The sequence below is a fragment of the Rhea pennata genome, chromosome 26 (assembly GCF_028389875.1).
Source record: "Rhea pennata isolate bPtePen1 chromosome 26, bPtePen1.pri, whole genome shotgun sequence".
Taxonomy (NCBI): domain Eukaryota; kingdom Metazoa; phylum Chordata; class Aves; order Rheiformes; family Rheidae; genus Rhea; species Rhea pennata.
This window is the reverse complement of record NC_084688.1, coordinates 3,216,060-3,346,278: the sequence shown is the minus strand read 5'-3', so window position 1 is coordinate 3,346,278 and position 130,219 is coordinate 3,216,060. Positions and strand designations below refer to the sequence as shown.

General features: G+C 66.8%; 11 protein-coding genes across 14 annotated transcripts in view; 8 read left to right on the top strand and 3 right to left on the bottom strand.

Annotated features, from left to right (window-relative positions):
• The window catches only part of LSM12 (LSM12 homolog), a 14,546-nt gene extending 9,307 nt beyond the window's left edge, over window positions 1-5,239 (top strand). The window contains exons 3-5 of the mRNA XM_062595888.1: window positions 2,612-2,721; window positions 3,572-3,698; window positions 3,879-5,239. Coding sequence (XP_062451872.1) covers window positions 2,612-2,721; window positions 3,572-3,698; window positions 3,879-3,971 — 330 coding nt within the window. The 3' untranslated portion in view covers window positions 3,972-5,239. The remainder of the gene's footprint in view (window positions 1-2,611; window positions 2,722-3,571; window positions 3,699-3,878) is intronic.
• A 171-nt stretch (window positions 5,240-5,410) lies between these two features.
• Window positions 5,411-7,078, top strand: TMEM101 (transmembrane protein 101). 2 transcript variants are annotated; one of them, XM_062595789.1, is made up of 4 exons: window positions 5,411-5,547; window positions 6,147-6,327; window positions 6,426-6,572; window positions 6,765-7,078. In XM_062595789.1, exons 1-4 carry the CDS (start codon window positions 5,411-5,413, stop codon window positions 7,071-7,073), a joined length of 774 nt encoding a protein of 257 aa, XP_062451773.1. In that variant the 3' UTR covers window positions 7,074-7,078. The 2 variants fall into 2 exon arrangements, with proteins under 2 accessions (XP_062451773.1, XP_062451774.1); XM_062595790.1 differs by having other exon boundaries at window positions 5,472-5,547; window positions 6,210-6,327.
• A 3,459-nt stretch (window positions 7,079-10,537) lies between these two features.
• LOC134151344 (peptide YY-like) lies at window positions 10,538-11,806 on the top strand. Its single transcript, XM_062595811.1, has 3 exons — window positions 10,538-10,725; window positions 11,533-11,598; window positions 11,733-11,806. Exons 1-3 carry the CDS (start codon window positions 10,538-10,540, stop codon window positions 11,755-11,757), a joined length of 279 nt encoding a protein of 92 aa, XP_062451795.1. The 3' UTR covers window positions 11,758-11,806.
• Window positions 11,807-14,593: 2,787 nt separating this feature from the next.
• Window positions 14,594-15,423, top strand: LOC134151412 (pancreatic polypeptide-like). The gene is made up of 2 exons (XM_062595912.1): window positions 14,594-14,778; window positions 15,360-15,423. Exons 1-2 carry the CDS (start codon window positions 14,594-14,596, stop codon window positions 15,421-15,423), a joined length of 249 nt encoding a protein of 82 aa, XP_062451896.1.
• A 1,059-nt stretch (window positions 15,424-16,482) lies between these two features.
• Window positions 16,483-25,758, top strand: MPP2 (MAGUK p55 scaffold protein 2). Of its 2 annotated transcripts, none has more exons than XM_062595694.1 (12): window positions 16,483-16,545; window positions 18,962-19,080; window positions 20,615-20,767; window positions 20,899-21,048; window positions 22,033-22,260; window positions 23,428-23,559; window positions 23,905-24,010; window positions 24,103-24,171; window positions 24,269-24,430; window positions 24,970-25,172; window positions 25,270-25,398; window positions 25,535-25,758. In XM_062595694.1, exons 1-12 carry the CDS (start codon window positions 16,515-16,517, stop codon window positions 25,709-25,711), a joined length of 1,659 nt encoding a protein of 552 aa, XP_062451678.1. In that variant the 5' UTR covers window positions 16,483-16,514; the 3' UTR covers window positions 25,712-25,758. The 2 variants fall into 2 exon arrangements, with proteins under 2 accessions (XP_062451678.1, XP_062451677.1); XM_062595693.1 differs by having other exon boundaries at window positions 18,962-19,164.
• Window positions 25,759-27,918: 2,160 nt separating this feature from the next.
• LOC134151073 (all-trans-retinol 13,14-reductase-like) lies at window positions 27,919-32,827 on the top strand. The gene is made up of 11 exons (XM_062595360.1): window positions 27,919-28,081; window positions 28,673-28,855; window positions 29,220-29,449; window positions 29,917-30,112; window positions 30,514-30,711; window positions 30,818-30,943; window positions 31,030-31,168; window positions 31,254-31,363; window positions 31,620-31,786; window positions 32,329-32,488; window positions 32,592-32,827. Exons 1-11 carry the CDS (start codon window positions 27,919-27,921, stop codon window positions 32,735-32,737), a joined length of 1,818 nt encoding a protein of 605 aa, XP_062451344.1. The 3' UTR covers window positions 32,738-32,827.
• Window positions 32,828-49,926: 17,099 nt separating this feature from the next.
• On the top strand, window positions 49,927-68,940 carry COL1A1 (collagen type I alpha 1 chain). Its single transcript, XM_062595552.1, has 51 exons — window positions 49,927-50,116; window positions 51,762-51,956; window positions 52,170-52,204; window positions 52,314-52,349; window positions 52,484-52,576; window positions 52,663-52,731; window positions 53,121-53,165; window positions 53,504-53,557; window positions 53,827-53,880; window positions 54,068-54,121; window positions 54,407-54,460; window positions 54,770-54,823; window positions 54,923-54,967; window positions 55,274-55,327; window positions 55,482-55,526; window positions 55,782-55,835; window positions 56,322-56,420; window positions 56,508-56,552; window positions 56,641-56,739; window positions 57,122-57,175; window positions 57,279-57,386; window positions 57,852-57,905; window positions 58,126-58,224; window positions 58,515-58,568; window positions 58,665-58,763; window positions 59,111-59,164; window positions 59,657-59,710; window positions 59,814-59,867; window positions 60,009-60,062; window positions 60,620-60,664; window positions 60,761-60,859; window positions 61,156-61,263; window positions 61,666-61,773; window positions 61,905-61,958; window positions 62,044-62,097; window positions 62,344-62,451; window positions 62,535-62,588; window positions 62,984-63,037; window positions 63,365-63,526; window positions 63,657-63,764; window positions 64,001-64,108; window positions 64,343-64,396; window positions 64,489-64,596; window positions 64,966-65,019; window positions 65,147-65,254; window positions 65,499-65,552; window positions 65,665-65,772; window positions 65,862-66,144; window positions 66,228-66,418; window positions 66,500-66,742; window positions 66,848-68,940. Exons 1-51 carry the CDS (start codon window positions 50,035-50,037, stop codon window positions 66,992-66,994), a joined length of 4,362 nt encoding a protein of 1,453 aa, XP_062451536.1. The 5' UTR covers window positions 49,927-50,034; the 3' UTR covers window positions 66,995-68,940.
• Window positions 68,941-70,581: 1,641 nt separating this feature from the next.
• SGCA (sarcoglycan alpha) lies at window positions 70,582-74,615 on the bottom strand. Its single transcript, XM_062595874.1, has 10 exons — window positions 73,731-74,615; window positions 73,203-73,337; window positions 72,925-73,082; window positions 72,753-72,825; window positions 72,480-72,678; window positions 72,115-72,277; window positions 71,765-71,970; window positions 71,631-71,657; window positions 70,951-71,139; window positions 70,582-70,710 (listed from the first exon to the last, which is right to left on the bottom strand). The coding sequence occupies exons 1-10, from the start codon at window positions 73,999-74,001 to the stop codon at window positions 70,707-70,709; spliced, it is 1,425 nt and encodes a 474-aa protein (XP_062451858.1). The 5' UTR covers window positions 74,002-74,615; the 3' UTR covers window positions 70,582-70,706.
• Window positions 74,616-75,440: 825 nt separating this feature from the next.
• On the top strand, window positions 75,441-96,317 carry PPP1R9B (protein phosphatase 1 regulatory subunit 9B). The gene is made up of 21 exons (XM_062595358.1): window positions 75,441-75,474; window positions 76,552-77,876; window positions 81,800-81,932; window positions 82,438-82,558; window positions 83,214-83,318; window positions 83,917-84,052; window positions 84,297-84,449; window positions 84,584-84,637; window positions 84,941-85,170; window positions 85,760-85,856; window positions 87,552-87,574; window positions 90,446-90,566; window positions 91,347-91,398; window positions 92,709-92,866; window positions 93,223-93,526; window positions 93,721-93,808; window positions 94,067-94,141; window positions 94,265-94,421; window positions 94,818-94,934; window positions 95,026-95,181; window positions 95,664-96,317. The coding sequence occupies exons 1-21, from the start codon at window positions 75,441-75,443 to the stop codon at window positions 95,817-95,819; spliced, it is 3,795 nt and encodes a 1,264-aa protein (XP_062451342.1). The 3' UTR covers window positions 95,820-96,317.
• Window positions 96,318-96,751: 434 nt separating this feature from the next.
• On the bottom strand, window positions 96,752-103,198 carry PDK2 (pyruvate dehydrogenase kinase 2). The gene is made up of 11 exons (XM_062595875.1): window positions 103,037-103,198; window positions 101,383-101,524; window positions 100,100-100,171; window positions 99,592-99,776; window positions 99,157-99,246; window positions 98,937-99,014; window positions 98,747-98,823; window positions 98,489-98,587; window positions 98,229-98,336; window positions 97,781-97,894; window positions 96,752-97,676 (listed from the first exon to the last, which is right to left on the bottom strand). Exons 1-11 carry the CDS (start codon window positions 103,152-103,154, stop codon window positions 97,536-97,538), a joined length of 1,224 nt encoding a protein of 407 aa, XP_062451859.1. The 5' UTR covers window positions 103,155-103,198; the 3' UTR covers window positions 96,752-97,535.
• A 994-nt stretch (window positions 103,199-104,192) lies between these two features.
• ITGA3 (integrin subunit alpha 3) lies at window positions 104,193-125,072 on the bottom strand. Of its 2 annotated transcripts, XM_062595818.1 has the most exons (26): window positions 124,854-125,072; window positions 115,271-115,392; window positions 114,924-115,006; window positions 114,285-114,534; window positions 113,710-113,793; window positions 113,296-113,503; window positions 112,767-112,960; window positions 112,335-112,423; window positions 112,031-112,167; window positions 111,762-111,848; window positions 111,586-111,653; window positions 111,146-111,282; window positions 110,654-110,800; window positions 110,353-110,450; window positions 109,984-110,149; window positions 109,821-109,889; window positions 109,647-109,726; window positions 109,273-109,350; window positions 108,905-109,007; window positions 108,629-108,799; window positions 108,341-108,454; window positions 107,494-107,607; window positions 107,073-107,171; window positions 106,841-106,966; window positions 105,863-106,019; window positions 105,228-105,318 (listed from the first exon to the last, which is right to left on the bottom strand). In XM_062595818.1, exons 1-25 carry the CDS (start codon window positions 125,027-125,029, stop codon window positions 105,909-105,911), a joined length of 3,111 nt encoding a protein of 1,036 aa, XP_062451802.1. In that variant the 5' UTR covers window positions 125,030-125,072; the 3' UTR covers window positions 105,228-105,318; window positions 105,863-105,908. The 2 variants fall into 2 exon arrangements, with proteins under 2 accessions (XP_062451801.1, XP_062451802.1); XM_062595817.1 differs by lacking the exon at window positions 105,863-106,019 and having other exon boundaries at window positions 104,193-105,318.
• Window positions 125,073-130,219: the final 5,147 nt, after the last annotated feature.

The window sequence follows — 130,219 nt, the reverse complement described above, 5'->3', positions numbered from 1 at the left end:
TCTGAAGTGCACTGTCATTAACTAACAGGGATTTTTGGTTGAAAAGCTTGCTCGGTCATTGGGCAAGGGGGAGAAACTGCTCCTTGGGAAGGTGCTTGCTGTCGTGCGTTACCTGTATGAAACTGTCCCTCGTTCAGTACAGAGGAACTCAGTCTCTCTTCACCTCTTGGGTCAAGAGCAGCATCCCGCTCAGGGCTGTACTGGACCGTGCTGCTGCTGCAGGTCGTCTCCTCTGTGTGTTAGGCTGCGATGCGTTTGCCCTTTTACTCATCAGGGCCTCTGCTGTTGTCCCGGTTTCTTAGTGGAGCCGGGCTGGTTGAAGGGAACCGCTTGACCTCAATGCCACTGTCCTCATCTCCTCTCTGGGCCTTTGAGGGAGCAGTGCTTTTGTCGGAGCGGTCGTCTTTGTGAGGGATTCGGGAACGGATGGCCAGGCAGTTCTGAAGTCTGTCCCCCTCCCTGCACCTCTGGTTTGAACAGCTTTTGAGTGCCATGCAGCTTTGCAGGGATCGCCTCGATGAAAGAGCAGCTCGTTTAGAGGTCTTCTGTGGCATAGCCTGGTATATCCGCGTCAGCAGAAAGCCACGTGAGAGCGATGCTCGCTTGGAAATGAGGCAGTTTGGCTGGCTGGGGGAGGGCACGTGAGGTGGTTGAGGGAACCAGGGGTAGTTCAGGTGGGCATCATGTATCCCAGGGCTGGAAGCAAGTGTCTGAGGCTCAGCACGTCTGCGTTACCACCAGCACTTTGTTCCTGAGCAAAAATAGGGGGGAAAAAAGCTACTTTGTGTGTGCGCATTTTGGAGCGCTTGCAAGTGTGAGGCCTTTCCTATGGAGGAGGGCTGGCTGGCGTAGGAGGCTATGCTAATGTGGCTCTTCCACTGCAGCAGCTCTCGCAGGGGAAAAATGGCTTGTCCGGCGCGTCGCTTGCGAGGATGTCGCTGCCTGCCTGTCTCCTGCCTTGAAGCAGTTGCAGCTACTTTCTCTGCTGTGGCTGTGGATTTTACTGCAGGGGATGAGCGAGGGGTGGAGTTTCCCCTCTCTATTCTGGGATGATGTGAGCGCTGGATTAAGCTTCCCCACATGCGGACGTTGTGCGCTGCCAGAGTGACTCTTTTGTTGTTGTTCCCAAATAACTGCTCTGCTTTTTTTGGAACAGAATAACCATTCTGGGATAAAGTTGCTCATATTCCAGCATGATCTGTATGGAGGCATTTACACCATATTAGCCCTAACGTAATGGTTATTCTGGACTCATCTTGCCTGTCTACATCCCCAGTCGTCAAGTGCTGAATAAACAGCGAGCAGTGGAAGGTGGTTTGGACCTGAAGAGCAACATCTTGTTCGGAAAGGGCAGAGGGAAACCTGGCACTTGTGTGTTTGGCCCCAGCAGCTGATCTTCCCTCTGTGGGTTTTTTCCTGAACAGGGGAATGCAGAAAGATGGTACTTCCCCAACACACCCCATCCCTGAAGAGGCTGGTCAAAACATCCAGGAGACACAAACAGTGGCAAAGATGACTTGAAACAAGTCAAACCATGAGTTAAAGTTGCTGCAGGTTTAACTTGTGATCCAAATAGTGAACAGCAGAGCTGTATTTGGGTGTATAAGAGACTTACGCTAAATGTTGCTTGCCCCGGACTCGTGTGAAGGTGATGACTGAACGTGAGGCTGGGCTCCCTGCGTGGGGACCGCTCTGCTCCTGTCCCGCTGGCTGGGATCCAGCGCTGGCCGGTGCCCTGTCCGCAGTGCCAGCCCGCGTTGTGCACGTGGAGGACGCCAGCCCGTGGGGGTGGCTGGGGGCGGCACAGGGAGCGGGCCCTCTGCCCACACAGCACCTCAGTTGTGCAGTGGGACTGGAAAGGATTTGGTGGCCTGACAGAGACCCACTCTGAGGAGCAGGGATGGCTGCTCAGGGAAGAAGGGGAAACTTCTGTCAGCTTTTAGGGGAAGACCTTGCAGGTGCCGAGTGTGTCCACAAACCCTGTCGTTGCTCACAAAGAAGCAGATGAAGTCTCCAAGTTCTGCAGTAGCACAGAGGAAGGAGCTTCGCGTTTTGGAGAGGCTGGTGTGTTGTTTTTTTTTCCATTTGCACCTAGATTTGCATCTAGAGAGCAGCCTTGGAGCAAATAACTGATCCGTGAAGTGAAATCAAACCTCTGAGCGCGTCTGAAGGAGGCTGGAAGTGGATCCCTCAGGGAGAATCCTCTGTGGCTCAGCTCATGCCACTCGTACGCAGGCGGGCATGGGGCATGCCCTGTCCTCACCACCTCACAGGGAACACCCCTTCCTCAGCGCCTTGCGCTGTTAGCGGGTTTTGCGTGGACTTGTTTGGACCCGGCATAGGTCAGAGCTGCAGGCAACCGCCTGGCTGCTCGCTCTGCATGTCTGCAAGGCTTTTTGGTTTTGGTCACTTGAATAATAATGTACGTAAGTTGAAGCGTGCTGCTGACCCGTTCTGTGCCTGGTTGCCTCGTACCCCCGTGGTTTTGCTCGTGAGTTGCCCTGCGCCCAAGAGCGGGCCCGCAGCTCTCGGTCCTGCTCATGGCTGCGTCTGTCTGCCCGCACTTGGATCGTGCTCAGCGGAGCTCCATGTCTCTTTGTCTCCCCTCCAGCTTGCCAACAAAGCACGGACGGAGAAGGAAGAGAAGCTGAGCCAGGCATATGCAATTAGTGCTGGTGTCTCTCTGGAAGGACAGCAGCTCTTCCAGACTATACATAAGACGTAAGTCCTCTTGTAGATGCAATCACTCGCTTTGCTCTCTGCCTTGGCCCTGGTGATCTGCAGAGTTTTGGGCCACATCCCTCCCTCTGTCGCTTCCCTGGGATAACTTGAGAGCTAGAGAGCACTCCTGGGGCAGGAGCTCCCAGTAAGTGTATCCATGTCTCTGACTGGTCTCACTGGTACTCCAGGCTCCTTGTTCTTGCTGGAGTTGCCTGTGTTACCCTCTCCCCTACCCTACTGTCCCCTACTGGCACCTGGTCTGATCCTGCTCCAGACACTTCCCTTTTGGCTCTTTTTTTGCCCAGGATAGTTATTCATATGCCTGTAGCTGGGCTAGAAGGAGCCCTGGCCAAGGGGCTGCGTGGCCTGGCACCGCTGAGCTACAGCTTAACACTGCAAACACTGCCTTAATCGTTCCCCTGGCTGTGCTGGCCTGAGCCACGCAGTCTGGTGATGTGCTGGGCAGGTCAAGGCCCCGTGCAGGAGGGAGGATGGTTTCCTCACTGCTCCCTGCCCTCCCCGGCACATGCTGTAGTGCGCGCCCACCTCGGCGGGCTCGCACCTCTCGCTGGCAGAGCGGGACGTGCCCGAGAGATGCCAGGCGGTTTTCACGTCCGCAGAGGTAGCTGTGCACCTCCTCGGGGAGATGCTGCTCTGCCTACAAGATGTGGGCAGCGCCGCCCTGCTCCTGTTAGGTGCTCTCAGACAGGCAGTGGGATGTGGGGCGAGAAGAGGAGCAGTGCGGTTGCTCGGCGGTGGCCTGGGGGTTGCTTCTGCAGAGATGCTGTCGGGGGGAGGTCTGCTCTTTGCGGGGAAGATGCTGATCCTATTCCCTCTTGCCTCCCTGCAGCATTAAAGACTGTAAATGGCAGGAGAAGAACATAGTTGTGATGGAAGAAGTTGTTATTGCCCCTCCGTATCAAGTGGAAAACTGTAAAGGCAAAGAGGGAAGTGCGCTGAGTCACGTACGCAAAATAGTAAGTGTGGTGCGGGGGTCTGGGTCTGCGCCGGGGTGGGAGGCGTACGGGGCTGCCCGGAGGGGCGCGGGGCGCAGCGAGCCGCCTGGGCCGGGCCGCGGCGAGCGGGGTGCCCCTGCCCGCCTCGCGCCCTGCCTCGCTGAGCCCTCTTTCTGTCCCTCCCGCCCTGCCGCCTCGTAGGTCGAGAAACATTTTAGAGATGTGGAAAGCCAAAAGGTAATGCAACGTTCACAAGCACAGCAAACACAGAAGGAAACCTCCCTGTCGTCCTGAGTCCCACCCTCCGAGCGCCGGGGACTCTGCCACCACCCAGCAGGAGACGTCGACTTCTTCAGCGGAGGCCGGGGCGGGAGGGCGGGGGTTCAGTTTTATTTCCTTTTGGGCTCGTTAATGGGGAGCTCACCGATTCCAAACCTTAGACTTTAAAACAAGCGAGAAAAGAGAATAATTTAAAAGCTCATGCATTACTTGACTAACAGACTTTCTTTTGTCCGCCATGTTTTCTTTCCTATGAGCCAGTCAGACTTTGTTAGTTTTATTTTTTGACGTTTCTTTCCTTTCTTCTCCCCTTACCGAGAAACCCTCCCCCCCCTTTACTTTTCTAAAGGGGGGTTGTCACCCCGTCCCACCCTCTGTCCTCCCTCTTTGCCTGTCTGTAACATAGGAGAATCTCTCCCTTGCCCATCCTATCCCCAGAAAACCCCTCTTAAAAAATAAAAGTAACAAGCTGACTGAGGTAACTGAATCGGGACCTTTGTGACCAGCACGGTCTCGTTTTAATTTTGTTTGCACAGGGCAAGGCTTGAATTAGTCTTATTTTTCTTATCTTTAAATATATATATGAATATATATTAAAATGTTCTTTAAATATTTTCTGCTTCTAGCAGTTCTCTCGACCAGGATCATGGCAAAAAAACCCCACCCCGACCCAAAGAAACCCTCTGATCCTACCAGCCCTCCAGTCCGAGGGGTTCCCCCCCCCCCCCCCCCCCGGTCCTTGGGACTCTGTGCAGAGCTGGAAGGGGTTTTTCAGTGTGGGATTTTTGCAAGGGGGAGGCGGCCCGAGGCCACGGTGTCTTCCTGGGGGGGTCACTGTGCGCCCAGCGGTCTGGAGCTGCCCCCTTTCGTGGCAGCGCTGGTGGCACCGTGACCCCCCCCCCACCCCCGGGGCGGCCGGCGGGCCGGGCCGGGCCGCGGCTCGGGGGAGCCCCAAGTGCCTTTGCGGACGCCCCGCGGCGGGGGGCTCGGAGCCGCGGCGGGCGGCAGCACCCGCTGCCCCAGGGCTTCGCCGGCTGCGCAGGCCGGCGTGGGGCGGGAGCTGGGCGAGGGCCTGTTATTTCCCCCTTCTTTTTGTTTTTTTTTTTGTTTTCTTGTTTTTTCTTTTTTTTGCCATGATCCTCCCTCCCCCTTTACCTTTTTTGTTTTGTTTTTTAAAATAAATGGATCAAAATCAAATAATTCAAGCCCTGCCTTTAGAAGAAGAAAAAAAAAAGGAAAATTTTTTAGTATTGTTTAGCAAAACAATAAAACCCGAAATTTTTTTAACCATCACCCGTGTGTGGAGCTGTGGGTCTGTGGGGCCGGGGGGGGGCCGGAACGGCGGCGCGGCGGAACGCGGCGGCGGCGCGGCGGTTGCCGGCGGGGCGCGCGGAGGGGGGCGGCGCTTCCGGCCGGGAGGGGGGCGGCGCTTCCGGCGGGGCGGGCGCGCCGAGATGGCGGCGGCGCGCGGGTGGCGGCGGCGGGCGCTGCGGCTGCTGACGGCGGGCGGCGGCGTCCTGCTGACGCGGTTCCCGTTCTGGCACTGCTTCAGCGGGCTGCTGCTGTGCGCCGAGCGCGCCGACGGCCGCCGGTGCGGGCCGGGGGGGGCCGCGGGGCGCCTGGCGGAGCCGTTGGGGCCTGGCCCGGGGGGGAGGTGGGGGGATTGGGGGCGGCTGGAGGCCTGGGGGAGCCATTGGGGCTTCCAGGGTGAGTTGGGGGCTGGGGGGTGTTGGGGGCTGGGGGGTGTGAGTTGGGGGCTGGGAGGTATTGGGGGCTGAGGGCGGTGAGTTGGGGGTGGAGGGGTGAATTGGGGGCTGGGGGGGAGTTGGGGGCAGGGGGCGGTGAGTTGGGGGCTGGGGGAGCCATTGGGGGCTAGGTGAGCAAGGGGGGGCTTGGGGGCGGGCATTGGGGGCCGGGGGAGCAGGTGGGCTTGCGAGGGGGGTGGTGCTGGGGGCTGGAGGCAGTGGGGAGGGGGTGAGGGCAAATGGGCCCAGCGATGGCTGGAGGTGGGGGGGGGACAGGATCTGGGGGTGGGGGTCACGGTGCAGGAGAGGGAGCCGAGGCAGGGGCTGGGCTATGGGTTGCGGTGGGGGGGGGGCAGGGGTGCTGTGGCAGCAAGGGGGAAGGGGGCCGGCAGTCGAGGGGCGGGGGGTGGGGGTCCGAGCGGTTCCGCCCCCCCTCCCCCCCCAGGAAGCCCGACATCCCCATCCCCTACCTGTACGTGGACATGGGGGTGGCCGTGCTCTGCGCCAGCTTCATGTCCTTCGGCGTCAAGCGCCGCTGGTTCGCCCTGGGCGCCGCCCTGCAGCTCGCCGTGGCCACCTACGCGGCCCACGTCGGCGGCCACGTGCACTACGGCGACTGGCTGAAGGTGAGGCCCCCCCCCCCCCCGCCCTGGCACGCGCCCCGCACCCCGCGCCCCGCGCCCCGCCGCCGGCCCCCCGGGGCGCTCACGGCGCCCTCGCCCAGGTGCGGATGTACTCCCGGACCGTCGCCATCATCGGCGGCTTCCTCATCCTGGCCAGCGGCGCGGGCGAGCTCTATCGGCAGAAGCCGCGGAGCCGCTCCCTGCAGTCCACGGGCCAAGTCTTCCTGGGCATCTACCTCATCTGCCAGGTACGGGGGCGCGGGGAGGGGGGGCTGGGAACGGGCCGGATCCTTGGGGTTTTCCAGCCGGGCTGTGCGCGGCGAGGGGCTCCGTGGTGCCGCAGCGCCGTCGGGGCGCGGCGAAAGCGAGGCCTCGGCCGCCCCGGGCGAACGCGGCGCGGTTGGGCGCGGCGTCTCCAGCGCTGCGGCTCTGCCCGCCAGGCCTACTCGCTGCAGCACAGCAAGGAGGACCGCCTGGCCTACCTGAACCACATCCTGGGCGGCGAGCTCACCCTCCAGCTGCTCTTCGTCCTCTACGGGCTGCTCGCCTTGGCCTTCCTCTCGGGCTACTACGTCCGCGCGGCGGCGCAGGTCCTCGCCGTGCTGCTGCCCCTCGCCATCCTGCTCATCGACGGCAACATCGGCTACTGGCACGACTCGCGCCGCGTCGAGTTCTGGAACCAGATGAAGCTCATCGGGCAGAACGTGGGCATTTTCGGGGCCGTCGTCATCCTGGCCACGGACGGCTGAGCGGGGCGGGCGGGCGGGACTGGACTGCCGCGAAGGGCTGGGCTCGGGGCGGGCGGCGGGAGTGGCTTTTTTTGTTTTTTTTTTTTGTTTTAAGAATCACTGCTATTTATTCTTTTTTTTTTTTTCAATTTGTAAATACTCTGATTTGGTATTTCTGTTGAGGGCCGAAGGATGGGATGGCTTTTGCCTCGAGCCGGCTTCTCTGCCTGCGGGGAAGGGGCAGCCCGAGGGGCTCCTGCTTGCCGGGGTCTGGCCACCATGTGGTCAGGTATCCTGCCGGGCCCCGAGCGCCCGCTCGCTCCCTGCCGAGCTTCCACCCCGCGCCGGGGCGTTTTTACCGATGAAACGAGAAGTCTTTTAACTCTGCCCGTGGGCTTTGTCGGCTCTGGCGCGCCGGCGCGCGGCGTTGGGGGCGCGGGAAGGCCGAGCGCCGCCCTGCCCGCGGCTCCGGTTCTGCGCTGCGGGGCCCGGAGCTGGGTGCTGACGCCGGCTGCCTCTGCGGGGCCGAGGCGCCGCCGCGCTTTCGCCCCCGGCTCTCCTCGGCGGGGAGAGCGGCTCCGCGACACCCCCGAGCACCTGCCCCCGGCCGGGCCGCGGGGAAAACCGAGGCGCTGCGGGGGCGGCTGCGGCCTCCGTCCCGCTCGGGGCCCCCGCTCCGGTGACGGGGGCTGCTGCCCCCCCGTCCCCCCCTCCCCGCCCGCCCGCCGGGTGCATCGGAAGCCCATTAGAGCCGGGCGCAGAGCAAACACGGCGATGACACCCGGGCGCGCTGATAAGGGGCTTCCTCCGGCGCGGCGGGTGCGCGGGAGCAGAAAACGGCCCTTAATGCGCCTCCGTCGGAAGCGGCCAGGCCATAAAGCGCAGGGAAGCGGCAGGGGCCCTGTTTGCTCACGGGGCCGCGCTGCCGTCGCCCCCCTCCCCGGCGCGGGGGCCGCGGGGCCTCCTCGCTTCCCCCCACCCCCCTGCCCCGGCTGGGGACGTGGCGGCGCGCGGGGTGTCCGGCCGGCCGGGACCCTGGGCCTCCCGCCCGCCCGGCTGGGGAAACCGAGGCAGCCGTGGCCGGAGCGTGGAGACGGGGGCCGGGAGACGGGGGGGGCCCCGGCGGCCCCCTGGCCCCACATGGGCGGCCGCTGGGGCCGGTCCCCCCGCGCCGCCCCCGCCGGGCGTTAGCGCCAGCCGCCGGCAGAGCCATCCCGCGACCTTTGGAAAATTGCTGTTTGCTGTCTCGCGGGGAAATGGTGCAGAAAGCCGTCGCCTCCTTTCTCCCCTCGCCGGGGGGGTCCCAGGGGGCCGCGCTGGCCCCTGCTCCTCCCCCCCCCCCGGCCAGGGCTGATGTTGCTGCTGTGTTTTTTTTTCGGGGGGGGGGGGGCCAGGCCCGCTGCCCTCCGCAGCGGCGCTGGGGACTGCGGTGCTGGTGTCCCGTGGCCCTGCACGGAGCCGTGCGGGGCTGTGCCGGGTGCGGGCGGCGTGTCGCGGTGTGTCCCCAGCCGGAGCCGGAGCCGGGCGCGGGGCAAGGCGGCATTTGTTGCCCCCATTGATCCAATTAGTCCTTAACGAAGGAAACGCTGTAATTGCTTTGCGCCTCCCCTTGCCCTGTTCCCTGGCGGCTTCGTGTCCGAGGACGTGAAAGGTGCTGGCGCGCTGCAATCGATGCGATGAGAATGGCAAGGGGGGGCCGGGCCGGGGCCGCGTGCGCGTCCCTGCGGCTGGGTGTGCACGCGCGCGTGTGTCCGTGCCCATGCAAGCGTGTGAGTGTGCACACGCATGTCTGCCCGCAGCTGTGCATGCCTGTGCACAAGCCTGCACGTGTCCTTGCAGCCGTGCATGAGCGTGCATGCGTGAGCGCACGCGTGCGCGTCCTCGCAGCCGCGTGTGAGCGTGCACTCGTGAGCGTGCACACAAGCGGCCCCGCAGCCGAGCGCGTGTGCACGTCAGGGCGTGAGCGTGCAAGCGGCGTCCAGCCCGGCGGGCCGCCGCAAGCCGCCCGCAGCTGCGCGTGCGCTCGACCGCCTGCTCGCACGCTCGCAGGCCCCGGAGCCCCGCCGGGCCGCCCCCCGCCGCCGCGGCCGCCCCGAGGCGGGGTGACGGCCGGGGCCGGCGGCCGCCCCGGGCCGAGCGGCCCCGGTTGCGCGGCGGGGGGCTCCGGCTCGCGGCGCGGTTTCCCCGGGGCGATTGCTCCCTAATGCCAAATGCATAAGGAGCGAGGGGCCCCCCCCCGGCGCGGGGGGCTGCCGCAGGGCAGGCGGAAGGGGCAGCTCATCCGTCCTGGCGGGCTGCGCCGGCGATCGATGGATGGAGGCGGCCGGGGAAACCGAGGCAGCCGCGTCCCCGCCGCCGCGGGCGGGTGTTGTGGCCATGTCCCCCCCCCGCCGTGTCACCCCGTCCCCTCGGCGCAGGGCAGCACCGGGGGCTCTGCAAAGCGCCGGCTCCCTCCTTCCTCCCGTCGCCCTCCTCTTCCTCGCCCCCGTGCCAGGCGCCGGGGGGCTGCCGGCGTGCCGCGCCGTGACGCGGGGCCTCGGGGACGGTGGGGGCGAGGGAGGAGCCAGTGGCCACCCCGCGGGAGGCTATAAGAGCCCAGGCGGGTGGCGGAGCCACCGGTGTCCCCGGCATCGTGCCCGGCGTCACCCCGCAGCGCCAGGCCCTGCCGTGGCACCTCCCGGCTCCACCGTGAGTGCCGGGACGGGCACCGGGGGGGCCGGGGGGCCCTTGGGAGCAGGGGGAGCCCTGTGGGGAGGTGACATCCCTTGGAGACAGCTGGGGTCCCTTGGGGGGCAGATGTCCCCTTGGGGACTTGGGGGTCCCTGGGATGACTTGTCCCCTTGGGGACTTTGGGGGGGTCCCTGGGGTCCCAATGGGGAGAACTGGATTCCTTGGGGGGGGGGATGTCCCCTGGGGACTTGGGGGTCCCTGGGATGCCTTGTCCCCCTGGGGAGGTGAGGAGGGTCCTTGAGGGCGAGGCGTCACCTTGGGGTGACCTGGGATCCCTGGGGGGGAGATGTCCCCTTTGGGTCCCTGGGAGATGATGTTCCGTCGGGAAGGTGGCGGTGGGGGGGGGGGTCCCTGGGGTGCCACTGGGGAGAACCCGGGTCCCTTGCTGGGGGCGATGTCCCATTTGGGGACTTGGGGGGTCCCTGGGAGGCAACGTCCCCTTGGGGCCAGGCCGGGGGGGGGGATCCTCGGGGGAGGAGGTGTCCCCTCGGGAGCGGGGGCGTCCCTGGGAGGGGGAGGCCAGGGCTCCCCGGGGGTCCCTAGGAAGAAGGGGACACCCGGGGTCCCTTGGAGGGGCCGTGTCCCCTTGGGGAGGTGGGGGGTCCCAAGAGGGAAGGTGTCCCGGAGGGCAGACCGGGGTGGCGGGGGGGGGGACACACACACAACCAGCCGGGGCCGTTCGGGACGCTGCGTGGGGGGGGGTGGCGGGTGCCCCGATGCCGTGTCCCCGTGTGTCCCCCCCCCCCCCCCCGCAGATGGTGGCCTCGCGGGAGCGCTGGCGGGCGCTGGCGGCGGTGGCCCTCTGCGCCCTGCTGTGCCTGGGCTGCGGGGCGGGCGCGCACCCGCCGAAGCCGGCGAGCCCCGCCGAGGACGCCTCGCCCGAGGAGGTGGCCCGCTACTTCTCGGCGCTGCGCCACTACATCAACCTGGTGACGCGGCAGAGGTGGGCGCCGGCGCGCGCGCCCCTTTGCACGCCGCGCGGTGCCTTTTGCACGGCTGCGTGTTCAGCTTTGCACGCCGGCCGCGGGGCCCCTTTGCACGCCGCGCGGTGCCTTTTGCACGGCTGCGTATTCAGCTTTGCACGCCGGCCGCGGGGCCCCTTTGCACGCTGCGCGGTGCCTTTTGCACGGCTGCGTATTCAGCTTTGCACGCCGGCCGCGGGCCCCTTTGCACGCCGCGCGGTGCCTTTTGCACGGCTGCGTGTTCAGCTTTGCACGCCGGCCGCGGGGCCCCTTTGCACGCCGCGCGGTGCCTTTTGCACGGCTGCGTGTTCAGCTTTGCACGCCGGCCGCGGGGCCCCTTTGCACGCCGCGCGGTGCCTTTTGCACGGCTGCGTGTTCAGCTTTGCACGCCGGCCGCGGGGCCCCTTTGCACGCCGCGCGGTGCCTTTTGCACGGCTGCGTATTCAGCTTTGCACGCCGGCCGCGGGCCCCTTTGCACGCCGCGCGGCGCCGTTCGCGCGGCTGTGTTCGGCTTTGCACGCCTGCGCCGGCCCCTTTGCACGCCGCGCGGTGCCGTCCGCGTGGCTGTGTTCGGCTTTGCACGCCTGCACGGGCCCCTTTGCACGCCGCGAGGCGCCATTCGCACGGCTGCGCGTTCAGCTTTGCACGCCTGTACGTTGCCTTTGCGTGCACCCACAAGCTCTCATTTGCACACCCGTGCACGCCTCTCCGCATGCCCCTGCGTGTCGCCGTGTGCACACCCGTGCGTGCCCCTTTGCACGCGCGCCGAAGGGCTCCGTGTCCCGCAGGTACGGCAAACGTGCCAGCGCCGAGGCCCCGGCGCCGGAGCTGCCCCTGGGGGCCGGCAGGCCGTGGTGAGCGTCGCCGTCCCCCCCGCCCCGCGGTGGGGCACCCGGCACCCCGTGGTGGGGAGCCGGGGGGTGGCGGGTGAGGGGGCTGGGGGGGGGGGTCTCGTCCCCTCTCTTCTCACCCCGCCGCTTCCCCGCAGGTACGACGACGACGCCGCGTGGTGACCGCCTCTCCCGTCCCCCCCCCCGCCCCGTCCCCAAATCCTGCCCGGCGTCTCCCAAGCGCTGGGGTCCCGCCACCAGGAACCCCAGCGCCCCGGCACGGGCCCTGGGGTGCGCTGGGGGGGGCGGCCGGGGCACCCTGAGCGCCCGGCCCGGGGGGGGGTCCCGCCACGGGGACCCCCGTCTGCTGTCCCCTCCCCGGCGGGACCCCGCGCGGCCGCTGCGCGCCGCCGCTCGCGGCAATAAAGAGCAAGATCGTGGGCACCCGCCTGGGCTCTGCGTGCGATGGGGGGGCACTGGGTGCTGGGGGCTCTGGGTGCCGGTTTGCACTGGCAGCGGGTGCTGGGGTTCACCGTGTGCTGGGTGCATTTGGTGCTGGGGTGCACTGGGTGTGGGGTGCCTTGGTACGGGGGTGCGCGGGTGGGGGATACGGGGATGAACTGGGTGTGGGGGGTGCCCTGGTATGTGAGTGTACAGGTGGTGGGTGCTGGCGTGCTCTGGGTGCTGGGCTGCAGCGGTTGTGGGGTGCATGGGGTGCTGGGGTGCACTGGCAGAGGGTGCTAGGTGCTGTAGTTACGGGCTGCACAGGCAGTGGGTCCTGGGTGCACTGCGTGTGGGGTGCACTGGCGGTGGGTAGGGCTTGCATTGGGTGCTGGGTGCATTTGGTGCTGGGGTGCACTGGCAGTGGGTGCTGGCAGCATTTGGTGGGGGGATGCGGGGTGCAGGGTGCGCTGGTGGGGGTTAGAGGGTGCACTGGTTCAGGGTGCACTGGGTGCTGGGTGCATTTGGGGGGAAGCAGTGGGTGCGGGGTGCACCGGCGCTGGGTGCCGGCGGGTGCTGTGGGCCCCGTGAGCGGCTGTGCCCGGCCGAGGGGGGCAGCGGGCAATGCCCCAGCATCACGGGGCCCCGGAGCAGGATGGGGGCGGCTGCTGCGCCGAGCCCGGGTGGCCCCCGGCGCCCCCCAGCCCCCAGCCCGTCCTCGTCCCCCCCGTGCGCCCGGCCGTCTGCCCGGCCGCCGCTCCCTCCGCCCTCCCCTCTGCCCCTCCGCGGCCCCGGGCGCCCCCCCGCCGCGGGCACCTCTTTCTCGCCCTCCACCTCTCCCCCAGTGCCCCCCCCCGTGCCTCCATCGCTTTCTCCATCCCTCCAGCCACCCGCTGTCCCTCCACCCTCCCTTCCACCCTTCTGTCCGTCCCTCCAGCCCTCCCTCCATCCACCTTTCCAGCCACCCCTCCGTCCACCCGGCCTCCTCATCCTCCCTCCATCCACCCGGCCACCCTCCCCGGCACCCTCCCCAGCACCCTCCCCAGCACCCTCCCCGGCACCCTTCCGTCCACCCATCCTCCACCCTCCCCTCTTCCCTTCCACCCCCCGTCCATCCCGGCAGCCGTCTCACCATCCACCCCCTCCTCTACCCGTCTGCCCACCCATTCCTCCATCCATCCCTCCACCTGCCTGCTGCTCCCACCATCCCTCCCTCCCTCTCTCCCTCGCTCCGTCAATCCACCCATCCATCCCTCCATCCTCCTCTCCATCCATCCCTCTATCCTCTTCTCCATCCATCCCTGCCTCCCTTCATCCTCCTCTCCACCCATCCCTCCCTCCATCCTCCTCCCCATCCTCCTCTCCCTCCCTTCTTCCATCCTCCTCTCTATCCATCCTGCCATCCCTCCCTCCATCCTCCTCTCCATCCATCCCTCCCTCCTTCCATCCTCCTCTCCATCCATCCTGCCACCCATCCCTCCATCCTTCTCTCCACCATCCCTCCCTCCATCCTCCTCTCCATCCCCCTCTCCCTCCATCCTCCTGTCCATCCATCTCTCCCTCCATCCCTCCATCCTCCTCTCCACCCATCCCTCCCTCCATCCTCCTCTCCATCCTCCTCTCCCTCCATCCTCCTCTCCCTCCATCCCTCCATCCTCCTCTCCATCTTCCTCTCCATCCCTCCCTCCATCCTCCTCTCCATCCCTCCCTCCAGCGGTCCCACCATCCCTCTGTCCGTCCCCAGCCCAGCACGCGCTGGGGCCCCGCAGGGCTGAGACGCTCCGTGAAGAGCAGCCGGATGCTCCCCCCCCCCCCCCCCGTGGCAGCATCCTCGTCCCCACAGCCCCCCCCCTCCGCGGGGCCCAGCCTGGGGGTCCGGCAGGGCTCAAACATTAACCAGGGCCGGGGGGGGGGGCGGGGGCCGTGTGGCCGGGTGACATCGGCGGAGCCACGGGGGGGGGGGCAGCCGCGGGGGGAATATAAGGCCCGGTGGCAGCGGGGCAGCCGGCGCCAGGGGTCCCGCGTCCCGCCGTGTCCCCGTGCCGCGTCTCGCACGAGCAGGTGAGCGGTGCCGGGGTGGGACCTCGTCCGTGGGGGACGCGCTGGGGAGAAAAGGGGCCGATTTGGGAGCGTGTGCCTGGAGGGTGAGCGTGCGAAATGGGGGTGCACACGGGCAGCCGTGTGCATGCAGATGTGTGTGTGTGTGTGCACGGGGCTGTGCACTTCCCCTGTGACCAAGGCAGCGTGTCACGAGCGTGCAAGGCTGCGCACAGGTGCTGGTGTGAGCGTGAGTGTCGGCCCACAGGCGGGTGCAACGGTTGTGCGCGGTGAGGCAGAGGGGAGCCGGGGTGCGCAGGGCAGACGTGTGTGTGCTCCGGGAGCAGTGGTTTTGCATGTGAGTGTGTGTGTGTGCACAAGCATGTGCACATGCTCCAGGAGCGGAGCTGTGCGCGCTCTGGGAGCGGCAGCTCTGTGCGTGCGTGCATGTGTGTGTGCGTGCGTGTGTGCTTGCACGCCTCCGTGCGTGTGCCCGCGCCCGTGCCCGGCCTCAGCGCAGCGGCGCTGCCCGGCGCAGGCCATGGCTCCCCGCGGCCGCTGGGCCTCCCTGCTGCTCCTCGCCTGCTGCCTGGCGCTGCTGGCCGGGCGCCCGGGCGCCGCGGGGCCGGTGCAGCCCACCTACCCCGGCGACGACGCGCCCGTGGAGGAGCTCGTGCGCTTCTACAACGACCTGCAGCAGTACCTCAACGTGGTCACGCGGCACAGGTGAGGGCGCGGGCGGCAAAAGCGCTCCCCACTGCAAAGTCTTCCCTGGTCCGACGCGCTCTCCTGTTGCAACATGACACCATTGCACCGTGCTCGCTCTCGCAGTTTGCTCCCCCGGTTCAACACGCTCGCCTATTGCACCGTGCTCGCTCTCGCAGTTTGCTCCCCCGGTTCAACACGCTCGCCTATTGCACCGTGCTCGCTCTTGCAGTTTGCTCCCCCATTTCAACACGCTCGCCTATTGCACCGTGCTCGCTCTTGCAGTTTGCTCCCCCATTTCAACGCGCTCGCCTATTGCAACGTGCTCCCCGATTGCAACTTGCTCCCCGTTACGCCGTGCTGACCCGCTGCAATGCACTCGCTGTTGCACCATGCTCTCCCGTTTCAGCGTTCTCTCCCATTGCAACGCATCCTGGTTGCACCACGCTCTCCTGTTGCAAAGATCATGCGCCCCGTTGCATTTTGCTCCCCTGTTGCATTTTGCTCTTGTTGCACTGCGCTTCCCATTGCATCGCGTTCCGTGTTGCATCGCGTTCCCCGTTGCAATATGCTCCCTGTTGCACCCTTTTCCCCTGTTGCAGGTACGGCAAGCGGTCTGGCGGCCGGGCGCTGTGCGAGGAGCCCTACGGAGCAGCCGGGTGCTGAGCCCCCCAGGTGGGGGGGGGTGCGGGGGACGTGCCCCATGGGGCCGCCTGCCCTGGGGCGCCTCGGTTTCCCCGCTGCTGTGGCCCTGCAGCACCCTCACCCCCATCCTGTCGCAGGGCGGCTCTGGGGCCCGGCAGGCGAATAGGAGCCCGGAGGCCACGGCCCTGTGCCCGTCACCCCGTCACTGTCACCCCGTCCCCGTCCCCAGGGGCCATGCCAGGCCCCAGGTGCAATAAACCCCTATAGCAGCCACCTTGTGCCTCTGCCTGCTGGGGGGGAGGGGAGCGAGGACAGTGGGGGGGGACGGGGATGGAGTGTGCTGGAGATTCTGGGGACACTGGGACTGGGTGTGCTGGGGACACTGGGGCCCCAGGGCAGGTCCCTGCTGTTGCTTGGTGCAGCAGGGCTCTGCGTGGGGCAGGTATGGGTTTGCACGCGTGTTCATGCATGGGGCATGGGGGGGGTGCTGATGGGACATGCGTGTGCATGCAGGGTGGGGTGTGTGTGTGTGCGTGTGTGTAGTTGTGTAAGGGCTGTCCCGGGAAGGGTCACAGCACCCCTCCAGCTCCTGCGTGGGCTGCAGGATGGTGACAGGGGGCTTGTGTTTGCGCACATGCACACGACGGTGTGTGGGCATGTGTGAGGGTGCATTTGTGTGTGCATATGTGTGCAAAGGTGCATATACAGCTGGGGGGTGGTCATTTGTGCATGCCTGTGCGTGTACATGCATGCACACGCATGGGCCCGTTTGTGCATGCATGTGCATGTAGGCACATGTGTGTGTGCATGCATGCACGTGTGTGGGTGCATTTAGGCATGTGTAGACGCAAGCATACGTGTGGGTGCATGCACGTGTGTGAGGATGCATTTGTGCATGCATGCATGTAGGTGTATGCACAAGTGTGCATGGGTGCATTCACGTGTGCTAGCAGGCACCCTGCATGTGCGGGGGTGGGGGGGAGGCGTGTGCAGGCTGCACGCGTGGGCCTGGCCGCTGCACGCCTGCGCGTCCCGTCCCTGGCAGTGCCAGGCGCGAGGGGCCCGCGGGGGCCTGGCCAGCAGCAGGGCCCGCTGCGCCGCTCGCCGCAGAGATGCCCGCGGCCGCCTCCAGCTCCGAGGGGGGTAAGGCATGTGCCGAGGCGATGGGGGGGGGGCAGGGGGGGCACATGAGTGTGCACACGGGGCCCGGTGCGTGTGAGCAGGCTGCTCAGGCACTTGCACGCCTCACGATGGCTTTTCACCCGGCTATACCCACGCGGGGAGTCGTGCGCAGGGAGCCCTGTGGCTGAAGGGGCGGGGGGGGGGCTGGCGTAGCAGGAGGTGCAGAGTGTGCGTGTGTGTGTGTGCAAGTGCTTGCACGCGTGTGCAAGCATGGCGCGGTGCTGTGCACGCCCGTGCGCACGCTGCGGGGGGCTGCCGGGCCCTGCGGCGCGCGGGGGGCTGCGCGCCCCGTGCACCGGTGCGGGGCGCGAGCCCCCGCGGGCGTGTGCGGCGCTGCGCGTGCAAGGGCGCGCGGCCCCTTTAAGCGCGCGCGCCCCCCGCGCGGCGGCGCTGCCTGGGGCCCTCCCGCTGCCATGGCAACGGCGCGGCCGCGCGCCAGCCGCGCGCCCCCCGCCCGCCCTCTTAAAGGGACCGCGCCCCCGCCGCGTCCCCCCGCCGCGGGAGTCTGCACGGAGCGCGTGCCCGGGGGGGCTCCCACGGGTGAGCATGCACGAGGCGGGGGGGGGATGCGTGTCTGCGTGTGCATGCATGCGAGAACGTGCACAGCGTGTCTGTGTGTGTGCGTGTGTGCATGAGTGTGCAAAGGTGTGAAAGCATCCATAGAGTGTGTGTGCATGGGGATGCATGCATGTGAGAGCATGCACAGGTGTGTATGCGTACGGGTGTGCACACAGCAGAGAGCATGCACAAGGCGTGTGCATGGGTGTGCACACAGAGCGCATGCACGGGCGTGTGTGCACATGGGTATGGACACGTCTGAATGTGCAGAAGTGCATGTGTGTGTCAGCATGTGTGCAAATGGAGGTTCACATGGGTGTGTACACGTGTGAGGATGCACAAGTATATGTGTCTGGGGTGTGCATGCACGCACAGGTGCGTGTGCATGACAACATGCTTATTTGTGCAAGTCCATGAGCACAGCGGTTTTCATGGGTGTTTGTGAGTGTGTGAGCCTCTAGGGGTACGTGTGCACATCAGCATGTGTACATGTGGGTGTTCACATTGGTGTGCATGTGTGTGTGAGCATGCACAGGCTGGTGTCTGTGCTGATGTGTTTACGTGTGCAAGCTCCTACAAGTGGGCTTGCGCAAGTGTGTGAGCATGCAGAGGGATGCGTGCATTTCCCGGTGAGCACGTTTGTACGTGAGCATCCACAGGGGCTTGCACGCTTGTGAGCACAGCCACACGGGTGTGTGTTGCACGTGTGCCATGCATGGGTGTGTGCATGCACTGCTGCATGCTCGTGCGATAGCTATTCACGCGGGCGTGCCCGCAGGCAGGAGCGCGGACAGGTGCGGCAGTGGTTCGTGGGCGGTTGCACAGGCGCTGCTGCGCGTGCAGGGCTTTCGCACGCGGTGCCGGCGAGCGTGCGTGTGCAAGGGTGCAGGCGGCACGCGCGGGCGGGTGCACACCGGGCAGGCGCTCGGCCGCGCGGGCCCGGGCGCGCCAGCAGGCCCCGGGTACGCGCGGGCGGCGCGGGCGCGGGTGCGGGCGCGGGTGCGGGTGCAGGTGTGAGCCACCACACTGGCGGTGGGCCCGCGCCGCCTGCCCGTGCCCCCGCCGCCCCCCCGGGCCCCGCAGGTAGGCAGGGCCGCGGGGAGGGGGTGCGGGGGGGGGGGCACGGGGCAAATCCGGGCCGCGCCGGGGCTGGGGTGGAGGTGTGGGGGGGTGCAAGGTGCCCCCTCGCGTGGGCTGCTGTGGGCAGGGAGATGCAGGAAGGGTGACGCCCGTGGGGGCATGCTGAGACACCCCTCCCCCCTGAAATAGGGTGGGGGGCTCTCTGCATTGCACCCCCCTCTCCAGGCTGCATTGCAACCCCCCCCCCCGGCTACGCTGCACAGCCCGGCTGCATTGCAACCAGCTGGCCGTGTTGCAAGCTCTCCCTTGGCTGAATTGCAGCCCCTGGCTATATTGCAACTTCCCTCCCCACCCTGTTGAATTGCACCCCCTCCCCCCCCACACTCAGTTGCATGCCCCCCGCCCCCCGGATGTATTGCAGCTCCCCCCCAGCTGAATTGCATCCCCCCCCACCCTGTAACTTAATTGCACCGCCTGGGTTGCTGCATGTCCTGGGGAGGTGAGTGGGAAGTAACCAGGGGGTGTCCCCATCACCTGGGGTGCCTGGGAGAGGGAGGGCCGAGCGGGGGGGCCCATCCTGGCAGGGTGGGCGGGGGGCCGGGGGCACCCCGTTGCCATCCCGTGCCCCCCGACCCCGCCAGCTGCTTCTGACTTTCACCCCTGTGGCTGCTCTCTCCTGCTCTGCACCCCGTGCTCCATGGCCCTGCGCCCCCGTGTCCCCCCTGTGTCCCCCCCCCAGCCATGCAGCAGGTGCTGGACAACCTCATCGCCCTCCCCAACTCGCCGGTGGCTGCAGACCTGGACCTCATCTTCCTCCGCGGCATCATGGAGAGCCCAATAGTAAGGTCCTTGGCGAAGGTACAGTGGCGTGGGGCACCGGGGCCGGCCCCGCGGGCGTTGCACACGAGTGTGCGCGTGCACAGGGAGTATGCGTGCCAGGGTGTGTGTGCACTGAGGTGTGTGTGCATGCTTGCAGCTACATGCCTACATGCGTGCATATGGGTACAGCTGTGCATCTGTGAGTGTGCAAGCATGTGTGTGCATGCGAGCGTACATGTATATGTGTGCAAATGTGTATGCGCAAATATGTACGTGCGCACAGGTGCATCATAAATGTGTGTATGTGTGTGCAGGTCTGTGCAAAGGTGTACATGTGCACGTGCCCACACATGCCTGTATTGCATGTGGGAAGATGCACCTGAGTGTGGCAGTGTGCATGCAAGGAGGGCACGCACGTGTGTGTGAGGCTGTGGTGTTGGGGCAAGGGAGGGCCGTGCCGGGCCGCGGGCGGCGTTGGGCACGCGGTGCTGGTCGGGGCACAGGCGGTGTTGGGGTGGCGAGAGGCAGCGCGGGGCCGGTTGTGTGATGCTGGTTGTGCGATGCCGGTTGTGCGATGCCTGGGCTTGCGTGTGTGTCACCCACGGGCTGTGCTCACGGTGCACCGTCAGCTTCCTATCCTGCACTTTTGCCAGTGTGTGTGTGTATGCTTGTGTGTGCACACGCTCGTGCGATGGTGTGCATGTGCATGGGTCCGTGCAAGACAGCATTTCCACGTGTGTGTGTGTGCAAGGGTGTGTGCATTCATGCCTGCACAAGCACCGGGGCACGTTTGAGGGCGTTCACGATCAAGAGGGTGAGTTTGCATGCGTGCACACGCAGGGTGCTGTGCATGTGCACCGTGTGTGTGCGTGCACTCGTGCCCAGGGTGCCGTGCAGCCCCTGGCCTGGTGGTGCCCCACTACAAACCCCTGCCTCTCCCAGTTGCCGCTCCTGTGTGGCCCAGTTCAATGCTGGGATGTACTGGGGCACTCAGTCCACCTGGAGGTAGCGGGGAGAGGAGCGATTCCAGCAATCCCCACAACTGCTCCCAGTTCAGCACTGGGATGCAGACAGCTGGTCTGGCTAAGCCATACTGGGTTGTACTGGGAGGACTGAGAAATCCCCCAGTCTGTGCTGGGTTAGAGTAGGGCCTGACCTGGGCCGTTCTGGGTTGGGCTGGGCTATACAGGGCATCCCCCAGTTGTATGCTGGGCTGGACTGGGCTAGACTGGGCTGGACTGGGGAAGTCTCCCAGTATATGCATGGTGGATTGCTCTAGAGGCTCTCCCATTGCATGCTGAGCTGGACTGGGCTCTACTGGGCACTCCTCCACTGCAAACTGGGTTGGACTGCGCTCTGCTGGGCACTCCCCCATTGCACGCTGAGCTGGACTGGGCTGCACTGGGGACTCTCCCAATGCACTGGGAACTCGCCTACTGCAGACTGGGCTGGGCTGGGACTCCCCCAGGGCAGGCTGGGCTGGCCGCCGGCGGTGTGGGGCGGGGAGGCGGGGGGCAGCGGCCGGGGCGCGAGCGGCCGCGCGGGGTCCCTGACGCCCCCCCGGCCGCGGCAGGCGCACGAGCGGCTGGAGGAGACGAAGCTGGAGGCGGTGCGGGACAACAACGTGGAGCTGGTGCAGGAGATCCTGCGGGACATCGGGCGCCTGGCGCGGCGGGACAGCGCCGCGGCCGAGCTGGCCCGCATCCTGCGCGAGCCCCACTTCCAGGTGGGCTGGGGGGCCGGGAGGGGGGGGGGGGGGGCGGGAGCGGCTGGGGGGCCGGGGAGGGGGGTGCGTGCACGCGCGCGTGCCCCGGCGCGCGCCGCGGCGGGTGCAACGAGCGTGCCGCCGGGTTGCAGTCGCTGCTGGAGACCCACGACTCGGTGGCCTCCAAGAGCTACGAGACGCCCCCACCCAGCCCCGGCCTGGATCCGGCCTTCAGCAACCAGCCGGTGCCCCCCGACGCCGTGCGAATGGTCGGCATCCGCAAGACGGCCGGGGAGCACCTGGTGAGCGGGGTGCTGGGGCAGCGTGGCGCGGTGCTGGGCGCTGCGGGCCGTGCCGGAGGCTGGGTGCACGGTGCTGATGGGTGCTGGAGCCATCGTTGGGTGCTGGGGGCACAGCTGGGTGCGGGGGCACTGCTGGGGACAGTGCTGGGTGCAGGGGACAGTGCTGGGTGCAGGGGGGTATTGCTGGGTGCAGGAACCATTGCTGGGGGCATTGCTGGGTGCTGGGGGCACAGCTGGGTGCAGGAGTCATTGCTGGGGCTGGGGGCACAGCTGGGTGCTGGGGGTGCAGCTGGGTGCAGGAGTCATTGCTGGGTGCTGGGGCACAGCTGGGTGCTGGGGGTGCAGCTGGGTGCAGGAGTCATTGCTGGGGCTGGGGGCGCAGCTGGGTGCTGGGGGTGCAGCTGGGTGCAGGAGTCATTGCTGGGTGCTGGGGGGCACAGCTGGGTGCTGGGGGTGCAGCTGGGTGCAGGAGTCATTGCTGGGTGCTGGGGCACAGCTGGGTGCTGGGGCACAGCTGGGTGCAGGAGTCATTGCTGGGTGCTGGGGGCACAGCTGGGTGCTGGGGGGCACAGCTGGGTGCTGGGGCACAGCTGGGTGCAGGAGTCATTGCTGGGGCTGGGGGCACAGCTGGGTGCTGGGGGCGCAGCTGGGTGCTGGGGCACAGCTGGGTGCAGGAGTCATTGCTGGGTGCTGGGGGCGCAGCTGGGTGCTGGGGGCGCAGCTGGGTGCAGGAGTCATTGCTGGGGCTGGGGGCGCAGCTGGGTGCTGGGGGCGCAGCTGGGTGCAGGAGTCATTGCTGGGGCTGGGGGGCGCAGCTGGGTGCTGGGGGCGCAGCTGGGTGCAGGAGTCATTGCTGGGGCTGGGGGGCACAGCTGGGTGCTGGGGGCGCAGCTGGGTGCTGGGGCGCAGCTGGGTGCTGCGGCCCGTGCGGGCGGGGGGCCCGGCGCTGACCCCGTCGCCGCGCCGCCCCCGGCGCGGGCGCAGGGCGTGACGTTCCGGGTGGAGCGGGGCGAGCTGGTGGTCGCCCGCATCCTGCACGGCGGCGCGGTGGACCAGCAGGGCCTGCTGCACGTGGGCGACGTCATCCGCGAGGTGGACGGGCGCGAGGTGGGCAGCGACCCGCGGGCGCTGCAGGAGCTGCTGCGCGACGCCAGCGGCAGCGTCGTCCTCAAGATCCTGCCCAGCTACCAGGAGCCTCACCCGCCGCGGCAGGTAGCGCCCGGCGCCCTGCCCACGCCGGAGCCCAGCGCCGCGGGGACGCCGGGCCCCTGCTGGCCCCGCACTGCCTGGCGTCGGGCTCGTCCGCGCGGCAGGCGGGCGCCGCGGAGCAGCGGGTGCCGGCACCCGCGTGCGCGGTGGTGGGTGCGTGCGTGTGCCCGTGTGGTGTGTGCGTCCGTGCGTGGGTGCTGCGCGGTGCGTGGGCGCCGTGTGGTGCATGGGCGCAGTGCGGTGCATGCGCCCGTGCATGGGTGCTGTGCGGTGCGTGGGTGCTGTGCGGTACGTGGGTGCTGCACGGTGCATGGGCGCTGTGCGGTGCATGCGCCCATGCGTGGGTGCTGTGTGGTGCGTGGGCGCCGTGCGGTGCGTGTGCCCGTGCGTGGGTGCCATGCGGTGCGTGGGTGCTGCACGGTGCGCAGCCACCGGTGCTGCCTGCGTGTGCCTAGCTGCGGCGCACGAGTGTGCAAGGCAGGTGCGGGGCGGAGGTGGGGGCGGCTGCGGGTGCTGATGGTTGCACCGGGGCTGGCTGGGGCTGGTGCACGTGGAGGTGCTGGGGGGGGAGGCGTGCGTGTGTGTGTGTGTGCACGTGGGGGGGGGTTGCGTGTGCACGCACACTGCGTGTTTGCACGTGCCAGCAGCAAGGTGTGCAGTGAGGTTCGTGTGTGCGTGTGGCCGTGCTGAGTGGTGGCGCCGGCTGTGTGTGTGCATGTGTGCAAGGCGCATGTGAGCGTGTGTGTGTGTGTGTGTGTGAAGCGCAAGTGTGTGTGTATGCGTGTGTGCAGGGAGCATGCAAGCGTGTGCACGCAAGGCACGTGCAGGTGCATGTGGATTTGTGCTTGCACGCGGGCAAGGAGCCGGGAAGCACCTGCTTGCAGGGAGCGTGCGCGTGCATGTGCGTGTGTGCAAGCACGTGGGCGTGTGGGCGCACGCGTGCGTGCCCGGCCCCCTGCGCCCCTCGCAGAGCTGCCGCTGCTCCGAGGCCACCGGGCTGTCGCTGGGGAAACTGAGGCACGGCGGGGTCCTGCCTGGGTAAGGCAGAGCCGCCCCGGAGCGCGGCGCCCCAGAGCCCGGGGAGGGGGGGGGGGGGGAGGACGGACCCACGGACGGGGGGCGTCCGGCGCCCCCCCCCCCCCCGGCGCCGCTCAGCCCCGGCGCCCCCAGGTCTTCGTGCGATGCCACTTCGACTACGACCCCGGCGCCGACAGCCTCATCCCCTGCAAGGAGGCCGGGCTGCGCTTCGCCGCCGGCGACCTGCTCCACGTCGTCAACCAGGACGACCCCAACTGGTGGCAGGTGAGAGGGGACCCGAGGGGGGCACCCGGCGGGGGGGGGCACCCGGGGGGGGGCCTCTCCCTTTGCCCCTCCCCCCGGCCTGGAAGGGGGCACAGGGGTCCCCCTGTGCCACACTGTGTCCCCTAGACGTGCCACCTGCAAGGGGTCCCTTAGGGGACAGACCCCCCCCCCCGTGCCACACCGTGTCCCCTAGACGTGCCACATGCCGGAGGTCCCTTGGGGGACATGGTCTCTCCGTGCCGCTTGGTGTCCCCTAGACGTGCCACTGTGTTGGGGGGGGATGTCCCTCGGGGGCCGCCTCGCCACGTGCCACTCAGTGTCCCCCCCGTCGCCCCCCCCCGCCAGGCGCGCCACGTGGACGGGGGCAGCGCGGGGCTCGTCCCCAGCCAGCTCCTGGAGGAGAAGCGAAAAGCCTTCGTCAAGCGGGACCTGGAGGTGCCCCCCCCGGCCGGTACGGACCCCCCCAGCCCGGCCCCGGCCCCGGCCCGCCGCGGGGGGCCGCGCACCCCCCGCGCCGCCGCTCAGCCGCCCCCACCCTCGCAGGCGCCCTCTGCGGCAGCCTCGGCGGCAAGAGGAAGAAGAGGATGATGTACGTGACGACGAAGAACGCCGGTGAGGCTCCGGGGCGGGGGTGTGGGGGTGGTTTCTTTATTTTATTTTTTTAATTTTTGCATTTTTCTCCCCCCCCCCGCCCTGCGGCCCGGCGCAGAGTTCGACCGCCACGAGCTGCTCATCTACGAGGAGGTGGCGCGGGTGCCGCCCTTCGGGCGCAAGACGCTGGTGCTGCTGGGCGCGCAGGGCGTGGGGCGCCGCAGCCTCAAGAACAAGCTGCTGCTCTCGGACCAGGCGCGCTACGGCACCACGGTGCCCCGTGAGTGTGCGTGCCTGCGTGTGTGTGTGTGTGCAGGTGCACGGGCATGTGTGCATGTGCATGTGCGTGTGTGCATGTGCCTGTGTGCACATGCATGTGTGTGCATGTGCATATGTGCACGTGCGTATGTGCATGTGCGTATGTGCGTGTGTGCACATGCATGTGTGCATGTGCACGTGCGTGTGTGCAGGTGCACGTGTGTGTGTGCACATGCGTGTGTGCACATGCCTGTGCACATGTGCATTTGCATGTGTGTGTGCGCACATGCATGTGCGTGTGTGCAGGCGCATGTGTGTGTGCATGTGTGTGTGTGTGCAGGTGCACATGCGTGTGTGCACATGCATGTGTGTGTGTGTGTGCAGGTGCACGTGCATGTGTTCAGGTACATGTGCGTGTGTGCAGGTGTACGTGCGTGTGTGCACGTGCATGCGTGTGTGTGTGCAGGTGCATGCATGTGTGTGTGCAGGTGCATGTGCACATGCATGTGTGCGCGTGCGCGCGTGCGCGCTGGTCGCCAGCGCCGTGCCCCGGCCCCGCAGACACGTCGCGCAAGCCCAAGGCCAGCGAGCGCGACGGGCGCGGGTACCGCTTCGTGGCGCGGGGCGAGATGGAGGCGGGCATCCGGGCCGGCCGCTACCTGGAGCACGGCGAGTACGAGGGCAACCTCTACGGCACCAGCCTGGACTCCATCCGCGCTGTGCTGCAGGCGGGCAAGGTGTGCGTCCTCGACGTGAACCCGCAGGTGAGCGGCGCGCCGCGGCGGCGGCGCCGGCGCCGGCGGCGGCGGCGGCGGGGGGGCCCCCCCGGCCGGGGCTCAGGCGCCTGGCGCCGTGCCGCAGGCGGTAAAGGCGCTGAGGACCGCCGAATTCGTGCCCTACGTGGTGTTCATCGAAGCCCCCGACTGCGAGACGCTGCGCGCCATGAACCGGGCGGCGCTGCGCACCGGCGCGGCCACCAAGCAGCTCACGGTGAGCCGCGGCGCAGGGCACCGGGGCAGCGCGGCCCCGGGGGGGTTGGGGGGTGCACGGCCGGATGGACGGCCAGACGGCCGGACAGACGGCCGGCCGCCGAGGCGGGACGCTGAGGGCTCGGGCCGCCGGGCAGGAGGCGGACGCGCGGCGCACGGTGGAGGAGAGCGGCCGCATCCAGCGCGGCTACGGCCACTACTTCGACCTCAGCCTCACCAACGCCGACCTGGAGCAGACGTTCGGGCGCCTGCGCGACGCCATGGAGCGCCTGCGCGCCGAGCCCCAGTGGGTGCCCGTCGCCTGGGTCTACTAGCCCCCTTCGGGGGGGGGGGGCGGAACGCGCACCGAGCCCCTCCGCACCCCCCACACCCCCCGCCGGCGGAGCCCACTGCTGCGACGAGCTCGCCGTGCTCAGCGCCGCTGCCCCGGCCGTGCTGGGAGCTGGGGGGTGGCAGTGGGGGGGGTCTCTCCTTGCTCCCACCCTGATTCGGGAAGGGGGGTTCCATGGGAGGGACCCCCCCCTCCCCTGCACTGTGTCCTTAGTGGTGCAGGGCTCTGTCCTCCCCCCACCCCAGTGCCCGTACAGCTGATTCACTGCCAAAACTGTCCCCAAATTCCCCCCCCACTTTTATCCCCATGGCCTGTGCCCCCCCCCCCCCCCGGTGCCGCAGGTTTGGGAGCACAGGGAGGCCAGGGGCTTGGGGGGCTCCTGGCCCCGGCAGCTCACAGCTGCGTGCCTCAGTTTCCCCACGGGGGAGCGTGGGTTGGGACCCCCCCCCTACATCTGCCTCCTGCCTCAGGACCCCATGGCCACCCATGCCAGGGTGGGGACCCATCTCTGCCCCCACCCCGGTCACCCGATTGCCCCTTCCTAGGTAGCAATAACCCCCTGCCCGCCCTGGGTTTAACCTTGTAATTAATTAGCCTTGTAATTAACCCTGTAATTAACCCTGTAATTAACCTTGTAATTAACCCCCCCACTCCAGCCCTGAGGAGGGGGCCGTGGCTTCCCGCTCCTGCCCGGGTTGCTCTAGGGTGAGGCGAGTGGGTGCAGGGGGGGCAGCCCCGAAGGACGGGCGACAGCACCCCGCCGGGCCCCCTCCGGGGCACACGCGTGTGCGCGCACACATGTGCACCCCGCTCTCCCGCCCGCGTGCCCTGGCTGCCCGCAGGTGGCTGCATGTGCCCTGCAGCCCAGCGTGCCCTGCCCCCCCCCCCCCCGGGGCTGCTCCCCCCTTTTGGTACTTTGCTGTTACTTTTATTAAAGCTAAAGGAGAGAAAAGCAGTGATTTAGCGTCCTTGCGGCCGCCCCTGGCTGGTGGCAAGGGTGATGGGGGGGGGGGTCAGCCCATCCGGGGGTGCAGCACCCAGGCGGGGGTGCTTGGGGGTTGGGGTGTGCAGTTTGGGGCTGCTGGGGGGTGTGTTGGGGTGTTTGTGCGTGCACATCCCAGTGTGCGTGTCGGGGGTGCGGGTGTTAGTGTGTGCTTGGGGTTGTAGGTGTCTGTTGGGGTGTGCGCGTGCTGGGGTGTTCCGTGTGTGTATTGGGTTGTGTCTGGGGGGGGGGTATTGAGCGTGTGTGTGTGTGTGTGTGTGTGTGTGTGTGTTGCACGTACCCACGGGCCCTTACATGACGCTGCCGGGAGAGGTCAGCAGAGCTGCAGCCACCAGAGCTGACACTGTGTGTGCGTGTGTGTGCGCGCGCGTGTGTGCGTGCGTGCAGGGGTGTGCATGCGTGTGTATATGTGTGTGCATGTGCAGCCGTGTGCCTGCACAGGGGTGTGCGCACGGGGGGGGTGCGGGGGTGCGTGCACGGGCGCAGCGGCCGCCGGCGCACGCACCCGCGTGTGCGGCGCGGCTCCGCGCGGGGCGGGCACGGCCCCGCCTGCGAGCGCGCCGGCCCCGCCCGCGCCTCGTCCCGCGTGTCCCGCGGGTCCCGCGTGTCCCGCCGCGCCCCTGCGCCGCCAGCGAGGAGCTAAGGTCGGCGGGGAGCCGTGCCCGCCTCCGCTGCCTGCTCTGCCCTGCTCCCAGCGCACCCCGCACCCAGAGCCGCCTGCACCCAGAGCCGCCCGCACCCGTAAGTTCCCATGCCCGTAAGCTCCTGCACCTATAAGTTCCTGTGCTCATTAGCTTCCACACCTATAAGTAAGTTCCCACCCCCATAAGCTCCCGCACATATAAGTTCCTGCACCTATAAGCTCCCTCCCATCCTGCACCTATAAGGTCCCGCACCTGTAAGCTCCCATGCCCGTAAGCTCCCGTGCCCATAAGCTTCTGCGCCCATAAGCTCCTGCACCTATAAGCTTCCATGCCAGTAAGCTCCCGTGCCCATAAGCTCCTGCACCTATAAGGTCCCGCACCTGTAAGCTCTTGTGCCTGTAAGCTCCTGCACCTATTAGCTCCCGCGCCCATAAGCTCCCGCACATATAAGTTCCTGCACCCATAAGCTCCTGCACCTATTAGCTCTCGTGCCCGTAAGCCCCCGCACCTATAAGTTCCCACGCCCACAAGCTCCCGGGCAGCATGTGGGCCGTGCTGCTGCTGGCGGCGCTGGGTGCGCTGGCCCTGGGGCTGGTGGCCCGCCGGCTGGTGGCCCCCGGGCGCAACCCCTTCGCCGAGCCGCCCCCGGGGGCCCCGGGGCCGCTGGTGACGGAGCAGCGGGCCAGGGACAAGGTGCTGAAGCAGGGTGAGTGCGCAGGGCGGCCACCTGTCTGTCCGTCTGTTGGGCGTGCGTGCTGGCTGTCCCTCGGGGGCACGCGCTCCTCCTCCGTACAGTCCCGTGTGCCCGCGTCTGTCCATCCGAGGTGACTCTTTGTGGATCTGCCTGGGTCTGCACCGACCGTCTGTCCGTCCGTGTGGGTGTGCGCTTCCCTTCCCTCCATCCGCCGGTCCCCTGCACAGGGGCTCTCTCTCTCTCTCTCTCTGTCCATCCTTCCGTCCTTCCGTCTGTGCATCCTTTCTCCTGTCAACCTTCCATCTGTCCATCTCTCCACCCATCCCTTCCTCCCTGTCTGTCTGTCCATCCTGCCATCCTTCCCGCTCTTGCTCCAGCTCTGTGCATCCCTCCCTCTGTCCATCTGTCTGTCCGTCCCTCCATCCTCCCTTGCATCCATCTGTCCATCTGTCCATCCACCCATCCCTCCCTCCACCTACCTATCCATCCAGCTCCCCATTGCTCCCACCATTCGCCCATCCCTCCTTCCATCCATCCGTCCGTCCGCCGGCCCGCCCGCGCCGGCGCTGCCGAGGGGCCCAGCGGTGCGCGTGCGCCTTGCAGGGTTCAGCGCGAGCCGGGTGCCGCGGGAGCTGGACGCGGTGGTGATCGGCAGCGGCATGGGGGGCCTGGCGGCGGCGGGCTCCCTGGCCAAGGCGGGCAAGAGGGTGCTGGTGCTGGAGCAGCACGACCAGGCCGGCGGCTGCTGCCACACTTTCGAGGAGCGCGGCAGCGAGTTCGACGTGGGTGAGGACCCCCGGGGCCGGCGGTGCCCCCCGGCGCGCGTGTGTGCTCGTGCATGTGTTGGCGTGCACGTGGTGAGTGTGCCTGTGTGTGCACAGCGTGGCTGTGCTGGTGCGAGACGCGTGTGCTTGCAGCGGGGGGGTGTGCGTGCAGCGGGGTGAGGCCAGGCCACGCCGGCACCTCTCAAGGTGACCCGGAGCAGACAGCACCTAATGACTTAATTCCCCCCCATCTGGCACCCTGGGGCACCCACCCCACGGGCTCCAGCCATCCTGCACCCGGGGGCCTCCCTGCCACATGTCCCTGGGGGAGGGGACAGCCCCGTCCCCCGGCTGGTGCCACCCTCTCCACCTCTGGGGGCCCGCAGGCATCCACTACGTGGGGCAGATGCACGAGGGCAGCATGCTGCGCGTGGCGCTGGACCAGCTCACGGACGGGCAGCTGGCCTGGCAGCGCCTGGCCGACCCCTACGACGTGGTGTGCTTGGGCGCCCGGCAGTACCAGCTCCGTGCCGGCAAGGCCGCCTTCGCCGCCGCGCTTGAGGAGCAATTCCCTGCCGAGAAGAAGGCCATCCGGGAGTTCATGCGGCTCTCCAAGGTGGGAGACCCCGGCGACCAGAGGGAACAGTGTCCCCTTGCTGCCCAGGGGACTGCGGGGTGGGAGGTGCCATGTCCGGTGCCCGGGGCAGGGTGCTGGGCTCTCTCCTGGCTCAGGCTGGTCAGAGGGTGCCTGGGGACATGGATGGTGGCACTGCCACCTATGGGGACATGGGTGATGGGGATGGTGGGGACACGAGCCATGGACATGGTGGGGACGTGGGTGATGGGGAGGGTGGGGACATGAGCCATGGACATGGTGGGGATGTGGGTGATGGGGAGGGTGGGGACATGAGCCATGGACATGGTGGGGACGTGGGTGATGGGGAGGGTGGCCACATGGGCGGTAGGCGTGGCGATGGGGATGGTGGGAACACAGGGAGTGGAAGTGTTGGCAGTGGGGACACAGGAGGTGGGCCCAAGGTCGTGGAGGTGGCTGGTGGGCGACGTGGGCTGCTCCCCGTGCAGCTGGCCGCCAGGCGCGTGGCCCTGCTGGCGGTGTTGAAGATGGTGCCGCTGTGGCTGGTGACCTTCCTCGTCCGCACCGGCCTCATCTACTGGATCTCGCCCATCTTCCGCATGGCGGCCACCAGCCACAGCGAGGCCGTGGCCCGGCTGACGGCCGACGGCGACCTCCGGGCTCTGCTCAGCTACCTCTTCTACGGTGTGGGGGTCCTGCGCATGGGGCGCGTGCTGGGGCTGTCGCGACAGGGGAGGGCCATGTCGTGATGGAGAGGGCCATGTCATGATGGAGAGGGCTGTGTCATGACAGAGGAAGGCCACGTCATGATGAGGGAGGCCATGGTATGATAGGAGAAGGTCATATCATGATAGGGGAGGGCCACACCACGATAAGGGGAGGGCTGTGTTGCGATAGGGGCAGGCCATATTGCGATAGGTGAGGACCACGTCACGATAGAGAGGGCCGTGTCACAGCAGAGGAGGGCCGCGTGGTGAGCGGGGAAGGCTGCGTCGGGACGGGCAGGGCCGTGTCACGGCAAAGGAGGGTTGTGTCGTGACAGGCAGGGCCATGTCGTGATAGCGGGGTGGGGGGGCCATCCCCAGGCACGGCGCCGCGGGACTCCAGCTTCCTCATCAACGTCCTCATGGTGCACCACTACCAGCGGGGCGCCTGGTACCCGCGCGGCGGGGCCAGCGAGATCGCCTTCCACGCCGTGCCCGTCATCGCCCGCGCCGGCGGCGCCGTGCTCGTGCGCGCCCCCGTCACCCGCATCCTCGTCTCGCCGGCCGGCGCCGCCGTGGGTCAGCGCCCCAGCGCCTCCCGCCCACCCCCCACCCCGCAATCCTCCCCCCCCCCCGGGGCACTGGGACGCGGTGGGGTGACCAGGGGCCGTGTCCCCCTCGCCAGGGGTGGCCGTGCGGAAGGGGCCGAGCGAGGAGGAGGTGGAGATCTTCGCGCCCGTCGTCATCTCCGACGCCGGCGTCTTCAACACCTTCGGCCAGCTGCTGCCACCGGAGCTGCGGAGCCACCCGGGTGAGGTGGCCACGGGGTCCCGGTGGCCACGGGGACGGGGAAGCGCCGGCGGTCCCCGTGGCGGCTCCCAACCGGGCTCCCCGCAGGCGTCCGCTCCCGCCTGGACATGGTGCGGCACGGCATGGGCTCCTTCCTGGTGTTCGTGGGGCTGCGGGGCACCGCGGCCGAGCTGGCCTTGCCCTCCACCAACTTCTGGATCTACCCCCACAACGACCTGGACAGGATGTAAGGGGGCGGCGGCGGGGGGCCGGGGTGGTGGTGGTGGGGGGGGGGGGTCCGCACCGCGCTGCACCTCCTTGGCGCCCGCCAGGATGAGCCGTTACGCCGCCCTGAGCCGCGAGGACGTCCCCGACAACCTGGCCATGATGTTCATCACCTTCCCCTCGGCCAAGGACCCCACGTACCAGGAGAGGCACCCAGGTACCGCCGGCACCCCCCCCCCCGCCATGGGATGCCTTGATCCGCTCGGCTTTGCCGGATCAGAGGCTCCTTAATCCGACGGGCAGGATTACGGGCTGCCAGCGCGTCCCGGGGTGACACCGGCTCGAGGTGCCACCGGTCCCTTGGGGCACCCAGCCAGCTGGGCCGGGGGTTCCCCACGGCCCTGGGTGGCCCCTCGCCGGCACCGGCCGGAGAAGCCGGGCCGGGGGCTCGGAGCGGGCGCGTGGCCTCGCAGGGCGCTCGTGCATGACCCTCCTGACCATGGCGCGGTACGAGTGGTTCGAGGAGTGGGCCGGGACCCGCGCCAAGCACCGGGGCGCCGGCTACCAGCAGTACAAGATGGCCATCGCCCAGCGCCTGCTGGAGAGGGCCCTGGAGCGCTTCCCCCAGCTCCGCGACAAGGTGACGGCGGGGCCCGGGCCGCGGGGCCCCGGGCAGCACGAGCCGGGGGCGGCCGGTGGGGACGGGGTGCCCAGTGGAGATGGGGTGTCCTCCAGGGATGGGGGACCCTGCTGGGACGAGGTGCCCCATGGATCTGGGTGCCACCGGGTTTGGGGTGCCCAGTAAGGTGCCCTGCAGGGATGGGGACCCCGGTGGGGCTGGGGTGCCAACCGCGGTGCCCAGCAGGGTCGGGGTGCTCTGGTGGGACGAGGTGCCTGCAGGATAGGGCACGGTGGGGCTTGGGTCTCCAGCGGGGAGGGGGTCCCGAGTGGGCTCCGGGTGCCCTGCACTGCTGGGTGCCCGGCGGGAGAGGGTGGGGTGCACCGTGGTGACGGGGTGCACTGCAAGAACGAGGTGCCCAGCAGGGTCCGGGTGCTGCGGGGCCGGGGGGAGGCACCACGACCCCCCCCCCCCCACACACACCCCCTGGAGCAGGGCTGGGGGGGGGGGGCGGGCGCGGGGGCGGCGCGGGCCCCGCCGTGCCCACGCGCCCCGGCGCCCAGGTGGAGTTCGTGGAGGCCGCCTCGCCGCTCACCAACCAGCACTACCTGGCGGCCCCGCGCGGCGAGATGTACGGGGCCGAGCACGACGTGGGCCGCTTCGCCCCGGCCGTGGTGGCCGCCATGCGAGCCGAGACGCCCGTGAGGAACCTCTACCTGACGGGTACCGGGGGGGCGCCGGGGGGGGCGGCGGCGGTGGTGGCCCCATGGCAGTGGCACGTGGCCCCAGCGGCGGCTCGCCCCCCCCCCCCTCCCCACCCACCCAGGGCAGGACGTGTTCAGCTGCGGGCTGGCGGGCGCCCTGCACGGCGGGCTGCTCTGCGCCTCCGCCGTCCTCGGCCGCCTCCTCTACCTGGACCTGCTGCTCCTCAAGAAGAAGATCAAGTGGCGCCGGGGCCGCAAAGCGGCTTGAGCCGGGCACGGTGCCCGAGGGTGCTCGGCGGCCCCGGCCGCCTGGCTCCAGCAGAAATCGCTCCGAATTCAATAAACCGGGAAGCCCCAACGGCACCATGTCCCTCGGGTGGTGACATGCAGGCTCATGTGGGTGCCGCGCCGGCCCCACGTCCCCAGCAGTGACACCGCGGGCTGGCAAAGCCCAGACACCGGGAGTCCCCAGGGCCGCTGGGGTGGCACCGGGTGTCCCCAGGGCCAAGGTGGCACCGGGTGCATTAGGGCCAGGGTGGCACCGGGTGCACCAGGGCTGAGGTGGCCCTGCATGTCCCCAGGGCTGAGGTGTCCCCAGGTGTCCCCAGGGCTGGGGTGGCACTGGGTGTCCATCCGTCGATCCCTCCATCCATCCCTCTGTCCCCCTCTCTCTCCTCACCCCTGCCCACACATCCCCCCATCCCCCCTTCCTGCATTTTGGGCCGGGGCGGGGGGGGGGGGGGCTTGGGGAGGCCCGAGGGGCTGCCTGGGCTGGGTGCCCCCGTGCTGTTCCCCGCGGGGGTCCCCGGGATGGGGGGCACCCCCGGCTCGCCCGGCTCCGCCGCCCTCCCCGCGCCGCCCCCCAGCATCTGGCTCCCAGCTGCGGGCGCTGGTTCCGGCCCCGCTCGCTCCCTGCTGATGTGGCAGCCCCGGCCCCGGCTCCAACCCCGGCCCCAGCCCCGGCTCCAGCCCCGGCCGCATCCCCGGCCCCGGCCCCAGCCCCGCGGCCGCCAGTCCCCTTTGGATGTTTGTGCCCCGGCTCAGAGTGGGACCCGCCGACACCCCCGGGGCACCCCCGGCTCCTGCCACCTCCGCGCCGGGAGATGGAGCCTGAGGGAAGGAGAAGGGCTGGGAGAGGAGGAGGAGGAGGAGGAGGAGGAAGGGGAGAGCCCGTGCGGGAGCCGGCTGTGGGGAAGGCGCGAGGCTGCTGGGTGGGGGGTCTCGCCCCCCCCCCCGGGTCCCCTCGCCGGGCGGCCGCGCTGCCACGGGCAGGGATGCGCTGGCGGGGTCGCCGGTGGGGGGGGTGTTACGCGCGTGTGCACCCATCTGTGCGGTGCACGCGGCCTAATTGGCTAATTGGGTCAAGCACTTAACGAAGGCTTCGCCCTGGCCCGTCCTCCTGTGCCCCCAGGTGCAGCACCGCGGGGTGCCCCGAAGCCGCGGGGCTGGGGCTGCTCCCCGGGGGCTGGATCCAGACGTGGCCGGGGGTGGGGGACGGCCCCTTCGTCCCCCCCCCACCAAATCAGCCACCTGCCCGCAGCTGGGGAGCAGGAGAGCAGCCGGGGGCCCCGGCACAGGGACCCCAAATGGCTGCATCCCCCCGGGCTCATGCTGCGCGTGTGCATGCAGTGTGCAAGCTGGGTGTGTGCGCACACTGAGTGCATGCAGCATGCAAGCTGGGTGTGTGTGTGTGCTGAGTGCACGCAGTGTGCAAGCTGTGTGTGTGTATGTGTGTGTGTGCATGCAACGTGCAAGCTCTGTGTGTGTGTGCATATATGCTGAGTGCATGCAGCGTGCAAGTGTGTGTGTGTGCATGCAGTGTGCAAGCTCTGTGTGTGCCTGCGCTGAGTGCATGCAATGTGTGTGTATGTGTGTGCGCGCACTGAGTGCATGCAGCCTGCAAGCTGTATGTGTCTGTGTGAGTGTGTTTTGTGCACGCCTGCCTGTGCACGTGCTGCAATGTGCCAGGTGTGTGTAGGGTGCTTGTGTGTCCAGCCTGCATAAGGTATGTGCAAGCAGCATGCAGGCATGCGTGTGTGTGTGTGCGCTCACACATGCCCAGGGCACATGCGGCAATGCAGTGACTGGGTGTGTGTGCACGCAGTGCATGTGTGCAGTGTGCACGTATTTGCAGTGCACGCGTGTGCCTGCAGCGTGTGTGAGTGTGCCCGCCACACCGTGTGCGTGAGTGCGTGCGTGCAGCACGTGTGCGAGGGCTCCCGCGCCGCCCCGGGGCCGCAGCAGCCCCCGGGCGGAGGCCGCGGTGCCGGTGCCTCCCGAGGCCGCAGCGCTGCGTGTTCGTCCGCCGCCGAAGATTACAAGGTGCCTGGGGAGGCTGCAGGGCCGCTTTGGGGCTCCTAATTACACGCCGGCCGCCGCCAGGCTAGAATTAAATCCAGGCGGGAGGCAGAAATAGCCGCGAAGCCAGGTGGGTCCCGGCGCGGCGAGTACCTGTGCCAAACCCGGCCTGGGGGTGACGCTGGCCCCGGGCACACACGCGTGTGCACGTGCGCACACACACACACACACACACACACGGGTGCATGCACCCCGCTGCGATGGGCGAGCTGGAGCATCCCTGCGTCTGTGCACACGGTTCCCAGCCCCGTCCCGCCGGCGGGGCGGCCGTGGGGCCACCGCGCTGTCCCCAGGTGACCCTTCGTCACAGCCACCGTGTCCCCCCATGGCGCCCGAGGCGGGCGTCCCGGCTCTGGGGGCTCTCTGTGGTCTCACGGCGGGTCGGGCTCGAACTGGCGGCCGGAGGCGCTCGCGGCGGCGTTGCACAAGCCGCCTCTCCGGAGGGAGCCCGGCGGCCGTGCCGGCACCTCTCGGCAGGGCCGGGAGAAGCTCCGGCGGAGGGGTGGAGGGGGGGCAGCCCGGCGCTGCCGGTACCTCGGGGCCAGGGCACCGCGGCTGCTGGGCGAAGCCTCGTGCCGTGCAAAGCGCCGGGCGGCAGCGCTCCGCGTGCCTCAGTTTCCCCGGGAGAAGCGACCGGCCCAGCCCGGCCGGTGCCCACGGTGGCCGGCGGTGCCGAGCCGCTGCCTGGCTCTCCGGAAGGTGCCGCCGAGCTGCTCTGCCGCCGCCTCGTTTGCTTCTTGTTTCCGGAGCTGCCAATGCCGCAGATGGGGCGAGACGGAGCTGCCGGGCACGGCAGGGCCAGGGCCACGGGGCGTCCCCGAGCCCTGCTCGTCCTCCTCCTCCTCCCCGGCCTCGTCCTCCCACCCAGGATCCTGCGGCTGCGTCTCCCTCTCCCCCCTCTTTCCCTCCCTCCTTCCCTCTCCCTGTTTCTCTCCTTCCTTCCCTCCTCCTTCCTTCTCTCTTTTTCCCCCTCCTGCCTTCTCTCCTCTCTCCCAAGCAGCCGCAGGGGCAGCGTTTGGGGCTCTGAGCTGGGGGCTGCTGGTGCAGGGCCAATGCACACGCATGCACACGCATGCACACGCATGCACGCGCGCTCAGAGGCTTTCACACCAGCGCCCGACCCCGTTCGCCAGGGTGAAGGGACCCGGCACGGGTGACCGTGTCCCCGTCCCTCCCCCTGCGCCCGTCCGGGCCAGCGCCACCCCGACCCCCTCGCCGCGCCCCGTCTGGCCCCGCGGCCCCCTTCCCCACTGCGGCCCCTCTGCCCCCTCCCTCTGGCCTAGCCTCTTCCCTTCCAGCTCTGCTGTTTGAAGCTATTTTTTCCACAGTTCCTGCCAAGAGCCGCTAATGAGAAACAAACGGGCTCCTCCGAGCACTGCTGCTCCCAGCCCACACACCTCCGGGGCTGCCGTGTCCCCGGCGTGGTCCTGCGCCGGGTCCCGGCCTCCTGCGCCGGGCACCACCATCCTGCCCGGCCGGGATGCGGCTCCTCCGTGGGGCACCACCATCCTGCCCGGCTGGGACGTGGCTCCTCCGTGGGGCACCACCATCCTGCCCGGCCGGGATGCGGCTCCTCCGTGGGGCACCACCATCCTGCCCGGCTGGGACGTGGCTCCTCCGTGGGGCACCGCCATCCTGCCCGGCCGGGATGCGGCTCCTCCGTGGGGCACCACCATCCTGCCCGGCTGGGACGTGGCTCCTCCGTGGGGCACCGCCATCCTGCCCGGCCGGGATGCGGCTCCTCCGTGGGGCACCACCATCCTGCCCGGCTGGGATGCGGCTCCTCCGTGGGGCACCGCCATCCTGCCCGGCCGGGATGCGGCTCCTCCGTGGGGCACAGCCGTCCTGCCCGGCTGGGATGCGGCTCCTCCGCCGGGCACCGCCGTCCTGCCCGGCCGGGATGCGGCTCCTCCGCCGGGCACCGCCGTCCTGCCCGGCTGGGATGCGGCTCCTCCACCGGGCACCGCCGTCCTGCCCGGCCGGGATGCGGCTCCTCCACCGGGCACCGCCGTCCTGCCCGGCCGGGACGCGGCTCCTCTGCCGGGCACCACTGTCCTGCACCGGGATGTGGCTCTTCGCTGGGGACCATCATCTCAGGCCAGGGCATGGCTCCTCCATTGAGCACCACCATCCTGGGCCAGGACGCAGCTCCTCCGTTGAACACCACCATCCTGGGCTAGGACATGGCTCCTCCGTTAGACATTGTCAGCCTGGGCCAGGACACAGCTCCTCCGTTGAGCACCACCATCCTGGGCCAGGACATGGCTTCTCCTTTGGGCACCTCTGTCTTGCACCAGGACATGGCTCCTCCATTGGGCATCGCCATCATGCACCTGGACACAACTCCTCCACTGGGCTCCACTGTCCTGCCTGGCCAAGACGTGGCCCTGGGTGTCTCCATCCTGCCTGGCCAGGATGCAGCTCCCGGCTTCCCCATGCTGCCTGGTCGGGACCTGTCAGTAAGGCCACGGTCCCCATGCAGCAGCATCGGGCTGGTGACAACCTGCTGGCCTCCGGCGATGCTCTCTGACTTCCCGTGGCCACGAGCGATGTGGGGTGCACCTGGGCCGTGGCACGGGCAGGCGCCGGCCCCATGTGTCCCTTCCTTTGGGGATGCCCCAACGAAATGCCCGTGCGCCGCCTGGGGAACCGCAGCCTCTGGGATTTCCCGCGAGGGACCCCGAGGTAACCGCACCGCAGCCGCTGCACGGGGGCCCCCAGCGCCGGCGGCCGCGCAGCCCTGCGGGAAGCGCGGAGCAGCTCCCCGGGCGCCGCGGGCAGATTTGAACTGGTGGTGGGGCTGTGTGGGGGGGGGACACGGCGTGACGGCAGCGGCGGCAGCGGCGTCTCACCCAGGCCCCGTGACCTGGGCTCCGGCCAGCTCGGGAGGAGGGTTGCGGCCAGGCCGGGGGGCCGCGGCGGCGCCGGGGAGCGCCCAGGGCTTCCCGCCGGCCGGGCCGGGCCGGGCTGGGCTGGGCAGGGAGGCGGCGAGGCGCGAGGGAGTCCCGCGCCGGCCCCCGCGCCGGGTGCCCCGGCTCCCCCCCCCCCCCAGGCGCCGCTCGCTCTGCCTGGGCGCCGCAGCCAAACTCGCGCTGTTCCAGTTGGCCCCGGCCAGCACCGAGTTATCTGCAGCTCCTCGGCGGGTCACATTTTCCACTGCGGCGTGTTTGTGTTTGAAACGCGGCCGGGAGGAGGGGAGGAGAGGAGGGAGCCGGAGCGCGATCCCTGCCGGATCCGCACCGCGGGCGGCGGGGCGGCGCGGGAACGCCGAGTTGCTGCCGCAGGGCCGGGAGCGGGGCTCAAACCCGGCGCGGCGGCGGTACCGAGGATGGGAGCGGTGCCTGGGCACTGGAGCAATGCCCATGGGTGGGAACAATTCCTAGATACGGGAGCAATTCCCAGGGACAGGAGCGGTGCCTGGGGGTGGGAGCATCGTCTGGAGATGGGAGTGGTACCCAGGGATGGGAGCAGTGCCCAGGGATGGGAGCAATTCCGAAGGATGAGAGCAGTGCCCAGGGATGGGAGCAATTCCCAGGGATGGGAGCAGTACCCAGGGATGGGAACAGTACCCAGGGATGGGAGCAGTACCCAGGGATGGGAACAGTACCCAGGGATGGGAGCAATTCCCAGGGATGGGAGCAATATGCAGGAATGGGAGCAGTACCCAGGGATGGGAGCAGTTCCTGGGAGTGGGAACGCTGCACAGAGACGGGAGCACCAGCCACTCCGGGAGCTCCCCCCCCGCCCCAGAGCCGGGACCCGATGCCACTTTCGTTGCCCTCCGCCGCTACCAGCTCCTGCAGCCCATGGAGAGCCGAGATGAGGCCGCGGCATCGGCTCCACCGCAGCATCAGCTCCACCGCGGCATCAGCTCCACCGCGGCATCGGCTCCGCTGCAGCATCGGCTCCACCGCTGCATCGGATCCACCGCACCGGCAGCCCTCGGCTGAAGTCAGCCTCCTCCTCTTCCTCCTCAGGGCCCGCCAGGCATGGCCACGGGCGCGCCGGGGGCCAGCGGCAGCCCCAGCCGGGGCTTGTAGCAGCCGCCGGGGCCGCGCGCGGTTCCTCGAGCGAGAGAGCCGGCGCCAGGCGCAGCCGGAGGGGCCGGCGCCGGGGCCCGGATCCTCGCCCTGCTTCCTCGAAGGAGCCGGCCGCGGCGTGCCAGGGTGACGTTGGCGGCTCGGGGCCGGCTGGCCCCGCTCCTGCCTGACCTGTTTTCTCTCCTCCAGCCCTTTCCTCGCTCGCCGCGTCCCTCCGGCCCGGCCGGGCCCCGGTGCCGGGAGCGGAGCGCGCCGCCGGCTTCCTGTGTGGGCGGAGGAATTTGGCGCGGGGCCGCCGGCATCGGCATCGGCAGCCGCCTGCCGCGCGCTGCCGGGGAGTGCGGTGCCGCTTCGGGGAGGGGAGGGGGACGGCGGGCAGATTTGGGGCCCGGCCCCGCTGCCCCGGCACCTTCGGGATGTCTTCGCGCCACCCACGTGCTGGCAGTGGCTGCGGTGACGGATGGGGGCCCTCGGCGTGAGCCCGGCCTCCAGCGCTGCCCCTGTGCCGGAGCATCCTCGTCCCTGGGTCCCAGCGGGTGCTATGGGGTGCAGGGGGCTGTGGCGGGATGGGGACCCCCCAGCCCTGCCACTCCCGGTGCTGCCCCCCCCACCCCGGGGAGCTGCTCTCCTCTGCACCCGACTTGGCCGGTCTGGGCTCAGCCCTGGAAGCAGGAGGGGTCGGTGTGGCATGGGCACCCCAGGGGACCTTTTGCTCCCCTCCCTGGGAACTGCTCCCATCCCTGGGTGCTGCTCCCATCCCTGCATATTGCTCCCATCCTTGGGAAATGCTCCCATCCCTGGGTGCCGGAGCATCCCTGGGTACTGCTCCCATCCCTGCATATTGCTCCCATCCTTGGGAAATGCTCCCATCCCTGGGTGCTGCTTCCATCCCTGGGTACTGCTCCCATCCCTGCATATTGCTCCCATCCTTGGGAAATGCTCCCATCCCTGGGTGCTGTTCCCATCCCTGGGTACTGCTCCCATCCCTGCATATTGCTCCCATCCTTGGGAATTGCTCCCATCCCTGGGTGCTGTTCCCATCCCTGGGTACTGTTCCCATCCCTGCATATTGCTCCCATCCTTGGGAATTGCTCCCATCCCTGGGTGCTGCTCCCATCCCTGGGTACTGCTCCCATCCCTGCATATTGCTCCCATCCTTGGGAATTGCTCCCATCCCTGGGTGCTGTTCCCATCCCTGGGTACTGTTCCCATCCCTGCATATTGCTCCCATCCTTGGGAATTGCTCCCATCCCTGGGTGCTGTTCCCATCCCTGGGTGCTGCTCCCATCCCTGCATATTGCTCCCATCCCTGGGAATTGTTCCCATCTCCAGCAGGCTCAGGATGGCCGACACAGCCAGCGGCAGCGGAGGAGAGCGCAGAGCCGGCTTGGCCGTGGGGCGCCGGGATGTGACCTCACCACACATCCCGGGAGCAGCCGCGAGGGCCGGGCTGCGAGTCCCTTCCCACCGGCCTGGTGCGGGAGCAGGAGTGGGAGCAGGCACGGGAATGTGCCGGGAGCTGTGCACCGGGCCAGCGCCCAACCCAGCTCCCTGGCAGCTCTCCGGGGATGCCGGGGAGACGTGGGAGCCGGGACGCGCTGCCAGCTGGAAGTGTCCGCAAGGCGGCTGCCCCGGGCGACGGGGGCTTCCCAGGAGCGCGAGAAGGGCCCGGCCGCGGCTCAGGGGGGATGGACGGGGGACGGAGCTGCTGGATGTGGGACGAAAGGGAGCGATGGAAGGAGAGGAGTGTGCTGCAGAGGGATGGAGGGCTGGGAGCCGATGGGGAGGGACAGTCGGAGGGATGGTGAGTGCAGGGACGGACGGACGGAGGGATGGGCATAGGGATGAACGGATGGGGAATGCTGGAGGGAGGGATGTTTGAGGGAGGGATGCTGGAGAAGGAGATGCTGGAGAAGGGGATGCTGGAGGGGAGATGCTGGAGAAGGGGATGCTGGAGGGGAGATTCTGGAGAAGGGGATGCTGGAGGGGGGATGCTGGAGGGGAGATGCTGGAGGGGGGATGCTGGAGGGGGGGATGCTGGAGGGGGGGATGCTGGAGAAGGGGATGCTGGAGAAAGGGGTGCTGGAGAAGGGGATGCTGGAGAAGGGGATGTTGAAGGGGGGGATGCTGGAGAAGGGGATGCTGGAGGGTGGATGCTGGAGGGGGGATGCTGGAGGGGGGGATGCTGGAGAAGGGGATGCTGGAGAAAGGGGTGCTGGAGAAGGGGATGCTGGAGAAGGGGATGTTGAAGGGGGGGATGCTGGAGAAGGGGATGCTGGAGGGTGGATGCTGGAGGGGGGATGCTGGAGACACTAAGTCGCGGCTCTGAGTGGTGTAGGCCTGGGGCACTCCAAGGCAGCCCGGACTCCCCTGAGTGAGCACGGACCCCCTTTTCTCTCTGCCAGCTCTGCGGGCCCCCGCCCGCCTGCAGGGCGGCTCGAGCATGGGGCTGGGGGGGGGGCTGTGCCTGGGGGGCTGGGGCAGCGGTCACGTCCCCACCGGTGGGATGGGATCACTGGCCACGGCTCAGCCCCAGCGCTGCCCCACGGCTCAGCCCCAGCATTGACCCATGGCTCAACCCCAGCATTGACCCATGGCTCAGCCCGAGCTCTGCCCTATGGCTCAGCCCCAGCACTGCCCCACGGCTCAACCCCAGCACTGACCCACAGCTAGCCCCGGCACTGCCCCACGGCTCAGCCCCCTATCCAGCAGCACAGGGCAATGCCGATAGGAGGAGTGTTGGGATCGGGCCACGTGTGGGGCCAAGCAGGGCTGGGACATTGCCGCAGCGTCCGGCCCCGCTCGTCCCCCTGCGCCCCCCGGCGCAGCCCCTCACCGCCCCTCCTGCGGCCGCCCCTCCGCTTGCCGACGTGGAGGCTGTGCCGGAGACGTGTCAGCGCCGTGGGGTGGGAGCAGGGCATTGCCTGGGCCTGCCCCAAATTTCGGGGGGGAGGTGGGGGGGGCGGTGAAGTCCCTCCGCAGCATCTGGGCGAGGGAAGAAGGGAACGGCCCGGCGGGGCCGGAGCGATGCGCCCGGCACCGGAGCCGCAGCCGGATCCCCGCTGGGCTGCAGCCGTCCCTGCCCCGGTCCCCCGTGGGGGGGACACGTCTGCTTGTGCTGGGGGGGGGGTGTGCTTCCGTGTGCGTGCACGGGGGGTAGATCTGCAGGCGTGCGTGGAGCATGCACGCGTGTGCACACGCGTGTGCAGCCGCGGCTCGGCTCTGCCGGGTGGAGCTGCGTGTTCACGTCCGCGCGTGTGTGCGCGTGTGCGCGCGCGCGTGCAGCCCGGCCGTGGGGCGCGGGGCCCTGCTCGCACCCGGCCTCCCACGACCCCCGCCGCCCTGCCTCCCTTTCCCCCTTCTACCCACCCGCGCGCGCGTGGGCGCTTGTGCAGCGCCCGGCACACGCGTGGGCGCGGGGAGGGCACGGCGACGCTGCCGGGAACTGCAGCCCCCCCCGACGGTCTCGCGGAGGCCGGGGCGGGGGGGGGGGGGGGGCGGACTTTTTTGGCTTTGCCCTTTTTCAGCCTTTTCCAAGTCTTTTGTCCGGTGGTCCCGCCCCCGGACAGGCCCCGCCCCCCCGCAGTGTTGCCACACCCTTTCCCCCCCGGCGCTCCCCCCCCCCCAAATTTCCACGTCTGTTCCCCCTCCCCCCCCGCCAATGCGGCAGGGCCGAGCCCCAGCGTCTGGGGATGGGACGTGGCGGGGACAGGGGACACCGTGGGGACGGGGGACACCTTGGGGGTGAGGGACACCATAGGGGTGGGGGACACCGTGGGGATGGGGGACACCATGGGAGTGAGGGACACCATGGGGGTGGGGGACACCATGGGGTTGGGGGACACCGTGGGGACACGTGATACTGCAGGGACGGGGGCACTGCAGGGGTGGAGGAAGGCCATGGGGATGGGGGACACAACAGGGATGGGGGACACCACGGGGAAGGGGGGGGACACAGCAGGGACAGGGGGACATGGCAGGGATAGGGGGACATGGCAGGGATGGGGGACACCACGGGGATGAGGGGGACACAGCAGGGAGAGGAGGACATGGCAGGGATGGCAGGGAAACGTGGCAGGAATAAGGGGGGATGCAGCAGGGATGGGGGATGTGGCAGGGATGGGGGGCATGTGGCTGGAATAGGGGGGACGTGGCAGAGGTGGGGGGACACAGCCGGAAGGGGGGGAAGTGGTAGGGACAGTGCAGCCTGCGAGGGAAGAGTTAACAGCCCCCCCCCTCCCCCCCCCCCCCCAGCCCAGTGCAGGTCCCGGAGGCAGGGAACTGGGATGAACTGGGGGAAGGGATGGGAGGAAGATGCTGACGTGGGCTGGGAGTTGGGGTGGGAAGTGGCCAGAGAAGAGGAGGAGGAGGAGGAGGAAGAGCCGAGGCTGGGCTCGGGCATTGCTGCTTCAGCTTGACCAGAGTCCAGCTCCAGCTGGAGGGACCCTGGCGTCCGGGGCCGGGGTGGTGGAGCTGGAGGGGCCGGGATGGGGGCACCGGCCCGGCTCCCCCTGCCCGGCCCCAGGCTGAGCCCTGCCCTCGTCTGGGGCGGTTCGGCCCTCCCATCGCAGCAGGGACCAGCACCCTTCAGCCCTGGGGACCCCAATACCCCTGGTTTCCAGGGACCCAGAGATCCCCCAGCCCTGGGAGACCAGGGACCCCCAGCTTTGAGGGACTCAAGGACTTCCTAGCCCTGGGAGACCAGGGACCCCCAGCTTTGGAGCCCCAGCTTTGGCGCCCCAGCTTTGGGGACTTAGGAAAGCGCCCAGGACCCTGGCACCCCAGCCTGGACTGGTTGGTCTGGGCACCCTGCTGGTGTAGGCAAGGGCCCCTGCGGCCAGAGGGCTGGAAGAAAAGGGAGGAGAGGCTGGGGGGCTGGTGCCAGGAGCGGAGGGGACCCCCACCCCGGGCTTTGCGATCTCAGAGCATCCTGCCTGTAGAATGACCCCTCTCCCCAGAGGCCATCCTCCGTAACCCCTTACATGGGGGGTTTTCCTGCATTCGTCCATGCCCTCTGTCTGTCCCTCTCTCTGCCTGTCTGTCCATCTGTCCACCCTCAGCCTATTTGGCTGGAGGACCCCAGCCCCCTAAATCTAAATTGAATTTCGTATAAAAGGAGGCACCACCAACCCACAACTTGACAACCACAACCACCTGTCAACTACAACCTGACAACTGCAACCACCTGACAACCCCAAGCACTTGGTGATCGCAACCACCCAACAACCCCAAACCAACAGCACCATCCAACAACCTCAGCTGAATGTTACAAATTCAGCCCCACTCCAACAACCCCAATCCCACCCTAACACCTTCACCCAGCAACCCCAACCCAACCCCACCACCTTCATCCCAGAAACCCCCACCCCACCACCTTTACCCCAGCAATTCCAACTCCTTCACCCCAGCAACCCCAGTCCCACCCCGATGCCTTCACCTCAGCAACCCCAACACTTTCACCCCAGAAACCCCAACCTAACTTCAACACCTTCACCCCAGCAATCCCAACCCAACCCTGACACCTTCACTCCAGTGACCTCGACCCAACCCCGATGTTTTCACCCCTGGAACTCCAGCCCAATCCCAACTCAATCATGACACCTTCACCCCAGCAACCCCAACCCAACCCAGCCTAACATAACCTCTGCAGAAGAGTGTATCTGCCACCCATGTGGCACCTGGTGTGGGCTTGATGATGGATTTTGCAGCTCATGGAGACCTTGTTCCTCCATTTCCAGGTTCTACCAAGCTCCTTGACCTCCCTGACAGCCTCTCTTGACCTCCCTCCCAGGAGTGAGATACCCCTGAAGTCCCAGCTCCGGGTGGCAGCGGGAGGCATGGCTTGAAGTGTTGCAGCCCCGGTGCCCATGGACGTGGTGCAGGTCATGCCAGGCTCTGCCCCGGTGACCCGCTGAGGTGGGCGCCCACCCACGCCAGGGTGAAGGCCCTGCCCATCTCCCCAAAACTCAGCAAAGCACTTGGCCCACTGGGTGCCTGGATGGGAGCTATGGGGCTGGGGGTCCCCCTAACCCCCCTTGGGCATCTCCACTGCATCTGGCTTTGCAAAACTGCCCGAAGGACCGGGGCTTGGCGTGGGGGTCGTGGGTGGTGCCGCCTTCTGCACCGGCCGCCTGGGTCCTCCCCGGCTGCTGGGGGGCTGGAGCGGCGGGGGGGGGAGGAGGAGGAGGAGGAGGAGGAGGAGGAGGAGGGTGCGAGGCGGGCGCCCGCGGCCCCACGCCCCGTCCACGTGGCGCTGGGGCCCTCTTCCCACCGCGGGAAGGGGAGCGAGCGAGGGCCGAGGGGAGCGAGCCCGGCCCGCCTGGAATGAGGTCACTTGGAAGAGCCGCGCCGCGGAGAAATCCCGGCCAGGCTTGGGAGCCGGCCGGGAGCCGCGCTGCCCGCAGGGGCCGCAGCCCCCCAGCACCCCCGGGCCCCTGGAGCGGGGACGGCGTGGGGGGCAGCCGCGGCCCCCGTCTCACCCCGTCCCGGCGGCCGGGAGCTGGATTGGGGGGGGGGGGCGGATGCACACACATCTGGGGGGCTCGGCGGCTGTCCCCACGGCAGAGAGCCCCCCTAGGGCTGGGAAGGCACCCGGAGCTGGGAGACACCCAGGGGAGGGGGACGCCCTGGGGAGAGGGGCAGGGACCTCCCCCCCCTCCCGGGGACTCGGGAGGCTCCGGGGAGGCTCCGGGGAGCAGCCAGAGCATGGTGGGGGGGGTGGTGGTGGATACCCCCCGGCTGCATCACGCTGCCGCGACGCCCAGCGTCGCCCCAGGGGAGGTGGGGGGGCCATGCGGGGCTGTGGCCAGGTGCAGCCAATTCTTCGATGAAACTGAAAAGGAGAAAGGGGGGGGAAATAAAAAAAAAATAAAAAAATAAAAAAAGGAGAGAGAGAGAAAGAAAAGAAACCTGGCAATGGAAAATGTTCGGCGTGTCCCTCGGCCCTCAGAGTTTCCATCGCGGGCTCGGCAAGCCGAGACGGCCGGCGAGGCGGCCGCGGCCCGGGGGCCCCGCCGCGCTGCCCGGCCCGCGCCGGGTGCTGCCGGCGGCTCCTTCCCCGAGCCCCCCGGCCCCAAGGAGCCCCCCGAGCGAGCCCTTCCCCCCCCGGGGGCGGCGGGGACGTGACCCCCACCCCCAACCTCAGTGCTGCTCGGGGCACCGGGGTGGGGATGGAGCCTGGGATGCAGACGGGGGGGGGGGGGTCCCCACGGGTCCCGGGCACACGGCCGGCTGCGAATCCCGGGAAGACAGGGGCTGGGGTCTCCCAAACCAGCCCCCAGCGCTGCAGGAGGGGCCCCCACTCCCCACCCCTAGCCGGCTTGTTGGGGGGGGGGGAGGGTTGCCGGGTGCAGAAACCCAGCGGATGTGGACACGGGGACGCATCCCCCGGGAAGGAGGGGGGCCCTTGGGGTGCCCCTTGGGGGTGGGTCCCCACCTTTGCGGACCCCAGCGAGCAGCCCCCGGGCTGCCCGGGGCCCCGTGGGCGCGGGAGCCGCGCGGCTCGCTGGCAGCCCAAAGGCCAATTAAGCAATTGCCCTGGCTGCTTTGAACGGCGGCTGGAAATAGCCGGCGCAGTCGCTGCCCGTGATTACTGGGTTTTGCCCTGCCGCCGCAATTGAGGGTGCCGAGGGCCCGCCGGCCACCAGGAATAGCCGGGGCGGTGCCGGCTGCGGGCTGCGGCCGCGCGCCCCGGCCTGGAGCGGGGAAACTGAGGCAGCCGGCCCCCGTCCGCGCCACGGCACGTGTCCCCCCCCACCCCTTCCCAATGCCGGGTGCAAGGAACCCAGGCGTCCGGGGCGGGGGGTGGCCCTGCGAGCCTGGGGTGCCCACGCTGACGGCGGCGGGGTGCTGGGGAAATCCCCGCCAGCGCCGGCCGCGACGCTGGGAGCAGGACGCCTGGGTCCTCCACCTTGTTGGGGGGCTTTGGGGGAGCAACGCGCCCCCCCCCCCAAGGAAGGGACCCCCATGGGCACCGAACGCCTTCGGCTAAAGGCTCGCAGGGGCCAGTGGCAGCCTCGGTCCCCCACCAGCCCCCGGCTGCCCCCGAGCCGGGAGTCCACCCCGCATCCGCCCGGAGCAGCAGCCGGCTCCCCGGGACGAGCAGGGACCCGCGGCGGGATGCGGACGCCTTGCACCCGGCTGGGGCCGGGCCACGAGCACCCACGAGCAGCCGCCGGCGCCCGGGCCGCGGAGCGAGGAGCAGCGCGAGGAAAAAGGGAGTTAATCGGCTCCATGTGTCCGCGCCGCCGAGGGGAGTTAACTCGCTCCAGATGCCTGTGTCTGCTCCAGCTCGCGCGGCACAGGCAAACAAGCCCCTCCGCTCGCCTCCCCCGGCCCCGCGGCCCCGGCGGCTGCGCTTTTCGGCAGGTCGAAGCGCAGCCCGTGGGCGACCCGCGCAGCGCGGGTGCGGGTGCTGGTGTGGGTGCTGGTGCTGGTGCGGATGCGGGTGTGGGCACGGGCAAGGCGGGCGCATCGCCGCCTCTGCCCCGCTCGTCCCCGTCCCCGGGGGGCTCGGGCGACCCCATCCTCGCTCGCAGCCACCGACCCGCTGGGGGCCGCGTCCTCCGCCCGTCCCAGCCCAGTTGGCACCAGTGATCCCAGTGGGGCGCACGGGGAAGGGGTGGCAGCCCCCTGCAGGGATGGGGCGGGCGGGGGACGTGGGACACCCCATCACCCCCGCCGCCCTCGCCCCGGCGCCATCCGTCCTCGCGCGGGTGCTGTGGGCCAGTCCCCGTCCTCGCGTGGGTGCCGCCGGGGCTGGTGTCTCCCGTTTCACTTCCTAGGATCCTGATGGCTTTCCCAGGCTTTTTATTATTATTATTATTATTATTACTATTATTATTATTATTATTATTATTATTATTATTATTTTCAAAGCGGGATTTCTTCCCTCTCTCTTTTTCCCCTCCCTCGTCCTTCTCCTTCCCCCCCAGCCCCCATCCCCTGCACGAAACCCTCCTGCATTCCTCGGGCGGGCGGCCGGGGCTGATGAGGTGGCATTGGCCCCCCTCCTCCCTCCCGCGCTACATGCATATAAAAAACGATGACATTCTTTTCTTTTCTGTCATGCTGCAAAAATTAAAGACACATCTTCAGCCTGGAGCGCGGCCAGGGGTTTTCGAGTCGCAGAGGCATGATTGGAGGAGTCTTCGCCTGCAACGTGTCTCGGATGCATAGATACAGGCTTGAAAGCCGGCCAGCTGCTCCGTGTGCGTGCGTGTGTGTGTGTGTGCGTGTGTGCGGGTGTGCGTGTGCGTGTGTCTGGGTGTGCAACTCGCACAGATAACTCCTTCTGCTGTTTTATTTTTTTTTTCTTTCTTTGCATTTAATTGCAGGCTGGAAAAAAAGACCTGGAGAGGTCACCGGCGCAGCCTTTTTTTGCTCTCAAGTTCGACGTGTCTCTTCCCCACCCCCCGTTCTTGCATTATTTCATTTTTTTTCCTTTCCACCCCCCCCCCCCCAGCAAAAATAATAAATAATTCGGTCTCTCATTGCGAGCTACCGCTCGGACGCGGGTGTTTAAAGCAGGGGGGAAGCCCGTGGGTGGGTTTCTTTTCGACGAGGCACAAGCCACTCGATGACCCAGCGGGCCCACGAGTTTGCAAGTGCTCAGCCCCGGCGGCGGGGCCGGGCCGGAGTGGGCAGCGGGCGCGAGGACAGGACCCCACTGCCTGGCGGTTCCTGTCCCCTCCCTGAGCCCCCCGCGCTGCCCCAGAGCACCCACAGCCCTGTCCCGGACGCCTGGGTCCAACGAGCCGCTGCCCAGTCCCATGGGGGGACCCCCGAGCCCCAGCGATGCCCAGGGCACCGTTGGCAGGATATGGCCCCGGGGACTCCCGCGGGCTCATGGACTGGCCCAGACCCTTCGGCTGCTCTCCGGGCCCATGGAAAGGGGCTGTTTGGCACCGTATTTTCCCTAAAAACACTTAAAATTGAGCTGCCCCCCCCATGACACATCATTTGGGGGGATGTGCAGAAAGCTCCCCGCACCGTGGGGTTTCCGTCCCCCTCTCCCTGCGAGATCCTGGTGTCTTCCACGGCCCCGCTAATATAGATACATATATATATATATAATATAAAAAAATATATATAAAAATATATATATTTTTTGGTGTGTAATTACACCCTCCCAAAATTGCACGGTGTATTGTGGATTATTGTCAGCGAGCTTTTTCTTTTTCCAACCAACGTGGCTCTTCAAATGTGGAAACAGCCATGGAGGCGTGCCAGAGGGGAGGAAGGAAGGGGAGAAAGAAGGAAAGAAAGAAAGAAAGAGAGAAAGAAAAGAAAGAAAGAGAGAAAGAAAAGAAAGAAAGAAAGAAAAGAAAGAAAGAAAGAGAGAAAGAAAGGGAGAAGATCAGAAGGGAGCCGCAGGGCGAGCAAGCAAACCCACCCCGAGCCAAGTAGCCCCTTGCCGCGTTTGGCAGCGGGGTTGGTGGCCCCGGGGACCCTGTTGGTGCCCAGCCCGTGCCAGGTGGGGGGCGGGGGGGGTCCCAGGGACACCCCAGTTTTTGCTAGTGCAGCGTCGTCCCCGCGGCAGAGCCGGGCCGGGCGTCCACGAGGCGCCGGCGTCGCGCGGGACCGCGTGGCGCGAGCCAACTGCGGGCCGTGCCGGTGCCCGCGCCGGCGCCGGTGCCCGCTGCGCCCGGCTGCATCCCGCTGCCACGGCGTCAGCGTGGGGATGCGCGGGGACCCCTCGGGGACCAACCCCCCCCTCCACCCTCCTTTTGCCACCACTGCCCTCCCCGATTGCACCCCGAAACGCAGCCCCGCAGCTGCCCGGCGGCGCGGCGAAGCACTGGGGTGGTGGCAGCGGCGGCGGCACCGGGGTGTTTGTGTGTGTGTGTGTGTGTGTGCACGGGGGGGGGGGGAAGTTCACGCGTGTGCGTGTGCGTGTGCGGGCGCGTGTGCCGCCCGCACCCCGGGGCGCGCCGGGCCCCGCTGATTGGCCGAGGGGCCGTCCAAAATCGCCGGTGCGCCGGGGCCGCGGGCTGCGCCGGTCCCACCTCTCCCGCCGCGCACCGTATAAAAGGGGAGGCGAGGCAGGGCGAGGGCAGTAGGAAGTTTCTGCTGGGGTCCGGATTGGAGCTACACAGTCAGAGCAGCCCTGTATGACCCGACTCTGAGACAAAGAGGCCCAAAGAGTCTACATGTCTAATATTTAGACATGTTCAGCTTTGTGGATTCTCGGTTACTGCTGTTGATAGCAGCGACTGTACTACTCACCCGCGGGCAAGGAGAAGAAGACAGTAAGTAGCCGGCGGCGGCTCTCGCGCTCTCCCCGCCGGTGGGACGGGGCCTCGAGCGGCCGCGTCGACGCCGCTCGCCTCGCTCGTCCCTTCGCCGTCCCGCCCGCCGCGGCTCCTTGGGAAGCGCCCGGAGACGGGTGGGTGGGTGGGTGCGGGGTGGGGGGAGAGGAGGTTGGGAGGTGGGGGGGGGAAAGGGGGAAAAAGGAAAAAGGACGAGAGCGGGTGGCGGGACGCGGTGGCTTTGCGTGGAGCGTCGCGGCGGCAGCCGGGGACGGGCTGGGCGTCCCCAGCTCCGTGGGCCTCTGGCCGCGGCCCGGAGCGCGGTGGTGGCGGCCCTGGATGCCTTTGCCAAGCTGGGAGAGGGGGAGAAGGGTGGGGAGCGAGGAGCCGGCGGGGAAGGAGGGGAGGACGGGGAAAAGGCAGCGAGAGCTGCGGCGGTGGCGGCGCGAGGAGCCGGAGGGGAGGAGAGGAGGGGAGGGGAGGGGGGCGCGACGGCCCTGGGATCTGCAAAAGCCATCAGGAAAGAATTAGAAAAGTCTCGGATGATTCATAAGGAAAATGTTTTAGCAGCCCGTAAAGCCGGGGCCGTCTAGACACCCCTTCCCAGACGGCCCCCTTTGCCCTGCGCCTGTGCAGGATGCGACCCTTGAGGGTGCTGGGCGTGGAGGAGGGGGCGCAGCCCAGCGCCCCCGTTTCTCCGCCGGGACCCCCGCGGGTCCCCGGGGCAGCGCCAGGCCTGGGGTGCCGCAGCCTGCAGCGTTTTCCTCGTTTTGTCGGGGATTTTTGAGCACTTTTTTTTTTTTTTTTTGGCGTTTCCCAGCGAAGCGGCCCCGGCAGAGCGGGGCGGGCGGGCGGCGGCGGGGGGCTGGCCCGCGCCCCCCGCTCCTCGCCGGGCGCCCGGCCCCGCTCGGGGCCAGCCCTCCGCCCTGGCGCTCTGCCCTGCCCTCCACATGCGCCGATTCCCGGCGCTTCCCCCTCCCGCTCCCTCCGCTATTCCCTCGCCGGCGGCGCAACCAATCTGGCCTCATCCAGCCCTAGCCCGGACCCGCCTGGATCGAATTTCAGCCGGAGCCGCTGAGCCAGCCCACCTGGCCCGCGGTCCAGCCGTGCCTAGTTCGCACTTGCTGCTTTACCAGCCGCGCCGCTGAGCCGGTCCCGTCCCCTCCCGCCCCCCCCCCCCCCTGCCCCGAGCCCGGATCCGCGGCGGCGCCCCCCGCCCGGCGCCCCCCGCCCGGCGCCCCCGGCCTCCCCGCCGCCGCCGCCGCCGAGCCCCCGGCCCGGCCCGGCGCGGGGGCTGTTTGCCTTGGCCCCGGCTCCCGCGGGCCGAGGTTGCGTTTGGACGTAACAACTGGCTGGAGGTTTTGTTTAAATTCCAAAGTAAGTGGGAAGAGTTTATTGTGGTGGTGCTTTTCCTGTGTCACCGCGATGGGCTGATGAGAACCAGATGAAGGGCGAAAAGCTCCAGGAGAGGGGGGAAAAGAGGAGGGGAGCGGGGGGGAGAAGCGAGGGAAAGGCCGCGCCGGGATCGCCCAGGAGAGGCGGCCGAACGCCGGCGGCCGAACGCGGACCGCGAGTCTCGGCGGCTGCCCCCGCGCCCCGGCTCTCGCGCCCTCACGCTCCCTTCCCCGCCTCCTCCTCTCCCCAGTTCAGACTGGAAGCTGCATACAAGATGGACTGACGTACAACGACAAGGATGTGTGGAAACCTGAGCCCTGCCAGATCTGCGTGTGCGACAGCGGCAACATCCTGTGCGACGAGGTGATCTGCGAAGACACCTCCGACTGTCCCAACGCCGAGATCCCCTTCGGAGAATGCTGCCCCATCTGTCCCGAGACCCACGGTACCGGCCCCGGGCCCCGCGCCGCGCCGAGCAGCGGGCTGCCTCTGCCTCGCTTTGCCGCGACGCTACTCGGGGTGTGGGGGGGCGTGGGGGGCCCACGGGCTCAGCATCCTTCCTCGGAGGGGCTGCGGCCCCGGCGGGGTGGGGAACGGGGTGGGTGGAAACGTGGCGCGGGCTCGGCTCCTCCGACTGACCCTTCTCCTTTCTCCTCAGCTTCTCCTTCCTACCCAGAAACCACTGGAGTAGAGGTAATCACTCGCATCTCTTTCCTGAAAAAACTCTTTCCCAAAGAGTTCTCCTTATTTTCTTGGTGTCCTCCGTCATTTCCTAACCCCCTGCCTCTCCTCTCCCTTCCAGGGTCCTAAGGGAGACACCGGCCCCAAAGGAGACAGGGTGGGTATCTCCAGCCTAGCTCCTCCAGCCGGACGCGGCACGGCTCCGGGGCCGTTCTCGGCTGCGCCCCGGAGCATCCCGGCACGGGGGCAGCGCCGGCGCGCTCTCACCCCCCGCCTTCGCTCTCCCCGCAGGGACTTCCCGGCCCCCCTGGCAGAGATGGCATCCCTGGACAGCCTGGCCTCCCGGGACCCCCAGGCCCTCCAGGTCCTCCAGGCCTCGGCGGAGTGAGTATCGGGCAACCGCTCGGCCCTGCCCGGCCCCGCTGGCGATGCCCGCGATGCTCATGCCTCTCTCTCGCTCCTCTCCGCAGAACTTCGCTCCTCAAATGTCTTACGGATACGACGAGAAAGCCGGTGGCATGGCCGTGCCCGGCCCCATGGTGAGCACCCAACGGCGCGGCGGCCGGGTGGAGGCGGCCGGGCGACGCCGGCATGTGCCCCCCCCCTCCTCCATCTGAAAATTGGCTGGGAGCACCCGCCGCCTCGGCCCGTGCTGGGGCTCGGCTCGGCACGGCGTGGCTCACGGAGCCCGCTGCCCCGGCGGGGAGGAGGTGGGAATGTTGTAAAACAAGGAGAGAAGCCACGGGGCGGGAGCGTTTCCCGGGCAGGCAGCGCCGAGGCGGCTGCCAAGCGGTAGGAGGTGTGAGCCAAGGCGGGAGGTCCTGGGAAGAGACAGCGGCACCGGCGGCGACAGCGGTGGGGGGGAAGGGGGGAAGAGGCGACGTAGTGGCACGCTGCTCAGCTCGGGTTTTCTTTGCTTCGTTCCTAGGGTCCAGCCGGTCCCCGCGGTCTCCCCGGCCCTCCTGGCGCTCCTGTGAGTATCTCCTCCATGTCTCCAGCATGGACTTGAACCCCAGTCCTCAACCTTGAACCCCTTGGTCCTGGCAGCCCCAAGTGTCCTTTTGGCTCTTGGCTGGGAGTAACTTTCCCCGTGGAGGGGTAGAGAGGGGACCAGGGTGGAGTGAGGGTAGGAGGTGGCCTCCCACTCTTCCCTGGCCCTCTTGATGGGTGACAACACACACCTGGCACTGCTTCCGAGTCCTCACTCCACTTTACCTGGGTACCACTGTTGCCAGCAGGGCAATGTCTTCAGACCAGGCTGCTCATTTTCTAACCCATTTTTTCCTTTTTTTCTCCTGCTCAACGCTGCAGGGTCCTCAAGGTTTCCAAGGTCCTCCTGGTGAGCCTGGAGAGCCTGGTGCTTCTGTAAGTCTTGCTGATCTTCTCCTTCTTCCTCATATCCTGTCAGTCTGGGATGGATTACTGAGTTTTCCCAGCCTTGGCTTCGTCCTTGCCATTCCCTCCTTCACCACTTGAGGGATTCTCTGGCTGGAGATATCTTGGCTCCAGGCCAGGAGCGGTGGGAATGGCGCTGCCTTGGCCTGGGAATACCCGGCTCATGCCTGTGGGAGGGCGGTGGGAGAAGCCTTGCTCCGGAGCTGAGCCCTCACCCCTGTGCCCTGCATCTCTTCTAGGGTCCCATGGGTCCCCGCGGTCCAGCCGGCCCCCCTGGCAAGAACGGAGATGATGTAAGTAGCTGTTGCAAGACCTTGCATCCTGCAGGGAGGACATGATCTTCCCTTACTTGGAGCTGAGTTTAGGGTCAGATGGCCACATTAATACTGGGCCGATGGATTCCAGGTCTTCAGGTGAATAGGGACCACCTGGACCAGGATCAACCTCCAACAAGTTTTTCTTCTCTTTGCCTTCTCTTAGGGTGAAGCTGGAAAGCCTGGCCGTCCCGGTGAGCGTGGTCCTCCTGGACCCCAGGTAAGATATCTCCAGTGTCTGCTGCATTTGGGAGATGGTGGCTTCCTCTTCCATGGGCATTCCCAAGGGGGTTCTGGCAGCCATTGGCCCATGTGGGCAGGAAAACTCCTGTCCATCCATGCATAGGCTGGCTGGGCCAGGGTAGTTGATGGTGAAGCCCGGGAGCAAGGATGTGTCCAGGAGTTGCTCCCTGGAGCCCTGGGAGTTGGGAGTGGGTGGGCAGGGGATAGCAGCCCCCTGTGCCTCTGTGGGCCTCTCCAGTCACTCTCTGCCTCTTTCTTCTAGGGTGCACGTGGTCTTCCTGGAACTGCTGGCCTGCCAGGCATGAAGGGTCACAGAGTAAGTTGATCCTTGTTACTGTTAGGATTTGGGAGCCCTTGAAGGCCATGCATGGCTGTATGACATGCCCAGTCCCGGCATGAACCTGTGGGCCTGTGGGGAAGGGGAGCACCATGGCTACTGCTGGTGCAGAGCCCTCCACCAGCACCTAATTTGGAGGGCCATCCCATCTGGAAGTGGGTTGTGAGAGCACCCCGTCCTTCACAGTGCAAGGGTGTTGCACTTCTAGACCCAAATTCTGACTCTGACCAAGGTAGTGAGGTCTTTTCCTGACTCTCACTCTTGTTTCTTCTCTCTCCTGCGCTCCAGGGTTTCAGCGGTCTGGATGGTGCCAAGGGTGAACCCGGTCCAGCTGGCCCCAAGGTGAGGAACTGCCTCAACAAGGTCACCTTTGCCCTTTCTCCAAACTTTCCTCTCCTCTGTCTGCCTTTGGAAATCACTGATTTTTGTCCTTGTTCCTAGGGTGAGCCTGGTAGCCCTGGTGAGAACGGTGCTCCTGGACAAATGGTGAGTGAGTGAGTCCTGTTCTTACCCAGCCAACCCCAACAGTGTGAGCCAGATGCAAAAGAAAAGGGTGAAAGGATCAATCCAGCCTTGATGAGCAAAAGGATTTGGGTGGTGGTGGGAGAATATGATGGGGAAATAGCTTGTCCTCTGGGTCTGATTCTCCAAAGATGCCCCAGTGGGGCAGGGAGGGGGTTTACTCCCTGGAGACATCACTGCAGGAAGGGCAGGGGGAGAAGGGATGGGAAAAGCCCCAGCATGATGAAGGCAGCTTTCCTCATGATGACATGTTTTTGCTCTCCTCCCCAGGGTCCTCGTGGTCTTCCTGGAGAGAGAGGCCGCCCCGGTCCATCTGGCCCTGCTGTGAGTATCCCTTCTGCACCTTTGAGCAGGGCTGAGCATCCCTTCTTGGGCTACGCTGTCCTGGGCACACAGAGCTTGCTTAGGAGCCGAGTTTTGTGCCACCACTGCAGATAAGCATGATTGGTGAGTGCCTCCTCTCTCTCCTTGCCCACAGGGTGCTCGTGGTAACGACGGTGCTCCTGGTGCTGCTGGTCCTCCAGTAAGTAACAATACTGTCTTGGAGCAACTGGCCTTAGCTTACGCAGAGTCAGCTTCCCTGGAGGGGACTCGCTGACTCCTGGATGGGAGATCCCCTTCCAGCATCTCTTCGTTGGCCAACGCCAAAGCACAGCTCAGCTCCATGACCACAGCTTGGAAATCCTGGCCAGGGTCCAGAGCTCTGGTGCCCAGAAAACCCGCCAGCTCCAGATGTGCACTGGAGTTGCTTTTCTGACACGTGCCCTCTCTCCTATAGGGTCCAACTGGCCCAGCTGGTCCTCCTGGCTTCCCTGGTGCTGCTGGTGCTAAGGTAGGGACCTGTCTGACTCTATTCTCTTAAGTGGGACATCCAGCTCTCTAGGGGTTGGCAGAGAAGCTGAAAAGCTGGTGGAAATAGGGAGAGGGGAGGAGGAAGGATTGAGTGTCAAATGTGTTTACAACGTGGCCTGAAAACTTAGAGAGCAGAGCTGAGTCTAGCCCTGGTTGTTGTGGGTTCATCCATGCTTGGTGCCAGGCAAGTCTGTAGCCAAAGTGGCTGCACTTCTCATCTGCAGTGAAGATGAAGGACTTCTCCAGTTAAATCTCATGGCTGCATTTTACATGGCTCAGGTGTCTCTGCAGGCTGTAGGACTCTGCCTCCACTGAAAACCAGGCTACAAAAGAACACGAAAATCATCCATTTTCCCATACCCAGCCTCCACTGGGAAGTGAGACAGAGGTCCTGAAAATCCAGAGATGTAAGGAAGTTTCACAGCAGCCCATGTGCTCATGGCTTCTTCTCCCTCTTCCTCTCCAGGGTGAAACTGGTCCCCAGGGTGCTCGCGGTAGTGAAGGTCCTCAAGGTGCCCGTGGTGAGCCCGGTCCCCCTGGCCCTGCTGGTGCTGCTGGTCCTGCTGTAAGTGGCATCCAATGGCTCATTCCCATTGACATTGTATCCTGCTAAGCCTGGGATAACCTTCATCTTTGTCTTTCTCCTCTGCAGGGCAACCCTGGTGCTGATGGTCAGCCTGGTGCCAAAGGCGCAACTGTGAGTATCCATCATCACCCACCTTTCCTCATGGCTCTTGGGACCAAGGTCTGAGCAGCTCCCTCACCACCTCTTCTGCCCCTTTTAGGGTGCTCCTGGCATTGCTGGTGCTCCTGGCTTCCCCGGTGCTCGTGGTCCCTCTGGACCTCAAGGTCCCAGTGGTGCCCCTGGTCCCAAGGGTAACAGTGTAAGTATCATTGTTCTTCTCCATCTTGCTTGTGATGGGCCTTCTTCCCCTTGCAAAGCTGGGCAGAGATGCTGAGCAGTAGGGCTCAGCCCTGATCCTTGCCTCTGTGGCTGGTATTACCACTTCCCAAGCAAGAGCCTTCCACCTTCTCCCTGGGTTCAAGTCCCTTCCTCTGCTCCAGCAACCCACTGTCCTGCCTGGAGATGTTTCCCTCCATCTCCATCCCTGCAAGTAGCAGGGTGGGCACTGGGGACTGAAAGCTCCTTGGGAGATGCTGAACATCTGCCCACGTGCTGAGGATCCCAACAGGACGAGGCTCGTGGCTCTCTTTGCTCATCGATCTGGTATTAAACAGCCTGTTTTCCTTTTCTTCCACCTCCAGGGTGAACCTGGTGCCCCAGGCAACAAGGGAGACACTGGTGCAAAAGGCGAACCTGTAAGTAACCTCCTCACAGCCCCTGCAGGGCTTGCTGACAGATACGACCTCAGCTTAGTTCAATGTATCCTGTGAATGCTCACCCCTCTGCCTCCTTCTCCAGGGCCCTGCTGGTGTCCAAGGTCCCCCTGGTCCAGCTGGTGAAGAAGGCAAGAGAGGAGCCCGTGGTGAGCCTGGCCCCGCTGGGCTTCCTGGCCCCGCTGGCGAACGTGTAAGTAGGAGTTCTCCCTGTTGCCATTGCTGTCATATCCCTATTCTTATCCCTCTTCCTCCAAGACCGAGTTCTCCTCCTGCTCTGGACATCTTGCCCACTGGCTCCACCTCCTGGGCACTCCAGGCTTCTGCTGGGCAGAAAGCCAGACACCTCCTGGACCAAACGCTAGGATGGTGAAATTCCACCTGGCTTCAATCTCTTCTAATGCCCTCATTCCACCAGGACCCCTGCCTGAGATCTCCACTGGAGCATCTCACAAGCCCTGAGGGAGACCAGGCCTGCTCCCGACTGGAAGCTGAGGCCCACATCAGAATATCTTTCCCTTGAAACCCCAAGTCCCCTGAAGCTGCCCCATTGCCTTGGGCTTATTCCTATTGCCAGCAGCCCAAGAGACCTCAGCTACCCACCTGCTCTTCATGCTGTCCAGCCACACCACGCTGATCGTTCTTGTGTCTCTTGCAGGGTGCTCCTGGCAGCCGTGGTTTCCCTGGCGCTGATGGCATTGCTGGTCCCAAGGTAAGTACCAAACTCTCCTCCTCATCTGTGTGGGAAAGAAGTGTCCTGAATGGGGCAGTGGGGATGCGATAGGTTTATCAGTTTTGCTGTGCTCCAGATTACTCAACCCTGAGGCTGGTTCTCTGTCCTTGCCTCCTCCCATAATGTGACTCTCATTCCCTGTCTTCATCCATATCCTCCAGCTGAAGTAACCTCTGTTTCATCTCCCATTCCTTCCTAGGGTCCCCCTGGTGAGCGTGGGTCCCCCGGCCCTGTTGGTCCCAAAGGATCTCCTGGTGAAGCTGGACGCCCTGGGGAACCTGGTCTCCCTGGTGCTAAGGTGAGTGTTTGGAGGTATGGTGGGATGGACATGGAAGAGATGGCTTGGAGTCAGGTTGGGTGAGGGCAGCCTGGAGATCTTGGCAGGACTGGCTGTGAGGAGAAGCAAGCCACATCAGCATGACCATGGCTGCTAGTGCATTGGTGGCCCTGGTCCAGAGCTCTTTTTCTTTCCATGGAGAAGGCCACTTTCAGGGATGCTAAATCTCCTGATTTTTGCAGGGAACAGCATGCTTCTTGCAGCCAGCAGAGGAAACCTGATGTCCTAACCCACCTTTTGCTCTCTTCCAGGGTCTGACTGGAAGCCCTGGAAGCCCTGGTCCTGATGGCAAGACTGGCCCCCCTGTAAGTAATATCTGGCTGACTGCTCTGCTCCTTCCTCCCCATCCTCTTGGGTTACCACAGGGTTTGCTAATGGAACTCTTGTTTCCCCCACGATAGGGCCCTGCTGGTCAAGATGGCCGCCCTGGACCCCCAGGCCCACCTGGAGCCAGAGGCCAAGCTGGTGTGATGGGTTTCCCTGGACCCAAAGGCGCTGCAGTGAGTGCCGACATGAGCTGCTTCCCACGGTGACACAGGCTGGTCAGGCCTCCCCTAGCACGGAGGCAAAGATGCTGCACAAGGCCAACTTGGGGCTTGCTTGTCCTTTATGGCTTTCTACAAGCTGGGCCTCTGCAATCTCCTGGGATGTGGAGGGGCATGCTGGCTCCTTCGGGCTGGAAACCCAAGGAGGGGTGGCTCAGGGGACATGTCCCCGGGAAGGGCAATGGGGAGTGGAGGGGAGAGCTGGTCTTGCACACCCACCAGCCATGTCCGATGGAGGTGTAAAGCCATGCGTGGCGGAGTTGTGGTCCCACCTTGGTCTCATTCTGCCCTCCTGTGTTTAGGGTGAGCCCGGCAAACCTGGCGAGAGAGGTGCTCCTGGTCCCCCTGGCGCTGTTGTAAGTATTCACCTGTCCCTGGAGGCTACAACATATCCACCTCGCAGGACCAGACCCAACCTGGGCTTTGCAAGGGAGGTTCACCTCAATGAGGGGGGAAGGGAGGGCCTGGGCAGAGGGGAACATGACTTGGACTGGCGGAGCTGGGCCCTAGGAAGGCTCCAAGGAGCAAAACTGGGCAGAATACTGTAGTGAGCTGAAGTGGCTGAGAGTCAGGTGTGATCATTGCCAGAGGCTTTGGAGCAGGGACAAAAGGCCCTGCAAGGACGTGACGTGTCCCAGGGAAGCTCACAGCTTCTTTGGTCTGCCAAAGGCGCTATGGTTCCATCCTCCTCTGCCCTGCTAGGGAGATCTCTCTGCAGTCTCACGGGTTCATTGCTTGGGGTCCCCTCCAGAAGCACCTGAAGGTTGGGTCCGGCAGGCTGAGTCCCTTTCCCAAATCCACCTGTAACCAAACCCTGCTCTAAGCACCCTCTTCCTCTTCTTCCTCAGGGTGCTCCTGGCAAAGATGGTGAAGCTGGTGCCCAAGGTCCTCCCGGCCCTACCGTAAGTATGAATAACCCCTTCCCCACCCGGAGCTGTGCTGGGCCACTGGGGAACAGGCCTGGGAGCCAGCTGCCTGCCCTGATGCTTGCCCCATCTCCTGCAGGGTCCCGCTGGTGAAAGAGGTGAACAAGGACCCGCTGGTGCTCCTGGCTTCCAGGTGAGGAGCAGTCCCTTTTCCCTGGGGAGGTGGGCAGGGGGTGAGGGGGAGACCCCTCTGCGGCAGCAGTGCTGCTCCTGTTCTTGTTCCTTTGGCCGTCTGCCTCTGTAACACCTCTTCTCTCCTCCTTTCCTTGCGCAGGGTCTGCCTGGCCCCGCTGGCCCCCCTGGTGAGGCTGGCAAGCCCGGTGAGCAGGTGAGTGGGGGAAAGCATCGTGTGCGGCTGTCCCTGCCTCCTCCCTGCCTCCTCCCCATCGCTCGTCCCCTGGCTGAGGGTCAGGGCTGCTGGATGTGGACACCCAGCTGCCCCAGGCACCTCGCCTGCCCCCCCCATCCAAGCTGGGCTGGGGGAGAGCCTGGGGCTGCCTCCCCAGGCCACAGCAGTGCAGCAGGAGAGCGGGCTCCAAGTGTGCCAGCCTTGCCGAGCCTCCGCGCAGCCTCCTCGGGGAGAGCAGAGAGGAGGCAGCACAGGGGACCCCAACCTCAGTTTGGGGTCCATGTGGGAGCCCGTCTCCTCCTGGGGCTGCCCCATCCCTCCAAGGGGCTGAGCACCCCCTGGCCTTCCCCATCCCTAAGGGCATCCCAAGGGCAGAGCAGTGGGAGCCCCAGGGTTGCCAGTGTCTCAGGGAGGGAGGAGAGCAAGGGTGCTCACCATGGCCTGCCTGGGCAGGTTAGGACCCACATCATGTTGGTGCAGGGGTTGCTCACCTCCTTCCCATGCTAACTCCAAAATCTCTCTGCTTCTCCACACAGGGTGTCCCTGGAGATGCTGGTGCCCCTGGTCCCGCTGGTGCCAGAGTAAGTTGAACCTTGCTTTCCATCTGAGCCAAAAGATCTTTCCTCTGTGCCCACCTCCATAACCGTCTGGGCTCTTTTCTTCCCTGCCTTCTCCAGGGCGAGAGAGGTTTCCCTGGTGAACGTGGTGTCCAAGGCCCCCCTGGTCCTCAGGGTCCTCGTGGTGCTAACGGTGCTCCTGGTAACGATGGTGCTAAGGTAGGTCCAAGGTCTCCTCTCTACCTCAGTGGCATGCACAGGGTGGGGACAATCCTACGCAAGGGCACCTGCTGCCATGCATGGGGAGGGTGGCTGGCTTCCACTGGCAGCTCCTCTGGAGCAGCCAAAAAGGAGACTGGTCTTTGCTTCCCCCTACTTCTGCTGGGGGTTTGTGGCGTGGGACCTGCAGGGCTGTTTGCCACCTGCAAGCCAGGCAGAAGCAGTAGAGGGTTTGCGCTGCGGAGGAAAGAGCTGTGATTTCTTGCTAACACATGTTTTTTCTCTCTCTTGTCCAGGGTGATGCTGGTGCTCCTGGTGCCCCTGGAAACCAAGGGCCCCCCGGTCTGCAGGGTATGCCCGGAGAGCGTGGTGCTGCCGGTCTGCCAGGTGCCAAGGGTGACAGAGTAAGTGTCCCCGGACGTCCTGTGCTCCCTCTTGCCCCATCTTCCCAGGCTGTGCCCTCGCACTTCTATCTCCAACCTCGCACCCTCTGGCCCCTCGGGGGCTGGATGCATCATCCGTCCCGCGGGGCCAAGGCAAAGCCAGAGCCGGGCGCAGGCACCCGGAGCAGGGCCCGCTGCCACTTGCGTCCTCGCACAAGCAGAGCCCTCGGGGGCCGGTGGACACACGGAGGGTTTCCTCCAGAGATGGGGCGGTGCAGGAAGATCCCGGCCTCTCCCAGGCTGGAAACAGCAGCGCCCGAAGGTGGGAGGGTGAAGAGCTGACGGCGCCGTAGGTCATGCTCTGGGGTGCCACGGGGAGGAGGGGGACAAGCTTTAACCTGCCGTGGCCTTCCTCTCCCCCAGGGCGATCCTGGTCCCAAAGGTGCTGACGGTGCTCCTGGCAAAGATGGTCTCCGAGGTCTCACTGGTCCCATCGGCCCCCCTGGCCCAGCTGGTGCTCCCGGCGACAAGGTGAGGTGGCACCGGGCAGGGGTGCTGCGTAGGGGACGTGGCAAGGCCACCGGCTCCTCCTGATGCACCACGTGCCGACGCCTCATTTCCAGAGATTTTAACCCATTTTTTTCTTTTCTCCCCGTTGCCAGGGTGAAGCTGGTCCCCCCGGCCCTGCTGGTCCCACCGGCGCCCGTGGTGCTCCCGTAAGTGGCTCGCGGCTCGTGGCTCTGCCGGCGGTGGCAGCCTCCTGCCCAGCCCTGACGCCGGCTCTCTTGGCTTCTCTCCTAGGGAGACCGCGGCGAGCCCGGCCCACCTGGTCCTGCTGGATTTGCTGGCCCTCCCGTAAGTCGGCGCGGCCGGCACGGCCACGGGTAGCCGCTCGCTCCCCTCTCGCTCCTCCCTCCGGCAACGGCCGGATCCTGCGTCGCTCGAGGAGGGGGGCGATGCTACCCGGGAGCTGGTGGGACGCTCTCCTGCAGGATGTTCTCCTGCAGCATGTGCCGTCCGCCGGCATCACCCCCCTCCATGTCGAGGGGGGCTGGCGGCCCCGGCACCCCCCGGGCTCACCCCGGCTCTGCTCTCCCGCAGGGAGCTGACGGCCAGCCTGGTGCTAAAGGTGAAACTGGTGATACTGGAGCCAAGGGTGACGCAGGTCCCCCCGGCCCTGCTGGCCCCACCGGTGCTCCTGGCCCTGCTGTAAGTAGCCCCCCGGCCCCCGTCCCACACTCGTCCCCGACCGTGGCTCAGCCTCGCCGCTCACTCCCGTTCCTTCTCCACAGGGTGCTGTTGGTGCTCCTGGTCCCAAAGGTGCTCGTGGCAGTGCTGGACCTCCTGTAAGTACCACGGCAGGTCTTGGCCATGGGGTGGGGGATGTGGCTGCGGGGTCCCCGGGCAGGGGGATGCCGGGAAGCTCCAGCACGGGAGTGGGGAAGCAGCTGGGCCACCCTGCGGGATCTCGCTCCCAGCCCCACGACAGCACGATGGGCCCAGTTTGGGGGACAGGAGGTGCTGCATTTCCAGCTCTGCCTCTCCAAGGATGTTTCTGCTCGGGGCTGTTTCATCCCTTCGGGGGGCAGAGCAGAAAGGGGGAAGGTTTGCCCTTATCGCCCCACTCCCAAATCGGGGCCGTGCCAGCCCGAAGCGCTGGCGCGTCGCTCCCGGGCACGGGGCCCTGGGCGCGGGGGCGGCTCAGCGAGCCCTGCGTGACGCCGGCTTCTCTCCCTTCCAGGGTGCTACTGGTTTCCCTGGTGCTGCTGGAAGAGTTGGTCCCCCCGGCCCCTCTGTGAGTACCTCCTCCTGCCCAGGCGCGCGCGGAGCCGGACGCGGCAGGGCTTGGGGGCAGCCTGGCGGCGTCGGGGAGAGGGAGGACGATGCTCGGAGCTGCCAGCCGCGCTCCCTCTGCCGAGGGCTCTGCTCGGAGGCACGAGGCGGCGGCGGCGAACTGGGCGAAGGTCCAGGCAGCTCCGCGACGGCTTGTCCCAGTGCTGTCCCAGTTGGCACCGGGACTCACCTGGACTCCCTTCAGACGGGGAGAACCGCGGCAACCGCCGGACTTGGCGGGCCGAGCCTTGGCCGCCTGCCCCGGGACTGAGCTTCTCTCCCCTCGCAGGGTAACATCGGCCTCCCCGGCCCCCCAGGCCCCAGCGGGAAGGAAGGCGGCAAGGGACCCCGCGGTGAGACCGGCCCCGCTGGCCGCCCCGGCGAGCCCGGCCCCGCTGGTCCCCCCGGACCTCCCGGCGAGAAGGGCTCTCCTGGCGCTGACGGTCCCATCGTAAGTCATCCCCGTGGCCGACTTGGTCCCCTCGCATCTCCGTGCGGCGACCGCGCTGGCGGGGGACATCCCGGCGGAGCTGCCGTGCTGGCGTCGCTGCATCTCCCTGAGCCACGATTTCTCCCCGCAGGGAGCTCCCGGCACTCCTGGGCCCCAAGGTATCGCCGGCCAGCGCGGCGTCGTCGGCCTCCCCGGGCAGCGAGGCGAGAGAGGCTTCCCCGGACTCCCTGGCCCATCTGTGAGTCGGCGAGGGGCTCGCGGCGCGCGGCAGGGCTCGCGGGGCGGGCTCTGCCCTCGGGCAGGAACGTCATCCCGGGGGCCGGGAGATGCCGAGATCCCCTTTGGATGCGGCGTCGCTACGCGGCTTGGAGGCTCCGTCCTTGCTCGGAGAGGGCTCCGGCTGCGCCGCCCGGGTCGGAGCGTCTCCGTGGTCGGCTTCTCCTCCAACGCTGCCCCTTCCTCTCCCCTCCGCAGGGCGAACCCGGCAAACAAGGTCCCTCTGGCTCCCCCGGCGAGCGCGGTCCTCCCGGCCCCATGGGCCCTCCTGGGTTGGCCGGACCCCCTGGTGAAGCCGGACGCGAGGTGAGCAGCGGTGGCACCGCAGGGTACCGTCCCCTCCGCGGCCACGCAGGGTCGGCGCTCGGCCCCGGCGCAGAGGCGCTGGACCGGCCCTGCTGAGCACGCGCCCGCTCGTGGCGTCCATCGGCGTCACCGGGGCACGGCCGGGCCCGAGGCGTGCTGCTCGTCCAGGCCCTCCTGCTGAAGCCCTCGTTAGTGCTCGCCTGCCCTAACGAGGGGGTCTTTGCTCCTCCACAGGGCGCTCCTGGCGCTGAAGGTGCTCCCGGGCGCGACGGTGCTGCTGGTCCCAAGGTGAGTGCCCACGGCTGGGGCGGTGGGGAGGGGGCGGTGGGGCTGGGCCAGCCCATGCTGAAGTCTCTGCTTCCTCCTCCTCTTCCTCGCAGGGTGACCGTGGTGAGACTGGCCCTGCCGGCCCCCCTGGTGCTCCTGGCGCCCCCGGTGCCCCCGGCCCTGTTGGTCCTGCTGGCAAGAACGGAGACCGCGGTGAGACCGTAAGTGATGCTCTGCCTGTTCCCGCTCTGCCTGAACCCCTGACCCAAGCTGGAGGGGGGGGCAGGATTTGCAGCCCATCCCTGGTGGAGGGGCCCAGGAGTCCGGGCCACCAGCCCGCACAGCTCAGCTCTGGTACTGAGCAAGGGCCGACCCTGACGTGGGTCGGAGTCTGGCCCTCAGCCCCACTCTCACCACTGGAGGGAGCTTCTCCTCCGGGCACTGGCGAGGGGACCCAGGCGTCCTGGGCGCCCCAGTGTCCTGCCTCCCACAGACCACCCTGCCCTAGGTGCTGGGTGACACTGCCCGCCACGCTGCCAGGGAAATCTTTGAGGATGCTCTAACCTGTTGTCTCTCTCCTCCTGCCCTAGGGCCCCGCTGGTCCTGCTGGCCCCCCTGGTCCTGCTGGTGCTCGCGGTCCTGCTGTAAGTTCAGCTCCTCCGTCTTTGTGCAGTGGGTGGACAACAGCCCTGCAGGCGCTGGGGCAGCACCTGGCCTGATGCAGCCCCTCACCACTCAACACACGGTCTCCTCCTCCTCTTCCTCCTCCAGGGCCCACAAGGTCCCCGTGGTGACAAAGGTGAAACTGGTGAACAGGGTGACAGAGGCATGAAGGGTCACAGAGGCTTCTCCGGTCTCCAGGGTCCCCCAGGTCCTCCTGTAAGTAGTTCTTCCTCCTGCCCTGGGCTAGTGCTGAGCACCTGGCTGTGGTGCAGGAGAACCTGCCTGCAGCATTGCCCCAGAGGGCTTGGGGGTCCCCGGGGCCAGTGTCTGGGTCCCCGGCAGGGTGTCTGCTGCTGGATGCTGCCTGGTGCCATGGGGACGCTGGAGGTGGCTGGTGAAGGCAGCTCTCATTGCCTGAGCATGTTGCCAACGGGCTATTTTATGTTTTTGCTCTGCACAGGGTTCTCCTGGTGAACAAGGGCCTTCTGGTGCTTCCGGTCCCGCTGGTCCAAGAGTAAGTACCCCCTGCTCCTCCAGCTTGGGGATGTCCGGGACAGGACTATGCTGTCCGTCCCATCCCTGCAGGGTGCTCTGAGTGCTCACCCACTCTTCTCTTCCCCGCACAGGGTCCCCCCGGCTCTGCTGGCGCCGCTGGCAAGGATGGTCTCAACGGGCTCCCCGGCCCCATCGGTCCACCTGGTCCCCGTGGTCGCACTGGTGACGTTGGCCCTGTTGTACGTACTGGTCCTGCTGCAGTGCTCCAGCTACTCGCCAGCCGCTGTGCCAAGCCTCCTGCCTTCATCTCTTTCTCCTCCTGCCACAGGGTCCCCCTGGCCCTCCTGGACCCCCTGGTCCTCCCGGTCCCCCCAGTGGCGGCTTCGACTTCAGCTTCCTGCCTCAGCCACCCCAGGAGAAGGCTCACGATGGTGGGCGCTACTACCGAGCTGATGATGCCAACGTGATGCGCGACCGTGACCTGGAGGTGGACACCACCCTCAAGAGCCTGAGTCAACAGATTGAGAACATCCGCAGCCCCGAGGGCACCCGCAAAAACCCTGCCCGCACCTGCCGCGACCTGAAGATGTGCCACGGCGACTGGAAGAGCGGTCAGTAACAGCCTGGTCCCCATCACCCCCATCCTGTGGCCACAAGCCCCCGTGGCCCTGACAGCCCTTTCTCTGCCCTGCAGGCGAGTACTGGATCGACCCCAACCAAGGCTGCAACCTAGATGCCATCAAGGTCTTCTGCAACATGGAAACAGGAGAGACATGCGTCTACCCCACCCAGGCCACCATCGCCCAGAAGAATTGGTACATCAGCAAGACTCCCAAGGAGAAGAAGCACGTCTGGTTCGGCGAAACAATGAGCGACGGCTTCCAGGTGAGCGGGGGGCCGCGGGGCCGGGGTGGTGGAGGTGGTGACGGCTGAGCACCAGCCAATCTAACTTCTCCTCTGGCACAGTTCGAGTACGGCGGCGAGGGCTCCAACCCGGCCGACGTGGCCATCCAGCTGACCTTCCTGCGCCTGATGTCCACCGAGGCGTCGCAGAACATCACCTACCACTGCAAGAACAGCGTCGCCTACATGGACCGCGACAGCGGCAACCTGAAGAAGGCCCTGCTCCTCCAGGGCTCCAACGAGATCGAGATCCGGGCGGAAGGCAACAGCCGCTTCACCTACGGTGTCACCGAGGACGGCTGCACGGTGAGTGGTGGTGGCCACGGCCAAGGGGGACGCTCGGGGGTTCCTGAGGAGGACGTGGCCGGGGGGGGGGGGAGCGTCGAGCCTGACTGTCCCCTTCCCCGGCAGAGTCACACCGGAGCCTGGGGCAAGACAGTCATTGAGTACAAGACGACGAAGACCTCCCGCCTGCCCATCATCGATTTGGCCCCCATGGACGTTGGCGCTCCGGACCAGGAATTCGGCATCGACATCGGCCCCGTCTGCTTCTTGTAAACCGGAAACCCCACGCGTACAGGAGAGAGTAAATAATAAAGAAAAAAAAAAAACAAAAAAAAAACAGCCAAAAAAGGAGAAAATTTCACATGGACTTGAATTCGTGTCGGTTTCTATCCAGCGTCGCTCAAACTATTTTCGTTTCCGTAAAAAAATCCAAAAAAAGCATTAAACCAAAAAAAAAAATAAAAATAAATGACTTTTCAAACCAAATAACCAGGAAGTGGGTTCGCTTGCTTGCCCTTCTCTCCATCTTCTCCTCTTCCTCCTCCTCCTCGGTGTCGTTCCGTTTTCCGCCCTGAAGACGGCGCGGGGCCGGCTCGGCTCGTGGCTCCGCAGCCCTCGTCTCGCCGAGCGCCGCCGCCGCCGAGGCCCTTCCCGCGGCCGAGCCGAGCGCTCCAGCCCCGCCGACGGCCTTCGATCCGGAGAGACCGACCCGCCAGTGCCGAGAAACCAGCTGCTCCCGCCGGCCAAACCTGCCCCTCGCCTCCTCCCTCCCCGGCCCCTGCGAGCGCTAAGATCTCTCCTTGCAACCTGGAGTCGGGCAACATCCAAATTAACCGACCTTTCTCTGCCGGGCTCTTTGCTACATGCATTTTTAATATATATATATATTATATTATATATACCACTGAAAGGAAAATGTTTAACTCATTTATAACCTGACTTATTTTTTTTCTTTTTAAACTCTCTTCTTTCCTTTTTTTTTTTTTTTTTTAATATTTTTCATTTGTTTGTTCAGGCAGCAAAAAAAAAAAAAGGATGTAAAAGAGCCCAACCAATTCACGGGGAGCTGCGAGCCCGGACGCCTCCTTCGGGGCGCCGGTGGCCCAAAGACGAGCGCGGACCCGCTTTTTGCAGGCGAGCCCCTGGCTCGGCAGCTGAGCCGTTCCCCCGAGGCAAACCCCGACAGCCAAATCCCTGGAGCAGAGAAAACCGGACCGTTCAGTGTATATTCTCCTTTTCTGGAAGGCTACCTCACAGCTGTGGTTTTCTTTTTTATTTTTTTTTCCTTATTTTTTTAATTTTTTTTCCCTCCAAGTAGTTTTAGGTTCGTTTGGGGTTTTTCAGCCGTGCCGGGACTTTCCTGCCAGGTTCAGAGCAAAGGTGCTAAGTTTTGTCTATTTTTTTCCTCTCCTTTTTGTTGCTATGTTGATTTTTCCCCCCCTCTCCATTCAAGGTCCAGCTGGAGTTGCCGGGGTTTCTTCATCCCATGGATTTTTGTTCTTTTTTTTTTTCCTTCCCCCTTTTGTTTTATTTCGGTCTAACTGCGGAGGTTCGAGCTGGGCGAAGCCACCGCGCAGCGTCAGCCCCGGGACCGCTTGGTGCTACAGACACGGAAACTGTCTGAAAAGACGTGAGTCTTGGGTTGATTTTTTTTTCCTCCCTCTTTTCTTTTTTTTTTTTTTTTCTTCTTTTTTTTTCCTTTGCTGCCCAGGTCGACTTGTGAATTTTCTAAAGGTGCTATTTAAACCCACACACACATGCATCCTTAAAGCAAGGCGTGGAGACAAATGCAAGGTAGAGCCAAAAAGCCTTGAAAGGGAAAGGCGAGCACGTGAAAGCAGCCCTGGTTCCCAGGTTAAGCAGGTGCATTTCATCTCTGCTCTCGTCCTCCAGCAGCTTTCTCCATCCAGCCTCTCCCCCCTCTTTCTAACCCGCTCCTCCGCCGCTCTCCTCCTCCTGCCGGCCTCTGCAGCCGCCGCCAGCTCTGTTTTTTTTTAAAACCTTCTGCTCCTCTTTTCCCCGCTCTTTCTCGCTCTCTCGCTCCCTCCTGGGGGAGAGGAGGGGGTTTGAACCCACCCCGTTCGCCAGCCCGTCTCCCAGCGAGGCAGATGTTCCAGGGTGTACGAGGAGTCTGTACCTAGTTTGTATATGTATAATAATTTGAGATGTTTTTAATTATTGTGACTGCTGAAATAAAGCATGTGAAATGATCCAACAAACCTGCGGTGCTCTGCAGTCCTCTCTGGCGGCCGCCGGGGTCCCTGCGCCTTTCGTTGGGGGGGGGGCGGCCCCGACGGGGGGCTGCCGGCTTGGGGTCGTGCTCCGCCGCGGCCGGGGGTCCGCGGGTGCCGATGCCGCTCGTCGTCGGGGCTGCCGCTCTCCTTCTGCTTCGCTCCTCCGCTCCCCCGCTCCCGTCTTCCCCGCCTCTGCCCCAGCCCCCCGCCAGCCCCCCGTCGGCCCTGCCCCTTCCCCAGCCCGCCCCACGGCCGGGGAGGGGGGCCGGACCCACTGCCCAGCCCCCGAGCTGGGGGGCAGCAGACGGGGCGGGGGGAGGAGGGAACCTGGCGGCAGGCACCGCTGGGGAACATCTGGAGGGGCTGCGGGGAACATCTGGGCAGTTGCAGAGAGCGGCATGAAGCCAGGCTGGGGCAGCCCAGGCTGGGGTCCCCGGGGTGCCCCCCACCCGGGGGGGGGTGTCACGGAGCGGCATCGCTGGGGCGGGGGGGGGGGGACGCGGCCCGCGCGACAGGGAAACGCGCAGAGAGGGGCTGGGGCCGGGCGCAGAAACCGGGTGCAGGTTGTACGTGCCAGATGTGCGCGCGGGCAGATGTGTGCACATCTGCACCCCAGAGCAGCACCCGGGAGGTGCCAGCGCACCCCAGCAGCAGCGCGGGCACCGCCAGGCGCGCGGACGCCAGCAGCGCCGGGACACGCGTGCACCCAGAGCGCTCCCCAGGCCGCCTGCGAGACCCCACGGCGGGGCAGGGGGGGGGGTCCGGGTGCCCGTGACACCCTGCTGGTGCCAGGGCCGGGGGTGTCTCCCGGCAGCCCCCGACGCACCGGCCCCGGGCGAGGGGACGGTTTCTGCGCCGCGGGGCCGGAGGCTGAATGGGGCCTTTCTGCTCGGGAGGCGCCGGCGCCGGGTTCCGGCCCTTTCAATGGCTCCTCTTGTTTCTCCGTCGGGCCCCCGTGTTTTCGTAACCCCCCACCCTGGCCGCCCGCCCCGGTGCCGGGGGGTTGGCCCCGCCGTGAAAGAGCCTCTTTCTTTGCAGGCGCCGAGAGCCCGTGCCGCTGGGCTCGCAGGAGGCCGAGGAGCGGCCGGATGGTGCGGCCGTGCCCGGGGGGTGCCCGGGACCCCAGCGCCGCCCCCCCACCCTGGGCCAGGCGGAGCTGCCAGGCGCCGAGGGGTTAAGCCACATCGCAGCCCGGCCTTGGGCGCTGGAGCGGGATGCCGGGGTCTGCTCGGCGGATGGGGTGAGCCGGCCGGACCAGGCGAGAGCCCCCCAAGGCGGGCGCGCCGTGCGCGGGAGGATGCCAGGGCACGGGGGTGGGGGTCCCCCCTTTGCGCCCCTTGCCCCCCCCACCCCGGGCTGTGGGGCTGAGCTGCCGGCTGGTGGAGAGCTGTCCCGGGCTGGGACAGAGGGCCACTGTCCTGCCACCACTGCCACCGAGCGCAGCCTGGGGACGTGGGACACCTCTGCACCCCGGGATGCTCCGGGAGGGAACCCGCTTGGTGCAGAGAACGGGCAAACTCAAGTCTCTGTTCGGCGCAGGTACCTGAGGCGGTGCCCGGCCGGGCCCCCCGGTGGGACCCCCGCAGCCGCTCACCCGGGGCAGAAGCGAGCGGACACGGACACGTCTCGTTGCCAAAGAGCAGCTTTACCAACCCGGCGGCACCCTCCCCCCCGCAGCGGAGGGGACCTTTCCAGGCCGCCTGCACCGAGCCCAGGGCGGCAGGAGGGACACGAGCACCCGGCGCAGCCCATTACCTGGAGAGAGGGAGAAAGCAGCTTAGTCCCATTTCCGCACCCCCCCCCCCCAAAAAAAGGCCCCTGGGCTCCCAGGGCTCTTTTTTAAGGGTTTCATTAGCTCCTGAGCCCAGGGACAGCTTGGGCTGGAGGGGAAGGGAATAGGACCCGGGCGTGCTGCTGCACCCCCGCGACACCCCTGGGTGCTGCCTCCCCCCCAGCAACGGTGCCCCCTCCCCGAAACGCCGCGGCGGGGCTCACCGCTGGCGCGGGAGGAGCGGGCGGCGGGCGGCGTCGCCCAGGCCCCGCGTGGGGTCGGCGCGCTGGCCCGTGCGCACGTTGAACATGGGCAGGGTGGAGAGGGGCCGCGGGACGTCGTCGCGGCTGCTGGCCATGTGCCGCAGCTCCTGCGCGTTGCCGTGGATGGTGGTGTGATGGACCAGCTGGATGCTGCGGGCAGCAGGGCCGTGAGCGCGCTCCCCCCCCCCCCCTCCCGCCCCCCCGGCCCCCCCAAGCAGCACCCAGCACCCAGCCCGTGTTAACCATCACCCCTGGACGGGGAAGTGCGGAGGGGCATCGCGGGTGACGACTCGGTGCACGCCGCTTCGGGGAGGATTGGTGCACGTCTGCACCCAGGACCAGCGTTCCCCACCCCAGTGAGACCCCGCAGAGCCCGGCCAGGGTGGGTGGCATGGTGGGGGGGGGCAGTGGGACCCCCCTTGTCACCTCGGGGACCAGCCCTCGTAGCTGACACTGTGCGAAGTAAAACAGCTCTTGTGCTCAAACCCTCGCGCGTCCCCGGTTATTGGAGGTGGCCGAGCCGGGGGGGGCAGGAGGAGAAGAGCCTGGCGGGCTCCACGTGGGGCTGGGGACCCTCCCGTGCCGCTTGGCCCCGGCTCGTCCGCCGCCTGCACGGACCCCCTACCAGCCCCGGGACTTACTCGGACGTCTCCATGTCCCTTTTTTGCCTATAAAACCAAGCAGAAAGGGGAAAACCAGCAGACGGTGAGGGAAGGGCTGCCGCACCCAGCGTGCTGCGGAAAGCGGGGCTCTTGGGGGGGGTCCCCCGACTTACACTCCCTCCCTGCGGCAGCACATGAGGTGGCCCAGGAGCAGGCAGAGCAGCGCGGCCACCAGCAGCGGCACCAGGATGGTGAGCAGGTAGCCGGCGAGGAAGTCCGCGGCGGGCGAGGCGGTGGGGGGCGCGAAATCGCCGCCCTCCTCCAGCACCCCGGTGCCCTGGGCCGGCCCCAGCACCGTGGGGCTGGCGGAGACCTCGAGCTGGAAAGGGGCTGGAGGTCGGCAAGCGGGGGGGGATGGGGCGGCCCCGGTTGGGGCTCCCAGAGAGCGTGGGGAAGAGCGGGGTGGGAAGAGGGGGGAGCACGGGCGCTGCACGGCGGCCCGAGGCCGGGGTGAGGGTCTCACCAGGGTGAGGTTGCACCAGTCGATCCTGAACTGCGGCCCGAAGGTGTCGTAGCAGGTGGCGACGGGCTGCTGGCCCAGGCTGCAGCGCAAGCGGCTCTGCGCCGAGGCGGCCGCGGCCAGGCAGCGCGAGAAGGCGCCGCGCGAGCCCACCTTGACGTACACCCTGGAGAAGGGGGGGGGGGACGGGGACACGCACACAGCGGCGGGCCGGCCGCGCTGCGCCGCAGACGGGCCCCCGAAGCCGCTTTTTCCCACGGCCGGGTGCCAGAGTGCGGAGGCTCGGGGTGCACCCGGGAGCAGATCCCTCCCCCCCCGCACCCCGACCCCATCCCCGGCGCCCCCCTCCGCGCCCCCGCCGCCCCTACCCCTCCTTGCGGCCCTCGATGGGCAGCGGGACGCGGCCGCCCCGGTCCAGGGCCGAGGTGATGTTGATGATGCTCAGGTCGCGCCGCTCCCAGACGCCGTCGGCCGCCTGCCGGAAGAGCCGCCGCGCGGCGGCCGGCAGCATCTCCTCCACGTTCCTGTTCGCCACCAAGAACTCGCCCTGGTACGGCGGCGGCCCGGCTGTGGGAGACAGGGCTCGCGCGGGGCCGCCGGCCGCGCCGGGACCCCCCCCCCCCCACCGCCGCCGCCCTCACCGGCGGAGGGCACCACGGTGACGATGACCCTCTGCGCCGCCGTCTCGTACGTGTCCCTGCCGTACGCCAGCACCTGCAGCGGAGCAGAGGTCCCGGCCGCGGCCGGGCGGCGCGTCGGCACGAGGGCGTGCGAGGGGCGCGGGGACCCCCGGCGCCCTGCCCCGGCGCCTACCTCGATGACGTGGGTGCCCACCTCCGCGGCCGTGGGCGAGCCGTAGAGGTAGCCCGGCTCGGCGGGGCCGCGCTGGGCATAGCGCAGCCAGCGGGGCAGGTCGGGGCGGCCCCGCAGGTGGGGCTGGAAGGTGATGGGGCCGGCGGCGGCGGCGGCTTCTGGGCGCGAGGACACGACGGGTGGGTGGGCGGGTGGGCGCACGGTGAGGCTCTGCGGCTGGCGGCAGCCCCGCAAACCCTCCCGCGTCGGCGCCCTGCGCAGCCCCCCCCTCCTCTCACCGCCGTCATCCTCGCGCGCGGTGGCGAAGGCCTCCTGGAACGGCTCCCGCTCGAGCTCGTGCACGAAGATGGCTCCGGTCTCGGAGGAGAGGCTGAGGTCGGGGAGGGAGCCCTGGGCGCCGCCGAGGGCCACCGCTGCGGCGAGGCACCAGGGCTAAAGCCGGGGTGGGGGGCAGCTCCGCCGTGCCTCAGTTTCCCCACCGAGACCCCAAGCTGACTCAAAGGCACTTGCAGGCCCCTGCCCATCCCCCTGGCGTCGGGCCCTCCAGAGGCAAAGGGCTGGGATATATTTAGGAGGTGCTGGAGACGGGACAGGGACAGGGCTGGCACCTGGCCCGGCGGCGGCGAAATCCCCGCTCAGTCCCCCCCCCCACCCCAACCCCCACCCCTCGCGCCCATCCTCACGTTGCAGCCGCATGTCCCCCCCTGCCGCCACCCCTTCCACCATCGCCCCCCCTCTCCCTGCCCCTTTCCTGGGGGGTCCCCGGCCGCGTCCCGCCTGCGGGTGCCCCCGGCCCGGCCACTCGCCTGCCAGCACCCAGAGCCGGAGCAGCTCCGGCGCGTCCATCTTCGCCGCCAGCGCGGCCGGGAGCGCGGCCAGGGCCTGATTGACAGGGGCAGCGGGTGGCACCGCGTGCCGCGGGGATGGGGACGTGGGACCACCCCGCCGCCCCACCCCGGGCGCCGGTGCCCTCCGAAACGCCGCGCAGGAGGCCACCGAGCCGCCTTTGCACCCCAAGGAGCAAATTGGGGGGCGGCGGGATGTCCCCTCCGCCACAGGGTTTTGGGGTGGCCTCATCCCTATGTGTCCTCCTGACGGGCTCAGGGGACGAGAGCTGGGGGCTGCGGGCACCGCGGCGAGGGCAGCGCGGGGCGACCGCAGCCCCTGCCCGGGTGCCCCCCTCCCGGGGCAGAACGGGACGGGGCGCTCGGGGACGGGGCGGCAGGGCCCCCAGTCTGGCCGCTGGGCTCAACTCCCACCCGCCGCCGTGGCGTGTGTATCGGTGTGCTGTGGCGTGTGCATCGGTGTGCTGTGGCGTGTGCATCGGTGTGCCATGGCATGCACATTGGTGTGCATTGGTGCGTGCCACGGCGTGCGCATCGGTGTGCCACAGCGCGTGCATTCGCATGTCCGCACGTGTGCATCGGTGTGCCCATGCGCAGGCATCAGCTTGCCACGGCGTGTGCATCGGTGTGCCGTGGCACGTGTATCGGCGTGCCATAATGTGTGCATCGGCGCGCCGTGGCGTGTGCATCGGCACGCCGGCACGTGTGCATCGGCGTGCCACGGTGTATGCATCAGCATGCCACGGCGTGTGCATCGGCATGCCACGGTGCGTGCATCGGTGTGCCGCAGCGCGTGCATCGGCGTGCCCGCGCGTGTGCTCGTGAGCCGAGGCGTGCGCAGGCGCGTGCAAAGGCCCCGTGCAGCGCCGGGAGGGTGGCGGGCGCTCGGCACGGTGTGGCGGAGGGCGCCGCAGGGGTGGGGGGGGGGGCGGTGGAGGCCGGGCCTGGCGGCGGGCGGTGGCGGAAGGGGAAGCGGGTGGCCGTGGGGGACGTCACGTCACGGCGTGCGGCACACGTCACGCCGCTGTCACGCGCAGAGGGCCAGGAAGCGGTGGCGGGCGAGGGGCCGCTGCAGGGTCCTGCTGCCCCTGTGCTGCCTGGGCTCGGGGGGGGCCTCGGCCCCCCCACGACAGTGGGGATGGGGGGGGCCAAAAGCGGTGCTCTGTGCCCTGCCCGCCCAGCCCTTTCGAGGTGCTTTTGCAGGAGAAGGGGTCCCCCCCCCCCCGTGCTGCCAAACCCGCGGCCGGTCCCCCAGGGTGTCTCTGCCCCCCAGCACAGAGCAGCCCCCCCATCGCACCCCCCCCCTTCGCACAGGGAAGCTGAGATGCAGGGCTGGGTGCAGTGCCGTGCACCGCCCCGGTCCCAGGGGACGCAATTTGTGGGGTGGCAGGGGACAGACACGGACCCAGCGGGGACACGGGACACCCTGGCATGGGGCTGGGGGGGGATCTTGTGCGCTAGGGGGACCGAAGGGTTAATGGTGACCACAGTGCCCCCAGCAGCCCCCCGGGAGGTTGCGGGGATGGCAGACCTTGTGGCAGGCACTGGGGGGGGGACAGGATCAAAATGGGGGGACACAGGGACAGGGGGACACAGGGGAGAGCCAGGAGGGCACACGGAGATGGGGCAGGGGGACACGGGTACAAAAGCAGGGAAGATGCAGGGGGCAGGATGGGGGGGACATCGGGAGAGACCCAGGACACGGGTAGGAAACTGGGGGACATGGGGACACGACTGAAAGGACACAGGGACCGATGTGGGGGACATAAGGACAAAACTAGGGTGGGGGGGGGACACAGGGACAGAGGCCGGGTATCTTTGGGGACACATCCGGGGGGGGGACGGATGGACACAGAGACAAAATTGGAAGGACATGGGGACAGAGGTGGGGGGCAGAAGAGGGGGTGGGGGGACACGGGACAAGCCTGGGGGGGGCACAGGGGCAGGGGACACCCATGTGTCTGCTGGAGGACACCGGGCCGGATGCGGGGAGGGGACAGACGGCGGGGGGGGGGGGGGGGGGGGGCTGCCCGGCCGCGGGGCGCCCCGGCGGGGTGGGGAGGGGGTCCGGGCTGGGGGCCGCCATCGTGGTCTCCCGCCCTCCCCCCCCCCCCGGTGCAGCGGGGCCGGGTGAGGCCGAAGCGAGGCGGCGAGGAAGAGGAAGAGCGGAGGAAGAGCGCGTCGCTAAGACCCAGAGGGCTCCGCGGGCAGCGGGGCGGGAGCCTGGGCGGATTGCGGGCGGCAGCCAGCGGCTCCGGCTCCATCGCCAGCCACAGAGAAAGGGGAAGAGGAGGAGAAGGGAGGAAGGAAGGAGGGACGGACGGGGCGGAGGAGCGGGGAGGAAGAGGAGAGCTCGCTCCCCCCCCCCCCCACCACCCATCACCACCCCCCTCCCCTCCGGCTGGAAATGGCCTGACCTGCCCGGCTGCCCCCCCCCGCCGCCGCCACAGCCGCCGCGCCGGGACCCCCGCCCCGAGCCCGCCGCCGCGGTCCAGGTGCGCGCCCCGGCCCCCCCGGCACCGGCCAACCCCCCCCCCGGCAGCGCCCGCCCGCCATGCCCCAGTAGCCGGCGCGGGGGCCGCGGCGCGTCGGGCTGCTGCTGCTGCTGCTGCTGCTGCTGCTGCTGCTGCTGCTGGCGGCGGCGGCGGTGGCGGGGGGCGGCCGGGGGCTGCCTCGGCCCCGCGGCGGCGGCGGCGGCAGCGGCGGGCGATGCGGCCGGCGTCCCCGTGAAGCATGCTGAGGACGGAGGCCGCGAACGGCGCGGCCGCCCCGGGCGGCAACGCGGCGGCGGCGGCCGGCAGCGGCGCGGGGACGGCGGGCGGGCTGCGGAGCGCGTCCCCGCACAGGAACGCCTACGAAGCCAGCATCCAGGCCCTCAAGACCACAAAGGATGCCGACGGCGAGGACGCCAAGAAAGCCCGGAGCAAGAAGTATGGCTCCAACGTCCACCGGATCAAGAACATGTTCCTGCAGATGGGCACGGCGCCGGGCGCCGAGGGCGCCTGCGACTTGGCCAAGGCCAAAGAGAAGCCCGTCCGCCTCTCCTTGCCCCGGGCCAGCAGCCTCAGCGAGACCATGGACCAGGGCACCCACCTGAAGCTGGGCACCAGCGTCTCCGAGCGGGTGAGCCGCTTTGACTCGAAGCCCGACAAGCCCTTCTCCAAGCTGCAGGAGACCCGCAAGATCTTCGAGAGGAGCCTCCAGGAGAAGGAGACCACCAACAAGCTCCTGCTGCGGAAGGAGCGCGCCGGCTTCCAGGACCGAAAGCTCGACGTGGTGGTGAAGTTCAACGGCAGCACCGAGTCCTTGGACAAGCTGGACACGGAGGCCGTGTCACCCACCGTCAGCCAGCTCAGCGCCGTCTTCGAGAAGGCCGACCTGCGCAACAACCTGCACAAGACGCCGGGCAAAGTGGGGCCGCTCAACTCCAAGCTGGTCAGCAAACGCTCCCGGGTCTTCCTGCAGGGCCAGGAGGTGGGCAAGGCGGAGAGCCGGCCGGGCGACGGCCCCGCGCTCCAGGCCCGGCTCCGGCAAGCCGAGGAGGAGAAGGGGCCGGGCAAAGGCAGCCGGCCGGCAGAGAAGGACGGAGGCAGCGCCCGGGGACCGAGCGTGCAGGAGGTGTGCAAGATCAAGCCGGTGGAGGTGGAGGAGAGCGGCGACTCGGAGCCGGAGCCGGAGGCGGCCGAGCGGGCGGAAGAGCCGGCGGGCGAGCCGGCGCCGCCGCCGGAGCCGGCCAAGGGGGCCGAGGTGCAGCGGGCCGAAGCGCCAGCGCCCGCGGGCCAGGAGGCCGGGCACGGGGCCACCGAGAAGCAGCCGGAGGGCGGCGAGGAGGCCGCCTACCCCGAGGAGGCCGGCAAGGGCGAGCGGGCGGACGAGGGCGACCTGTACGACGAGTCCAAGAAGGAGGACTTCTCTGAGGCGGACCTGGTGGACATAAGTGCCTACAGCGGGCTCGGGGAGGACTCGGGGGGCAGCGGGCTGGACGAGGACGAGGAGGCCGACGGGCTCTACGAGCCCGAGTCCAGCTGCGTGGAGATCCCCGGGCTGTCCGAGGAAGAGGAGCCTGTCCCCAACCGAAAGATCCAGTTCAGCACGGCGCCCATCCAGGTGAGCACCGTTCCCCGGGGGCAGCGACCTGGTGAGGGGCCCAGGAGTCCGGGGCATGGTGGGGGGGGGGGCAGCCTCCTCCCTCCCCTTGGGCAACCTCTTGCTCGGCGTGCCGGTGCGCAGGGCTTCGCCGGCACGATGCTCCCGGGGGAGCGTCCGCGTCCGGCTCCGGAAATGGCCTCTGAGAGCCCAGGCCGGAGCGAAGGGCTTTGATTTGCCTCCCGTTCCCACGCCCCCAAACATCGCTTTGGGGGTACCCGCCGGGGGGGGGGCACTGCGTGCTGCCGGATGCCCCCGGGACTGTGGCGGGGGGTGCGCCCTGGCCCCCCAGCCTCCCCCCCCCAGGGCCCCGGCGTCCGGCCTGGCTGCTTGGGGGGGGGGCTGCAGGGTCCTGGCACGGTGGGGGTAGGGGGGGAGGTCTGCACCCTCCCGGTAACCCCCCCCCAAAACCCACGGCGGCATCGCACCCGCTCGGCACCCCTGGCCGTGCCCTTGCACGCGCGGGCGGCTCGGCGGCTGCAGCAGCGCCTGGGCCTGGGCTAACGAGGCGGCTAACGAAGGGCCCAGCCCGGCCGGGAACCTCGGCGAGCGGGCAGGAGGGGGGGTGCAGCGGCGGCGGGGAGGCTGGTTCGGGTGCCCCCCCACCCCCGCCCCGTGCCCCCCGCCCCGGCCCCGCGCGGGGCACGGCTCGCTGCCCGTGCCCGTTTTCGGCGCGCGGAGGAAGCGGAGGAAGGGGAAGTGGCTGCGGCGGCACGGCCGGGCCGGGGGGGCCCCGCGGGCGAGGGCTCCCCAACCCCCACCCCCCCGTGGGGCCGGCTCCGGGATTCGGGGTCCCCAGTGGCCTCCCTCCCCCCCCCCCCCCACCAGTGCCCCCAGGCCGGTGCCTGCGGCGCCGCTATTTCGGGGCTTTCGCCTGCATTCGTATCCCCCCGACCGGAGGAACAGAAATCGCTTTGTGCCGGCGCTGGGTTATTTTTAGAGCCACGGCCTATATTCTGGCTCTGAGTCAGAGGCGGGTGGGTGGCCCCACCTGGGTGGGGGGCATGGGGCCCCCGGTGACCCGGGCAGGGGCCCGCCGGGGCCGCGGTGGCCCCGGGGCCGGGGAGCGCAGGCGACCTTCCCGGCCAGCCCCGAGGAAGGGTTTGCCCCGGCACAGGGGGTGCGCAGGCTCTGTGGGGCAGCAGGCTGTGGGGCAGAGCGGCCGGGGGCTCCCCCAGGAGCCCCGCGTGGGGAGGGGAGGCCGGCGTCACCCCCAAAACGTGCCGGGAGCTCGCTGCCCGCCTCCTCCCTCCGTGGGCTCGAGGGTCCCGCTTGCGCGGTGGGGATGGGATCGACGTGCCCGAGACCCCCCCCTCCCTCCCCCCATGCCTCTGGGAGACCCCCGAGCCCACTGCCGGCCTGGCCCGGGAGCGTGGGCACCCGGAGAAACGCCACCCCCGCCCCGTTCCCCTCGCGCACCTGGGGACGCATCCCGCTGGCCCCTTCCCCTGCGGCGCCTGGGGTCTCTGCTTGCTTTTCCCTTGAGAGCTGCGCCAGGCCCCCGGCGCGTGCCCCACACCCCGAGCACCCTGGGTGGGGGGGCGCGGGGAGCCGAGCGGGGGGATGCACACGGGAGCTGCCTGGGAGGCGGCTCGGGGCCTTCGGACTGGAGCCCTGGCTGGAGACGGGAGCCCCGTGCCGGGGCTCGCGCGGGGATCCCCTGCCCAGGTGCCTCCCCGGGTGCTTTCCCCGGCGGGCAGAGCCCTGCCCGGCTCGTCGCCCCGCGCGGGTGGCTCCTGGCCGCGCTGCGGGTCCTGCCCGGCCCTGGGTGTCACCGGGCTCCGTGCGACGGCCGCTGACGCTCATCCCTAATGCCCTTTGTCGCAAGGCTTTAGCAGCGCCGTGTTGTCCCTAATCCACTCTCCGCAGCGGCACCGCAGCCCCGGGCCAGCGGCCTCGGGGACATCTGCCACGCTCAGGAGCTGTCCCTGTTCCCAGCTGGTCCGGTCCCTTCCAGCCTCGCCTGGGCCACAGGGCCCTCACCGTGGCCTCCCTCCTGCCCTGGGCCACTTGTTCCTGGCAGCCCACGTGGTGGGGCTGGATCCTGCCCCCTGGACGGAGGGCGGCCAGGGGCAGGGCCAGGCCAGGGGGCACGGGGAGCTGTGGGCGCGGAGGCGGCACCGAGCCCCCTCGGCACCCGCTCGCCCCGCGGTGAGCTGGGCCCGGGAGGGCCGAGGGGGCCGCCCCACGCACCGGCTGCCCCGTGCCGGGGGTTATTTAACGGATTGGAGGAGCACCCGGGCGCTCGCCCTGACCTCCTTTGCCTTTCGTCCCCCCGCTCCAGCCAGCTGCCTCACATCGATTCCCCGGGTTTTGTCCGGAGGCTCCGCTGTGGCCTCGAAAAATCCCATTTGGCCCCTGTCCCCGCTCCCTTGTGGGGACCAAAGGTGGCCGGGGACGTGCCGTGTCGCAGCCCTGGGCTCGCCCGAGCAGCTCTGTGGCGGGGCTGCAACGGCCTCCAGCAGCCTCCGGCTTCCCAGGCCCGTCGGGAAGGGGTGGGCACGGCACCGCCACCCGGATGGGCAGGCTGGGGGCATGGAGATCGGGGCACGCAGGCACCTGTCCCCGAGAGGACGGGGTGCCAGGGCGCAGAACCCCCCAAATTCAGGGGCTAGGGGTCACCGGTGCCCCCGCTGCCTCCCTGCCCGCTGCCTCTGGGCAGAGCTGGAGATCAAATCCGCTGGGTGGAAACCCGGGGGAACGAGCGCACTCCGAACTTCCCACGGCATTTAAATCTCCCCCACGACGGGGCCAGAGCTGGGGTTTGGCTCCCCAGGCCCCGGGATGGGTGCCCAAGCCCGCGCAGAGCTGTCCAGGCAGGCGTGCGGGTGCCCAGGGGTGCAAGGGAGGCCAGGGGAGGGGAGGCCCGCTGGGCCAGGCGGGCTGTGCCAGGCGGGCGTCCTCGCGTGGGGCCTCTCCTTGGTCCTGCAGGGCCATTTCATGGGGGGGGGACGGGAAGGGGACAGCGAGGTGGTGGTGGCCGAGAGCGGGAAATGGCTCCGGGGGAAGGGAAGGGGAACGGGAAGGGGCAACAAGGAGCTGGGGGAACATGTCAGCACTGCTCTCCCCGGACAGGAGCCTCAGCCAGTGCTTGTGCCTCCCATCCATCCCCACACCTCCATCCTTTTGTCCCTTCACCCATCTGTCCATCAATTGACCCATCTGTCTGTCTGTTCGTCCATCCATCCATCCATCTTTCCACCCATGTGTCACTCTCCCCTTCTGTCCATTCATTCTCCCTCCTTGAATTCATCTGTCTGTCTGTCCCTCCGTACCTCCTTCCACCCCCACCCCACTCCTCCACGGGCCTGTCTGTCCCCCTCCACGTGGCGTGTCCACCCCTGTTTCAGCCAAGTGAGGAGGATAGGTTTGGCGTGCAGGGCATGGAGCCAGCTCCCTGGGCACGGAGGGCCTCCCAGGTGCCCCAAACCTGCTGTGCTTCCTCAAATGTCCCTTGTCCGATGACGTGACTTTGGAGAGGGTCTCTTTGGAGTCTCATAGGACCAGCAACATGAGCCCTGGGCAGGGCTCCCGGCTGCAGGAGGGTGGGTGCTGCTGGCACAGGAGCGGCTGTGCCAAGGCAACTAATGGATGCGCTTCCGAGCATGGCTGGTGTCAGGGGAAGGGGAAAGTGGGTTACTAAGAGCCCGGTGGAGCAGAGGGAAAAATATCCCCTTTGGAGCTGCTCCATCCGTGCTTTCTCTTCTCCTGGCTGGAGCGGTAGCGCGGGGCAGTGCTCGGAGCGCTGGGCTTGGTGGCTGGGGAAAGCGCCGGGGCTGAAGGGGTGGTGAAACGGCCGCCTGTTTTGCCATCCCTTTGGCCATGGTGTTTTCCCATCTTTGGTCTGGTACCTTGGTGAACGGCTCCTTCCCGCCCTCCTGCAGGTCTTCAGCACTTACTCCAATGAGGACTACGACCGCCGTAACGAGGATGTCGATCCCATGGCCGCCTCGGCTGAGTACGAGCTGGAGAAGAGGGTGGAGCGGCTTGACCTCTTCCCCGTGGAGCTGGAGAAAGGTGGGCCAGGCTGGGTTGGGGTCCCTGTGCCCTCCCAGCCTCTGGCTGCCAACCTCATCCCCTGCACACCTTGCACGCTCCTTGCCTTGCACGTGGGGCACACGTGCACCTGGTTTGCACTTGGTGTCGTGGCAGCCATGTACGTGTTCACCCGTGTCCCTCCCGCAACCAGCTCCACCGCGGGGCTCCCGCCTGGCAGAGGCACCCAGGGTACCCGCAGGAGCAGGGAGATGCAGCCAGCCCACTGCAGGCCTCCCCGAGCAAAGGAGGTCCCGGGCCCTGGGGAAGGAGGGGTCGTGCAGCCGAGGCATCGTGCAGCCTCCGGCGAGAGAGAGGCCCTAATCCAGCCACCGTCCATCCCTTCCCTCTCTGAGCTGCCCACCATCTCCCGTGGCCTTGCTCTCCACCTGCGCCCGGGCAGGCGTCCCTGGCGGAGGGGCTGCGTCGGCCCCAGGCACCCCCCGCTCGCGCGCCCCGCGAGGACACGGGCTCTCTGTCCCCGCAGACTCCGAAGGGCTGGGGATCAGCATCATCGGCATGGGTGCAGGGGCCGACATGGGCCTGGAGAAACTGGGCATCTTCGTCAAGACGGTGACAGAGGGAGGGGCTGCCCACCGGGACGGCAGGTAACGGGGACCCCCATTCCCAACGCCCCGAGCACCCAGGTAGGGGATCAGACCTGGGCCCAGCCCGCTCTGTGCCACGCTCCCGCGCGCTTTGCTGGGAGACGTGCGACGGGAGCCCCTAGCACGGCCCTCTTCCCACCTGGATGGCGGCCAGCAGCCCCCTGGGCCGGCGGGCTCGGTGCCGGTGGCCACGTGGCGTTCACAGAGCCGCAGGACCAGCCTGGGCAGCCGCGAGCCTGGCCGCGTGCTGGCTGCCCAGCAGGGATGTGAACGTAGGGAGTCCTGCGTGCAGCCGGGAAAGCTCGCGTGGGGCTAGCAGGGAGGCGGGCGGATGTGAGCAGGGGCCACCCAGACGTTCCCACCACCCAGGAGGCCAGCGAGCGCCGGCTGGCCGGGCCCCAAAGCCGCGCCGCGTGCACGCGTGTGTTTGCACATTTGCGGGGTCAAATTCCCCTTATCTGACGGTGCCGAAATGGGAGCCGCGAGCCCTATTAATAATGCAGAGGCACAAAGCGGCACAGCTTCGCAGCGGGCTTCCTCGTCCCCGGGGCCGTCCTCGCGGGGGGCAGGCCGCCGGCCGCCCCTTGGTGGGGGGGGGGCAGGGGATAGGGTGGGGAAGGGGGTGTCCCCTCGCTGATGGCCCCCTTGTCCCCAGGATCCAGGTGAACGACCTCATCGTGGAGGTGGACGGCACCAGCCTGGTGGGGGTGACGCAGAGCTTCGCCGCCTCCGTGCTCAGGAACACCAAGGGCCGCGTCCGGTAGGGCTCGGGGGACCCCGGGGCGTCTCAGCCGGCCCGTGGCTCACAACAGCCCGTTGTCCTGGCTTCCTGCTGGCCCCAGCACCCGCCCCAGGCCAGGGAACCCCCATGGACCGACTCCGGGCTGGGGGTGCTCAGGGGGTGGGGAGACCCCCGGCTGGTGCTGAGCTCCCCGAAACACCCCTGTCCCTCTCCAACACCCTGCCCCATTGCACGCTCCCATAGTTTCCCTCTCCCAGGCCGTGCTGTGCCCCTCATAGCACCCACTGCCCTGCAGCCTGCCCCCCAAATATACCCATAACCTCTCCCCTGCCCCCCAACCTGCCCCCCACAGCACCCCAGGATCCCCCAGCCCAACACCTCCACTCCTCTGCCATCCCAACCACCATTGCCTCTGGCACCCCTCCTTGACCTGCCCTTGGATGCCCTGACACCCCCATCCCTTGCTGCGCTGTGGGGCTGCCCCCTTCCCATCCTTCCCGAGGGCTGGTACCACTGGTGCAGGAGCACTGTGTCTCCTAGCAGGGGTGTCCCCCAGCTGAGCTGCCTGGGTGTCCCCTGGATGTCCCCTGGCTGAGCCACCCTGCTGTCCCTGCAGGTTCCTCATCGGGCGGGAGAAGCCGGGCGAGCAGAGCGAGGTGGCCCAGCTGATCCAGCAGACCCTGGAGCAGGAGCGGTGGCAGCGGGAGATGATCGAGCAGCGGTACACCCAGTACACCGAGGATGATGAGGAGGTGAGGGGGGTGGCTCCACCGTGGGGCACGGAGACGAGGGCCCTCATGACCCACATTTCCCTCCTTCGCTTTGGGGGCAGAGGGTTCAGCAAGGAGGGGACAGACATGGCCCTCGCCCTGTCTGATAGGGTCCCTGTGGCTCAGTTTCCCCTGTAGAGAGCTGTGTTTTGGGGTGGGAGGAGGTGTTGGGGGCTGCAGGGCTGTGGGACCACCACGTACCAACCATGCTCTATGCCCGCTGCAGACGGGCGAATATGCCACAGACGAGGAGGAGGAGATGAGCCCCATGTTCCCCAGCAGCGAGATGGCCATCGAGGTGTTCGAGCTGGCTGAGAACGAGGACACACTCTCCCCCGTGGAGATGGACCCCGAAAAGCTGGTGCACAAGTTCAAGGAGGTGAGGAGGGTGCAAGGGCTGGTGTGGGCACGTGTGTGTGGATACGTGCACGCGTGTGGGAGCTGCTCCGGGGTGGCCAGATGGCCAAGCCCAGTCTGTCCCCACGCCATGCGAGCAGCCTGTTCCTCTCCCAGCTCCAGATCAAGCACGCTGTCACTGAGGCTGAAATCCAGCAGCTCAAGAGGAAGGTGAGTGGGGCCCCAGGGTGTCCAGGCTCCGGCACAGCAGCAGAGCTCTGCACCAGAGTTCAGGCACCACCATCCTCCCCAGGCCTGATCCCCCCTCATCTCCCCAGTTCCCCAAGGACCTCCATCTCCCTGATCCCCTTCTAGCTCCCCAAATCTCCCCCTGTATGTGGGGAGATTGGCTAGGTTGTGCCAAGTCATGCATGCTCTCTGGCTATGCCATGCTATGCCGTGCCGTACCATGCCATGCTGCGTCATGCCATGCCCTGCTGCATGGGGCCAAGCCCTGAGCCCGCTGTCCCCCAGCTGCAGTGCCTGGAGCAGGAGAAGGCCCGGTGGCGGGCCGAGAAGGCCCAGCTGGAGCAGAGCGTGGAGGAGAACAAGGAGCGGATGGAGAAGCTGGAGGGGTACTGGATGGAGGCACAGAACCTGTGCCAGGCTGTGGACGAGCACCTCAAGGAGACGCAGGCCCAGTACCAGACCCTGGAGCGCAAGTACAGCAAGGCCAAGAGACTCATCAAGGAGTACCAGCAAAAGTGAGGGCAGGGCAGCACCCGTTCCTGGCACGGACTGTCCCCTAGGCACAGACCACTCCCTGGGCACCAGTCCCTTCCCAGGCACCACTCGTCCCTGGGCATGGATCCTTTCCTGGGCACAGAACATCCTCTGGGCATGGACCATCCCACAGGCATGGACCACCACTTGGGCATAGACCATTCCCTGGGCACAGATCTTCCCTTGGGCCCCAATCCTATCCCAAACATCACTTGTCCCTGGGCATGGATCCTTTTCCAGGTGCAGACTGTCTTCTGGGAAATGGACCGCCCCATGGGCATGTAGCACCACCCAGGCACAGACCATCCCTTGGACATGGACCATTCCCTGAGCACAGACCATCCCTTGGGCACCAACCCCTTCCCAGGCACCATTCATCCCTGGGCACGGATCCTCCCCTGGGCATGGTCCCTCCCTGAGGCCCCGACTCCTGGGGTCCCCTTGCACCGGGCCCCTCTCCCCCATGTCATCCTGGTTGGGCCCGGACCTCCAGCGCCCGGCTCTCCCGGCCCCCCCTGCCCTGGCTTTGCCCTGGCTGCTGGGCGGGCACTGACGGCGCTGTGCCCGCAGGGAGATCGAGTTCCTGAAGAAGGAGACGGCCCAGCGGCGCGTGCTGGAGGAGTCGGAGCTGGCCCACAAGGAGGAGATCGAGAAGCTGCAGGAGAAGGTGGGCACCGGGCGCCGGGACGCGGGCTGCCCCTAGCCCCGTCGGCACCGCTCCGGCCACCCGGGGCACGGCCAGGCACCGGACCACCTGGAGGGCCCGGCTCCCGCCTCGCCCCGCTCCAGCCGCCGCGTCCCGCAACGGATCGCAGCCGATCTGCTCCCGGCACTGGATCCTGCAACGGATCACAGTGGATCTGCTTGGGGCGCTGGCTCACTCCTGATCCTCTTCTGGCCGCGGGATCCCAGAATGGATCACAGCAGATCTGCTTGGGTGCTGGCTCATGCCTGGTCTTGCTCTGGGCACTGGGTCCCACACTGGATCACAGTGGATCTGCTTGGGCACTGGCTCACATTGGATTGTGCTCCAGGCACTGGATCCCATACTAGATCACAGTGGATCTGCCTAGGTGGTGGCTCACACCGGATTGTGCTCCAGGCACTGCATCCTACACTGGATCACAGTGGATCTGCCTGGGTGCTGGCTCGCACCTGATCACATTGGATTGCAGTGGATCTGCCTAGGTTTTGGGTCACAGCGGATCCTGCTTCAGGGTCCTACATGCCAAAAGGGATCAAAAGAGATTTTCTTGGGCACTGGATCCCACAGCGGTTCCTGGTAGATCTGCAAAAGGCACTGGGTCACGCTTGATCCTATATTGGGAGCTGGATCCCATGCTGGTCATGCTGGATCCCACACCAGATCACACTGGATACCATGCTAGCTACACTGGATCCTCCCCCAGCAAGTCAGGCCAGAGCTGTGCTGGGTCATAGCAGATCCTCTGCTGGGTCACACCGGATCCCCTGCTACACGCAGGACCTGGATCGCCCCGGGGTGCCTGGGCGTGGGGCTGGGTGACGTGTGGGACCCCAGCAGCCCCCCCTGCTTGCACACGCCAGGCCGGTGGATCCCGGTGCCATGGGGCCGGGGTGGTTCCTGGGGGGTCGGGCAACCTGCACCCTCTTCTCACCCTGCGGGACAGTCGGGGTAGCGTCCGGGGAGACCTGCCAGGCTGGGGGGCACCAGGGCCCAGGAAGGCACCCCCGGCTGGGCCAGCCGGCGCAGGGACCCCCTGCGTCATCCCCCACCCCAGCAGAGCCCCCAGTGCCCCCCCATACCTTCCTAAAATCACCCCTAAAAATGCCCCTCCAGTGTCCCACAGCAACTCACCCACCACCTTCCTGCAGCCCCCTGTTCCACTCCAGCCCCCCAACCTGGCCCTGTGCCCCCTACCCACCTCTGTGCCCCCAGCCTGACACTGTGCCCCCCCCCCCCCATGGCCCTGAGCTCCCTGCCCGGTGCATCATCCTGGAGCCCCCCACCGCTCTGTGCCCCCTCCGGCCCTGAGCCCCCTCACTCTGCTGCCCAGCCCTGTGCCCTACGCCCAACCTCTCTCCCACTGTGTCTCCCCAGCTGTGCCCCCCCCAGCCCAGTCTTGTCCCCACCACCCTACACCCGGCCCTCTGCTCCTGGTCCATCCTCTCCCCCCATCCCGGTGTCCCCTCTCCTGTCCCCCTCCAGCCCCAGGCCCCCGTCCTCTTCCCCCAGCCCTGTGCCTGCCACCCCTCCAGTGTCCCCATATCCTGTCCCCCTTGTCCTGCCCCCCATCCTGTGTCCCCCAACCTGTGTCTCTCAGCCCTGTGCCCCCAGCCCCACCGGGCCCCGCTGAGACCTCTCCCCTTTGCTGTTTTTCAGATCTCCGAACTGGAGGCCAAGCTGCAGACTTTGAAAAATTCCAACCCGACTTAAACCACCCTCAAACCGCAGCGAGTTGGAGGGGCCAGGGGCTTCCCCCCTCTCCTCCCAGCCCTGTCCTCACCTTCCCACCCCTTCCCCACCGGGGAGGAGACGAGACCCCCGCCAAGGCCACCTGGTGCCCCCCACCTCCCCTCAGGGGCACAGAGACAGCAGGGGGATCCGGCCGGGGATGCGTCTCTGGGGGGCTGCTTGGGGGGGGCGGACACCCTGCATTCATGTCTGTGTCCAGTGTGAGTCTCATGGTAATGTGATGGACTGATCGGGGGGGCACAGCCCCCCCCCATGCCTCCCCCTCCCCAAACACACCCTCCTCTTGATCCGACCCTCCCCCTGGACACAAATCGAGATGAAGAGCTGGCACCGCCGTTTGACACTGGGGGGGGGGGGGGGGGGCAGGCAGAAGTGCCCCCTCCCCCTAAATGTGAGCCATACTGGGATGCAAAGGGTGGGGGGATAAACTGGAAACATCCCCCCCGCCATGCCCAGCTCCTCCTCTTGGGACTCACCTGGAGCATCAGCTCAAGGAGGCCTGGTTTCCTCTGGGTGCATGGTGCTGGCCAGGCCCCCCCACCCGGCGGACTCGACCCCGGCACCGGGCTCCGGAGCGAGGTGCCCACGTCAGGTTTGGCACATGGTGCCCAGGACGCTTCGGACTTTCGACGTGGGTTTGGGGTGGGGGCAGATCTGCTCTCCCCACTCCCCAAAGTGCCACCACTGTTGGACATAAAGGACATAACAGCCCTTTGCCAACCTCTGCCTTTGCCAACCTCTGCGACAGGCACGGCGGGGGGGACGCTGGCTCCCAAAGCAGCCCCCCCAGGGACACGGGGGCTGCTCGGCACCCTGGCTGCATGGACATGGACACGAGGGCCACAGGGCGGTGAGGCCACCCATGCTGGTGCCACTGGTCTCCCCTAGCAGCCACCACCGGTGTCCCTGAGCCCAGGGCTCTTTCACCTTCCCTTGGCAGAGGGGATATGGGGGACCCGGGCCCCGTCCCCCGGGCACTTATGGGACAGGGCTCCCCTCTTCTGTCCCCTCTTCCTCTCTGGTGTGCAAGCGATGCCAGGAGGGGGGTGAGAGACCACGAAGCCTCCCCCTGCCAACTGTAAATACCACCCCCCCCAAAAAAAAATCACAGTATTTCTCTGGGGCTGGGATTTCCCCCCACTGCCACTGGCCAAGCCCACTGGGTCGCGGGGCCCCTGCCCTGGGACACTTCCCACTCCCCCAATCCCAGGGGAAACCCTTTATTTTTGTTTCTATTTTGGACCCCCCCCCCCGCTAAGTACTGAGTCTCCGACAGTAACTGGATGTGGGGGCAACTGGGAGCCAGCGCTGGTTATACTGGGATGGGGAGGAGGGGGGCACGCAGGGGTGATGGGGAGGGGGGGTCCGACTGGATTGGAGCCACTTTGGGGATAGGGGAGTATTTAAGGGGGGGGTGGGAGCAAGAGCCCTGGGGGGGGTCCTGGGGTTATTTAATCTCACACGTATACCTGTGGGTGTATATACTATATATATATGTACGTATGTATGTATTGGTCCTCGTTTTGTAATGCAACGTCCTCTCATCCCGTCATATCGATAAATACAGCCTCATTGTCTCGGTCGGGCCTTATTCCCCCCCGCCGCCCCCGCTGCCTGGTGGGGCCGACTGGGGGCACTGGGAGGACTGGCCAGCCCGGGGGGGGGCACTGCAAGGCCAATGTTCCTGTGGGGTACTGGAAGATGGAGGAGGCACTGGGACATGGCCTAACTGGGAGCACTGGTAGGACTGGTGGACTGGGAGGTGGGGGGGCTCTGGGAGGATTGGGGTACTGGGAAGTCTAGGGAAAATGGGGGGCGCTGGGAGGAGGCAGAGGCACTAGCACGCGTGTGCGTACGTGCACACCGCTGCGCGTGGGCCAGCCTGCGCGTATCCGCGGGCATGTGTGCGTGCACGCGTGTGCACATGCCTGCGTGTGCGCCGCGTGTGCACGCGCGTGCATATGAGTGTGTCCGTGTGTGCAAATGAGCGATGCGGTGCGGTGCGGGCCGGGCCGGGCCGGCGCTGTCCGTTCAGCACCACGCCGCGGTGCTCGGCGCTGCGCGCGGCGCCCTGCGCGGCGCCGCTGTCCGTTCAGCACCACCCGGCGGTGCTCGGCGCTGCACACCCGCGCCGCGTAGGCGGGGCGGGGCGCGGCGGCTGATCCCGGCCCACCCCCGGCCCCGGCCGCTTCCGGGTTCCTGTCCGCCCCCCCCATCCCCCCCCCCGCGGCCCCCGGCCCGGCGGGGCGGCCCGGCTCTGCGGCGCCCTCGGCTCGGCCCGGCCCGGCTCCCCGGTGCCTTCGGCCCGGCGCGGCCCGGCGCGGCCCGGCTCGGCCCGCGGCCCGGCGGCGGGAGGCGCCCAGGATGCCCGAGGAGCGCGGGTGAGTGGGGGGAGGGCAGGGCGTAACCCCGGGACAGGCCCACACCCGCTACAGCGTCCCCCCGGTACAGCACCCCCCCCCCGGTACAGCATCCTCCCCCGGTACAGCATCTCCCTCCGGTACAGCGTTCCCCCCCCCCATACAGCATCCCCCCCGGTACAGCATCTCCCTCCGGTACAGCGTCCCCACCCCCGGTACAGCACCCCACCCCCGGTACAGCACCCCTCCACTCCCGATACAGCATCCACCCCCCCGGTACAGCATCCCCCCCGGTACAGCATCTCCCTCCGGTACAGCGTCCCCACCCCCGGTACAGCACCCCTCCACTCCCGATACAGCATCCACCCCCCCGGTACAGCGTCCCCACCCCCGGTACAGCACCCCTCCACTCCCGATACAGCATCCACCCCCCCGGTACAGCATCCCCACCCCCGGTACAGCACCCCTCCACTCCCGATACAGCATCCACCCCCGGTATAGCATCCTTCCGGTACAGCATCCCTCCCAGTACAGCATTCGCCCCCGGTACAGCATCCCTCTGGTACAGCATCCCCCCCCTGTCCAGCCCCCCCTTCCCCCAGTACAGCATCACTCCCAGGTACAGCCCCCCACCACGGTACAGCCCCTTGGCCTGGGAACAACATCCCCTGCAGAGCCCCCCCCCCCCATCTCCAGCACAGCATCTCCCCCCCCCCCACTACATCATTGCCCACGGTTATGTCCCTCTCTGGTCTACCCTCCCCGTTCCAGCCTCCATCCCCTGTTCGCCCCCCCCCCCACCACCCCGGTACAGCCCCCCCATCAATCGTACTGTCTCCTCCTGGTAATGTCCCCCCCTCTCCCAGCATTGCCCACCCCCGCTACAGCACCCTCCCCCAGCCCCCGTGATGCCTCCATCCCAGACCAGACGTGGGGAGGGGGAGGAGAGAAATGGGTGCTGTCCTCTGTCCTGAGGGCCTCTATGTCCCCCCCTCCCCCCAAACAGGGCTGGTGAGACCAAGGGGACCTTGGGATCACTGCGCAGGCAGGGCTGGCATGGGGGGCATCCTTCCCACCCCTGCTTGTAGAGGGTCCCGGTGGGAGGAGGGCTAGGGGGTCCCTGGGAGGGGGCATGTGGGAAGGGGGCACATCAGCACACCTTGCCACCCCCCTGCATGGGGTGGGAGGCAGGGTCAGGCCTGGAGGCCTCAGCACGGGGGGGGGGGGGTGGCAGGGCTGGACGCCTGGATTCCCTCCCTGCTTCCCCTTGCCCCCCAGCTCAGCAGCCTCCCCAACCTGGCACAGGGTCCCCCCCCCTCTGACTGCCCCCCTCTCCCACCAGTGCTATCTCATCATGTCGGTCTCCAAGCTGCAGGACGTGGATGAGGTTTTTGGTGAGTCCCTGTGGGCGTTGCTCCCCAGGAAGGTGCCCCCATGCCTCTCTGGCCCCCAGACCCACGGACACAGCACAGGGGCCTGCCAGTGGTGCAGTCCCACAGCCCTTGCGGGGGCTCAGCCCCAGCCGTGGGGCCCTCCAAACCCCCCCCATCTCCCTGGCCCTTCAGTGCCTTTTACCTGTCAGCGACAAGGTGAGCAGGGAAACTGGGGGGGGGCAGAAGTCACCCCAGAGCTGCGCGTGGGGACACGTACGTGGGAGTGGGACCGTGGGACGCACGTGAAGATGTTTGGACACAAGGGTATGAGCACAAGGGGCGGGGGGGCGGCGGAGGGACGCGTATGGGGCACACAGACACGTGGGTACGAGCACGTGGCCGTGCACAGGGGCGCAGGGACATGCGTGGGGCACCCAGGCGCATGGTAGGGGCACACGGACGCACACGGGGCCGCAGACGCAGGGACGTGTCCCAGCAGGGCCGTGCCGATGCCCGGGCGGAGGCTGGAGCTGGGTCCGCTCAGGCGGAGAAGGGCAGGCGGCGGGGCCCGGGCTGCCCCCGGCACCGTGGGGGCGGCGGGGCCAAACCCCTCAGCGGGTGGCCAGGGCGCGCTGGGGCAATCCCAGTCACCCTCCGGGCAGAGCTTTCTGCTGGTGCAGGGTAGACCTGGGACAGGCCCAGTGACGGGGACACTCCGTCCTCAGGGAGACTCTGGGTGGAGGAGCCCGGGGAGCCTCGCGGTCCCCGCTGTGCCTCCAGCTCCTCTCCCTGCCCCGGCTGCGGCCAGGACTGCCTGCGCCGCGGGCACCGCGTGCCGGGCATCTCCTTGAACGCTTCTCTTGTCCCTCTGTCCCTTGTCCCACCTCCACCGGGATCTCCCGTCCATCTTCCCGACACTCCCTATCCCTGCCCCCCCATCCCGCCCCCGCCGCGACCCCCTATCCGTCCCCGGATACTCTTACCCTGGCTCCATGACCCTTTGCCTCTCTTCCGACCTGGCCGCCTCTCTGCGTCCGTCTGCCCATCCGTCTCCGCAATGCTCTCCCATCTCCAATTGGTGTCCCCATGTCCTCCCATCTGTTTGTCCATCCATCCTCCCAATGCTCTGCCTACCTGTGCATCCATCCATCTCTTCTGGTCTCCTTGTCCCTACCTGTCTGTTTGTCCCTCTGTCCCCCCCTCCTGTCCTACTTGTCCATCTCTCCATCCCTACCCATCCATCTGTCCATCCATCCCCATCTCCCTGACCCTACCCGTCCGTCTGTCCTCCTGTCTCTCTCTCTCTGCCCCGGTCTCTCTTTCACCCCCAGATTTTACCGCTGTGGTTCCAGAGACGCAGCGGCTCGACAGCAGCTTGCAGAAGGCCCGAGCTCGGCTCCTAGCCAAAGGCCGGCGGCACCGGCCGTCCCGCTCCCGCCTGCGAGACAGCGCCAGCTCCACCGAGGGTGAAGAGGGGCCCGAGCGGAGGGTAAGCCCCATGGAGGGTGGGGGGGGGCTGATAAGGGCGCTGGGCCCTGCCCCAACCTGGGCACCTGCGGGAGACCCAGGGGTTTGGGGGGGGGGGGCCTGATTGGGGGTGGCCATGGGGCGCACTGGGGTGAGCTCAGCGGGGGTCACGGGCTGGGGGCCTGGGGCGGGAAGGTGCTTGGGGACAGAGCACAGGGACGTGCAGCAAAGGCCCCGTGGGGCAGTTTGTGGGGACCCCCCAGGGGGAGTAGGTGGGGGCAGAGAGGGGGGCTGGCACGTGCGGACAAACCCGGGGGGGGGCTGCAGGGGCTTGACCGCCCCCCCAAATCCCCTGTGCCCCCCCCCCAGGGAGCCGAGGGCAGCGGCAGCCCCGCGGCCGGGAGGCGCTCGCCGGGCGGCTGCTCGTCCCCGGCCTCGTCCCCGCTCTCGGCCCCGTCGCCCTTCTCCCGCGGCACCGAGTTCTCCTTCGAGGCCTCGGCCGTGCGGCGGGCGCTGGGGGACCCCGAGGGCCCCTCGCCGCCCCTCAGCCGCTACCGGCCCCTCACCAACGCCTCGTCCCAGGAGGGGCTGGCGGGCACCCCCTCGCCCAAGTCCTGCCACAGCTCCGACAGCTCGCCCGGCTTCGCCCGCCGCGACGCCCGGCCCCAGCGGCACAGCGAAGGTGAGGGCCTGCTCCGTCCCCCATCCCTTCCCTGTCCCCCCCCCCCACCCCGGGCTGGGGGCAACTGGGGGGGGGAGCATCCCGGCAGAGGACCGGCCCATCCCGTGGCCTCGGCAAAGCCTCCTCCTGCCATTGCCGGGCACCCCGGGACCCCCGTGTGGGGCGCAGCGGGTGACCCCCACCTCCTCCTGCAGATGACAGCCGAGACATGAGCCCCCCTGAGCCGGCCAGCCCCACTGTGGGGCTGGATAAGAAAACACGGAGGAAGTTCTTGGATCTGGGGTGAGTCCTGGCCCTGGGGAGGGAGGGAGGGAGGGAGGGAGGGATGGATGGAGCAACGGGGAGCCGGATAGAGGAGCGGATGGAAGGGCTGCGGGTAGGGAGGGAGAGATGCGTGGAGGGATAGAAGGACGCATGGATGGACAGAGTGACGCACTAGCGGGGTGGCCAGCGAGGGAGCACGGCCCTCGGGCCTGGACCCCGCTTTCCTCCCACCCGGACCCCTGCGCCCCAGCTGCCCCGCGGCTCCCTCTCGCGCAGGGTGACCCTCCGCCGGGCGTCCTCCAGCAAGAGCAAGAAGGAGAAGGGCAGCAACCGCCTGTCCATGGGCAGCAGGTGAGGGGGGCCCGGGACCCGCAGAAGCCCCGGGCTTTGGTGGGGCTGCCTGGCCCCCCGCAATGGCCTAGGGAGGGGGTCAAGGTGGCCCCGCAGGAGACCCTAACACGGCTCCGTCCCTAGGGAGGCGGCGGAGGGCCCCGGCCGCCCCTCGGGCTCACCCTTCCTGCCCTTCTCCTGGTTCTCGGATGGCGCAAAGGGCTCGGCCTCCCCGGGCACTGCTTCGCCCGCTGGCTCGCCCCGGCACGAGGGCCTCAGCCCCGCCAAATCTGCCTCCCAGGTCAGTGCCTGGGGACGGGAGGGGTCTCCAAGCCCTATAGGGCTAGGTGGCTGTGGGGAGGGAGGGGAGCTTGGGAGCCCTGTAGGATCAGGAAGCTATGGGGAGGACATCAGAGCACCTATGGACCTAACCCTAGGGAAGGAAGCGGAGCGCTGCAGGGGGAGGACGTCAAAGTCCTACAGGGGCAAGATAGCTCTAGAGGGTGGCAGAGCCCTGGGGGAGAGGGTATCTGTGCGGGAGAGCGTCAGAGCCCTTAGGGCTGAGAGAGCTACAGGAGCAGCTACTTGGCTGGGAGGGCGGAGGGCCCGTAGGGACAGGGTGCTACAGGCTGGAGCGGGAGCCCCACGGGGGCAGGTCATGGGGCCAGCTCTGCCCTCCCACCTCCGGCTGCCCCAGGAATCGACGCTGAGCGACGACTCCACGCCGCCCAGCTCCAGCCCCCGGCTGCCCAGTGGCACGGCCGACACCAAGTGCTCCTACCCTTATCACACCCTGTCGCAGTCCTCGGATGAGGTGAGCCCCGGGGACGCCGCTGCCGCGGCCCCGCAGCTTCACTGCTCTGCTCCCCCCACCCCACCGGCTAATCCTGCCCCCCTTTTTATAGTTCCTGGACGAGCCTCTCGGCGCAGCTGCAGGCTGGACGTGCCAGCAGGTCGGGCAGTGGCTGGAGAGCCTCAACCTGGAGCAGTACGTGGATGAGTTCTCGGCCCACGGGGTTGATGGTCCCCGGCTCCTGCACCTTGATGGCGCCAAGCTCAAGGTACGAGGAGGGGCATCCCTTACCTCTGCTGGGGGTCAGGGCGTTCTAGGTTCCCCAGTGGGCTCAGTCACAGGGCAAGAGGTTCTAGAAAGCCCAATGGGCTGCTCCATGGGGCAGGAGGCACGTGGGGTTCTAGGTGTCCTCTTAGGCTCCTCCATAGGACAAAAGGCTCAAGGCAATCCCACAGGTTAGTCCAGGAAGTAGGAGGTGGAGGATGGTTCCAGGTATCCCAACAGTCTGGTCAAGGGGGCAGGAGGCACGTGGGAAGTGGTTCCAGGTACCCCAAAGGGCTGGTACAGAGTGGAAGGTTAGAGTTTTAGGTACCTCAACAGGATGATTCACAAAACTAGTGGTGCAGGGGGGTTCCAGGTACCCCAAAGGGTCAGTCCCTAGGGCTGGAGGCACAGGAGGGCCCTGGCACCCCCAGGCCAGGCAGAGGGCCACATCCACCCGCAGAGGCCAGCGCTCACATGTCCCGGCAGGCGCTGGGTGTGGGCAGCTCGCAGGACCGCGCCGTGCTCAAGCGGAAGCTGAAGGAGCTGAGCCTGGCAGTGGAGAAGGAGCGCAAGGCCCAGGAGAAAGCAGAGAAGCAGCGGGAGAAGCAGAAGAAGAGAGACCAGGAGCAGCGGAGGAGCTAGGGGGGGCCAGGAGCACCCCAGCACCCCTTCCCCTGCCTGCAGCCCCTGGGACGCCCGGGCCGGGGGGCACCGGGCTCCGGCACAGGACACACCAACCGTGGCGAAGGGACCGTGGTGCCAGGCCAAGATGAGCACAGAGTGGCACGTGCCCCCCTCCTCCACCCACCCCCTCCCTGCCTGCACCCTCCACCCCATGGGCACAGACCGGGGCCTGAGCCCCTCTTCCGGATGCAAATGGCACGTCAGCCCCCACACCCTGCCCATCTCCCCCCCCCTCTGGCCACCCCACGCCCCGAAGGGCCCAGGAGGTCCCAGCTGCCCCTCCGCCCGGCGTGGTGTGGCACCAGCTGAGGACAGTGCATGGCCTGACACCCCCAGACGTGTGCAGCCCGAGTCGGGATGCGGTAAGCGAATGCTGATTCCTCCCCCTCCTCCCCAAATACAACCGACCCGGCCCGCCAGCGGCATGGGTGGCACCCCAGGAAATAAAAGGGTAACAAGGGCCAGTGCAAACCAGTGCTGCTAGTATGAGCTACCACTATGATGGGGCTGGGAGATGAGACGGGGGCACCTCTGTACTGGGTTGGGGGGTGCTGGGGGGACAGAGCCAGGCACCCAGCTGCAGCCTGGCTCTCCCTCCCCAGGGCAGGGGCCCCGAGCCCCCACGTGCCACCCTGTGACTGAGCCCAGGCTGGTGGGACACAGCAGCCTCTTCCCAAGCCTGGGTGACCCTGGGACAGGTAAACTGAGGCACGGAGAGATAGTGACTTGCCAGGGGGTGACAGAGCAGGGACCCTGGTGTCCTGGGACACGACCACTCTTCCACACCACGTGGGAGGCCCAAGATCGAGGCCCCCCCGTCCTGACGGCCCAAGCAGTGCAGGGGTTTGGGGTGGGGGAATCCCAGGGCCCCAGAAAGCCACAACAGCAGCTCAGTCAACATCCAATTTACTGACAGCACGGGGCAGGGGACGGAGGAGAGGGAAGGACGGGAAAAGAGGAAGGGAGAGAGAGATTCCCAAGCAGGTCCAAGCATGCTGTGGGGAACCAGCCCGCGCAGGCGTGCACGCGCGCGTGCACAGGCGGGTGCACGCACGGGGGTGAATACAGCTCAGTAGGGCAATACCAGGGACAAGCAGGGAGTCGGTGGGGGGGAAGGTGGGTTTCGGGCCCAGTCCCCCAGCACCAGAGAGGCCGGAGGGGCAGGGAAGTGCTATTGGCAACAGTGGAAAGGGCCAGCCCCTCGCCACCCCTGGGTGCCCCCCCGCTCGTACCCACCCCAGGGTGGGCGCCGGGAGGGACAGGGGCTCAACACCCCCCCCCTTAACACAGCTCCACCGGGGGATGAGGTGCACTGATGGGGCACCTCCGCCACCCCCTGCTACGTACCAAAGTGCCCCCAAGCCTGGGCGATGAGGGGACCCGCAGCTCTGCTCCCCCCAGAGACCTCCCAGCACATAACCCCCGCCCCACGTTTCACACACTTCCCGGTGAGCAATTAAAAAAAAAAAAAAAAAAAAGCCGTCCCGGCCCCAGCTTCCCCCGGCGGGAGGCTGAAGCCAGGCTACTAAAAAGATGCTCGTGTAAAACACTCCCCCACCCCGGACGTGCCGGGGAGGCACCGGGGGGCCCGCGGGCCCCCAGCGCCCTGGGGCTAGCTAACAGCCTGCGAAGGAAGCTAAACCCACGGCCGAATCGGCCCCTCTTCCCCACGGCCTAGGGCACGCGGTAGGTGGACGTGTTCTTGGGCTCGGTGCTGGGCACGCACCAGTCCCCGGCCTCCTGGCTGGCCTGGTAGTGCCGCCAGGCCGACTTGTTGTAGACGGGCAATCGCTCCACCGAGTCCGTGGACAGGGCCTGCGGGAGACACGGGGCAGCTGGAGAGGGCCGTGGGGGGGCTCGCGGGCCCACGCGGGGAAACCAGGGAACGGCGGGGGGGAAGGGGACGGCGGCAATCCCACCTTCAGGTAGATGACGGCGTCCGTGCCGAAGCCCTCCATGGAGTAGAGCTGCAGATCGCCCTGGAAATACTTGGCGTAGAGGCGGGAAATGGGCAAGCCGTAGCCAAAGCCAGCCTGCGCGGGGACGGAGACGGGGTCGCGGTCTTCCGCTGCCAGCCCCAGCGCCCGCGAGCGTGCCCGCCGTGCCCCCAGACGTTACCATGCCACCCCAAGCGGCACCGCGCGCAGCCCCAGAAGTTAACGCATCGCTTCCAGGACCGCCCAAATGTCACCGCGGCACCCCCAAAGTCACCATGCCACCCGCCGGCACCCCTAAACATCTCCATGCCACCCCCTAGACATTGGCACGCCACCTCCAGGCACCCCTAACGTCCCCAGACCACCCTCAGCTGGGCACGTGTCTGCACTCCCAGCACCCAGGAGCTCTGCTGGCTCCCACGGCACCTACCAGGGGGGCACCCCCCGTGCCCAGCTGCGGGGTGGGAGCAGTGGAGTACAGGTAGCTGAAGAGACGCTCGATTTTCCGCAGAGGGACGCCCATGCCCCGGTCACTCATCTGCAGGATGCGGTGGGTTGTCAAGATCCGATCCTGGCCCCGCTGCTAACTCCCCCCCCACCCCCCCCGGCCCCGCTGCCGTCACCCCAAGCAGCCCCGACGCACAGGATCGCCCCCAGAGGACTAGGCACGGCCAGTCTTCCCTCACACACCTTGATGGAGAGGTCCTCCTGGCCCAGGGCCACCATCACCTTGATGGCCGGCAGCCGCGGGCTGTTTTCATGGCTCTCCACTGTGGCTCGCATGGCGTTCTGCGGGGCGAGGGGTCAGAAGGGGTCATCAGGGGCTGCACAGGTACGGGGCCCCACGCGACCTCCTTCGTGGCACGCGGCCCCCCACCCCGCCGGCCCCCCACGGGCTCGGGCAGTGCCGGCTCCTGCAGCTGCAGCCAGAGGCACGCAGAGATTTACCTTGAAGAGCTCGAAGAGCATGTGGTAGAGGTGTGACGGGACGTAGACGATGCTGATGGGCTGCTGGGAGTTGTTTGCTGCGGGCAGGAGAGCAGATGTCAGCCCCACCATCTTCCCCAACCCCGAAGACGACACCTGGGAATCCCCAACCGCCACCCCCTCCAAACACAGACCCCCGGCCCTGCCTCACCGTTCACCTCCTCAATCTCCAGGTCAGGCGAGGCCATGTAGTATTTGTCACACAGGAGCTTGGACATGTTGTAGGCATCTGGGGAAGGGAGAAGTGTCCCAAACACGAAGATCCAAGGAGCAGGGAGAAGATCGAGGCCGCCCACCCCGTACCCCCCTGCCAGCCTGCGTTTCGGCCCCTGGCGGGGCAGGAGCTGCCCCCTCCCCAGGGGCCCACAGACCTCTCACCACGTCGGTCACGCTGCAGTGCGGGTCGATGCTCCCGATGTGCTTGGGGTGCGCCGGGTTGGTGCTGCCGTCGAAGAGCAGCGCTGCGGGGAGACGACGGCGAAGGGTGAGCAGCGGGGATCCCGGCTCAGCCCCAAATTCACACGGGAGTCAAACCCCCCCTCCATACACACCCACCCACCCCTCCGGGCGCACCCAAGGCTGGCCTTATTGTCCCCTCCCTGGCTTGCCGGTGGGGGGAAAGGGGACGCAGGGGATGGGGTGCAAGCAGGAGCAGGACGTGGGGGAAGGGGGAGGGGGGAAGCCTGGGGCTGGGGGGGGACCCAGGGGCAGCAGGGACCCGCAGGTAGTCGGAAGATGCCCTGGGGCCAGGGGAGACCCTCGGGGCAGGCAGGTGCCCGGGCCCACGGAGGACGCCCGGGGCTCACTGTGCTGGTTGATGAGCATGCGGATGGAGATGCGGCTCAGGTAGAAGCGGTCAAGGAAGTACTGGATGTTCTGGTTGGACACGGGGTCGTCCCCGTAGGCCTCCTTGTACTCGATCACCCCCTGCGCCATGGTGGGCACCACGTCGTTGTGCCGGTTACGGATGGTGACGAGGGCGTCCGTGAACCTGGCCGGGAGCGAGAGAAGGTGCCGAGAGTGGTGGCGGCCAGCTGGGGCACCCAGCCCAGGAGCCACGATCCAGGCCGGGTTTCCCCGAGGGTTGGAGCAGGCGGCACCAGGAAAAACCCGGAGTGGATTCCGGTGGCACCAGGATGCTCAAGGGGTACCCTTTTGGGGGGGGGGGGGGCACGGAGGGGCAGTTTGGGTCCAAAACAAGGTGCAACATGCCAGGACAGAGGCACGATGCCAGCGCTCACCAGGGTGAGTGTGGGAGAAGGCGACACCCCACGGGTGGGACATCATAGACATGCTGCCAGCCCCCCAACTTACTGTCCTAGGGTGGTCTGGTCCTCGGGGTCCCTGTCGAGGAATGCCATGATGTCCAGCAGGCTCTGGACATACCTGGGGAAGGAGTCGGTTACCACCTGCTCAGGGCCCCCCGGAGATGGGGCACCCCAGGGACCCTGCGCCTGCGGGGCATAGGGTATCCCCACGGGTGCTGCCCCATGCAGGGAGAGGGGGCTTCGCAACTCGAGAGCCGAGACACCCCCAGAGCCCGAGGCTCCCCCATGCACCCCCTTCCCCGAGCTCGCAGAGCCCCCCCAGAGCAGTCCCATCACCCCAGGGCACGGGAGCAGCCAGGAGGGCACAGCCCCACTGATCTGGCTGGGGATACCAGGCAGGAGAGGGACAACTCAGGGTACACCCCGTGGACACACTCCGGGGGCCCCCACGAGTGCCCCCAGCCCCACAGGGCCTCGGAGGGGGGGCCCGGCCGGATCCTGCTGGGGGCAGGCCTGGCACGGGGCCGTGCCGCGCGGGCGGCAGGGGCTGAGGACGCTGCACAAACAACTCGTCACGTGGCCGCACTGGGATAAGGTTCAAGCTGCTGCGAGCTGGCAGGGGGACACGGCCCTTAAAGGGACATCCTGAGCCCGTCCCCCACACGGGGACACGGATCTCCAGCCGGTGGGGCTGGCTCTGCCCTTTTGGGGGGCAGCAGGCATGGGCAGGACATGGGGCCGGCGCTGGAGACACCCTGCCTGGCGCTGAGTGCCACGGCCCCACAGCCCACCCCAGGGCATGGCCCAGGAACAGCCCCGAGGGGCTGGGGATCCTGCCCGGCAAGACATCCTCCCCATGGCACCGCTTATGCGTGGCTTGACCCCTGTCCCCATCCCACCCAGCAGATCCTCCCAGATCTCCTGAGGAAGAGAGTTGGCAACAGCGGTGAGACCTGCAGTGGCAGTGGGACCCATGTAGGTGACAGTGGTGGGATCTGTGGTGGTGGGACCCATGAAGGCATTGGTGGTGGGACCAGGCAGTGGGATCTTCATGGGTGACAGTGGTGGGACCCATGAAGGTGAGGGTGACAGATCACCACAGGTGACACCCAGGGAACCCATGTGGGCAGCAGGACCTGCAGTGGTGGGACCCTCAGAGTTGAAGCCATGAGACCTGCAGTAGCAACCCCATGGGTGACAGTGATGGGAGCTGTGGTGGGAGCTCCACGAGCGATGGTGATGGGACCTGGGCAGGCAACAGTGGTGGGACACGAGCGAGTGACAGCACCCGCACAGACAGCGTTGGTACCCCCCATGCCAGGTGCTCACCAACTTTGCACAAGCTGCACTGATGGGGTGCGGAGGACCCGGTCCGGCAGCAGGTTGATCTCCTTCATGATGTTTGAGAGGCGGACGGGCAGCTCCTGCCGCAGGAAGGCAAACGAGGTCTTCTCACAGGCATTGCTGGAGCCTACAGGGGCACGGGGACATGGGGTGAGCAGGAGGGACACCCACAGCCCCGAGGCAGAGGATGGCAGCAGGTCATCCCAGTGACACGAAGTCAGCTTTGTCCCTCCACCAGTGTGTACAACCATGAACTGGAGGATACTGGGAGGGACTGGAGAAGAACAGGTCCCCATCTTTGGTTAATGGGAAACCGTAGAGAAGCCAAGGTGGAGCCAGGACAGGGGCACAGCTGCACCCATGGGGGAGGGCAGCCCAGTTCAGATGCTGGAGCCCAGACTTGGGGAACAGGCTGGGAGCCCCCAGGCACGATTCAGAGGGGAGAAGGGCACAGGGCACCATCAGGACAAGGGACACCCAGACTGCACCATGAACCAGGGACCCTGGGATTGGGGCTCCCATCGGGAGGGGAACGGACGAGGCAACACCGGCCCGGCCGGCGCCGAAACACGAGGAATCGAGGAGGGGAAATAGGCCAGGGATGGAGAAGGGCAGAGCCGGAGGGGACTCGGGGGGAGGCTGGAGACTCTGAGCTCGGGCACAGCTGCCGGTGACAGCACGGAGGGGACGCGGGTAAATATAGCATTGACCGTAACTCCGACTATCCCGCCTTCGGCACGCACAGGCGGCTTCCTGCTGGCGGCGTATTCACCCGGCTTAGGGGGCGCGGGGGACAGGGCTGAAGCATGCGGGGATATACTTACCTGGGGGGTATTTACCCCAATAGGCGCATGGCGTCAGCCTGGCCATGCCTCGCACAGAGGCGCTTCCCCAGGGCAGGGACAAGGCGGGTATTTACCCGAGGCAGTGATTACCTAGCTGGGGGCACTGCCCTGGCTGAAGTGTCTCCCTGAGGGCAGTTATTTGGGGCAGGGGGGTATCTCCCCACAAGCCGGTATTTATCTAGAGACAATTGCCTTGGAGATGGATGTTTTCCCAGACCTGGTTATTTAATCCGGGAGGATTCCTCAGGGAGGGGGATATTTACCTGTCACTGACCCAGGCAGGGGGAATGGCCCCAAGGCCTAGTTATCTCCCCAGGGGACATTCCTGTAGAGCAATTATTTGTCTATGAGGGGCAGATACAACCCAGGGTATTTACCCGGGGGGGGGGGGGAGGAGTCTCTCCCTCCAGCAGCACCCAGAGGGACTCCTGGGGCCAAACCATCTACTGGGGGAGGGGGACAATATTTACCCAGGCATTTATAGAGGGTACTTACAGGAGTATTTCCCAGGTATTTATGCAGGGGGATATTTACCCAGACCCATATATTTACCAGGGGGAGGGGTGTCTCCCCCTGAGGGCAGTGCCAGGGCAGCTATCCCCTCAACCTGGGTATTTACCGAAAGAGGGGGGGTTATTTATCCCGAGCTGGGTGTTTTCCCGGCGGGGAGGGGGAGTGGGGGGTAGGGCACACGCTCCCCGGAACGGCTGTGCAAGGCCAGGTGTGTCCCGGCGGCGGGCGGGTATTTACTGGGGAGGTACCGAGGTTGGGGGGGGGGGGGAGCGGGTATTTACCGAAGTCCAGGAACTGCTTCATGGAGAGCGGCGAGGGCGAGAACTTGCTGAAGTGCTCGATGTAGGTGGGCACGCCGGCCAGGGCCGCCCGCTTCCGCAGGCACCGCAGCAGCCGCATGGCGCCCCCGGCCCCGGTCCGGCCCGGCTCGGCCCCGGCTCGGCCCCGGCCCCCTCCGACCCGCCGCCCCCGGCCCCGCCGCTGGCCCCGCCCCGCGCCGCGCGCAAACAACCCGCCCGCCGGCCAATCGCCGCCCGCCCCGCCCACTGGCCCCGCCCCGCCCGCTAGCTCTGCCCCTCTGGCCCCGCCCCCGCCCCTCTGGCCACGCCCCCGCCCCTCTGGCCCCGCCCACCCCCGCGCCCCGAACCCTTTCGTGCCCGCGGCGGTCCCTGCTCAGCCCCTTCCTGCGCCCCCTGCGTCTTGCCCCCATTGCCCTGCGCACCCGGGTACTTACCCCCGCCCACCCAGGGTATTGCCCCCCATTACCCCTGCCCGCCCGAGTATTTACCCCCCTCAATTACCCCCCCCACCCAGGGTATTGCCCCCTGTTACCCCTGCCCGCCCGGGTCCTTACCTCCCCATTACCCCTACCTGCCCGAGTATTTACCCCCCCTCAATTACCCCCCCCCACCCAGGGTATTGCTCCCTGTTACCCCTGCCCGCCCGGGTACTTATCCCCCCATTACCCCCGCCCACCCAGGGTATTGCTCCCTGTTACCCCTGCCCGTCCGGGTACTTATCCCCCCATTACCCTGCCCACGCAGGGTATTGCCCCCCATTACCCCTGCCCACAGGGGTACTTACCCCCCCCGGGTATATCCCCCTCTCACACAGAGTATCTCCCCTCAATCCCTTTTCCCCCGGGGTCTCTCCCCCACCCTCGCCCCTCCTCACGCAGGGTATTTTCCTCCATTACCCCTTCCAGCCAGGGTAGCCCCACCCTGTTCCACCCCTTCCCAGCCAGAGCTTTTTCCTCCATGACCCCTCCCTCCCCAGGGTATTTCCTCCCCCTGTTGCCCCTCCTTGGCACATTTTTCCCCAATAGCATGTCCCACCAGCCCCTGGCCTCCCCCCAGGGACCCTCGTGGCCCTTCGGCCCCTGCTGCGTCCCACCCCACCAAGTCAAGGTCGCGGCTGGCACACGGAGGAGGCGAGAGGTTACAAATCCCGGAGTGGGGCTTTATTGGGCACCAGCGGCAGGGCGCGCGCCCGGCCAGGGGGACGCGCCGCCCCCGGGCCCTAGTACCAACCGCGCTCCGGAGCTCCACACCGAAACGCACATGAGAGACGTGGAATAACTTAACCCCCAGGGCAGCGTCGGCATCTGCAGGGCAGGGCAGAGCCCCGGGGCAGGACAGACGCCCCCAGGGCAGCATCCCCCAGCCCCAGAGTCGCTGCAGGGGCGAAGGCTGCATGGAGGGGGTTTCCCCTCCTGGTCCTCTGCACCCCCCGTGCCAAGGCTGTGCCGTGCCGGCCTCGACGCTGGCCGGGGAGTGGGGAAAGGAATGTGCCGGATCAGGCTCCCGTGCTGCACTGGGGAGGAGGAGGCAGGGGAGGAAGGCTCTGCCCTCCCACTGCACCCTGTCCCCGTGTAACACGCGGCCCCAGCGCAAGCCGAGCAGCGTTGCGCGGTCAGCGTGGAGGGAAGGGGGACACACAGGGGGTCATTCACCTCGCCCCCAGAGAGGCTCGGGGGTACGTGGGGTTTGCAAGCGTGTCCCGGCGTGCAAGGACGTGTCACGGACGCCCGGCAGGGAGGAGTGTCTGCGCGCGGGCAGCCCCAGCAGCGTGCGAGGGGAAGGCACTAGTGAGACCAGCAGCGATCGTGTCGAGGAAGGAGAAGGGGGACGCGTCAGGCTCAGCCTCGCGCCGCAGCAGCCCTCCAGTCGGTAGCGCGAGCGTGCAAGAGGCGGGTCACGCACAAGAGGGCACGGGGAAGCGCACGGGAGGGCACGCGAGCGAGCGCGGGGGACACGGCCATGTCCTCAGGCAACGGGGAGGTGCATACGGGCAGGAAAAGATCCCCTTGTGCAAAGTAAAACCAGTCCTCGTGCTCCCCTTGCACGACGGCTTGGCGGGGGCGTGCGCGGCCCCCGGCCCCGCTGGCGGGGTGAGGGCGAGGGGGTCAGTAGTACTTCTCTGGCTCCTGCCAGCTTGTTACCCAGTGCTTCTTGCGCCAGCGGGGCAGGAGGCCGCCGGGCTGGTAGCGCTGCTCCTGCCGAATCCTCACTGCGTGGTACTTGGGCATGATCCGGTAGTAGCGAGTCCGCTGGAAGAAGTCGCACTGCGGGGGAAGAAGGAAGGAGCAGTTTAACGCACAGACTGGGGAGAGAAGAACCTGGGAAGAGAAACTGGAGCCCAGAGACAGGTTAGGCAGGCGGAGAGTGTAAAGAGAGAGAATCCAGAGCCGGCGAAGGGGACAGGACCCCTCGCCCGCCGAACGGCGCGTGCCTCAGCTTCCTCCCTGCCGCGGGCGCTGCGCACCCGCCTGATGGTTTGCTTGAGTCGTTCACCTATGCTGACAGCCGGCCCGTGGTGACAAACACCCCGAGGAGGCCGTCTCCTGCCTCCGTCCCAGCCGCTCCGGGGCTCTCATGGGGCAGAGGCCAGCAAAGCCCATGGCCTCAAAGACGGAAAGGAAAAACTGTCCTGGAGCAGCTCGAGGGAGATGCACACGGAGACCCTGCACCCCTATGGGGGCCCTATAGGGCCCAGCAGGGGCAGGAAGAGATGGAGCAGCGAAGGGAGAGTGGAGGAAGCTGGAGAGAAGGAAGGTCCCGTTGCAGCTGGCCCAGCGGGACGCAGGGAACGAGGGTTCGGGGCATTACCAAGCGGGTGGAGTGGGCGCTCGGGGGCAACGGTTGCTGCCCCCAGCTAGTAGTCATCTGTCAGCCGCTCCGTTTCAGACGGCTGGATCTTCATCTCCGCCTTCTGGCCCTTGGCTTCGTACATGGCCCGCGTGTTGGCCCGCCGGAAGAAACCGCACTGCGAGGAAGGAGGCGACAGGGGTCAGGGGACACGGAGGACAGAGCCAGGGTGGGAATGCTCCAGCCCAGAAGCGGCAGCACCCAGGAAATGCCTGGGAGACAACGGAATGGGGTGGCTGGGAGCCACCCACCCAGGACAGAGGGAGAGGGGCAGCAGACCAGAAGTTGCACCCTGCCAAGGCCTTGTCCTGGGGACACTGCAGGGTGGGGGGCCTTGCAGATGCTGTGGAGGGACAGCACCTGGCTGATCCCATGTAACCCCTCCTGGCCAGAGAGTGGGGGGATCCCCAAGGGGTCAGGGGCCCTGCACCACTGCAGGGAGGAGTTGGGAGCCCAAGGGAAGGGCAGGATGAGTCCCACGCAGCTGTGAGAGATCTGATGCTGGAGGAGGTGGCGAGGGACAAGGAGGTGCCATCGTCCAGCCCTGCCTCGGCTGGTTCGACTCCCATAATATTTTGCCAGGTCCCCTTACTCTGGAAGGGGTATGGCCTTCGATTTGCTCTTTCTGCTCTTCCTCCTTGGCCACAGAGCAGCAGCAGGCTCATTCTGCCCCAGAGGTGAGTGCATCTCTGCATCCTGTACACAGCCTCCTCCTGGGCCAGCTCCCACCTGCAGGGGCTGCCCGTGGCCATCCAGAGAGGTGACTTCTCATGCCTCTGCGTAGAGCTGTCTGTGAGCATCCCACATTCAGGTGGAGAATCACCAGCCATTGGTGACACAAGCACATCAGGTCTCACAGCAGCTCCTGCACCACTTGCTTGCAGAAGAGGGGGATCCAGACACTTGCCAGGCTGTGAGCAGTGTCGACGAGGTGCTCACCTTCCACAGCAGGACGATGATCAGCCCCAGCAGCAGCAGCCCGGCTGCCACAGACACCAGCACCAACCACAGCGCAATCTCAGCTGGCTGCTCCTCCGTCAGCTCTGAGTCGACATCCACAGAGAACTGAAAAGGCCAAGAAGCAGCTCACTAGGGGAAGGAGGGTTAGGTTGGGGGGCTCCAATAACCCCAGTCCCACTCCATCCCAGTCAGATGCTCTGGAGTGACTCACCCGCACCGTGTGGTTCCTCATGTTGATGGTGGGGACGTGGGTCCGGAGGAACAGTGTCGCTGTGCCATCCACCTTCACCCGGTCAAAATCACTGTACTCCTGGGGGCACACAGGTGATGGAGGGGTCTTGGGACTGCCAGCACCACTGGCACTTAGCTGGTGGCCCCATGAGTCCCGGAGCAGAGGACACCCCATCTCCAGGCAGCTATGCCGACCTCACCCCTTCCAACCCCTGCCACTGGGAACAGGGTGAGGGATGGGTTTTAGTTGCTGAGCTGAGACCTGGCAAACTCCGTGCCCTGTTTCAGCAGTGTCCCTAGCTCCCTGGGAGGGACAGCCCAGCCCTGACCTCAGAGCTGACCCAGCTCTGCCAGCACTCGCTGCCCCCCACCAAAGCTGAACCGCAGGGCCTGGCACTGACCTCGATGAAGGTGCTGTTCCACACGCGGGCGCGGATGCTGAAGGTGGTGGGGTGCTGAGTGTCGTGGACCGGGCACTCGAACCAGATGCAGTGGGCTGTGCCCTTGGAGCAGCTCTGGAAGAGGGAGGGGGCGCTCAGTGGGGTACACACCCCGGAGTCTGCAGAGCGCCTTGCTAGTGCAGTGTGCCACGCACCAAGACTGGACAGGAAGCCTGTGCGTGCAAGTGAGTGTTTCATGGCGTACACACGTGTGCAGCTGTGCCTGGGCGCATGCCGTTGCGCCGTGGGCTGTAAGTGTGCGTGTGGCTATAGCTGCGTACACTCTACAGGTGTAACTACAGCTGGGTGCATTGCAAACGTGTGTACACATATGCAGTTCCGTGTCACTGCATATACATGTCTGTAGCCGTGAAGCTGTAGTACATACCCACGTAACTAGCTGTATACAAGTCACTACGTGCATGCTGCTGCATAAACACGTGCAGCTGTGTGCGCGCAGGTATGCTGCTGCATGGGAGGATGCGTGCAGCCCCACGCGTGACCGCCAACACACCCCGGTAACCGGCCCTAACGGCAGACTGCACTCACACACGGCGGCGTGTGCTGCTGCATGTCGCTCTGCGCACTGCTGTGCGCGTGTCACTGCGTGTGAGCACCCTGCAGGAGACAACTGCCGCCCAGTGGCTGCAGGCAGAAGCGTGAGCCGGGTCCTCAGCCTGCAACTGTGTCCAGAGGCACCTGCATCCCATCCCTGCCCCAGCAGTGCTGGTGGAGGGCACGTAGGTTCCCCAGCCCCTCCATCCCCTAAAGCCAGAGGCCCCCAGGACCATCCCCAGGCCTCGCTCACCAGCACCACCTCCGATTTGGCCTTCTTGGCAGTGGCCAGGGTGATGGGGGGCTCTGCCGGCTGTGATTCCCCCAGTTCACGTCTCTGCCGGAGTGGGACTTTGTCTTCCAGGAGCTGGAGAGGAATGAACCCTGTTAGAGCTTGGGCAACTCTGACCAAACAGGGGTGAACAGAGCTGGAAACACTGAAGCAGGGGCACAGGCATGTCCTGCCATCCTGCAGGCCATGCTCACCGTGGGGAGGGCAGAGCCCGGACACCTGCAAAGCACCAGTGACAAAGACACTCACAGTGAGGTTGAGGGGGTTAATGACTCCCCCAGGGGGCTGGCAGGTCTCATTGCTGTTGACGAGGATCTCTGTGGGGTACAGGAGCCACTTGCCATTGGGGATCTCGTAGGGCCACTCGAATCCAAGCAGGATGGTGCCCAGGGCACCCAGTGACTCCCCCTTGGTGGTCACCTGCAAAGCAGAGCCCAGTGGCACCAGGGAAGGAGCTGTTCCAGCCCCCAGTCCCACCACTCCGACGCTGCCAGGACTGGCTGCCCTGCCGTGCACCGGCCTCACCTGGAAGTCGAAGGCGAGGGCGCTGCCCACGTCCTGCTCTTTCTGCATGGCCGACTCGCCCACCACCGTCCCACTGAAGTGTGACTGGATGTGGGAGGAGGCTCTGGGGACAAGGGGGACATGCACGGTGAAGGGGGGGCAGAGAAGGGAGGGAACACCTCTGGGGCTAGAGACGAGGGCATGGCTGGTCACCACGGCATCTACGTGCCTGATTTGCAGATGCACCAGGCTGTGCTTACTCCAGACACAACCAGATTCAGGCACAGCCAAAGCACAGGGTTTCTGTGGGCACCCACCCTCCACGCAGGGGAAAGAGCAGAGCTGCTGCGGCGGATGCAGAGGCACAGAGGGACACGGCTCATACTCACACTGTCAGCGACGACTGGATGCTATAATCCACCAGCAGCTTGGCCAGCACGGGCTGCAGGTCCTCCTGGGTGCTTTGCCTGCAAGACACCACCCCACGGTCAGCATCTCCCTCCACTGAACAGCATGGGCAGCCTCCTAGCAAAAGTCTTAGGGGTGCCTTGTCTTGCCAGCTCCAGGAGCCCTGCTGGGTTTAGCAGCTCTTTCACTGGTTTTCAATTCTCTTGTGGAGCAGCTGAAGGCTATCGCTACACAGCTACGCTCTATCCCAGAGGCAGTTGCATTTCCACTCACTGAAAGAGGAGCTGGCATTCCTCCAGGCACCTTTTCCCCAGCCCCTGCTTCCAGCCACCCTTGCCTGCCCAGGGACACTCACGTGGATAAGTCCAGCCACACTAAGACCTCTCGTGTGTCCAGTGTGATCCCAATGGCCTCAAAGGTGATGATCAGCTCTGCCTGCAACAGATGGACTTTGGAGTAGCATGGCCGGACTCCCGCCTGCCTACCAAGCCCCAGGCAAGGCTCAGGTGGGCCTCAGCAGAGCACTCACCCTCTGGTTCCTCTTGAAGGGGTTGCCCAGCTCGCACAGCACTGTCTCCGCAAAGGTACAGGCCCCACTCTGGAGAGGGGATGAGTGTGAGGAACAGTCTGGCAGTGCCTGCCCCAGGTCTTTGCCTCCTTCCCAGTTGGAGAACAGGGAGGACATCCCTTACCGGGCGGACAGAGGAGGGCAGCAGGGTTGCAGGCACTGTGATGTTGAGCAGGGCCTCATGGGCATCTTCACCGTTGAAGGCCGTGGTGGGCGTGTTGGTGATGTTCACACTCAGGTACAGCTTCCGCATGTCCCGGCTGTACTGCAGCACTTGGGTCCCGTTCAGCCTGCGCCAAGCAAAGACCACCCTCGCTCAGCACAGGGGTGCCCAAGTGGTGCCACCCACCTCAGCATGAATCCACCCCAGCGAGATGGAGATGCTGGAGCACACCAGGATGGGGACACCGTGGCTGAGGGCGACCGAGGCTTGGCAGGGGATGGCACAATGGACAGGAGAGGTGGACAGAGACCTGGCGCTGCCCATTCTCACCTAGGCAGGGGCTGGTTCTGGTCAGTTACGAAGCTGCTCTGAAGTTGGAGGTTGCTGTAGCACTTGTTGTCCATTCCACACTCCTTCTGGAACTCAATCTGAGGGACAGGGATGTCCCTATGTCAATGCCTGCCCTGAGCCTTCTCCAACCCCAAAGCATAGAGCCAGGCCCAGAGGGGCATTCACAGCCCAGCCCTTGGGGCTGTGCCTGCTCCATTCACACATGGGGACACTGAGGCATTGGCACAGCCTGGAGGGACCCGTGCCCCCAACCGGCCTGTTTGCCTGCTCCCCACAGCACCTTAGTCTCATTCTCGTGGGACTGGTCCTCGTTGAGGACGGGGAAGGCATTGAGGGAGTGGAGGCCCAGCTGGAAGGTCCTAGGCCTCTCCACCAGCGAGTAGTTCATGGAGAGCATGATGGGGTGTAGCTTGTCCCGGATGTTCTCCTGTGGGATGGAGGAAATCACAGCAAAGCATTGATTCTCTCCCTGTCCCTCCTCCAGCTCCAGCCACAGCAAAGCAGCCCCCAGCCACATCTAGAGGCATCAGTTCCTGCTCCACACCTCTGCCTACGAGACCCATCAAACTCATTGCAGCTGTAGCCTGAATTCAGATCCCCTTTTCTGCTGGAAAATGCCTTCTCCTCTCTGTTCCCAGGAGCCTCTGCACCTCACCATCCCCATTCTATCTTCCAATATGTAGTTCCACTGATCCAGTTTCATGAGCAGAAGAACTTGTAGTGCACAGACGCATGCATCCAGACGCGTGTGCATGCACTCACACCCACTCACCACCAGCAGGAGCTCCTTGGTTTCACAGCGGGTGTCAGGCATACGGAAGATGCCACGGTAGGTGGCAGAATGTGTCCCCAAAAACTTCACCCTGGGTGGGTGACGGTCCTTGTCAGCCTCCAACGTGTACTCCAGGTCTGCAGGGGGGGAAAGCAGTGCCACGGGGGTCACACAACTGCGTGTCCCCCTGCACACACGTACACGTGAACACAATCACCTGTGTGCACACATATCCCCTACACACATGCGCGTACACATCCCCACACCCACAGCTCATATCCTCCCCCATACATGTGCGCACACATACACTGCCTGCACACAAGCGTGTTCCCCAGTGCAGCCCTTCTGCTCCCACACTTGCACAAATGCCTGGGTATATCCCCCCACACTCAGACCCATTTCTGTGTGCACATGCGTAACGTGCTCCCCCGTGCACTCACTGATCCTCTCCTTGTACTTTGGGTCACCGGCGCTCTGGTTGTAGGAGAAGCAGACGGTCACCTTGATACTGGGAGGGGAAACGGGGCTGTGAGCAGAGCCGCCTGCAGCACCCCGCAGCCCACGCCTCTGCGGTGCAGCACCATGACTGGGACCAGTCACAGCGAGGGGGCCTTACCAGGAGTCAGGGGTGCACCGGGCAGGGTCCACCTTGCTGGGGTTCACCGTCAATGTCTTGTTCAGGATGTTGATCACAGGACGAGCTCTGGGCAGCAAGACAGGGCTTGGCTAAGCCTCCAAATGGGACTAGGTTCCCTCTTGGCATACGTGTGCCCACCTCACGGCAGGAGCAGGGTGCTCGAAAAGCAGGGACAGTCCCCAGAGCCAGGGAGGTGGCAGTGCCAGGACAGAGGGCTGCAAGATGCCCACTGATCCCTGCTTCCTTACCTGAGCAGGGCAATCCTCTCTGCCAAGCTGCCCACCAGGAGGTCGGGGTAGGAGTTACTGTCCACATCCAACCCCCCACTAAGCGAGTACCCAAAGGTTCGCATGCTGGCGGGACCCAGATCTGAGCCGCTGATCACCTGGAGAGCACGGCAGAATGGAGTGTCACCTGCCGCTCAGCACCACCCCATCAGCCCCACGGATCTGGAGATGCCCCTACATCCCACCCCTGCGCTGCAGGATGCTCAGAGGCTGTCCAGCCCCCACCTTGCTGCTGAGGGAGCCCCCCTGCCCCATGGAGTGTTACCTGCCGCGGTTTGTCCAGCAATCCTTCTGCACTGCTATGGTAGATGTAGACCTTGCCAGGTCCCTCGAAAGGAGCCCCCACAGCAATATCTTTAGCGAAGAGAGAAAGGTCAGTCCTATGGGGACAGGGAGGGGGCTGCCCCACAGTACCTCTGGTGCTTCCTCAATGTCTCCTCGATTCTCCCACCCCATTCTCACCCACGCCTTCTCTTCCTTGAACACCCCCCATCAAGATGCTCCCTGTCCCTTCCTGTGCACCCCAAACCCTCCCCAGAGATCTCCATCTCCCCAGAGCTCATTATACTCCCCAAGTGGGATCCCCTCAATCCCCAAATATCCTCCCTGCACCCCTAGAGGCAGCCCCACTTCACCCCAGCCCCACCATGCCACGCACCCTGGGGTCCCCCTGTGATGGGGTTCCCCAGCCCCTTACCCTGGAAGCCGTCCTGGTTGATGTCCCCAATGCTGGCCACGGCGAAGCCAAAGGCGGAGTAGCTGGGGCCGGTGAGCACCAAGCTGGGCTCAGGCCGGAAGCCCCCCACCTCGTTCATGTACACGTACACGGCACCCCCCACCTCCTGCTTCCGCTTGAAGTAGTAGGGGGCTCCCACCACCAGGTCCTGCCACCTGCGGGGCCAAGGGACAGGTCAGGGCTGAGGGGCTATGACACAGGCCAGCCGTGTGGGCAGACCCCTCTTCACAACATCCCACCCTGACAAACCCAAGTGTCCCCCAGTAAAAGGGGGGAGACCTCCCTGGAAGAGGTGGCGATACCCAAAAGCTACAGGAAGACACACTCCCCTTAAAGAGCAGTGAGACCCTCGAAACGAGCCAAAAGCTCCCACAAAGATGATGGAGACCCACTCCATGCTGCGACCCACAGAGACCCCTTTGAGCCAGGGGATGCTTCAGGAGAGGCCACCATCCCCCAGAGCAGGGGAACCCAGCTCTGCTGAACTCACCCATCGTTGTTGAGGTCTGCCAGGGCCACGGCGCTGCCGAAGTAGGAGCCAACTTGGTGGCCGCGGAGCAGCAAGCTCTTCTCCAGGGTGTACTGGGGGCTGTGGCTCAGCAGGTACACGGCGCCCGTGTGCTGGTACCGGGGAGCGCCCGACACCACCGTCACCGCGTCCTGCTGCAGCACAGCGCTGCCCATCTCCGTTGTGTACCCTGCGGCCAAATCCTGCGGTTGAGCCAGGGGCCAGTGACGGGACCCCCGCCAGGGCCTGGCCACCCCAGGGAGTCCCCCGACACCCCCAAACCTCACGCTCCTCTCCAAGTTCTCCCTAAGCCTGCATCCCTCAAACCTCCTCCAGATCCAAATCCCCCCAGAGCTGCCAAGGAACTGGGGGGAAGCCCAGTGCCCTGTTCCTAACCTATGTAGGTGTTGCCGTTCTGCTCGTTGGGATAGGAGAAGTCGTGCAGGTCCCACATCTCCCGCTGCAGCATGTAGTTGGTACCTGCAATAGCAGGGCAGGTATCAGCCCCTTGCTGCCAGCCTGCTGCCACCCACTGTCCAGACTGCTCCTGTGTGCGAGCGCACACACAGGTGTACGTGCTCTGAGGCATGCAGGCACACTCACCCACTGCCGCGGCACAGACGCATGGGCACGCAGACAAGCATGCACACACACGCAGGCACACACACGTGCACACAGGCACACTCAGGCACGCATTCTCCCCAGGTGCGGCAGCACACAAGCCCAAACGTGCGCGTGCGCACACTCAGCCACGCACAGAAGTGCATGCACGTGCACGTGGCGCACACAAGCACGAAGGCATACACACACCCCGCTCGAAGGCCCACGAGCATGCGCGCGCACACCAGCACGCACCTCACGCCACTCAAGCGGATGCCCCGCGGGGGCACAGCTGCCCAGGCAGGCAGGCTGCCCCGGCGAAGGGGGCTCTCTGCCCTGTCTCTGCCCAGGCAGGGGCCGTGCCCACGCACCTTGCCAGTTGTAGGCGCCAGGTGCCCCAAAGTAGATGATGTTGGCAGTGAAGCCTGCGCTGGTGCCCATCTGGCACATGCCCGTCTCCTCAGCATCCGTGTTGGAGTTGCACATCTCGTTGTGGTAGGTTTGCCACTCATCGCTGATGTTGAGGCGCAGGTCGTTGCCCCGCACGTAGCACTTGCCCACCATGCGCCGCTGGTCCTCGCTGCCCGACCACAGCACCTTCGTGTAGCGGTGAGCACAGGCCTGCCGGCACAGCCGAGCACCCAGCCTCAGCGCACGGGGCACGAGCAAACTGAGGGGCTACAGCCTCCTCCATCCCAGTGCCACCACTGCAGGACCGGCTCTCTCTGCCCACATGTTGCCTCTGCCCTGATCTGGGCATCAGGCCGTACATACCAATACTGCCCTGCCACTAATGGTCTATACGCTGCAGGACAGCAGCCCATATACCCCAGACACTGCCCTCTACCCTGGCATTGGTCCGCGTGCCCCTGTACACACTACCACAACAGTGGTCTGTACACCGCCACAGGTCCCTTTCCAAGGGGACAGAGAAAGAGAGAGGTGACACGCAGCTGCCGGCACAGCTGCGAGGGCCGACACAGGGTGTGCAAAGGTACGCGTGCACTCACCAGCACCCTCCCAGCTGGCTGCCGCTGGCTGGCCACCGTCACTCCCAGCCACATGTCCTCGATGATGTATTTGTCTGGCTCACCTAAGCCGGGGAGACACGGTGTGAGAGTCGGGAACACGGCACAACGAGAGCTCCCAGCCCAGGGGACGCCGCACTTAAAAGCGCAGAGAAACCCCCGTTTCACTCGGGGCCCCAGTGGGGCTTTTCTCAGGCAGCCCTTGCCCTCTCTGCAGTGGGCATAGACAGAGGAATGGGGGGCCTGGCTGGAGGATGGGAACAAGGGAGAAGGAGAGTGTTGGGTTGGGGGTACTGGGGTGCTGCAGGGTGCTTGGGGCACTCACGTACTCTTCAACTCAATATCAAGCCTCTGGCAGTCGCTTTTGGAGGCGGTGAGGGGGCAAGAGTAGACGGCACCCGTCCGTGTGCTGTTCTCCACGTCCACATCTTGGGGTGCCCCGACCAGCAGCCTGGGGAGAGCAGAGGGGAGCGGGGCACGCGATGGGAGGCAGCGATCAGCACGTGCCTCCCTAGCCTTCACCCCAGCCCAAAGCCCTCCACCTTGCTCAGCAGTGCAGAAACCAAGCAGACTACCGTGGGAGAGAGCGAGGCTGGCAGTTACGCGAAGGGGACGGGAGTAGGACAGGGGCCCCCGCTAGCACGAGCGCCCTGCGTGCTCCTGCGGCCCGGGATCTCCCGTCCTCCGTGATGCAGGCATGGGAAGGCTGAGCGCGAGCTGGCCTCCCTCCACATCCCAGCCGAGGGGAACCTGAGCCAAGTCCCACGCCGTGCTGGGAAACGGGCCCTCCCCAGGGAGCTGAATCAGCCACGAGACAACACTTCCCCGGAGCGCGTCGTGCCAGGCCTCCCCGAGGCCCTGACCTGCTCCCCACGGCAGGGAGACAGCGCTGCCCTGGCTCCATCTCCCTCTTCCCCCAGGTCTGAAACAGTAGCAGGAACCGGGGCTGCCTGGGGACCCTGCACCGACGCGAGTGCGGACACGTGCAGGGCTCAATTCACCGCTGGCAGCAGCCGGCCTCTCTCCTTCTCCCCAGCAGCAGCTCGCATGTCAGGGTGCACCAGCACGGTGGGGAGCTGCCTCAAAGGGCTACGGCAGCCAGGAAAAGGCTCCCCCTCCGGCTAGCGGGACGGATTGACGGACACACTCTTCGCCGGCTCCATTCCCGCCCTGAGCTCACTGCAAAGCCACTCAATCCCAGCGCGCACGGGGGTGTGGGAACGGCAGGCTTGGATCGTGCCTGCGAACCGTGCCTTGCACGCACCCATTTCCCAGCTCAGGCAGCGCTCAGCAACGCCAGGCTCTGGCTTCAGGATGCTTTGCAAGGCAGGGGAAGCGAAACACAGAGCGATTCGGCACGACTCGGTCGTCGTCAGCACCAGGAAGAAGACGCCAGGGCCCCACGCGTGTGTAAACAGCCAGAGCCCTTCCCCGCCAACCTTTGAGCCGCCGGCAGGGCCCAGGCCTCGGCGCAGCACAGCTGCACCGTGTCCGCAGCCGGCCGACAGGCTCGCTGCCTCTCGCGGCCGTGCCAGCGCGCGGCTCGCGGAGGAATGCTGCGATAAACACACGCAGCCGGATGCAACACCAGCAAGGGGAGGGAGAGACCCCGGGGTTGGGGTGGGGGGTGGGGGAAACGAGCAGAGAGGCAGAATTGGCGAGATCCGGTGCCGGGCAGGGAGGGAAGCTTTGGGAAGGAAGGTGCGGCAGAGCGGAGCACGGATTAGCTGCCGGAGGTGCACGGCTGTGCAGGCACGCACACGTGCTTTCCTCTTTCCTGCAGGAATCCAGGCTTGTCTCATCCCGTCCGCCCGGCAAGGCGGCGCAGGGGGTCCCGCGGGGGGGGGGGGGGTTCCTGGGGTGACTCAGGTCCCCGCTGAGTCACAGCAGAGCCACGCAGGGGGGAAGCGAGCCAGCAGCTCCGGACGGGCACAGGTGCCCAGGAGGGAGCGCGGCTCCAGGCGAGCGCCGTCGGCCTGGCTCCACGGGTATTTATACCCAGAGGTACTTTAACAGGACGCTGAAGAGTAAAAGAGACCCCAGCACCCGCCCGCGGCAGCTCCTCCCGGCTGATCGCGGCGGCGACGTGCAAGCAGGGACCGGCGCTGCTGCTGGCCCGGCCGGAGGGGAACTGCCCCCCTCTGCCCCAAGGGGTTTGCAGCCCCCCCGCCCGTGCAGGATCGAGGCCCCGGCAGCACCCGAGCCCTCGGGCAGCAGCAGGACGGGGCACCCGCAGCCCTGCCACGGGGCTCGAGGACGGCAGCCGGACGCGGCGTGCCTCCGAGGGCTCCGGAAAGGCCAACCTTTCCGCCGGGAAGTCCTTCAGGGCCCTGAAGACAATGGCGAGGAGGCGGCACAGCAGCGTCGTGCCAGCACAGGAAGAGCTTTCCCGAACACGCCGAGGGCGGAAGCAGGCTGCCAGGCGGAGCCGCAGCGCCCGGGGGGCTGCCGCAGCCCCGAGCACCTATCGGAGAGCGCTCAGGTAGCGAGCAGGTCCGTTCTCAGCGCAGTCCATCTCCCCGTTGCTTCTCAGTCCCAAAGCACCAGCTAAGATACACAACAAAGGCAAGATCACTTCGTCGTCCTCATCCCTCTCCAGGGGGGGAAAAAAAAAAAAAAAAATCAAGGCGGGTGTTCGTGCCGACTTCCCCGCAGTGCCACGGGGAAGAGCACGGCCGGGGGACAGGAGACCGCTTTGGTCGGGCAGGGCTGAACAACGCAGGGCCGGGCACGTCCCGGCAGCGCCGTGACTCAAAGCACAGGCGCAGGAGGAATGCAGGGCCCCAGGCAGCCCCCGCCCCAGCACGCTGGGCCCCCCCCTTCCCCCAATGCCCAGCCGGCACCGGGCACTGCCAGCGGCTTCGCTCTGGCTGAGTCAGCGAGATGCTGGAGCAGGGCCGGACCGAATTATCTGGCGTCAGAAGAGCCCCCAGCGGAGTGGGAGGAGATGCTGGACGAGATGGCCTGGGGCTCGGCTCCCCCGCCTCGGCACGGCTGAGCCGCGGCAGGACGGGGGGGCCAGAGGCGCCCGCCGCTCCCGGGAAAAGGGGGGGACCTACTGGCCACGAAGGCAAACGGCACACAGAGAAGGGAGGCCGTTTTCTCCTGACTTTTTCCCCAGTCTGCGATGCTCCACACGAAAGGAATGTGCCTCCCTAATTCCTCCCCCAACATACCTCCGTGGGGAGAGGAGGGAGATGTGGGGGGACAACAGGGCGCTATTGTCCCCCCTTACCTCAAGGGGAAGTGACTCAGTGCAGCTGCCCTGTGACTCAGGACCGCAGCGAGAACCCAGGAGTCAGGGAGGCTCCTGCCCTACCCTCGGGGGCAGCGCTTCCCCGAGGCCCACGTGCCCCGGGCCGTTCAGCCCGGGATCCTGCCCCAGAGCCCCATCGTAGCTGAGAAAAGCTGCGGGGACGTGCCAGGCAGGACGAAAAAATGCCGGACCCCTTCCTGCTGGGCTCCCGCCTTGCAACGCGCCACAAGCAGCGCCCGGCAGGGACAGCACATCCCAGACACTACAGAAACTCAGCTGGGGCCGGTGGACACTCGAATGGCCCCAGTGGGAGCCCTCGAAGTGCCCCCACACTGGCTGAACCTCCCCAGGGCACAGACAGCCCCGCCAGGGCACTGCACAGCCCCTTGCACCCCGCAGGGCTGGGACTCCTGCTGCCAGGACATACCCTCCGGCTCCCTGGGCTAGACGGGTGGTCCTGGCTCTGCCGGGGACAAGGCCAGATCCCGGCTCCAAGCGGAGCCGTTCCTCCTCCATGGTCACTCCTCCATGGCCAAGCTCAGCAGGTCCTCCAGGAGGGGGGCAGGGAGCCAACCCAAACCGGGGCAGCTCGACAGTCTCACTGCCTCTAGCCAAGACTTCCCGGCAAGCCAGCCCACCCGCACACTTAGGGCTCTGGATGGAGCAGGGGTGCTGGGGGCGGGGGGGGGGACATTTAACAGATTTGGGGGGACCCTTGGGATGCTGGGGGCTCCAGGGCAGAGGGGAACATGCACACCTGTGCCCTGCCCATGCGTGGCCCAACCTGCCCCACAAGAGAGCCCAGCTACCTTTGAGACCTAGCATGGTAGGAGGAAAAAAAATAAATAAAAATAGCTGGGACGCCTGGGTTCCCATCTCAGGGAGGGCAGAACCGGTTGTGGTGTTGGTCCCAGGCCAGTGGCACTGGGGGAGGGGGGGGCACCAGTCCTGAGCTCAGGACTCCAGGCCAGGGCCGCGGAGGAGGAGCCAAGGCTCAGCCGAGACCTCGTGCTCCAAGAGTAGCGTCCTTTCCAAAGGATGGAGCAAACTCCGGGATGGTCAAACAGCAGCAGGAGGGGGAGGAAGGGAAGGGAGGGAGGGAAGGAGGCAAGAATGCAAAAGGCTCTGCCCTGTCCTAATCCACCCTGGTAAGGCGGGAGGGAGGACGGGGCTGCAGGGCCTCCCTGCAGGCACGGGCCAAGGCGAGGAGGGGAGGGTAGACAGCTCCCGCCTGGCCTCAGCATCACGGCACTAACTGGCCCCAAAACGCAGCACCCAGCCCAAACTGGGGAGCAAAGGGGGATTCAGCCCGGGCTGCAAGAGGGGCCGAGGCAGTTGGAGCAATCATGAACCTAATGCGACCAAATACCGCGGGCTCGTAACAGTTCAACCCCTTTGCTCCCCCGAAGGGCTCTGCACGAAAAAGCGTAGGGGTTTGGTGTGGGCCAGCCCAGGGCTCTGCAGGCTGCACATCCCCCCAGAGCGATACACGGGCCCCCAGCCCCACTCCTGACAGCGCCCGCCCCACCTCCCCCCGGGCCGGGCCTCAGAAACGGCCCCCCTCACCTCGCGGAGGCCACGGACACGAGCCGGGCAAGAACGAGCTCCACGGCGGCTCCCAGCACGTCCGACAAATCCCCTCCCTAAGCACCCCCCCCCCCCCCGAGGGCTGCCAGGGAGCTCCGGAGCCCTCCTGGCTCCGTGGAGATGCCCAGCCGAGCGCGCAGCGGCAGGGCTGGCCCCGGCAAGGGAGGATGACGAAGGCCGCGGGGTGAGGCCGCCTGGCCGGGGCTCCAGCACGGCAGCTGTGTCTGCTGCTCCGCGGCCCGCCAGGGCAAGCGAAGCACCTCATCCATCCCCGGACACTCGCCGGGTGCCAAACGCAGAGAGGCGCAAGGGGAAGAGCACGAAGGCACGTGCGAGAGGGATCAGGCTCCAGCTTCTGCACAGCGTCCTCTGCTTTCCTGTGACAGCCGGACATCGAGAAACCCGGGGTGGGGGTGGCTGACCACGAGTCCAATCCCTGCTCCCAGGCAGACTTGGGCCTGGAGTGGGTCACTGGGACCCTCGCTGGGGCTTCCCACCCAAACATCACCCCACGGTGGCACTGGGTGATGGGTCCAGCCCAGGGTGCAGACCTCAGCTCTGCAATCTGGCTGTGCCTGGTGCTGGGGTAGAGCCCCCCTCAATCCCTCATCACCCCCAAAAGGCAAATGCACCAACGGGCATGCCCGGCATAGCCCACAGCTCGCCCGAGGCTCGTTGCTTGGGGCCAGCCTGTAACCATCCGCCGCCTCCCCGACTCCTGCACGTTTGCCTCCAAGGTGGTTACACCAGGGCTGAAACGTTTCCGATGGGGGGGGGGAAGGGAACCTTCTACGATCCATCCTCAAAGATAGCCCCCAGGAGCCCTGAGCAGACAAATCTGCTGATGCGCACGCCGGAAAGGAAGTGGGCGAGGGAGAGAAATGCCTCTTCGAAGCATCCCTGGGCCGAGACCAACAGCGAGAGACGGATCAATCCGTGGGCGCCGTCACCGCTGCCAAGCAGCCGTTCCCTGCCTGCCAAGGAGACGCAGCCTTGAAGCACCCCAGCAGTTTTCGACAGGCCCTGGCCAAGGAGGGGGGAGTTTGGCCACGCCAGTTCTGGCAATCAGCAGAAAAACATGCAAGCGCGTTTCCTGAATTAGCAGAAGTCCCCAAAGGGAGGCAGGGGGGAGGACAAGCAGGGAATTAACCCATCTCTGCTACCAGCTGCGCTCTCCCCATTCCCAACCAGCCAGCCGGGAGCTGCCGTCTCCAGCTTGCCACTTCTCAGGTCCTCAGAAGCCACAAAGGCCCCAAGCGCCAGGGCAGAGCCTCTCGTCCCCCACAGCCAAGGAAGAGAGAAGAGAAATTGAGGCAGCGAGTGGGCTGTGGAGGTGGATGCTGTCTCCTTCCCTAGGCCTCAGTGCTCCCTTCCCCTCCTGGACTGTGCGCACCGGACCTGCGGCCTCCCTGGCCCCACGTTGTTCAGAAATGCCCAAGTCTGGCACAAGTTGGGTTTCCCCAGCGCCCTGCTGCCATGCTCAGCCTCGTGCAGCATTGTCAGGTCCCGGCAACCTAATCCTTCGCTTGAGCTGCTCAAACGCTTCCCCCCCAAGCTGCTCGGCTGGAGCCTCTAAGAACGGGAGCGGCTACTGCCAGCACAGGCAGGCGAAGGAGCTGGCGTCAGGGCTTCCTGCAATCTTTCGGCGAGTCAGATAACGCCTGCCACATCCACTTAGCCTTCACCTGGCCAGGGGAGGAGCAAGCAAACAAACCTTTGCATGGACAGGGCTCCAGGACACCAAACGCTCGGACTCCAGCGTCACGCTGGCCTCCAAGCGCTCGCTGGCCCTGCGCCAGCCCTCCGGCGGGCGGCGAGCGGAGGGTCGGGAAGTAGCTGGTTTAGTCCTGCTGGGAGGTAGGAAACGCCAGCTGTGCGCGAGGGGATCTCCACCAGCTCCGGAGATCTCTCTCGTCCCCGAGCGGACCGCAGCCACGCTGAATCACCGGGACCCTCTGTCAGTTATGACAGCTCAGCCTAGGAAAGAGGACTGGCACGGAGCATCCCGGTCCCAGCCCAGCACCCACAACCGGGGAGCCCCCCGCCCCGACAGGGCCGGTTGGCCCTTCCTCTGCAGCGATCCGGAGCCGTGCGCGGGGCGCACAAAAAGCACCGTGAGCGGCAGAGACAACGGCGGCAGGAAACGGCCCTTTCCGGTCCCCACCCAGGCGGCGGCGGGTGGCACCTGCGAGGGCTCGCGCAGGGCGCGGCGCCCTTTGGAGCTGCGCTCAGAGCCGAGCCGGGCCAGGAGCGAGCAAAGGGCGTGGGGAACAGGCCTCCATCCTCCTGCTCCAGGGCTCCAGCGAGGCTCTTTGCACTGGATTTAACACCCGGCTGATGATGGAGCAGAGGCTGAGCCCACCGGGGCTGAGGGAGGGGAGCAAACTCCCGCCTCGGTGCAGCACGCTGGCTCCTCACCGCCTCCGCTCGCATGCCTGGGCCGCGGGCACCTCGGGGAGGAAGCTGAGGGCTAACCCTCACTTGCCACAGTCTGGCTGCAAAACGACGGCGCAGAGGAGGTTGGGGAGCTGCTGACAAACCTGCTCAGGTCCCACCTCACCGCATCCACCAGGAATGGGGCAGAAAGGCTGGATACAGTCATTCCCAAAGCCCCAGTTGGGGACAATGAGCATCCTCCATTGATGGGGTAAACCCTGGACCTCTTCTGGACTAATACAGCAGAGCTCTGCCCTGCTCCCAGCCCCTGGACAGCTATGGGGACACAGAGGTGGCAGAGCTGGGGTGGGCCATGTGCAACCATGAGCCAGTCTGGCTGTTCCCCCAGATCTGCATTTCTGAGCTGTCCCACGCGGTAGCCCAGAGGCCTCCAGATCAGTCCCAGTGAGCCCAGCAGAGAGCACAAGGCCAGGAAGGGGAATGTGCCCCCCACCCCCACCCCTTACCCCGGCGAGCTCACAGGAAGGGAGGTGGGTTGTTGGGACACCAAGTCTGGTATCGAGTTCCTGCAACTTTCACAAGAGGCAAGTTCTTCCCCAAATCTGTCCACAGCAAGCGTGCAAGGCCTCAGCGAGGCAGGAGCTGCCCACGCTCACCTCTGCCTCTTCCCGCCTGCGCGGAGCACAGAGAGAACCAAGGCACAGCTGACCCACAGAGCCAGCCTCTGCCAGATCCGCTGTCCACGTGCTTAGGGCTCGGTGAGGAAGCAGGAGGGCTCAGAAAGGACCTCTGTCCACCCCTGTGGGACCAGGCCCAGGAGGGACCCCAAGGGAAGGGGAGTGCAAAGCCTCCGGAGGTTTCACTGTCCAAAGTCTTTCCCTAGGAGATGGCGAAGCCTCTGCAGCATCATGCTCAGACATGCATGGGCCACATGGCCTGCAAAGGGGGATCGCAAACCCCCGCCTGGGCCAGGGCCCCCAAACTGCCCCAGAGACAGAGTGACAGCCATGCCAACGTCCCCAAGAGCCGGCCAGCCCTAGCACCCAGCCAGGAACCCAACCTCGATCTCCCTTGCCTCGCTGCTGGCTGCTCCAACACCTCCGGAGCAGAGAAGCTGGCCATGGACGAGAGCCAGCGGGTCGCTGCAGCAAGGCGAGGTCCCCGGGACGCGCAGCCTGCTCCTCACCCCCCGCAGCTGTTCTGCGGGGAACCCTTTCACTCCCTCCTCAGCGGCAGCACAAAACATCCCACGGCGGGGTGAGCGTCCAAAATGCATCTCTGGAATGCGGAGCACATGCCTCCGTCCTGCAGCTGCCACGGGTCCGTCCTGCTACGGGCACACGGTGCCGGGCAAGACGGAAAAGACGGAGCCATCCCAGCCCAGCCTCCACGGGGCCCCTGCAGCCTCACATTTAGGCTCACAGAGGGAGTTGCACGGGAGAGTGAGCCAGCAAAAAAACTGTGCCCCGAAGCCAGAGAAAAACCCAACCCAACCTGCGTGCTGCGCTGGCTCAAACACACAACTCAAACCTCCTGCCAGGGCGCTAGATGCAAAGGGAGTTGGGCACGCTGGCTGCAGGGGGATTGGGAAGGACACGGACAGAGATCGTGGTGGGTTAACAAGGAGAATGCGGTAGCTGAAAAGGGCTTTTGTTGGTGCTTAACTCAGCAGCAGGAATTACAGTTCAACAGGTTTCCTCAACAAAACGCGCGGCTGCTAGATAGGAAAGCAGCCTCACGAGCAGGCTGCAAAAGCGGCAGAGGGGGCAGGAGAGACTGGGCTTTATGATCGCCCCAGAAAAAGTTAAGACCAGGCGGCGCTGCGAGCGCGCAGGCAGGTACAGCCCTGAGCCGCCCACGGCATATCGGACGATCCCAGCGCTGCTGCGGCCGCTCCCAGGCTCCGTGCCGGCGGGCGCCGTCAGAGCGTGCCTCTGCCCGGCACGCCGGACGTGCCCTGCGGCAGCAGGCTCCTGCGCCCGGATGCTGTGCAGGACGCCCGTGCCTGGCGCTCAGCGCCAGAGGCCCTCCCGCCTGGTGAACAGGGGTGGGATGCGGGAGGAAACCTGGGGGTCAGGATGGGACCCCCCCCCCCAATAAAAAAAAAGAAGAAGAAAGGAAACCAACACACGCACATCCCGGGCAGAGGGCACAGCCCGGAGCCGTGAGGAGGGGATAACTACTCAGGAGGCTATTTCAGAGCACACATCTGCCCTCACCGCGGGGCACGGAGCCCCAGGACCGTCTCCTCGTGCAAGGCCTCCTGCTGCCTCCGCACCTCGACCCCAGGACACCCCCTCACCGCAACCCCCCCCCCATGCACGGAGACCCCAAGACACCCCTCCTCACCTCATCCCCCCCCCAAACACCCCCACTCCAGCAGCTAAACGCCAGGAGACCCCCTTTCCCCCCCAATGCATCCCTGTCCAGCACCCAGAGCCCCGGGACCCCTCCCCACCCAGCCCCTGAAGGCCGGGAAACTCCCTGCTCCCACCCCAACGCCCCCCCCAACACCCAGAGTGCCCCCCACCGCGGGCACCTCCCCCCGAGCCCCCGCACACCCGGGACCCCCCTGCCCGGCCACCCCTACACCCCCAGGACCCCGCTTCCCGAGCCCCCCCACCCCCCGTGCCCCCGGGGCGGGCCGGCCCGCCCGCGGCCCCCGCACTCACAGGTACCGCTCCCGCCGCTCCGTCTGGCGGTGCAGCGCCACGGAGAAGCCGAAGAAGCCGCGGCGGGTCGCGCCCTCCTTGAGCACGGGGAAGGCGGTGTCGAGGTTGAAGGCGGCGGCGGCGCGGAGCAGCGCGCCCAGCGCCAGCAGCAGCAGCAGCCGCCGGCGCCGCGCCATGACCCCCGGCGGCTCCCGTACCCCGCCGTGCCGGCACCCGTACCGTGCCCCACCGGAGCCGGTGCGGCGCGCGGGGCGGGGCAGGGCGGGGCCGGGCGGGCTCCGCCTCCTTAAAGGGGCCGGGCCGCACCGGCACCTGCGGCGGGCGGCGCGCGGGCGGGCGCCGCTCCGCCCCCTCCCCCTCCGCCGGGCAAAGGTCAGCGCGTGTGCAAGGCGCGCGCGCGCGTGTGCAAGGCGCGCGCAACGCAATGCTTGTGCACGCGGGGGTGCACGCGCACGGGCGCTCGTGCACCGCGTGCACACGCGTGTGCACGGGGGAGCTCACAGCCGTGCGCGCAGGAGCGTGCGCCTGCAGGGCTGTACGCGCGCGGGCACGCCGGCGCGCACGAGCACGCGCGCACCGGTGTGCTTGCACACGGGGCCGCTTGCACAGGGCCGTGCACACACGCGCTGCCGCGCAGCTCCCTGCTGCAGGCTGGCGCGTGCAGAAGCGCCCGCACGAGGCCGTTGGTGTGCACCGGCACCCGCCCGCACGTGCAAGCGCCGGCGCACAAACGCGTGCGCACGTGCACGCGCGCCGCGGCGCTGGGCGCGCCCGTGGCCCTGCGTTCGCCGGGCTGCCGCGGCGGGTGCAGGCCTGTGCCAGCGCGCGTGCACGCGCGCGTGGGTTTGTGCACGCCTGCGTGGGTGCCCAAGCGCACGCGCTGGGCTGTATCCGTGCACGGAAACAGGACCCGTGGGACCGGCCCCCCCGGGATGAGCCCCTCCGGGGTGGGACCCCCGTGGGTGGGACCCCTGCTCCGGGGTCTGGCGGGGGGCAGGCGGAGCAGTGGCCGCGGTGGCCCCTGGGGACCCGCCGGGCGCCACGAGCCGGCTCCCCGCCGCCGGCGCCCGCGGCACCCCGGCAGCGCGGGGCGGGGGCGCCCCGGGGGTCCCTCTCCCCCTGACCGGCCCCTGCCGCCCTCCCGGTGCCGCTGCGGCGCCTCTCGCAACCCGTCCAGCCGGTCGGGCCAGGAATCGGCGCCAGCCCCGGCGAGCGGGAGGGGTCCGGCAGCGGAGCGGCCGCGGCGCCGGGTGCCTCGCTGCCCGCCCCGGGGCCGGCGGGAGCCGGGGCGCCGGGCGGCCGCTTGCCGGGCAGCCTGCCCGAACGCTTTTCCCGGGCGCAGAAACCCGCTCCGTCCTGGCATCCCGTCCCGCTCCGGGATACAAACCGCGAGGCCGGGGGCCGCGGCGCCCGCTCTGACGTGGGGCATCGCCGCCCCCCTCCCCTCCCCTCGCCGCTGCTCCCCCCCCCCCCCCGCACCAATTTCGGGCCCCTGTCCCGCCGCGAGAAGCGGCTCGAGGGCCGGCGCCGGCGTGCCGGGACAGGGAGCCGCGGGCAGGTCGGGTCCTGCCGCGCAGCCGGCTGCAGGGCCGCGCTTCCCGCCCCGGCGGGGCTCGGCCGCCGCCGGGGGGGCCCTTCCCCCGGCGCCGCCGGGGAAACCGAGGCAGGGAGGCAGCGGGGCGCCGCCGCTCGGCTCCCAGCTCCCGCGAGCCCCCCGGCTTTGCTCCGCGGGGAGCGGAGAGCAAGCAAATCCGCTGGGCGGGCGGCGTCTCCCTCCCTCTCTCCCGCGCCCGGGAATGCCAGGAATGTGCGGGATCCAGTGGCGCCCAGCCTGGCACCCCTGCCCCCCCCCTGCTGCCAGTACCGGCTCCCCACTATGGCAGGACCCTGCCCCTGCCCTCTGCGGGGGGGAAGGTGCCACTGGCTGCACCGTTCCCGCGCCCCGGAGAGCAGGGTGCTCGGGAGCTGGTGGCACCCCAGTGTCGCTGGCTCCCTTGGGTTGGTGACGGGCAACGTCTGCCAGGACCCGGGGGGTGCTCAGGGGCTGTGGCAGGGGCAGCATTGACGCAGCTGGGAGGGGGTGAGCTAGGGGGTGGCCGGGCAACTGCTCCGTCTCGAGCCGCCCTGGGGCCACGTCGCAGGGCTTGTTTGCTCTGGAGGAGGCCAAATTCCAGCGTAAGGAATTGCTTAAAACCGCCCGAGTCCTTCGCGCGGGGGCTGTTTGCTCAGGCACGGCGGCGGGGAAGAACGAGCCTCCTCACAGCAAGCTCCGAAGCCGGCAGCGAAGCCGGGGCCAGGGCCACGCGGCCGCGCTCTGCCAGGGCGCCCGCGCACGCGGCTGGGCCCAGGGACGTGGCACCGAGCCCCGGGCAGCGCCGTGCTGCCGCCACGTCCCTGCCGCAACGGCCGGGTCCGCGAGAATGCCGGGGCGCGAGCTGGAGACCGGCACGGCAAGGAAACGTGCCGGCGGCGCACGTAGCGTCCGGCGGTCCCCGGGCCGTGGCTAAGGTCAGCGGGAGCTGCTGCGGCGTCCCCACCCAAGCCAGGAAACCCGTCCCTCGGGCGGGAACAGGGTGGGCAGCGTCCCCCCGCGTGGCAGGGGCTGCAGGATGTCCTGCTCGCCGCTCCGCGCTGGCGTCACCTCGCCGCTTATGCCCGGGGCCGCGCACCGGCGCTGGGAAGCCTTCGCCCCGGGGGCCGATCGCAGACAATGTCACTGGAAAGAGTGACGGTGCCGGAGCTGTGCTGTCACCGTTGCAAGGGGGACAGTCCCAAGGACAGCCCCGCTGGCAGCCACCCAGCGTGGACGTCAGCCTCTGGCACAGGGCCCTGCTGGATGCAGCCACAGCCGGCCGGGATCCCCAGCTCCAGCCCTGGTCCCCAGCCCTGGTCCCCAGCCCTGGTCTCCAGCCCTGGTCCCCAGCCCTGGTCTCCAGCCCTGGTCTCCAGCCGTGGTCCCCAGCCCTGGTCTCCAGCCCTGGTTCCCAGCCCGGGTCTCCAGCCCTGGTCCCCAGCCCTGGTCTCCAGCCCGGGTCTGCAGCCCCAGTCCTCAGCCCCATCCCAGGCCCCAGTCCCCATATCTGGTTCCCAGCCCTGGTCCCCATACTCATCCCCAGTCCCCAGGCCTGGTCCCCAGTCCCCAGCCCTGGTCCCCATACTCATCCCCAGTCCCCAGGCCTGGTCCCCAGTCCCCAGCCCCAGCCCTGCTGCCTGGCCCTGGGTTTCCTGGCGTGGGTGGCTCCCACCCAGGCTCTCCCCAGCCACATAGCCTTGGGGTCCCTCGATCACAGCTCGGAGCATCCCAAATAACGCCAGGGAGAGGCACAGCCCGCTGGAGGGGGTTTCATGCCCCAAAAGGCTTTGGGACCCTCTTGGAGGGACGGTGCTGAGCACCCATCCTGCCTCCTGGGAGGCATCGCGGAGGGCAGGCTCGGCGCAAGGCGCTTCCTCACCGGAGCCGCAGGAAGAGCCGTCTCCCAGGGGACGGGGCTATTTTCTCACAGCCCTCTCCGCACGGGGACGGAAATCCAGCGGATAGGCAGCCCGGCCAGCCGGACACGCTCTTCCTTGTACGGCTAAAAAAGCCCTGCAGCTCCTCGGCCCCGGAGCGGCGCCAAGGGGAGGAGGACGGAAGAGGATGCCTGGGCGATTTGCATCCCCACGGCTTTACCGGGAATGAGGGACTGGCTTCGAGCCGCACTCGGCACCGATTTCCGAGACGAAGGGGGTGCTCGCGGCTCCCAGCACGTCCCCAGTACCAGTGTGCTCCCACCCACCGAGCCCCTTCCAGCCCCTCTTTTGGCCAAATCACGGCTCCTCCTTGGCTGCCCCATGGCTGGGGTTGCCACCCCGCACCCCAGCGGGGCCAAGCCAGGCAGCCCGCAGAGCGGGGGCCAAACCGTCCCATCCAGCCAGAGGGAACGGGTTGTTTGAGCCGTTTTGGGGTGTTTTATGCAGACATGACTGTTGTCCTAACCCTCTTTCCTCCCCCGTCTCTCCAGCCCTTCTGGGTGCTTGGTGCAGGGTGCAGCAGCCCCCAAGAGCGGCACGGGGTGTTCCTGGGGGCTGTCTGCACCGAACAGAGTGTTAGCGCCCAAAGGAGGCTGTTAGTGCTCAAGGAAGAGTATTTGCACCCAAAGGAGGAGCGTAAGCACCCAAGGAAGGGATGTTGCCAGCTGAGAGGGAGTGTCTGCACTCCCACAAAGAGAGGTTTCTGCACCCAAGGAAGGACCAAAGGAGGAGTGCTAGCACCCAGGGAGAGGGTGTCTGCACCCAAGGTGGGGTATTAACACCCAAGGAGGGACTTAGCACCCAAATGGGAGTGTCGGCACCCAAAAGGCCACTAGATGGAGCCGTCTGCTAAAGGATGCTGGGGGGGGGGGGGGTCAGTGTGGGCCAGTCCGCCAAGGCCCCCCCCCCCCAGTATTCCCCCAGCAGTGACCGAACTGAGGAGATGGGGAAGTCCGGGGGGCTGCAGAGTCCGGGGTGCTTCCAGCTGGGCACCTGGGGGATCCTCTCAACGTGGTGGGGGGCACAGGGAGACCCGGGGGTGGGGGGTGGCCCTGGGCCCAGCTCTGCCAGGGCTGCCCTGTGCCTATGGATGTCTCCCACCATCCACCTGGCAGCCCGCAGGGTGGGGGAAGGTCCAGCCCCGAAGGCAGCCCAGCGCGAGGATGTCTCCAACCCCCTCATCCAAGTTCAGGGGATCCAAACTGGGATCCCTCCAGCCCCCTTGTGTGTCCGTGAGCTCCTGGGTTGGGGGCTCCAGCAAAAGCCAGCCTGGCCAAGGAACCTTCGGGAGCCAGAGGCATCAGTGCCTCCCAGTCCCAAACTGGTTCAGGACTGAACAGACCTGCTCCCTGTTTGCACTTTGCTTCTGAGCTGAATTCACCTTGCTCCATGTGCAGGTCTTGAACTGGCTTTTCCTGCTGGGGAAACCATGTAACAGAAGAAATCAGCCCTGGTGACAGTCCGGCTGGAGGGATGGCCAGACTGGGAACCTCAGGATCTCCCAGCAGCACCTCCAGGACCTTGGGAAACCTCCCCGGGGAGGCCCTTGCAGAGCCCTGCACATGCTAAGCAGGACAGATGGCAGGGCTGGGCTTGCCCCAGACATTTTCCTGTCCCCTCAATTAATTCCTAAATCTCAAATTACATTACCTGTGCAAGAAAACAAGCCTATGTCTCAAGGTATCCTTTGGGTCATGCTTTTACCTCCTGCCACGTCCTGGCTGCTTCCATGTGATTTTATTTTATTTTGTTTTATTTTAATTTGTTTTATTTTAATTTGTTTTATTTTAATTTATGATTTTATTTCTCAACATAGCTGTACAACCTATGTTTTTACGTTCCTCCGGCCGGGCGGC

Bases quoted from the DNA above. Each gene is read 5' to 3' on its own strand.
- TMEM101 (XM_062595789.1), top strand. From the start codon at position 5,411: ATGGCGGCGGCGCGCGGGTGGCGGCGGCGGGCGCTGCGGCTGCTGACG. The intron at 5,548-6,146 runs GTGCGGGCCGGG...CTCCCCCCCCAG, and splicing joins GAGCGCGCCGACGGCCGCCG to GAAGCCCGACATCCCCATCC. The intron at 6,328-6,425 runs GTGAGGCCCCCC...GCCCTCGCCCAG, and splicing joins ACTACGGCGACTGGCTGAAG to GTGCGGATGTACTCCCGGAC.
- LOC134151344 (XM_062595811.1), top strand. From the start codon at position 10,538: ATGGTGGCCTCGCGGGAGCGCTGGCGGGCGCTGGCGGCGGTGGCCCTC. The intron at 10,726-11,532 runs GTGGGCGCCGGC...CGTGTCCCGCAG, and splicing joins AACCTGGTGACGCGGCAGAG to GTACGGCAAACGTGCCAGCG. The intron at 11,599-11,732 runs GTGAGCGTCGCC...GCTTCCCCGCAG, and splicing joins CTGGGGGCCGGCAGGCCGTG to GTACGACGACGACGCCGCGT.
- LOC134151412 (XM_062595912.1), top strand. From the start codon at position 14,594: ATGGCTCCCCGCGGCCGCTGGGCCTCCCTGCTGCTCCTCGCCTGCTGC. The intron at 14,779-15,359 runs GTGAGGGCGCGG...CCCCTGTTGCAG, and splicing joins AACGTGGTCACGCGGCACAG to GTACGGCAAGCGGTCTGGCG.
- MPP2 (XM_062595693.1), top strand. From the start codon at position 16,515: ATGCCCGCGGCCGCCTCCAGCTCCGAGGGGG. The intron at 21,049-22,032 runs GTGAGCGGGGTG...GCGCGGGCGCAG, and splicing joins AGACGGCCGGGGAGCACCTG to GGCGTGACGTTCCGGGTGGA. The intron at 25,399-25,534 runs GTGAGCCGCGGC...GCCGCCGGGCAG, and splicing joins CGGCCACCAAGCAGCTCACG to GAGGCGGACGCGCGGCGCAC.
- LOC134151073 (XM_062595360.1), top strand. From the start codon at position 27,919: ATGTGGGCCGTGCTGCTGCTGGCGGCGCTGGGTGCGCTGGCCCTGGGG. The intron at 31,169-31,253 runs GTAAGGGGGCGG...GGCGCCCGCCAG, and splicing joins CACAACGACCTGGACAGGAT to GATGAGCCGTTACGCCGCCC. The intron at 31,364-31,619 runs GTACCGCCGGCA...GTGGCCTCGCAG, and splicing joins GTACCAGGAGAGGCACCCAG to GGCGCTCGTGCATGACCCTC.
- COL1A1 (XM_062595552.1), top strand. From the start codon at position 50,035: ATGTTCAGCTTTGTGGATTCTCGGTTACTGCTGTTGATAGCAGCGACT. The intron at 62,589-62,983 runs GTAAGTACCACG...TCTCCCTTCCAG, and splicing joins GTGGCAGTGCTGGACCTCCT to GGTGCTACTGGTTTCCCTGG. The intron at 63,527-63,656 runs GTAAGTCATCCC...TTCTCCCCGCAG, and splicing joins CTGGCGCTGACGGTCCCATC to GGAGCTCCCGGCACTCCTGG.
- SGCA (XM_062595874.1), bottom strand. From the start codon at position 74,001: ATGAGGCCACCCCAAAACCCTGTGGCGGAGGGGACATCCCGCCGCCCC. The intron at 72,679-72,752 runs GTGAGGGCGGCG...TGTCTCCCACAG, and splicing joins CACCGTGGTGCCCTCCGCCG to CCGGGCCGCCGCCGTACCAG. The intron at 71,658-71,764 runs GTAAGTCGGGGG...TTGGTTTTATAG, and splicing joins TGCTGCCGCAGGGAGGGAGT to GCAAAAAAGGGACATGGAGA.
- PPP1R9B (XM_062595358.1), top strand. From the start codon at position 75,441: ATGGGGGGGACATCGGGAGAGACCCAGGACACGG. The intron at 84,638-84,940 runs GTGAGTGGGGCC...GCTGTCCCCCAG, and splicing joins TCCAGCAGCTCAAGAGGAAG to CTGCAGTGCCTGGAGCAGGA. The intron at 91,399-92,708 runs GTGAGTCCCTGT...TTTCACCCCCAG, and splicing joins GGACGTGGATGAGGTTTTTG to ATTTTACCGCTGTGGTTCCA.
- PDK2 (XM_062595875.1), bottom strand. From the start codon at position 103,154: ATGCGGCTGCTGCGGTGCCTGCGGAAGCGGGCGGCCCTGGCCGGCGTG. The intron at 99,777-100,099 runs GTAAGTTGGGGG...GCTCCCGGCCAG, and splicing joins GACCAGACCACCCTAGGACA to GTTCACGGACGCCCTCGTCA. The intron at 99,247-99,591 runs GTGAGCCCCGGG...GTCTCCCCGCAG, and splicing joins CATGCTCATCAACCAGCACA to CGCTGCTCTTCGACGGCAGC.
- ITGA3 (XM_062595817.1), bottom strand. From the start codon at position 125,029: ATGGCGCGGCGCCGGCGGCTGCTGCTGCTGCTGGCGCTGGGCGCGCTG. The intron at 112,424-112,766 runs GTAAGGGGCTGG...TCTTCGCTAAAG, and splicing joins CAACCAGGACGGCTTCCAGG to ATATTGCTGTGGGGGCTCCT. The intron at 107,172-107,493 runs GTCAGTGCCAGG...GTGTGCCCCCAG, and splicing joins GGAACAGCACCTTCATCGAG to GAGTACAGTGATTTTGACCG.